General features: G+C 38.5%; 3 protein-coding genes across 3 annotated transcripts; 1 reads left to right on the top strand and 2 right to left on the bottom strand.

Moving 5' to 3' along the window:
- Window positions 1-70,089: 70,089 nt before the first annotated feature.
- Window positions 70,090-82,641, bottom strand: LOC139725176 (NEDD4 family-interacting protein 1-like). Its single transcript, XM_071636269.1, has 8 exons — window positions 82,518-82,641; window positions 78,594-78,696; window positions 77,803-77,921; window positions 76,039-76,102; window positions 74,168-74,292; window positions 73,374-73,440; window positions 72,416-72,573; window positions 70,090-70,632 (listed from the first exon to the last, which is right to left on the bottom strand). Exons 1-7 carry the CDS (start codon window positions 82,542-82,544, stop codon window positions 72,464-72,466), a joined length of 615 nt encoding a protein of 204 aa, XP_071492370.1. The 5' UTR covers window positions 82,545-82,641; the 3' UTR covers window positions 70,090-70,632; window positions 72,416-72,463.
- Window positions 82,642-86,373: 3,732 nt separating this feature from the next.
- LOC139725178 (nucleoside diphosphate-linked moiety X motif 6-like) lies at window positions 86,374-93,458 on the top strand. The gene is made up of 5 exons (XM_071636270.1): window positions 86,374-86,575; window positions 90,116-90,319; window positions 90,862-90,917; window positions 92,002-92,101; window positions 93,133-93,458. The coding sequence occupies exons 1-5, from the start codon at window positions 86,374-86,376 to the stop codon at window positions 93,456-93,458; spliced, it is 888 nt and encodes a 295-aa protein (XP_071492371.1).
- Window positions 93,459-109,020: 15,562 nt separating this feature from the next.
- On the bottom strand, window positions 109,021-134,974 carry LOC139725179 (uncharacterized). The gene is made up of 10 exons (XM_071636271.1): window positions 134,584-134,974; window positions 132,801-134,015; window positions 130,607-130,716; window positions 129,278-129,748; window positions 113,761-113,824; window positions 113,158-113,297; window positions 112,483-112,557; window positions 111,874-112,032; window positions 110,093-110,397; window positions 109,021-109,343 (listed from the first exon to the last, which is right to left on the bottom strand). Exons 1-10 carry the CDS (start codon window positions 134,785-134,787, stop codon window positions 109,234-109,236), a joined length of 2,853 nt encoding a protein of 950 aa, XP_071492372.1. The 5' UTR covers window positions 134,788-134,974; the 3' UTR covers window positions 109,021-109,233.
- Window positions 134,975-144,179: the final 9,205 nt, after the last annotated feature.

The following is a 144,179-nucleotide window of genomic DNA, read 5'->3' as shown; positions in this document are numbered from 1 at the left end:
CAAATGCTGCCATCGATCTTGCACTGTTAATTCCTCTTTACAGATGAGAGAGGAGCCGAACATCAATTAGTGATTGTCACTATCTGCCAAGGTTAATTGAATGTTTTCCCACTGGAGTCATTGGTATCACATTAGAGATAAGATATGTTGGTAACGTGATAGCCAGTACAAACTGGACAAGGATAAATGTCTCTTTCCTTGTTTCCTTGTAACATGAATAAAAAGCACAAAAACATGCTTGTCAAAGAAGAAAGAAACACTGCATAATGACACTTTTTTTAAAGAAAAGCTGCATTACTAAACATCCTTTCTGCATCAACTTCATGAAAAGTAAACTGGTAGTATGTGCTTAAATGGATGAGAGTAAGATCCTGTGTTTGCATTTTTGAGTGGAAATGTTGATAATCCATGGAAATCAAAACAAAGGCAGACAGCTATTAAAGCAGAAAAGTCCTTCAAAATCCATTCTCTAGCAGCACATATGAAGTGTGCCTTTTCAATTTCTTGCTTTTTAAGTAGGGCTGAGTACAAATGAACCTTGCTACCTTGTCCAATTTGCTGAACCATGGACCAAAGCAAAAGTCAGTCAAGTCTACCGTCACACCCTGCTATGAGAACTAGCAGCCAACAAGACAGGTATTAGTTAATGGATAACCTTGTGAGGAAGTCATTAAAATCTTGAGGACAGATTATGCTGTTAGTACAAGACATTGCTAACCTTTAATGTGCTTGTTGTGGCAAAAATTGGAGACCTGGCAGGGTGAGGGACTTTGCCATTTTGATGACGGTGATAGGGCATCAGCACTAAGTTTTATCAGAAGTATTTGCCTCTTGTAGTAAACAACAAATTCACAATGGTGGATAATCAAACAGATTGTGCAAATTTACCTTTCAGTGATCACAGAGTTCTCTTGTCATCCTATATCATATTTACAAACAAATACTGTAATGCTTTCCTCATAGACTAGAAGGAAACTGATAACTGTTTTACCACTTTATGTTGATCTTCATGATCGGCGTGTTTTGTGGACAACTCAAGTCAGATTTTCCTGTAATTTTGTCAGATGCTTTTTAATCTTATAGTTTCATCTCACTGTTTGGAGTCATCTGGTATTGAGTTTGCCTAAGATTCATGAGTTTGCTTGTATCTTCAAAGAGGAAACTTGCTGGAAACATTGCAAGAAGAACAACCATTGCACTTCTGAACAAAAGAAGCCTCTCTTGCTACTTTTTGTCAAATTTTGACAAATGTTTTGAACTCTGAACAGCCTTTTGATATATCTTCGTGTCTGTGAGAACTTGGTACATCCTGTGCAAATTCTATGGGGATTTCTATGGGTTCAAAGGGATGGTATAGTATTGGTACAGGTGAGAATTCAGCATTTAACTCTTTGTGAGATACTTAGGAACCACTTCATGAAATGTTGAAAAGCATAGGGGGCCTACAATTCTTAGAGGGTTCTCAAATAGATCATCAGCAAAAAACGTTGGAAATCTCAAGCCCAATCTCAACTGAAACTGTACTTAAAGGGGAAGGCTAGTAACTGATCAGTGGGAATCAGTGGAAATGCTGGGAGATGATTGTTCCAATCCTTGTGGGATTCATTCAAGAGTTCATTGTATATCTATTGTTGTGTGAAAATGATTTGCTTCAGAACGGTCTCATATTCAAGTAATGTGCAGATTAATGCTCCGTCACTGACCAGGGACGCTAACCTGGAAGCATTAAACTGCACATTACTTGAATATGAGACCATTCTGAAGCAAATCATTTTCACACAGCAATAGATATACAATGAACTCTTGAATGAATCCCATAAGGATTGGAACAATCATCTCCCAGCATTTCCACTGATTCCCACTGATCAGTTACTAGCCTTCCCCTTTAACTGGTCGTGTGGAGACAATTGCTTGTTGTCACAAATTTGGGGCCCTGTGTTCGAAAGAGCTGTGACCAATTAATGCTGCATTTCTTCCATAACATGGTTAGCCGCTGAGGTGCTAATACCATGGTATATTGATTTCAGTGTCATTTGCAGTGAAATAAGGGCACACAAATTTTGGTATGCACTATGCATATGAGGTGTAAGGTCATGGAAATTATGTGTAGTTGTGCATAGCTAGTTAGCTTGTTGGTAATGCTGTTAGATGAAGTTGAAGTTGATTGTTACTCTCATGGTACTTTGATTGATCCATGCAATATACCAGGCGATAACTTCTTTTGTAGGGAATAAACAGCATATTTGAAATACTATTCCTTGGAGGTCCAGTCAACCTCGGATACCTCGAAGTAGTCGGGACTGAAGAAATTTGTTCGAGGTACGCGTACGTCGAATTTTCTTCGACTTATCCGATTTTTGTCGATGTTCAACATGGTATCTGTTACAGTGCCTACCGATTGTTTGTATGCTTGTCAATTGGATTTGAATCGACTTTAATATGAATGAATTGAATGAAAATCGATGTTCTTCTTTAATCAGTGTTTTCTGGTGGACAATTAAATCACTTATCACCATAAAAACAAAAAGAAAATACCGGTACGTAATCGAGTGCAAGACAGGGTTGAGGAGCATGCGTGCTGAATGTACATTGTCGTGTCGGCGTAGGTACCCCCCCCCCCCCCCCCCCCCCTCGATCACTATTCGTTTTTCCTCCTTTTCTCTCTCTAAGTCATCATCTCTTACACAATATCCAACACAAGAATCACAGTCTTAGCTTTGCAAACTATTAAAATTTCGCACAACTATGGGTGTACATGTAGCTCACCAAGAACATCTAGAGCTGCAGGGAGCGACGGCAAGGTCGCACCGCTACGCACCGGTCTTCCATGTGTCTACCAGCAGCACTCACAGATTGATACTGTTAATCATTTCCAAATGTAAAAACAACAATCTGTTATTTATTTTAGTATCATACGGAGCAGAATATTAGTGTTATTCATTTCCAAATTTACAAGCAAACATCTGACATTCGTTTTACTGTCATACGGAGCCCAATAGTACTGCTGTCCACTTCCAAAAGTGAAATGAATTATCTGACAATCATTTTTTCTATCATCGAAAGGAGCTGAATGTTACTGTTTTTCATTGTTGAACGTCAAGGCAGACATCAGACATTTATTTTACCATCAAACGCAGCTGAATGTTAGTGTTATTAATTTCGAAATGTATAATAGCAAATATCCAACATTTATTTTAGCATCGTATGGAGCAGAATGTTACTGCTATTCACTTCCAAATGTAAAAGCAATCATGACTGTGATATTTATTTTGGAATCTTACGGAGCCGAATGTTCTTGCTATTTACTTTCGAAAGTAAAAGCAAACATCCGACATTTATTTAGTCATCGTACGGAGTTGAATGTTATTGTTATTCATTTCCGAACGTAAAAGGGATCATTCGACATTTATTTTAGCCTATTCCAGGGATCATTCGACATTTATTTTAGCCTATTCCAGAGCTCAATGTTATCGCTATGTACTTTCGAACGTAAAATCAAACATCCGGCATTCATATCGTACGGAGTTGAATATATTATTTATTTCCGAACGTCAAAGCAAACATTCGAAATTTATTTTAGCATCTTCCGGAGCCGAATGTTATTGCTATTAACTTTCGAATATAAACGCAAACATCATACGGAGTTAAATACTATTGTTATTCATTTCCGAACGTCTAAGGGATCGTTCGACATTTATTTTTGTATCTTTCGGAGCCGAATGTTATCCTTGTTTATTTCCAAACGCAAAATCAAATATCTGACATTAATTTAAGCCCCGTACAGAGCTGAATCTTACCATTATTCATTTCCAAAAGTATAAGCAAACATCCGACATTTATTTTAGTATCGTATGGAGTCGAATATTACTGTTATTCATTTCCAAAATTAAAAGCAACCATCTGACATTCATTGTAGCAACTTTCGGGGCCGATTGTTACCGCTGTTCATCTCCAAAAGTAAAGGCAAACATCCGACTCTTTTTGGTGGCCCGACGTGCGTTTTGGTGGCCCCGGGCCACTGTAAGTGTCGAGCCCTGAATAAGTGCAGCAGAGTACATGAAGGATGGGCTACTTGAGTAGTGAGTAATATTGCAAGATCAGATTCCGGCTATGGCTTCTGAGAACAGTGCTATTACTGTAATCATAAACATTTACCGAAGAGGATTGTTCGCATTAAAAAAAAAAAAAAAAAGCGAAACAATCTTAGGGGGCCTTTACGATTGTGCTAGAAAAGAAAAGAAAAAAAATACCGAAAACTCAAAAAAGATTCAAGTCAAAACAGGGGTAAAATACATGATGATTTCTTTTTTTTATCGTACAGCGTATTATTCCGTTACTTCGAAATTTATCAGAATAAACTGTTGTTAAATCATATCTATACTATTCTTTATTATGCTAGGCCTATACTTCCAGATCATATACCACACTATTTTCATAATCGCATTGCTGGAAAAAAATATTCAGAGCTTGCGTTCTCGGGGGAGAATTAATGAAACAAACTTCGTGAAAGGAAAAAAGTATTTAAAAAAAACACTAGCGGGAGACTGATGTTTGGACAGTGGACCGTGATTAATGCCAAAGATATAACTGTCAACACCTAAGCAGGTGCGCCACGACGGTTAAGAAATGTACGCGCACGGCATGACTATCACGATCGCAAATCAAAACAGAGTGGTCAAAGAAAGATGATGGGCAGAGCGTAGTGCTATTGTAAGCACTCCATTTGCACGGCTGCTATGCATACCGTGTACGTGTGTAGGTACAGTAGGTGTTGGGGATTTTCCTTGTCAGCTGTGTACCGGGTATTTCTTTGAGCGCACGATCGTTCTGGCCTCAGAATATTTACAATCGAGTGTGAAAAGATCTGTGACATGTCTTCGTTGTCCACGTGCGCTTCATCGGAAATGCTGAGTGATGTTTGCAATTTCAATTCGAGCAACATGCTGGGAAAAACAATAAGTTAATTAAGATCGGGACATGAGATTTCCCTTCGAGGTAACCGAACTTCGAGTTAGTTTGTTCGAGCTACGCGAATTTTAACACACGAAAACTCCATAGGAACAATCGGGACTTTCATTTTGCCTTCGAAGTAAGCGATATTCGACTTATCCGAGTTCGAGGTATCCGAGGTTGACTGTATTTAAGTTCCTCAATAGTATTACAAATCCTATAGATGGCTCATTCTGTATGTGCCCTCTCACACCAGCCATGATGTATATAATGTCTGATACATGACAAATCCATGTAATATGCACCTGTTATTCGGTGAAATTTAACATCACATTTCAAAGTAACACTTCGAGACATCAGTTTCCACCCTTTTCCTCATACCCTTATACAGCCATTGCTCTTCCATTTCTTAATCAGTATTACAGGGAAGAATTTTTCTTAGCAAAGTGTAGCTACATTTCCCAATTCTGCTCTACCTTTCTTTCTACCTCTCTCTCTCTCTCTTGAAGTAGCACATGGACCCATCATTATTCATCTACCCAAGGTTTGAAATAATTATGGATGTACTTACATTTACACATTTGATTTTGTTTTGTTGTTTAACCAGTGTAGGACAGAGTGATTTTGCTACAACACACATTTCCGATAGATACGTGCTGGAGTATACTTGGGGCTAGTCCTCAGCCAGTTAACACAAAGTTTCGTGTTCACAGTTTCTATAGGGATCAGAAGAAGAGATAGGTATATTGGGTTGACAAAATAATGAGAACGGGAAAATTTTTATTCCATTATCATGTACCACTTTGTACACGAGATAGGTTAGTTTGAGACTGAATGAACGAAAGAAGTGGCAGTCAACAGACCCTGGCTTACACTTAGCTTTTATGATTATACCAATGCCCCTCTCAAATTTTTTTGTAGTCACAAGTGCCTGCCTGAGTATACTTAAGTGCAAATTTGAATTCATCAGCATATTCCCTCTCTATCTGTAATGCCCCATAATGTATTAATGTCATGCAGTAGAGCTCCTACCCCCATTCCCCTCTACCCTGTACTGGCACACAAACAAAAATGTCTGGAGTTGGTGTTTTTTTCTTTATCTTTTTTTTTTCTTCCTCTCTGTCTTATTTAGACCTTTTTTAAAAACAGGAAGTGGAAATCACTCCAGAAGGGTTTTGCTTATTGTTCTTGCCAAGGAGGGGATGAGATCGCTTGGGGCTGAGAGACCAGACCTCTCGAAGTCTCGCTCCTTTTCTGGGGTCTGCCCGGATGGGCACTTCAAGCCTTTTGTTGGCCTCCCTGCAGAGGGGATCAATAGCGCTCAAAGACAACTGCACCCCAGGAGAAACAGGTGAGGGGAGAACATCCAACATCTGGCTGTACATCCCTTCTCACATCCTGCCTTCATTGTTACTCCTGGAGGTGTTACAGACAGAAAAACTGAATCTTTAAGGCGACAGTACTTTAATACATCAGATGACAAGAACATTCAGTGTGTGTATGTGTGTGGAGGGGGGGGGGGGGGGAGGGGCTGTTTGCTCATGAATGTTAGAATGGATAAAACTTCCTTTGATTTTGTGTACTGAAGAATATATAATACTCATGTGTATCTGCATACCTCCACACTCACAGTCTGACTCACTTGCATTCTTCCTCATTTGCCTTGCAAAGTTGCAAATCATGAATGTGAATACATAAATGATTAGGTGTAATCTCAGCTGGCTGTTTGAAACAAAGTCAAAGTACAATATTCTAACATAAGAATACATCTTTGCATATCAAATATAATTCATGATATGTAAATGCCTGTATAAAAATCCCTTGGAATTCCTACGCAATTTTTCTTTCCTTAGTGTATCGTTTTTTTCTTTAGTGTATCATTTTTGTTTCTTTTTGTTGCTGACACTTATTTTGTTTAGCAGTGATAAATGAAAATTTCTTTAGTGCTCCAGATTTTGATAATTTTCTCAAGCAGATCTGATCATTTTGATTGCACGTAAATTGAATGAAAACAAAATTAGTGATGTAATGATATATGCTGAAAAAAGTAAAAGTCCCTCATATCCTTATCCATGTTGGTACTTGTTGATTTTGACAATACTAGAGGATGCTGTTTTAACCCCTTTCAGATTTTTCTTTTAGTTTCTTTTGGCTCAAATTTTCATTAGGAATGATAAATATTACACTAACAACAATGAAATGGTGAATCCAGACTTTCAAATGTTTTACCTACAGCGAATGTTTTAAATTTGAATTAAAACTCGAAATGTTGGATCTCACAGTTCATTTTTAGATTGTACTGAGTGCATGTGAATTATGATTTTACAAGGGGTTGAAAGTAAGAATGATTGTTTCATGATTGACATCTAGACAAGACAGTCGTCATTTGATGGAAGTTTATTGCACTGTTTCAGAGAGAAGAATTTTTTACCTTTTTTCACCTGTAAAGTGAGGAATGCTGGTGAAAAAGACATGACACCAAAGAACAATATTGACAAGCTGCGGAGCTAGTCTCATCAAATATGCAGGCAATGATTTTAGACGTGCTGTGACGATATTTTGCTCTTGTTGAAAAGTGCAGTGAAACTCAAATAGAGTGGGCTTCAGAATGTACATCTGCACACATTATTTTAAGACAGTGAGGTTGTAGAGAGAGAGAGAGAGAGAGAGAGAGGAAATTACCCCATTCACACATATAACATAAGCCTGATCTTCTCTAGCATAACCCAGTCCATCGATAAAGACACAACTCATACAGAATCATCGCATAGCCGACATACAGTACAGACGCTAAACTCGATCGTTTTTGAAAACGTCGTATAGATGCGCAGTTTCCAACTGCACATGCTGTTATGGTCATGACATTGCCGCTAGTGAGAGGTATAGGGTCACCTTTCACATGTGCTCACATTAGCCCTGCCCGGGTATACCGTTCTATGGTCGCACATGGACATGATGGAATGCTGATTCGTTATCGAGTACTAGTTCAAAATGATGCTCTGACCATCGTTTCATTGTACATTGCTTTGTTATACGTTGTTTCGTTAATCAGCGTTCAGACGTTTAAATTCATTCTATAGCTATACCGTTTTGGTATAGCTTGATATACTGTTTTAGTATAATTTCTTTTTCTTTTGCATCTGAACACCCTGTAAGACCAATTCTATTTTGAAAATGGGAATGGGGACCCGCACAAGGTCACATGCATGGAGAGAAAAAAAAAAATAAGACGAGGTAGAGAGAGGGAGAGAAAGGAAGGCAAAGAATAGTTATATTTTGTCACCATGGACAATGGCAAACATTAGCAGGGAAAATATGCATACAGCAATGAACTAACAGTCAAACAGGATGGTTGCAATCACAAATAAGTTCCTCTACCCTTTTTTCTTTAGGTACACACCTTTGCTCTCTATGTCACCTCTTCTCTGGCATGGAGCAAAATATTTCACTCTGCTGCCCACAGAATGCAAGTCTTGTACTGTATGTTCCCCCCTCCCCCGCGAACACCTCCCACTCATGTACGTATCCAGCAAATGGTAATATCAATTTCAAAATTGGATTGTAATATCGAATATGAAGACACAAAGCACATCAAACAAGGGAGTCAATATTTGCCGTTGGGAATTGGTTCTCCCACTTGTTTTTTTGTGTTCAGTGATGGAATTTCTTAATATGGTTCATCTTGTATGCCCAGGTGATCAATACACATACACACACACACACACACACACACACACACACACGCATATTTCCCACTTGGTTAACAACTATACCTATGCTCTTTCATGTCCCTAGATATTAAAAAAAAAACAACCTCAAAACATGACATATTTATCATCTAATAACCAATCACTGTTCTGATGTCTTATAGGGCATGATGCTGCCAGGAGTTGTCTTTAGTTGTTGTTTTTATACAGTGTTGGAGCTTTATGAATTCTGGTCTCTCCAAACATGTAATATGCACAAACACACATAAAAGAAAGAACAAAAAATGTGTCATCATATGCCTGCTCCATTTGAGATGATGTGTAGATAACATAATGTAAGATTAGTTCAAAGTTTCAATTATGACTAAAGGTGTTATACATTATGCAATTATGACTAAAGGTGTTATACATTATGCAATGTTATGAATTATAATGAAAAAGTATAACACAGCATCATAATGTTAAGATGTGATATTGCACAGATATTGCCCTTTTAGAGATGTAATATAACACCTGACATCCCCGTGGGAGTTATATTTCCCCAAATTATTGTCTTGAGGGGAAAATATTACTTCGAAGGGACTGAAAAATATTATATTACAACGATAGGCAAGGCAATGCATGTTATATTACATGGTCTACATAAAAAAATGCACATCATTTCATTCCAGCCCCATTGGCAGTCACTGAAATTCTGGAACTAATAGTACCTGACGTGATGTCACTGCTCGCAAAATATAACAATTTTGATCCTTGTTGCATTACTGGTAGTCACATGATTGCATTATGACCAATCATTCACCAGTATTCGTGTAGACCACTTACATATTTCAAAGTGTTCTATTTTCTGACTGTGCTCCAGTGCATTCATGCCTGATAAGTGGACATTAAGGAATTTGCAGATGTGGCCAAGCCAGAGATGCTAGAGGGAAATTATCATATCACAATTTTATCAGCATCATATTTCATAAACTCTGCTAGTTAGCCCTGTTTTAACAGACCTTTCAAACTAGAGTTACTGCGGCAACGTCCGGGTAATCTTTTTTAACCCTGCCTGTTAAAAAGGTCCCCATAAAAAATGTTGCACAGACGTTGCAGTAACTTCTACCCTAGCCAGCTAGGGCAAGGACCCTGATATTACCCCAACATTACCACAACAACACTTCTATTAGAACGCAAGCGTGGTAACATTCCCTTGATACACTCAACACGCATGCGCAACATTGCAGACAGAAAATGATTGACACGCTGCATGCCGATCACGTGCATGGATTGAAACCACTGATCTCTATGTAGTTGCGATCAGTGATTGTAACCGTGTATTGTTTGCCGACATGGTTGCCTAGCTAGATGTGCGCAATCTAGAACAATATGCAATGCTGGATGATGGGCGGGATGGTAGCATCATTGGACACACCCCCTTCATGGAAACCTACCCCTTGCTCTATCCTGCAGTTTGTTGCCCAAGGCAAGGAATTTTGTTCTCCAGACATTGTCCTGACGTTTTGGTTTGCAGATGTGACAGATCTTTTCTCATGACATCTCTTCTGAAATATGATTTGTGATATCCAATTTGATTGTTAGAATCCAATCAAATCAGAGGCATATGCTGGGAGACTTATCAAAATCTAAAAATCAAGGAAAGCACTTCGCTAGGTACATGTAAAGTTGCCACTATATTAATAAAATATAGCCATAGGTAAATAGTGGTACCTATACCAATGCTGCTCACTGGCACTGGTCCGATGGTCCCTGACCAGTAAAAATCACTGTTGGACCAGTAACTTTTTCCAGGAATATACCTGTAAGATATGGAAAAACTGGGTACGTACTGGTCTGACTTTGGGGTTTTTTGTACAAAGCCTATTGAAATTTCATATTTGTGTGAAAAACAGGGGATAGTTTACCAAGAGGCAAACTGTGTCAATGACAAGTGTAGCATGCTTAGAATTGTGTTGGATTCATTATTGCATGAAACGTTGCTTTGTATTGATATGCTTCAGGAGAATGATTACCCGACTGTCAAAATGTAAGGAATATATTTGGTGCTATACAGGGCCGGCAGAATGGGGCCCCTCCCATTTTTTTTTTGTGCACCATACATAGAAATACATAGGGTGTCACCACTTTGGGCCCTGCCCCCCCCCCCCCCCCCCCCCCCCCACTTTTTTTTTTTATTCAGGAAGTGGCACTAGAAATAGAATGAAACCTTGAAGTGTGAGTGGCAGTAAGGCCTTTGTTTTTGTGCTGAAGGCCTTCTTTTTTGCTTGCTTGTCAGCTGAAGAAACCCGGAAGTGGCATCACAAGCTGCGCTGAAGACCTTTGTTTTTTCTCCCCTTTGTTTTGTTTTGTTTTTTTCAATGGGGGGGGGGGGGGGGGGGGGCTTGTTAGCTGATGAAACCCAAAAGTGGGCCCCCCACTTTTGAAAATGTGGCACCGGCATGCTATATGGTCAGTTTTACAGTAAAGGGTGTAACTTTGATGTGGCAAGGGTCAAAAATTAAAGTTGTGTTTCCATTTTTATCTTTGCTTTTATTTTATATAGGAATGTCTATATTTTCAATATTTTGTCATTCCAGAGCTTAATTCTTAGACTAAATATGAAAAATGAAGTGACAATTATGGAATTTTAGATAAATTTAGGTAAAAACAACAAGAATGTTTTGATCACCCACAGCAACCAAATGAAGATAAATGGTGGAGGTAATACAACTTTTCATTTGCTGTGAACATATATTTGAAATATCAAAACACTTTTCCCCCAACAGATATTCGCTCTTGCAATTATTTGGATGTGAACTTCAAATTCGAAGGTAAAAATGGTACCTGACAAATTATCTTTAAGTTAAAAGAATGTTCTAGAAGCAAGAGCCACTCTAAACATAGCCCTAAATTATCTCTTGGTAACAAACATTTATCAACCCAAATCCCAAAGAAATTTGATTATTTTTGACAAAGTTGAAATTTTCAGACTTGTGAGTTTCGGAGGCTTCAGTTAACAAACTAGTGTGTTTCGGAGGCTTCAAAACTGCTAACACAAAGTTCTAGTCCTGTATTCACTTAGAATAAGAAAACTACAGTAAGCAACTATCACTACATGCTAGAATAACAACAAGGCATCAATAAAATGTGAATAACAGTATACAGATGTACATTTTATGGCAGTGCATAATGTTTACCATTCATACAAAATGTACTTATTATTAGAAGGAAATTGGTTTCCACAAAAGTGAATAACAAACCGTGTACACTTTGAGCAATGCTCAGTTCGAATTTATGACATTACATGAGGCAATATGATTCTAAAGGAAACTGCAACAGTAGCAATAAAAGTACACTGATTAGGAACATCTTTTTTTCTTTTTTTTATTTGCGGCTTAAAGTTAGCAGCAACGCATGTTTCGGAGGCTTCATCATGACTGTTAACATGCAAAAATGGTTCATTTTAAGGTGATATGAAGTACATTAATGCAGTTGATTGTTTCCAAATAACTAACAATGCTGTAACATGTAAAATAGTATTTATTTGTATGCAGAAAAAAGACTGTCCAACATATATGTTAAGAGACAAAGAAAAATATTTTAAATCTTTATGCTCAGTTGTATACATACACTGTATTTGCATATCCATGACTTTGGCAATGCAGAACATGATCAGGCTACACACATGTACAGCTGTATGCATTTGTCAAACTTTTCATCATAATGCAGTAAGAATTACTTCCAATGAGTTAGAACTGTAGCTATAGACTTAATGCAAAGATTATGTTTGCTTGCCTAATAAGTGCAGTTTGTGTGATGTATATTGACATAAACCACCCATCATAATTGTTTTATATACATGTGAAATCAATTTCAACTGTTGATGAGAAAGGGATAGAAAATCGACTATGTGATGGCACGACGGTTAGATTACAACATACAAAATGTGTAGCATTGTAAAATATAGAAAGGGAAAAAATGTGTATAAACATTCGTTTGCATATGACCATGCCTGATATCCCCTACTATAGCTATCAAATGCAGTGATCATGGTCATAGAACAGCAATCTTAAACACCGATCAGCCATTCCATGTAAGGGTCATCATCAAACTGTCATCATCAAAATGGAGTTGGAATAATCAATATATTGGTGATATTATCATGGAGCTCAATAGAAATTGAAATGGTCAAGATCCCAGTCGTCTTTTTGAATCGCCTGTTGAAAAGATAAATGTACATACCCTACCCATGACTGTGTACAAATTTGAATTAAAAAAAAAAAAATGTTGACCAAATGTATAGTTCCGTATAATATATGATAGTTAGAATTTTACTTTCTTTTTCGGTGGTATACAAGTCACCCCTGTTTCATATCATTTTTTTTTTTAATTCTTCAAAGGCTTCTTTTTTTATAGTTATTTTATAAAATTCCAGTTTGTGTGACTCCCGTGACAGCTAGGAGGCCTGTTTTTGAAGGTACGCATTGAGAAATTGCTAACAGAACTTTTACTGTTTCTAAAAATGACAACCTTTTTAGCAAAAAATTAAGAAGCAGCAAATGTGTTTGAATATCTAAGTTTTTTAGAAACCCACAAGTTTGTTTTAAATAGTATATAAACCCACAGACTACAGTTTTAACCTTTTGAATTTCAAAATAGTTAGGGGCTTGTAACTTTTTCCAGAAAAGCCAGGACTAAACAGATTATAAAGATTTCAATCATTTCAATATTGTTCTTCGTGAACATAACTTCTCCAGTCACCCACCCATGGAAACTACATGTACCCCATGGCAACAGGCTATTTATAAGTAGAGGTCTATATGTCATTTATAAACAATCCTATCCCAACCATTACTGTCCATTTACTGCACTGAGAACTACATCCGCAAACATGTCACAGAGTCTCACACATGTATGCGAAGAGATGTTTCGTAACACAAGTGACATTTTGTTTAATCAAAAATAGTCAAGTGGTCACTGCCAGCATGATAAAGTATGGAAAATAGGGTATAGTATCAAGATTGTGTTGCACCTTGCATGCCTCAGATCTGACATACAGATTGATATGAAAACCTGTCTGAATGAAGTAATCAAATGTCATAATTCCAAAACAGTACCCTGTGATCCAAGTCACACCACAGAAATGATAATCTGCAAGATGTTAGCTATTTTCAAATCCAATCACAAATTTATTGATTAATTATTTTCCTCCAAATAAGTATTGGAAATGAAAGCCAAAGAACTTGTTAAGAAATGGAAAGCTGAAAAAGTAAAGATTTTAGTATGGCAAAAACAAATGCCATGTGAGTAACAATGGAATGGATTTGTCAATGGGTTATAAATGGACATGTAAAAGATTGTGTTTCGAAACTATTACACTCAGATGATAGTGAGTCGAAAGCGTAAAAATCCAAAAAGTATTTTCCACCATTTGCTCTGGATCATGCATAAAAGATACAACCTTAAATTCAAAAGTAATATATTTCTTAGTTAAGTGTATGCTTCCCTCTTGAATAACCATATATTAAAGTCCTTGAATCTTCAGGACAGGAATAGTGTTCAGTTCTTTTAAAAAAAAAAGTGTATTTAACACTAAATAATCAAGTAATTGTTTGGTCTTCATTATCAAAGTCTAACCAGTCAAAAGAGTGATACAAATATGGTCACAACACTGCAACTATTCTCAAGAGTAAAAATGAGTTATCCAACTTAAGAACATTGATGTATCCACAACTACTTGCTTTGTTGCACTACTGTTGCATGATGTGGGCATGCACGCAAGCTGGAAGTCACTTTCATTACTCACAATATCTAGCCTGTTCCATTGTTTCAAAAGGAAACCTACAAAATAAATGCTTTTCATACATTTAAACAACTATCTACACCTTGCTTGAGGAATCATTAAGTCTCATTCAGTCCAAACAGTTATTTGATAGACTTAGAATTACAAAATTGTAATCAAAACATTCCATTTACATGCTGTTAACATAAAATGAAGCCTCCGAAACATCTGGAAAATTAATCTGGTATGCCTTATGTTTTTATGAAAATCATGTATGTTATGTAGAAAGTGATGGGTAAATTGTGTCTTTTTTGGTTGATATACACTGTTTAAACATATTTGTGGGGCAACATCCTCATCTGCTAATATTTTATTGCTGAATGAAAAGGTGAGTTATGTGTGACACGTCTGCACTGTTTAAGAAAAATAGGTAAATCGTATAGTAAATCTATATTGGTGAGTAAACAAAGCAGCCAGAAAACTGAATGGGATTAAATATCGTTAGATATGTCATAAGCGATCATTGGGTGGGTGAACAATAAATCTAATTTGATTTTGTCCAGAGAAAATCACAAAAATGCAGTGTTAACATCCTTTTGAAGCCTCCGAAACCACTTTTTCTCTATAAAATGTATTAGCTCAAAAAAATATTGCAGTATCATAATGTTTTTATTATTTTTGTTGTCTGTCCATGTCTGTTGATGATTTCATGGCATAATTTGGGGCAGACACTCAAAGAATTTATCAGAAATGTCAAATTAGATGTTTTTGCTGTTTCGGAGGCTTCATGCGTCTCGGAGGCTTCATGTGTTAACGGAAAATTTGTATTGTCTCCTATTTTCAGAGAGTTTGGCGGATCTTAACTATTTTTGGTCTATTAGGTTAGGGCCCCATATCCTACATTTTGACATATAGATTAGGTCGCTTCTCTTATCTATATTCATATTATTTGACTAAACACTTTGTTTCGGAGGCTTCAAAACTGCTAACGGAAATTTCACTTGATGGAATAAAATTATCACAAAATTTCAAATAGCCCTAGAATCAAGTAAACTTTGATGTAAGTCTAAAGTTTAGCTGTACCTTACTATTTTCAGCATAAAAGAAAGTAACCAAAACACATCCACTGATCATTACTGTCCATCAAAGTTTGTAAACAATTGTTAACGGAAAATGAAGCCTCCGAAACCTCAAATTTGAAGTCATAGTATTCTAAAATAAAGGGCCAGATACAAACCAAACTAATTTGGTCATTTCAATTGACCATACAACTATGCTTTTAACATAAAAAATTAGATCTCTGCAGTTGCTGTAGAAAATTATTAACATTTCAAAAATGTTATATAAATTTCAATGCAACAAAATAGTCATTTTTAGGGTACATATGTGACTGTCAAAACAAAATGCATCAATACCTGGACCTGATTATGCTACCCAAGGTGGCTACTCATAAGGTGACTCACATGGGAAAAAATCTTTGAGATCTGTAAATCTATGTGTTCAGGGTGGGCCAAAAGGCTAAAAATTGAAAGTTACACCCTTTACCGTAAAACTGACCATATATCTTTTGAAGTTAATGTGTATGTCGGGCAATATCCCATCCTTTAGCCTTGTGTATTTCCTAAACTTTGAGTATGTTCTATAGGCTTATGTGTAAAAGGAAAATGTATGGGTATTTTGAAGGTACAAAATGAACAGTCCTTTTTTCTGCCTTCATAAAGTATGTCATTTACAGTATCATGAAACTATTATTCACCAAGCAAGAATTTGTTGACTGTGTTTCTGTATCTTTAGTCAAAGATAAACTTTATCAAATCATATATATAATATGGTACCAGTAAATGATATTGTTGGATGTTCAAAAGGATAAACGACAATTTAATAACAGTAGCTGACAATGCTCACATTAAACTTTGTACACTGTGTACTTTGGTTCTGCTTGGCTGCATTGCTGTTTGCTTTTCTCTTTCCTGGAGAGTAGTTTAATAATCTCTGCCCATCTCTGATGCATATTCATACAAATGTTTTTCATTTCAATGTATACTGGTAGTATTGAGTTAACTGGTTAGGAGGTTAAAGATGAGCTATCATTGGATGCTCTTATGGAGGGATGTTTTGGAACTAACTGTCTGAGCTGAGATTTTGTTGAGGGACTTCATATCTTCTGAAACAGCTTCTCATACTAGACTTGATTAAATATTTTGTAATGTTCCTTATAGCAAGATGCATGTTGGATAATTTTTGTCTGGCATGAAGAAGGTGAGTTGGTGTGGTAACAAGCCTTTTTTTCTTAAGTGATTGGCCCTTTGTGTCCCTTTATACAAATAGAAGGCATGCACCAACACACCTTTGGCCTTTGTCTGTGCCCTGAACAAAGTGAGAAATGACCTGTGTACAATATCGCTCATTTTTTTAAAAATACATAGTGGCATTGCAAATCAATATCAAATTTGTCCTTTTTTAAATTTTGGCCCTTGATTTATAACCACCAAAAGTAAAAAAAAAAAAAAAGAACGGTCGAGATTAGCATCTGAACAGTCTGTCTGTTCTACGATGATTCTTTTTTATGTTGTTTTCTTTATCAAGTTTTGGTATAAACTGGCTTGCATCTGAACAGGGGGTCAGACACACGCACACTTGAAATCATTGATTTTGAACTCTGGACCAAGAGGAAGTGACTCAAGGGCAAGCAAACAAGAATAAATGAAGATGTGTTTGATCAGGGCCTGCTGGGGCATGTGGCTGTACCACACTGAACCCCCCATAAAAAAGAATGAAACCCAAAACAAGAAACCACACATACACACACACACACACACACAGACAGACAGACACACACATACACTCGCACACACACACACATACACACACACATCCCAAAAAAAGCTCACTTGACATCACTATCTACTAAAAAGTTTTTTCTTTTACTACTTTGAAATTCAAATTTGAAATTAGGCTTTAGTGTTCTCACTTGTCAGTGAGAAAAAAATATATTTTTTTTTGCACAAAAACTACAAACTTTTTCAACTTACTTGATTTGTCCTTTCCTAATAATGCAATTTTTCACATTTTATTTACATTATATGTGTGTTTCTCATTCTGTCTTCACACTGCTATAGAAGTACTAATTCCTTGCTACCCAAGTTTTTTCTGATCCAATTCAGAAAATCTGCATACTTATGTGCCATTGTGTAGAATAGTTAGTGTCAGTACACATTGTCTAGCTCGTTCTTGATTTTCAGGGACCTTCTTCACAAGTGGCAGATATGAATTGAGCAAATTATCAAATGTGCATGCATTATGCATACAGATTTCTTTTTCAAGAGTTATATGATTAATTCCACATGATTCCAATGCTGCAAGGTACGATATACCTCAGTTTGTATTACCTTTGAATATTAATGCACTGATGGCTTTGTTCTTTTTTGTTTTGATATGATTGCATCATAATTTTACATGAGGTAATCATTTGAAGAAGTATTGGCAAGGTGAAGTACCATGGTGCTTCAAATCTGAGAGGAAGGCATTCCTTTAAGTTGCTGCTAGATTTGAAGTCACAGTGGTCAGGTAAATGCGATGCATATGAGGCTTTCTTGAGTTAAGGAAGCAAGCTTTCTTTCAAGCTGTTCTACAATGTCTTCAGTCAACTTGAGTGGCTACGTTCAAATCTAAGTCAAGCCCTCAGTAGCTGTGACTTCTTGCCCTTTTGCCCCATTTACGGCCTTTGTATTTAAAGATTTTCTTGACAAAATCAGGGCTCTCCTGACCCAATTCTGTCTGTTTTACCATCAGCCTGGGCTAGTTTTCTCACTCAGAAAGCTAGCCTGAGTTTCAGACTCTGTGACTGAAGATTAAACTTGGCAACTTCTCTCTGCGTTCTGATTGATGTTGGTTCCTGAATTTGTGACCTCTTCCCCATATCTTTAACTGATCCAGTGTGATGGGAGATAAGAGACCTATCCAATATGTTTGTAGCATTTGTTGATTTGGACATAATAGGTTATAATGAGGTTATTTATGCACTATCTAGTGCAATGTTTTACTCTGTGAACCCAATGACATTCCCTTTGTGGTTAGCAGGCAAACAAGAACAGTTCTTGAAAAATTTAGTGCTGTTTTTAATCTGATATTTCCAGCTAGCTATTAAGACTAAAATTGCTATTTCGATGTATTGATCACGAAGTGAACAGAACATCATGTCGGAGCAGAATTTTCAGACTTTGATACTTTACATAATGTATTCAACAATTGTTATAGTTTCATGAATTGCAGCAAGTCAACGAATATTCACAAACTTAACATGCCAAAATACTACCTCCCATATTACACACAAATGCAATGTTTATCATCTCCATGGTGGAAAATTGATGCTCCTTTATAAGGCATAATAATAGTTTCTCCTCCTTTGTCTGTGGTTTCAGATAGGAAATCATCTCAAAGCTCTGGTTCATGAAATATTATGCTCTGGAAATATATATGCTGCATACAGTATCATGCATTGCAAGGCAGTCTTAGAGCATTGCATAAATAACTCATCAATAACCTGAATGGGGTTAATTGCATGTTTCACACTATTGGCTCTACCCATCTCATGACTGATCAAGGACTATGTTATTCAGCAATCCTATTCAACTAATGAAATTGAAGACTACTTTGATACAAGTAGCAAAAGGAGTCAAACTAATCTTTAGTTTTGTGTAGGATGTATTTATGTATGTGGGCTCCCTATTCATATATTTAGTTATATATTACACTTACTGTGTATGTACAGAAAGTATATAGAACAGAAAACTCTGGAAAATTCTGATTAGAATTTGTGATCAGGCTTCCAGAACCAACGCGGTTGACTTCAAAGGGCCCCGGCTGAGGCACATGGACACGACCTGACCTGCTCCAAAGAGGAAATGGTCATGCATGAACAGATCAATCTCCTCCACACTTTTCTCTCTTGTTTGTGCATATCTTTCTCCTTTTTTTTAATCCCCTTCATCTAGCCATGATTTATGTCGGCTTCTTGCATGAGTACCCAAGCCCACTATTGAGTCAAGTTTCTGGGTTATTTCATTTTTTAAACCCCCTTTGTTTAGGATAAAACAAAAGGCTTGGGAGAATTCAGCGGAAGTTCACGCCTGCTTGCTCGCTTTCCACCCTTCGTGGCAGTGGTGGCGCTCCGCCAACCGCCAGGCGAGTCATGTCTGGTTCACTCCCATCCCATCACTGGGAATCTGCTGGTGCAGAAACGAAATAAAGGGAGGAATTCCATGCAGTGTGGAGTTCAAGGACCGACGTCAGTACTGGAATCTGGTGGGCATGAACTCTGCTTTCTGAGAGACATACTATAAGGTTTTGTCAAAGGTATCTGCCCTCCTTGGCAAGCCTACCAGGGCAAGCCATCCAAATTTCCACATAGTTTTGTTTGAGCATAACATTTGGCAACAGCATCATCTAAGATAAATTTTGACTATATCTAGATGTAAGTGATAAAAGCACGCATTGAATTCCTTTCTCATTGCTTATGTTAATGAAGATACAAAAAAAAGTTTCCTTGGAAGAAGAGAGTCGTATTCCTCACATATTTGCTACTTGTGCACAGAAATACAAACTTTGCAAGTAATACAGTAGAAGCATATTTTGGTGGTTGTGTAATAAGAGCCACAAAATAGCTTCAATTAAAAATGCCAAAATAGTATAAATGAGCCATTAATGCATGCACAGGTCGTACCCTGTGTATGTCTGTGCATGTAAAGCAAATGAACAAATGATAACTTGACTCTTGGAACCATTGAATCAATTCTTTCAAGCTTGTTCATGATTGATGAATTTCAGAGAAATAATCCTGATTATTGTGCAAAATGGTCGAATTGTGCCTCAATTCCTACTGAAGATGTGGAGGTACTCTAAAGAAAACTTTTGCATTTAAATACTGACAGTCAGGAGTGGTAGATAGGCCAGCATTCACATACTCACCGTGGCATGAATTATTGTGTTTTTTTCATACTTGGGATTTGGATCACGATGTTAATTGCACTATTCAGTGGGATTTGGTGTCCACACAGGCAAAAACCTATAGATTTGGAATGTGATTACAAATCTTGTGATTTGTATCCCGCCAATTCACGTCAGTGTGAATCCAACTATGCAGTTAAAGAATCTTGCTTCACTGGAGTTGACCGTTACCAATGAGCATATGCTTCGATGCACATATTTGCTGATGGGCATTTCTATTCTAGCAGGTCTGCGCTAGTCGTGGCTTTTGAATGTACAGCGATGGGCACCTCGATTCAATTGAAGAACCGACCATAATTATCTGATGACTGCCTCCCTTTAAAATTCAATTCCACTCCTGTTTAAGGGGGCTCTATAGATACGAGTCAAATCAAACACAAAGATTGGTAAATATTTCATCAGAAACAGATGTAACATGAGGAGGTTGTAAAATTCTTATGTTTCAAACATGTTCAAGAAACAGTAATATGTTAGTTGCAACTGTATATGCAAATTTGATGAAGTGATGATGTCATCGCATGAGAATTCTTTTATTCCCTGGAGGCAAATCTTCCCTGAGTGTCCTTGTTTTTTTAATGAAACGAAGAAGAATATTCTGTATCAATTAGATCCAGATATCATAATGAAGAAATTATGACCTTTTTTTTGGGGGGGGGGGGATGGTAGGGGGTGGGGAGTTGGACTGTAGTTGCTGAAGTATCAGCCAAAACCATGATTTTCATGATATCTGTATGCACAAATCAGTGGGAGAGATGCCATTTTCATTATCACTATTCATTAATACACTTTGAAATTCCATAACTTTATCATCTAATGTGTGATTTTGATGAAGCCTGAACCATTATTGTTGTTTAATTCTGTAAATCTAGAGTGTGGAGAGAGTCGTGTGCACTTGAACATTACAATATGTAGAGTCGCTTCACATACTTTACGTACCATACAGATCAAAAGTAAATTGGGGCTCTTGTAAATAACAGTAGACTGCCATGTTGTTTTTCAAAAATGTACTTTCTTGCCACTCCTATCCCTTTGTCTAGCTGCCCATCTGTCTGATTTGTTATTTGTGTATCTCTCTACCTACAGGGTCTATATATATATATATATATATATATATAATCTGGTTTAAAAATGAAAGACACCATCTCTGCATTCTTAGAATAATTTGTGGAATATTTGAGGTCACAAATTCCTCAAGTTCAATGGCTGTTCAAAAAAAAAAAAGAATTGTGTGGCTCTGTTTATTTGCTTCATACAACACACCTGCAGTGGAAATCATTAGCGACAATGGGTGATGGTCGAGGTCACAAGCCTAACGGGCAAGGACAGGTGGGCATAAAAACTTTGCTGTCGTGAAGAACTCACTTCACCCAATGGCGTCTGAAGCCATGGTGAGACTGGGTGCTTTCTATGCCTGCCTTAGAAATGTGTGGGTGTGTTTGTCTGTCTGTCTGTCTGTCTGTCTGTGTGTTTGTCTGTCTCGAGGGTTGCATATGTTTGCATTCATGTGCATTTATTCATGACTTCAAATCTGGACAATTCCAAAAATACTCACTGACTACAGATGGACTCTCGTGGTAAACATCCTCAATAGCTAGAAAAATGCACTTTGCAGTCAGCCAAGTACTGTGTATTACCATTTAAAAATAGATCAAATTCTGAAGGCATGATGGAGGTGAATGACCAAGTAATGTAACACGAAAGATTTGACTAATTAAAAATCATGATGCGGGGCATTCAGTTAGTATATTTTCAAATGATTGCGATATGTCATACCTGGTACATACTCTCTTGCTATTTATGTGAAATTTCATTTCTATCTTATTTTTCAGTAAAGATGCATTTGCCTAAAATGTCTGTTTAAAGGAACTGTACAGTACTGGTTGAGGTGGGGATTCATGTTTTGAACATTCCTAAGTGAGATAATGAGAAACCGCTTATGAAATATGAAAAGGCATGTAATTTTAAAGAGGATTCAACGTTTATTTGATAAAAATTGGTTTTCAAATGGCTGAGATATCCAAAAAAGTGATAATAATAAAAAGGCAACAGGCCACGCCTTTTATTAGGATCTCTTTGTTTCACCTTGTTTTTGGATATCTCAGCCAATTCCAAACTGATTTTCATCAAATAAACTTTTGATACCCCTTAGAATTGCATGCTCTTTGACATCTCATAGAGTGGTTTCTGAATATCTCGCAAAACATTGAAAGCTAAATCCTTGCCTCTACCAGAACTGTACACACCCTTTTAAGATTATCAAGAAAATCATTGTATTCACATTCTTAGATGGAGGAAGTATGTTCATTTGCCAGAGAAAAAAATACACCAGCCCTGCCAAAAAAATTGGACTAGCAGTACATGTAGTACACCTTATAGAAAATCATGGATGCTGATAATATGAGTGGTGAGTATTCAAAGTCAAAACAAGCAAACAAACAAACAAACACTCTAACTTTTAACATGAACATGAATGGACTGAAATTGTCTATGTTCTTGTGAGAGAATACATGAACAAGTTTCGTGACTTGTGTGGATAAGTTCGGTCAAAAGGTCGCTTGACTTCCCACATGCTTGATGTGCACCATGTGTTTCCTCCATATCTCAAGCTGCTTCATATCACCAGCACATGCTAGAAGAGCTCCCGCCGGAAACATTATATCTTCATAGACTGGGCGCTCCTAAAAGTAGCGCAGACTCCACAAAGATATGTGAACATGATCTTTATCGTCTTATCTGCATCATTTGAATGTGGATTATATACTGGTAACCACTAATACCTGATAAATTATCTTCAAGTTAATGTGATACCATGACATGATGATGGGTAAAGATCATAGCTTGTATGCCCTTATTCAAACTTTTGTTGATCCAGAGCTTTGATTCTGCTACATTCAACAAAAACATGTTCTCTCTTTGAAGACAATTTCCCTCGAAGTTTTGTGCCAAACTGTGTCACCATAGACTAGACACCATGCATGCATTGTTCATCAGAAAACCTTTCAAAGTATTTGTGCAAAGTTAGTGTTGTGCATGCACAGTAACTGTTTGATAAGATGGACATAGTATTTTTTTATTGACTCTGTAAATATTAATAGGAAAAACTTTGGAAATTGCTAGGTTTGCTAGCATACTGCTGGGGAGAAACTTGGGACTGCTGTGGACTCTTTCTTTCAAATGTCTGCGTGGAAGGGGGAGGAGATGTATTTTGCAGCAGACTTGTGTTGTTGTTGTTGGATCTCTTCATACTCCAATATAACCCCTCGTCCCCTCTCTTTTACTCTATCTTTCTATATCTGTACCAGCTCTTTTGCATGCTCCCAGCGATCATTGGTTCTGCAATTTCCTGTAATTTTCGGTGTCAATACGGACTTCTCATGAGGGTAGAATGCCTCCCATTCATGTGTAGGGACAGGCGGCTGGATTGAATTTGAATTTGGTATGCTGTGATTCTGACATGCCATGGCTAATGCTTCCAGCAGATCAGCAGTTAGTCTCACCTCCAGCTCTCACCTAATTTTTATTTCCCCTTCTCACCAGCCCTTGTCACCTTGTTTGTCCGAAGATGTACTAGGCTCACCTAGTACCTCCATGGTTTTGTTCCACTATGTAGCAATAAATGTCATCTGGTCAGTTGACATTTTGTGTGCAAAGCAACAAATTAGAAATTAATTCTGCACTTGAATTCGAATGTGTTGCTGTGGTCAAATGATTGAGATGGTAATTGTGATGTGCCATGAGCTGATATGAAATATGCCTTACCACTGCCAAAATGGTACTCTCTTTCTTGATATCTACCCGCATCCACCAATTTATATTATACTGCTGTTGTTTCACTGCTGTCATCAAAAACACTTATTTTGCTGAAAATCCTCTTTTTGGCTTAGGTAATGGGTTCTTACCATTTAAAATGGACATTGAGTGCAATGTAAATGTCTATTCTTTCAGTTGGGGATTCAGTCACATTGATTGTTGGAGGAGATTACTCATTGCAACCTCTTGGAATGAGGCTAGTATCTGCCCAAATCAGTAAATACCTCTGCATGATAATATCTCCATCTGTCTAAAAAAGAATGCATGTTGAATTTTCCAGCTCTTGTTTGTCACGATATTTTGAAAAGTCCCTCACCCTCTTTTTTTTTATTATTCTTTTTAATACTCTACTCATCTCTCTCTTTCCTTCTCTTTTTGTTTTTTGTTTTTGATTTTCTGTGCTACTTTTTCTTTTTCTTTTCCTTATCTTCAAATGTTTGATCATCTGGTTCTACTGGCCTGTTTCCACACGGGCAATATACCATTGATTGCTCCCCCTCTACGCTGTGTTTTACAAACTTTTTGTAAAAAAGTGTGCCTATAATAGGAACATATCCCTAGCCCTCACATCCCCAATCTTGTCATTATATCTCCCCCTGTTCCCCTACTCTGCTTTTTCATTCTCTTTCTCTCTTATGTCAGTCTGACATGGTCATAGGGCTTACAAAGCAATTATTATAAGAAGGCGCTTTTGAAAGAAATCAGGCTAAAGTCTGTCCATGTATCATTAAACAAGTGTAGTTTGTTTTGTATTGCTCTGTTTTGAAAATGATCCAGCCAAATTTATCAGCTCAATCCATTCTTTCTTATCCATGCAAAAAAAAAAAGAAGAAGAAGAAATGCATTCACTAGTTCCTTCCCTTCCACTCTCCTATCTAGTTGTAGAAGGAGCGAAAGTGTGTGAAATCTCACCTCCACTCCTTCTACAACAGAGATTTTTCTGTTTCATTCCCATTTTCAAGTATGCCTTACCAGAGACTCCCCCAGTGTCTTCTTTGATATGTTAAGAGAAGTATTCATATTAAAATTCTGTGTTCTTAAAATGCAAAGAAAAAATCTTTCTAATACCCTCATACCATGTCAGGCAATAAACAGCATCAAATAAGAATTTGCAATGCTAAGTCAATGTTTCCCCGAAACATTATGTATTAATCATCAGGGATTTTGACTTCTTGTTTTAAAGGGAACGCAAACCCAAAGAGCAATGTGGATTGAGTGAAAGCAGTAACATTAGTAGAACACATCAGTGAAAGTTTTAGGAAAATCGGACAATCGATGCAAAAGTTATGAATTTTTAAAGGTTCGGTGTTGGAACTGCTGGGTATTGGGACCACTAGAGGTTATGACGTATGAGTGGACTACAATATAGAGAAAATATAAAGGGAATTCAATAAAAATTCATTTTTCATGAAAAGTACACATTTCATCATCTTGATACTGACATATGTTAGGGGTAGCAATTATTCCCCCTACTTTCTGAAAGCGGTTAGTCAAGTACTCTTTCATTTTACTAGAAAAGTAAATTTGTGTGGAATTCCTTTTATATTTTCTTTATATTGTTGTCCACTCATACGTCATAACCTCTAGTAGTCTCTTCATTCAGCGGTTCCAACACCAAAACTTTAAAAATTCATAACTTTTGCATCAATTGTCCGATTTTCCTCAAACTTTCACTGATGTGTTCTACTAATGTTAATGCTTTTACTCAATCCACATTGCTCTTTGGGTTTGCGTTCCCTTAAGTATCAAAGAGACAGTTCTGTAGCCTTCCTTTACTAGTCATAGGAAATTTTTAAAAGAAAGGGATGCCTATGGAAAAGGTGTATAGCATTCTAGTTTTGATCTGTGCCTGTTTCTTCTGCACTGCCAAATTTAAAGGACAAGTCACCTTCATATACATGTGGATTGAGTGAATGTAGCAATATTACTAAAACACATCAGTGAAAATTTGAGAAAAATCAGACTGTCCATTCAAAAGTTATGAATTTTTAAAGTTTCAATGCCACCATTGTGGATGAGAAGACTACTGCAGCTTGTGATGTCACATGTGTGGAACGATATTAAGAAAATATAAAGAAAATACAACATATTTTCACTTTTCTCACATAATAAAAGAGCACTTGACTTGCCTCTTTCAGAAGGCAGGGGGAATAATATTACTCTTAACATATGTCAGTAGTGAGTGGAGGGAATGTGCACTCTTAAAAAGAAGATGCAGTTTTGTGAAATTCTCTTTATATTTTCCTTATGTCGTTCTACACATGTGACATCACACACTGTAGTAGCCTTCTCATCCAGCAGTGACTGCAGAAACTTTAAAGGACAAGTTCACCTTCATAAACATAAGGATTGAGAGAATGTAGCAATATTAGTAGAACACATCATTGAAAGTTTGAGGAAAATCAGACAATCCGTTCAAAAGTTATGAATTTTTGAAGTTTTTGTGCAGCACCCGCTGGATGAGAAGACTACGGCAGTGTATGAATAACTTAGATATCACATGCGTACAACAATACAAGGAAAATATAAAGAGAATTTCACAAAATTCCATCTTTTGACAAAAGTACACATTCCCCTGACTCGTTACCGATAAATGTTATGGGTAATATTATTCCCCCTGCCTTTAGAAAGAGGCAAGTCAATTGCTCTTTTATTATGCGAAAAAAGTGAAAATATGTTGAATTTTCTTTTATATTTTCTTTATACTGTTGTACGCATATGACTCACAAGCTGTAGTAGTCTCCTCATCCAGCGGTTCCAACACAAAAATTTAAAAAATTCATAACTTTTGCATCGATTGTCCAATTTTCCTCAAACTTTCACTGATGTGTTCTACTAATATTGTTGCATTTTCTCAATCCTTATGTTTATGAAGGTGAACTTGTCCTTTAAAAATTCATAACTTTTGAATGGTGTTTCTGATTTTCCTCAAACTTTCACCGATGTGTTCTGCAAATATTGCTGGAGTTTTTCAATCCACATGTGTATGAAGGTGGACTTGTCCTTTAAGAATAGCTTGCTGTCATACGTAAATCATTGCAGAAAAATTAATTGAATGGAAAGACACCAGCAGTATCTTGTTCTGAAATCATGGAATGTGTAATGAAAGGGAAATTCCCTGTAAAATTGCTGATGTGCAATCTAGTGCCCCGCAGTATTGCACAATGACAGCAACACCTACTTGTGTTTTTATTTTGCCTGAACGGTATTTCGAAACACTTATCAAGTCACAGTATTGTGTCTGCATTGATTAAATATTTGATTTGATTCATACTGGAGCTGAGGCCAGTAGTAGGCCTTTTGCAGTCACACACAAAAATCTGACCTTGTCGCAGAACAATGCCACATTGGCATGAGTTTCTTTCAAGAATAATACCACCGTAATCAGTTGTCATTCTTGTTTTTCTCCTTCCCTGTGGGCATGTGTATGTCAATATCATTCCTATTGGATCAACTGGAAACTAACGTTAGAATTCTCAGCAGCATAAATATTTGATTTGATTTGATTTGATTTATTGGTTCCTGCATTATATCATTGCTCATGCAGATACATACACATGTATAATATACATTGTTGGTGCCATACATATATATACATAAAAATTAATTGTTAACAAAGTAAGTTTCTTCATTGCCTTTAGGATATACAGCAATACAGTTTCTTCATTGCCTTTACAATGTACAACAAAATATATCAGCGACGCAATGAATAATACAGAAGGGCTTCAGCTTAAGCATTGCTTGATTTGCGTGCATAAATATGAAAGCAAACTATTGCAAAAAAGAAGAAAAAGAGTGATTCCATAATCACAAGTGCATGAAATAAAGAAAAAAAAAATCTATTCCAATGCAATAGCAAAATATTCTAAAGTTTGACTTTAATCTTAGTATATGATTATGAATCAGGTAAGATTACGTAATTCATCATAATTGCTTTTCATGACCTAGAAGTGTGGAGAGAGAAGGTTGGCCTGAATGAATTGATTTTCATTTGCCGTCCACCTGGGTACTGTACAAAACCACCACTCGCACAGACACAAAACAATAACAACAAGTTTTTTATGTAAGCCATTGCCTGTGATGTAACATCAAGGAAAGTATAATACAGCATTACTTTTGGCACATGTGATCTTCAACTTTGTCATTAGCATTGCCAGTGATGACTATCCTGCTCTAGATGTCAGCGGTATTTTACGATCTCAAAAGGGTTATTTCAGAATTGGTTCTATGGTATGCTTGTGGGTTCAAAAGATTTGCCTCCAAATGGTCTAAATGTTCTCTTCTCCCTGCAGAACATGACTTAGCTTTCAGGAAAAACTGAGCACAATTTTAAAGTTCCTGTTTACCTTTGGGAGCAGTGATTTAAAAAATGTTCAAGATATCACATTTGATGCATATGCATAGGTCTGTTGTACCACAAAACATTCTACCATTTAAAATCTTCACAATAAAGCCTGAAATATAAGGAGATATCAGTATTTTACTCAAACTGTAACTGTAGACAGTTTAGTCTGAAAACATTTTTTATCATAACTATTGTTCACATTTTGTATATTTAACAATACTTAACATTGATTTTACTGATTCAAATTTTTACATTGGTTATTTGTATCCCTAACTCACATTTTAGAACTATTGCTGGTTTTTTGTTTCATCTGCAAATGGTAAATTATGCCTTTAACCACTCAGTTGTTAGCTGTCCCATGGACTCCCCTTTGTTCGTTCTTGCCACTGGTCTGTTCAGGGAGACATTCAATCTGCCCAGCTGTCAGAAATCTAACGCATTACCTTTCGTAATCCTGTGCTGTCCCTGATTGACATATAACCAGACGCTTGATACTTTAGACCTTCCCTGATGTACTGCCGGCGATTCATTCATTTTCATTTTAATTCCTTGTACAAAAAGGATCAATTAGACATGCCCCTCCCCTTCTTTCTGTTGCAGAGGGCGATAATACGTCTGTAATGATGGCTTCACTGAAGGTGGGCAAAAATGGCTGACAGCTTTATATACGGCAAGTAAATTGACTCCATTGTTGCCAGTAGATTCACATATGACAGTCAAATGTGTACCTCTATTGAGCCCGATGCCACCATCATCAAGGGGTGAAAAATGACGAATGGTTGTAATGAATGTCTTTATAGCATCGCTTAGGGTGAAACGTACATCCTATCTTGACAAAGGGTGAAAAAACTGAACAAAGGATCTGTAAAAAGATAAAGAATGATAGATACAATGGAATATTTCCTTTGAAAGGTAGGATAGAGAGAGGTATGCCATCCTACAGTTAAACGTCAATCCTTGTGGGATACATTATATTTAATGGATTGCTTTTTCTCTTTTAGTGGTTTTTCTCTTCTTGCCATCTCTTGTTGGGATGATGACAAGGTGTGTGTGTGTGGGGGGGGGGAGGGGTGAGGAAGTCGGTGAGGATTGAGTACGATGAATAGAATCAGAAAGGACAAGAAAATATGAATAGGACGCACATATTGTTGTCTAAGACAACTCCCCTCCCCCCACCACCCCAGTCCATTTTGCTATGCCTGCTTGGCAGCTTAGAAAGGTAGATTTATGAGTCGATTGCCAAAGCACTTGAAAATGTTTGGGAAGGTCTGACTTAACCAAGGAGCTAGCACCACATTTCCGGACAGCTGGAAAGAGACTGGCAGCATGATGAAAGGATTGGATAAAAACATCTCCAGAGCTATGAATGGAGGGCTAATGACTGGCTTACCACAATGTTACCCAGCATCACTGCAATCAATACAAAATGTTGGAGCATGCTACGACCCTCTGTGCCATGAATAAAAGTGATGAGAAAGAGACAGATAGATAGAGCGAGAGAGAGTGAGGAAACATTTTTGAATGTTTCTCTTCTTCTGTGAAGGCCATTGCATCAAATCAAACATTTCTCGTATTAAAGGGAAATCTTTGTATGCCTAATCCTCAAGATTATCGAGTCATTGCACCTCATTAGTGGCCAGGAGTGAGCCAGACACGACTCAATGTTTCCCCCCTCGAAATAAACAGTCAACCTTCTCCAGGGCCAGTTAAATTAATTGAATCCTGATTCCAGAAATTTGATACTGGCATGCACTAACAAAATCGTTTTCCTCCAACAGATAAATTACCACTTGTTATTAATTCATGTCACCTTGTAAAACAAAGGCTGTTTACCTATCGGATTAAACTGAAGGACATGCTTGCTGGAGGCTTATGTAGTAAACATCCCCTTTTAGGGCCAAAATCTATTTCTCCTTTCCTTTTTTTTTGTTCTTAAAATCCTATTCTTGGCTGATTGCCCTGCATGATCACTGTGGTGTTCTTTTTGCACTGATGAAACTGCTGGTAACAATAATTTCATTTCGTATGAAATGTGTTAAAAATGAAAAACTAACAAACGTTGAGATCATTTGACTGTAGAATGAGAATTGATAAGCACTGATGTACTGTGTATTGCAATTACTGCCTGACCTCTTTATCCCTTATTAGAGAAGAAAACTGTGGCTAGGTCATTTATATCACTCTGTGTTGCTTCCTCATTCTTTCCCCTCTTTACTTTACAGCCTACAAGGTAAGGCTTTGATAGTACTTTGTAGTTTTGTAAAACTGGTATTGCAGTACTTTGTAGCTATTTAAAACATTTATCAGGTGGTATAATTGCTTGAAAACATGCCAAACAAACCTAAAAAAAAGACATTGTGGGTGTCGCATGACCTCTCCTAATGCTACATAGGATAATGGACCCTAGAATTATATGATTACTGAATAGTCGACTTCTGCCTGCAATCACAGATGATAGGCTAGAAAAGAGATAAGGCCTTGTGGAAAATATGCAGAATGCTTTTTTTTTTTTGTACCAATGGTAGCGAGACTTTCTACCAGTGTACAAGTGTATTTCTTTTTAATGAGTTTTAGTAATCATTTGGAAATTACACCCCTTCAATAAAATGACAATCTATTCAAAAGAAATGGAAGAAATAGAGTGCAGAGGCAAATGAATATCCTAGGCAGTTCTACCTCGAACTCAAGTAGATGTGTCAAATGAGGGTCAAGTAGGGTGGGTCAGCTAGTCTGCCTACTCAGTCCCTTACATGGCATTATGTGTCACAATGTAAGAGACAACATCTGAATGGGTTACTGTCCATGGAGAGCATGTTTTAGAGAAAGGATCACTTCTGCTGATAAAGCTTTGATCTGCTAGTGTGTTATATTGCATGTGATACTTCTATAAAGAATAATTCACCGTGCATCACCCAGCACCCTCATTTGGTCTTGTATGCCCCAACATTAATGTTTCTGACACAGGTTTTACCTGAAATATTTTCTCAAGGCAACTGGCAGATCACTTGTCCATTCAATGAAGATAAAATGAGTGAACTAGCTTTTATACTGAAGACTCACATTAGTCCTTAGACAGGGCTGCATACTGACCTATTTTCCTTACTGGTCCAAACCTTAAATTTGCTGGCCTGCACTTTTTTTCAACTGGCCCTGACAATGTAATTTTTGTTATTTTACCTGTCATGTCGGACCAGTAAATCTAGCAATTCCTGGACAGTTGCTGGTCCGACAGTGAGTTTTGCTGGTCTGGGACCGTCTGACCAGTGCCAGCACGCAGTGTTGCCTTAAAGCATACTTTGAAGATCAATATTTCTTTCATTTCAGATTGTCATAGCGGAAAAGCAGAATGATTTCATTGAAAACAGGGAGAGGCTGCAAAGCTGGCTACCCGGTACATTCTGGGTGGTTTCTGTAAGAGGTGTGACACCTCTATGAATTCTTCAGACTGCAGTGACATGTTCCATCGGTGATAAGCAGCTGTTGCTGAAATTTCTTAGTTGGAATAATCTTATCTTGGGATGTGCTACGTGTAACATTTGGAGACAGATTACAACATGTATGAATTACATTGGTTTCGATGAACATGAAAAAAACAAACAAACAGACAAACTAAAAAGCAGAAAGTGAACCACATATCTGCTAAACTTCCAAAATTGGGGCATAGAATGTTGTCTTTCCCTGACAAAGATTTTATACAGCTGTCATATATTCTTCTCTACTATTATAGCATAGTACACAAGATGGTGTATGTACGGCTATTCCAAGAGTCATACATTTCTATTATGTACTTAGGCAATCTTACTCAATTTGTCAGTGTTCTCTTGCTTTTACTTCACAGATATTAAAACATTGGCATATTTAGAATTTGTTTTCTGTTTTAAACAGCTACCATGAGCACATGCTCTTGATGATGCCTTTCATGTGATTATGACATCAGAGCAGGGTTACATTTCATGAAATATCAGCTGGGATAATTCTGTGAACTCTACAACTACTTGGACTGTATAAAGTAGAGTTGGTGTGATATGACCTCTCTCTCTCTCTCTCTCTGCCAAAAAGAATCAAATAGAGCCAGGGGCAAACCTTCCTTCCAGAATTCGGAAACCACTTATTGTTAGGGTTACCTCTGTTTACATTGGAGTTCATGAATGAACGTTCATAATTTCACGTAGTCACAGCAATATATTTCTCAAATTTGTCATGCAAGACTCCCTCTGTGACAAAGAAAAGACAAAAAATATTTGCTCAAGTTGCTTAAAGCTAAAGTATACAAAAATGTGTTCTTTATTCAGGATAGAATTTTAAACTTATTTGCCATTATTGCCATTTGATGGCCATGGAACGATTTGGACCAATACTTCTTTTTTTTTTGTACTAGATATAGTGAAACCATCTCAAAACATATCACACTTTAGCTTCTTGCCGAATACATATATGGTGGTGGTCTGTTAAAGAAGACCTGAGAAATGTGTAATTGGCGAAATATTTTCTGGGGAAAAAAAAGACAAGAAATCAGAGGAAATTACAGACTTTCAATCTTGTAGTAGTGTCAGAAGAATGTGTTTTGAAGAAAACTGCACATGGCTGTCATAGAAATGACAAATAAGTAACATTTCATAGGAGTGATATTGTATCATACAGAATAGGTAAAATTTTATGTGAATGGTCCTAGACTTGATCATTTCAAATGTCATAACCATTGGCATATTTTACAGTACAGAACTGGACAGTCCTGCACTTCATTTAGATTGTACATTATTTTTTAATCTTCATAAGTTTGTTATGAAGTATGTTGTATCATAGACATATATGGAACAAGGCATATTCCGAAACTTTGCAGGGGGCAACTGTCCTTGCTACCCCCCCCCCCCCCATAGCTCTGCTCTACAAGTCTGTTACAGGAAATGGAATGTATAGTAATATTTTCCACTTCTTGATGTTTTTGTTCCATGAAATCAAATTTTCTGCCTGCCATTCTTATAATCTAGTGTCGCCTTTGGAAAACTTATTTCATATCAAATTTTGATAACTGTCAAAGGAAGGCTATATTCTCTAAAATGAGAAACACAACAGAGACTAGATTGTCATAATGTCACAAACTTTTTTTCTATGATTCTCACCCCTTTCCCTCAGCCAAAGTGGAAACAATCACCATCTAGAAAGGCCCATCAAGATACGAGCTTTACACTAGCCACAGTCGTCCTTGCTATGTCAGTCATTTCAGAGGGGCAGATGTTGCGCTTCCGAGTTCCAAAGCGAGGCCGGATAGCTTCTGGGATTCGCTGGGGGAAAGGGTCGGAGGTCACCTTTTCTCTTCCTCGGCATTGCACTGTCAGTGGTGTGTCTCTTTGGCTGACAGTCTGCGGCAGTGATTTTCATCAGGTGATCTGCCTTTTGTCACTGAAGCTAACCCATCAGCAGCCTGCATTACCGCCGAGATTTTGTTGACTGTCCCCCGCATCTGTTCATCCTGTGTGTCCAGCTGTCACCGGTTTCTGGCCGTATCCCCACAGCTTGATCCCTGCGCGGTCTTGGGATCAGGGTCTGCCTCTGCATGTCTGCATCTGCAGATACGAATGCAACCTCTTCTTTATCATAATTATGACCAGGTTAGACATGAACACAACCTTTGCTGAAATTATAGATAAGTTTATGCATTTTTATGGTATAGTATTGGTTGAGATGAGGATTGGGCTTTTAACTTTTTGCGAGATACCAAGAAACCACTTATGAAATAGTACAGAGCATGCCATTCTAAGAAGAATTCAAAGTTTATTTGATGAAAATTGGTTTTGGAATGGCTGAGACATCCAAAAACAAAGAAAGTGATCATGATAAAAGGTGGGTCCCACACTTTATTAGAATCGCTCTGTTTTGGATATGTCAGGTATTTCAAAACCAGTTTTCATTAAATAAACTTTGAATTCGTCTTGGAATTACATGCTCTTTTATATTTCATAAGAAATTTATCATTATCTCAATAAAAAAATGTTTGAAACCTGAAGTTCATCTCAACCAAAACTATACAATCCCTCTCAAGGATCTACATTAGTGAGATAGTTGTTCCATCCATGGAGGTACAAAGCGAGCACCTCTTTGGTTGTTCTACTTTTAAAGATACTCCATCTAGCTGAGACCATGGTGTAAGTGCATTATGGAACACTTGCGGACTTGATATTGTAAACTTTCCTTTCTCTTCTGTTCCATTCTCTGGAAAGACTCCACAGAATATTTCTGTAAATGTGAAGTTGAAGCAAAGTTCCTATCAGACCAACCTGTGTGTCATCAAAGAACGGACATGCCAATACCTTCTTGGACAGAAAATTATACAACTAGTAACATGCAGCATCATGTACCCAAGTCAAAGCATCAAAAAACTGACATGGCAATATCTTCATGAAAAGACAATTATACAAGTAGTAACGTGGCCCCACATACCCAAGCTAAAGCATCAACCATTAAATTGCTTTGTGGAGAACATTGTCTTCAGCAAAAACAAATCCAACCAAGTAACCAACCACACAAGTAATCAATGAAGTCCCTCCCCCATAAAGTAACAAATTAATTTTGTTTTACTGTTAGTAATTATCATTACATTCTATTTCATTTTATCTTTTCTTTGCAAGTGGAATGAGGATGATACCAGAGGGTTAGCTTATCTTTAAGATCTGTGCCTCCAGCAACTTGTTGTTTTTACCAAAAAAAAAAACCAAGTTTGTAATAATATGTATAATTTACCTCATAGATACTTTGCTTGCAGTAGTTAAACTTCAAGGATTTCTGGTTTACACTTACAGACATTTTGTTGTATAGTGATCTTTATCCATCTTTCCAACATTTCATGATGTTTGGGTAAACTATCTAGTTTATCACTGATGAAATGAAAACGTAATCCATTCATATCTGAATTACATAGGTCAACATATTTAAGCAAGCTGTTTATACAAATTGTCAAACAACATTTTGTAGATTGGATCATCTTCCATAGTTGGTGATTGTTTCAATCAATCAATAAGTCAACTTGTTAAAAGAAAAAGAAAATCTGTAACCTTTCATATCTGTTCTCATTGTTGAAGAACATTTGTACATAAAAAAGGAGCAAAGAAACCCCCACTAAACTTTCTTGTATTATGTGGAGGGATGATATCCCTCCCCACCCCCCCCCCCCCCCCCCCAAAAAAAAAAAAGCTACTCCACGCAGACCTGAAACACTGAATCCCTTGCAGAGCACCTCGTCAAACTCTGTGATTTTTTTTCAAACTTGAGAAAAGTGACGATGAGAATCCTGTGGCTGGATGCAAGGCCAGAGCTGTAAGCGTGCGTAGGACTTGCATGGGAGTAATATCATGATAGTAACCGTAACCTCTCAAGTTGGCTGTCCCTAGGGGGATATCAACTTCGACAGGAATCGGAAACAAATCCTTCAGGGGAGGCCGGGTAATATTGAGATAATATTTTCAGTCGTGACATTACTAAGGGATTATATTTTCACACCCGGGTTGGGATTGATAACCTTTTTCTCTATTTCTCTCTCTTCTTTTCTTACATGCTCTGATATACTTCGAAAGCTCTCTTGCCTGAAGCTGTAGTGCTCTTCATTGGTTTTCGGTGATAATCTATCCGCAGTCATGTACAAAGAGGTTGCTTACACCGTATGTGCCTCCTCATTCGTTTCAACCTTGTTATGCCGTTTCCACCCCTTTGTTTCCTTGGTCTCCAAGCCTCTAAATTTACAGGCTTTTATTCTAGTGTCAGTGTTTATTTCCACAACACTAGTGCTAAGAAGATTCCATAGTGTTATGTTATTCCCCCTCCATGGTCTATTTCACCAAATGTCTGTGCGCTTCCCCTTTTGATCTTATATGATTTCGCTGTCTCTATACCTCAGTGTTGTGCACTCATATGCATTTTTCTTCTTTTTTCTTAGTTGACCCTTTCTCTTCCATATCATCTCTTCTTCCTGCCTCCCTCTCCTTCTCCCTTGTGATGTCTCCCTCCCCCTCCCAATCTATACTTGTCTCTTCTTTCTCTGCTTTTGTCTTCCAGCTTGTTAAGAGGGAGGGCCAACGGCCGTAGCGATCTCCTCCCACGGGACATCGTGCCTTTAAGGCATGGGGGTGTGACGAGGAGGAAATCCGCTGCCGAACGGATTATAATCGCCGGGCAAAAGAATAGCTCCGCGAACAATGGCCGGGGGTTCACGCATGAGCGCAGGCTCTTGTCGAGGAATTGGATTTGGAGGTAATCATTTGGAGCCGACCCAGCGCATGGAGGCATAATAGGCATCCAGTGCCACCTATTCAGATATACTTCCGATTCATTCGCAGGACCTGCCACCCTTTGACAAAGTAATGCCACATTTTTTTTCCTTCTTGTTTTTTTAAAATATTTTTTCTATGCTTGCTTGTTTTGTTACTTTTGAATTATGGAAGAGAAATACGCAGTAACACAAAGAAACACGGGGAAAAAAAAGTGGTTAAAGTCCAAAAAGGGGCTCCATTATTATTTGCGGCACATTGCAGTCTTGTTTTCCTTCTCTCTCTCTTCCTCTCTTCCTCATATTTTGCATCACTTCTTGCATTTATTCATATTCTTTGGATGCATTCATACATGCACGATTCTTGCACCGCAGGCTGATCAAAGCCTTTGGCGACCCGTTCACGCAATTTTTTTTTTCTTCCATTGCCATGCTATGACAAAAGGTTTTTAAAAATACAAGTACATGTAAGAGATGAATGCATGCCTGAAGAGTTGCTTTATGCAGCAATAAAAAAGGAGAGAAGGAAGAAAAAAGAAATAAGGGATAAGGGGGAAAGAAAAAGAAGGGTTGGTGCAAGCAGCATTTTGCAAAGCATGTGAACCCATAGTATTTAATTTTTCTCCAAACCCAAGCAATACCTGCCTGCTAGTATTATTTTCATGTTTGGGTAACCATGCATGAGGAGGGATATTCATTGCATAGAATTTGCACCCATAAACAACCCCTAACATCTTGCCCCATTCCCTCTCCCCAATCTCTACCTTTACATTTTCATTTTCTCTCCAACACTTCATTTTTCCAATTCACTATTTTGCAAGCACCACAAAATGCATCTAAAGAAACAAGTGATAAATGCACATGTCAGCTAATGGGTGTCTTTGAATCACATCTTCAATGGCATAGCATATCATAACGTGTCAGTGTCCTCGAGTGTGTCATCTTAGCTCGTAACACCTTGCACAATTTAGTGACCTAAACCTGTGTCGATATGTTGCGAACATGTACTGCACATACCACTTTTCTTCTAATACTTTGCAACAATTACATACAGCTGTACATATATCTGTAACTCTTTGCTTCATAGTCATTGGTTTCATGCTCTGGTAGATGAACTGAAATAGAAGCCTATTTACAACTAGTGTAGTATAGTTCTTATGGGGGCATCATTATGCTGTTTAACCCATTGAGGATGGTTTGATTTTGCTAGAACACGCATTTCCCATAGACGCTTGATCGAGTATACTCAGGACTCGTCCTCAATGGGTTCGGACTAGTCCTAAGTACCCCTATACTTGGGCAGGTGTCTATGGAAAACATGTTTTAAAGCAAAATCAGCTCATTCTCAATGGGTTATTAGCAGTGGTTGTCCATAAGAACCAGAAAATGATTTTCAAAAGTGCCTCGTTTACTCCAGTGCACAGTAATTTTTCTGTCACTATAATAAAAAAAGTACACCCCCCCCCCCAACTGGCAATATTGTTCTATTTTGTATCTACATGGGCTTTGATATCACAGTTTCACCAGCAGTAAGGCAGTCAAAAGTTAACATGAAATTTTAGTTTTGTACAGATGATCTATGAAGACACTGACTTTCATGCTTACAATGCATGCATATCATGTTTTGAAATGCATTTCAAAATTTTTTTGGAGGCTATCAAATTTTTGTACACAGAAATTAGTATACTAATCAATGAACTGCAATGAATGAAGTATTGTGAATCACATTATGCATCTCTTATACTATTTACATGTGTGAACATGATGATAAAGAGTAGGCCTACTGATATAAGTATGATAGCACGATTTATAATAGTGATACACGTAATAATGACAGTCAAAGTAATAACAACAATGATAGAGAATGATTTTTGTTATCTTTGTTATCATTGTTATCATCATCATTATGAATATTATCATTATTATAATTATCATTTTGCATAAAATCCTTGAATGTTTGTGCAAAAAGAGATTTAGATATGTTATTATTGGTTCTGGAGATTCGTATGAAAGTAATAACTCCTTTGTCTCACAGACTGTCAAAAATCACAGTATTTATGTCTCCAGAAGAAAAAAAATATGTCTTTTAAGGAGACATGTAGACTTGTGGACATGTGTTCATGAGGAAAATATTCAGTTTTCTTTGTGTTACATCGCTGTAATGTGGCAACGAGGGCTCCTATGAGAGGTTTCTGCAGGTCGCCCTATTTGATAGTTTGCTGACGTTGCAATGGTTGTGACTTTAAAAAGTTTGTTTATCTCCTAAACCTCTCACTCTTCATTTAAAACTGAGTTGCTTTACAGACAGCTTTCATTTCTCCCCCCCCCCCCCCACTTTCACATGAAGTGAGTGCAGGGTGAATTGACCTTTCCACCAACTATTCAACTTCACTTAAAAAACTGTCTCCCAGTAATTTCCTCATCTTTTCACCACTCAGATGTAATCCTATTTGAACAGTCAAGCTCACTGCGTTGCACACCCTTTCTTTAGGTAAGAGGGAATAAACAGGGTTCACTTTTGCTGAGTTTTTCTCCATTTAACCGACTTATTTTTTTTCTTCTCCTTCTTCATCATCTGCGTGCACGATTCTTTTGCCTCTCCTTGATTGTCCACAAATGCCACCATTAGGTTTTGGGCCCGAAAGCTGCGAATTCTTCTCAAATCGGTGTTGAATGATAATTACAGGCAAGGCTTGAAAGGAAACCTGATTAGGGCGATTACAGGGCGTTTTGTATCTCTGGCAAGTGTTCGGTGGCCATCTCCAGATGCCGGGCATTGTGAAATCTCTCCCTCCTGCACCCTACCCCTTTCTTTCTCTATACACTGGTCTATCAGAGAGGCGGAGAACTTTCAAAAAGTGCATTTTGTGGTGTGACATGAAAGAGAGATAGAGAGAGAGAGTTTGGGGGGGGGGGTAGAGAGAGAGAGAGAGAAGAGGGAGGTGTAGTATGTGTGCATATGTGCATGTGTGTGTGTGTGTGTTTGTATGAGTATGTATTGGTATACATTCATGTATTTGTGTGTAGCAGAGGAGGATACAGAGAGAGAGAGAGAGAGAGAGAGAGAAAGAGAGAGAGGGAGAGAGACTTCATGAAAAGATTAAAAAAAAAACATCTGGAGAAGACTAGAATATCCCTGATTATTGTTCAGTACGAGCTGAAGTGATGATGTGATTGGGAAATAGAGCATAAAGGGTGTAATCATGTGATAGTGATGTAGTCCCGAAGAAGGAAAAAAAGCAGGTGAAAAAGATGACTGTGTTAGGAAAACAAAGATGAAAACAAAAAAGAGAAGGGGGACTTATCAATTTGAAAAACTAATTTGTGATCATACGTTAGCAATTGGCTAGAGGTATTCATTTAAAGGAAGGGAATCAATGTGTGGGGAGGCATAGATATCGAAGAAAGATAAGCAAAACTGTGAAGTGTATAAGAACCAACACAAGCCATGAATATGAAATCAGAAGGAAGGAAGTAAAAACATGCTTTGAAGAACAACCCCCACAAAAACAACAACAAAATAGCAAAAAAAAAAAAAGAGAGTAAGATTTGTGTAGGTATCACATGTGAATGCATCGATGTAGGTAGTTAGGGAGGGGTACTCAAATACGAGCTGACCTAGCCACTTAATTTTCTGAGCTTGAAGAGGGTGAATGCTAATTTCCGAGGAAGCCATAGCAATCTTGCTTTGTGTTGATATTTTGATGCAAAATAATAATATGATAGTTTTTTTTTCCATTGTATATATAATCTTGCTTGGAAATTATCAGCAAGCTTTTCAGTCATGAGTGGTAAATGGTGCATGCAATATATTTTCTTTCTTTTCTCTTCCTTTCTTTTTATTGCCTCATTTCTTGTATCTGTAGGAGTAGCAGGAGCCATTAAATTGGTTTAATTGCATGATGCCTACTTCGGATGGTCTTTGACAAAAGCATCTTTGTATGAATACGTAGTATCAATCTTTTTGTCATTGTTGTATCAAGTCATTCCCCGTGATAACGTTTCAGATAAAGTATGACCATGGAGAAAGAGCTTGTCATACTTGGTCTGTTTTCATTTGCTTTTTAGGAGGAGTGCTTAGAGCATTGTTTGGATCTTTAATTTTGCCTTCCTTTTTTATCCAAGTTTTTTATGAGGATTATTAAGTCTGTGATTCATACAAAATTTGACAGGAAGTGATCAATTTGGAAATACTTGAAACCCAAGAAATGTGTTGTTAATTGGCCGTACTAAAAATCATAGACCTCGGTATTCTTTATTTGAATCCAGTTGGCTGGAGAGCCAGGTTTGGATTGGTTTATGATGAAAACTGTCTGGAAATTTTCTAAACAACTGTGTATACTGTAAATATATCTGTAACCATATTATAGTGTTGTGTTTTGATGACCAGCTGCCAATACTGTTGAAGTGTATGTACTCTGAAGCTGCAAAAAAACAACAACAACAAAACAGACAAACAAACAAAAAAGGTTTCTGAGTATCTGTTTGTAAAAATCTGGAAATCAATGGGTTTTTTTTTACACTTTTTTGTTTACATGTCTTCACCACATAGCTCTGCATACTGTCTCCACACAATCATGTTAGATCTTTGTAATGATGTTGTTCCTGCAAAAATGCCCATAAATTTGATTTTATTTTTCAGTTTCATTTTGTTTCACTATTGCATGAATTTACTAATTTTTGTCTCCATGAAATGCAAAATGATTCATTTCCTTTCCGCAATTACTTCAGCCATATTTTCAGAAGGAATGGCTACTGTAATCATGGAGGAGGGTGACAATGGGCAAGTGAAAGGGGTCTGGGCAGATCAAAGAAATCAAATACAACTAGCAACCAATAAGAATCCTTAGTTAGATTTTCTCTTATTTCATGTTCTTTCTTGGATTTAAAATCTTGCACAAAATGCAACAAGCTATACAACAAAACATCTTGAATGTTTATGTAATTGGCCCATACTTGTAAGGGCTATGCTTTCCTCAAGTCACATGGATCTCTTCAACTGAATGTTAAATCGCTTCAAGAAGTGTCTTAACCCATTGAGGACGGGCTGCTTTTGCTACAACATGCATTTCCTATAGATACTTTAATACCCGAGTATACTCAGGACTCGTCCTCAACAGGTTAATGTAGCTTGATATAGACTACTCACAATTGGTGGTAGTGTGAAGGCATTGATTCAAAGGCAGCAAGAATTAAACATATAAATCTCAGTTGAATACTGGAATCCTTGGATTGTTGTACAAATCTTTCTCTCTCTCTCTCTTTCCCTTCATTAAAAGCACAGATTTGGGAGTATTCTTGCTAATGGGGCTTTGGGCTAAATAAACTAAGGATCTATTGTCATGGCCCTCTAAAGTTTTGCAGAATTCCTACATACATGCATGAGGGGCCCACATTCTACAAGCTTTGTCTTTTTTGTGTCCCTCCATTTTTCGATGTTTGCGTATTGTTATTTCGTCTTTATCACTTCAGTTCTCATGACAACATATTATTACTCCAAGGTTCCACAGTTATATTTTTCTCAATTTACTTTGTTTTGATTATGCAACCTTATTCTCTGTTACCAAAGAAAGTGAAATGTCTATGTTCTTTTCGAAAAATGAAATAAAATTTGAATTGAATTGAATCTCACATTTGACAGAATGGCCAACTTTGTGGAAGCTTTCTTTATCATCTCCCAAGCCTATTTGTGTATTTGAGTGTGAGTTCGCAGTGAAAACATACTTGACTATACCAAAAAGAGAGCCTTAAATGAAGACTATCATGGTCTATTCATTTCTCTCATTATCAAGAGTAAACTTTAATACCAAAGAAAGTAACTTGGAAAATGTATAAAGTGCTGCTCCATCTCCATCATGATATTTCTGTATGTAGAAGCATCCTGGGGTTTAGTTTGCCACATGAGAGTAGAAGATTTGAATTTGAACTTGATTCATGGCTGGTATGTTCTTTTTTTCATGATTGCATGGTGAAATGAATATGACAAATAAAATCAAGTGATTTAACAATTAATCATTATATTTTAACGAATGGATGCATAACTGGTTTGCTGTGCTCGGCGCAGTTTTGATCAGTCATGGAGGTCACATCTCCGTGAAACCGGAAGAAAGTTGCTGAGATGATCATAAGTGTGTCTGCGCACTAATCGGCCAGTTGTATTTGTCAATGGCATGCCGCCCATCCACAGGGTACTGAATTCACCGTGAGCCAGAGACATGAATTGATTTAATTACACAGGTGATTGGCCATTGCAGTTTCGTGGCATTGTGGACCATTTTCTCCCGTGAAAGACACACCACGATTATCACGAATCTCTGATGTTGATGGAAGATAAGATAATGCTGTATCCATATTTCTGGATTCTTTTCAGCCTCCTGTCCTCCAGAGAGCAATTTCCACCCAGCCATATGACGGCTATTCATTCCTTTGTCTTCAAATCATGGTTTGCTAGTTTTGCTAGGCAGCCAGTCCTCTTTTGATTTCAATGCTTTAAAAATACACAGTTAAAAAAGACAAAGTGGTGCCATCTGATTCTAAAATTCAAAGATTGGCTGTGATTGAGGGAATACAAGAATCACAACCAAAACTGAATCCTTTGTCTCCAAGGTCAAAAAGGTCAAGTGTTTAAGATCAAGTATAACACTGGTGAGGGCCAGATGATATTATGGCCAAGTTCATTTCAATTTCAATTTCAATTTCACTTCAGTTCATTATTTCATTCTCATTTATTTTTTCTTCCAACAGAATATAACACAAGGTAAATCAGAAAATCCATCATAAGCATAATTATATACAGTACAAAGTGTGAAGAATAAACGATAGACAACAAACTAATAGAAGTAAATTATGTATACATGCAGGGAAAATACAAAGTTATATTTTCAGGAGAAAAAAAAAAGAGAACTGAGAGGTCCACTAAAAAGCAGTGCTTGTAGATTGTGGACCACTCAAGAATTTCTTCCAAAAATACTTACCACAATTACAAATACATTACACAAAAATGATTTAGACAAAATGGAACAAACAACAGAGACATGACAACATGACATGACTAAACTGAGGGAGATACGATTGAACAGAATGGGACAAAACAAAATTAAAGGAAGAAAAGGAAAGTAAGGAAAGAAAGAGAGAGGGGGGAGAGGGACAGGGAGAGAGAGAGAGAGAAAAGAGAGAGAGAGAGAGAAAAGAGGGAGAATGCATACACGCTGAACAACAGAAACAGTAGAGAGAATTGAGGAGGTGCTTCGAACATGGTGACTGCGAAGGTGAAAATGTTGATAACTGACATGTTGATGAAACTGAAACAGATATCATGCCCTTGTAGTTCCAAAAATCATTTCCAGTTATTACCTCAGCCAGGAATGTCCATTGATTATGTAAGTTGGTGGAAAGAGCAGAAACTTATGATATTGACAATTATGTGCCTGAACATGACACTGGTGATAGGTCAAAGGTCAATGTTAAAAGTTATTGCACTTTGATGAAAATGTCATGCTGGAGCCATGACTTAAACTAGAAATATTATACAAATGATGCACAGGATAGAGTGCGTTAGTGTAGGCGTAGTGCACTCTCGAGGGTATTTACAATTGTGAAACATGCACGAGGCGAAGCCGAGTGCATGTTGCACTACATTGTAAATACCCGTGAGCTACGCCTACACTAACGCCATGAAATAATCCTGTGCATCATTTGTTTTATAAAATGGGTCGAAAATTCGAAAACTAACATCATTTTTCAGCATTTTTCACGTACCTTTGTGGGTCAAGACGTCCGAAGATGTTCGTCCCAAACTTTTACGCACGTCGCACTCGCGGAAGTCCCGCACATACAGTATAAGTATAATGGGGGGTTGGGTTTCCGGACACCCGCATGAAAACTTACTTATTTTACATAGAATATGCACCCTTTACCTTAAAGACTTGATATAGACTCCTCATATAGGCCTACTAGACAACATACTCTGAAAACGGCGTGAGAATTAACCTGCTAAATCGTTGGATTTGCTCTTCAAAGTGACTCCATGTACGCGTCCGGCCCCATAACGCTTGGTGTACTGTACTGTACAAAGTGTACGTATAGTACAGTATACGTACGTACGCCACATATGTTATGCACAAGGGAAGACAGGCCGGCCGGCCGGCAGCCCGAACTAGAAGTTGTTTACAGGATTGACAGCGCGTACGCGTATGCATGCAATTCATCAAAGGAGCCGCCGCGCGCACAGACGATCGGCAATCTACCATAGGATTACAGGCAGTGCAGTTGTACTGAAGTAAAGGAAGGAGGTGTGTCTCATTTCAGCGCTTCCTATTGGCTACATTCTTGAACCCATTTTATAAACATTGATAATGTTATCTGGTAACAGGGAAGACTCAGAATAGAAATAGAATAGAAATATAGTAAAAGTGGAAATTTTCGTGGTGTTGAAATTTTGCGCATTTTGTGCAACCAGAAACTGGTGCAAAAATAAAAACATGCAAATATTTTTTGCTTGCCATATGTTACAGTAAATGATGTCTTGATTCCGCGGGATTAAAAACACATGAAACTCTTCTCACCCAGCCGAGAGTGAAAAATTAGTCACGTGAAAATGTCCACTTTTCCAGTACATCAAGTATTGCTTGACATGACAGTAGTGAAATGCCAAGGTCAAAAGTCACCGATTCATCTAAAATGTCATTTCTGGCCATAAATTCCACAATTCCACTAAGTATAGGTCCAATGATAATGTTTGTTGGTGAAATTGACAGAAATAAATTAGAAAGTACTTCCTTTGTGTAGAGAGGGTTAAAGGTCAATGGTCAATCCTGGTTGGTGGTCAAGAACTATTAACTTCATAAGCATGCAAATTAATAGACATATTTGTATTTGCAGATATAGTGATTTCCTGAGAGACACAAGCATCCTAGTCGACTGTGTTCAACATTCTGAGTACACTAGTTCCTCGTGATTTGAAAAAAAGAAAGAAATGTTTTTAATGCTTTAAGAGTCTTCCTTCTAAAGTTTTAGCAACCTTTCTTTATTTTTGTTCAGGTAAACAGCTGTCCATTGACGGTCATCCATCCATGCACCACAGCCTCGACTAGCCATTTGCATACTTAACATACCTTTTACCAGTTTCCTGCACAGATACACCAGACCAGAAAACATCTTTCAGGACATTTATGCAAGCCGCTGGCTGTGCATTCATGGGCAGGCGGATGTAGTTAAGCCAGAGATTCCATCAAAACACAGCAGGTCGAACTGTTGGTTAGACTGTCACCACTTCTCATCGGTGTCTGCTGTCAAACAGTCAAGGAATGCTTTTTGCATAATGCTTCCAGATATGCAGCTCAGCCACGAATAGTAGACCAGTAAGAATTAGTTCCCTGCATGTCTTGTCTTCTGTCTTCTTCACTTACCCTTTTTATCTCGCGAAAGTGACCTTTGAATTAACTCCGATTTTGAGAAAAGATTTATTCTATTCAGTGTAATCCTTGAGTAACCTACCACATCTTAAAGGGAGAGGCCTATGATTGTTGGGTTGGAAAGATTATGTTGAAGAAAAGACAAACGGCAACCTCGCAGCAGAAAAATATTTTGTCTTGATCCTGATTACGATGACTCATGCATTAAACTCTTCATGTTTACTTCATTGTCATGTGAGTTAGGTGCACTTTTGTCGCTTTTCAAAATGACTGGAAAAAAGCAAATCATGTGGTGTCACTTCACAAAGATAAAGAGAGTTAATAACATTTTACAGACTCTTGTGATCTATATCTTTCAAAGTGACAGGTAAAGAAGTGAAAATGAAGTGAATTCAGTCAACAGACTTATTTAATGCTTTTATTCAGACATGGAACATCATCAGAAGTGGCAATGCCAATTTTATAGATCATTGTACATACTTGAATAGAAAAGAATCACATGTTTTTCACAAATTCCCAGTATCTGCCCCTCAAGAAAACTAAGTGGTGAGCATTGCAACCAACAATGTTGAAGGGTATCATCTAGGAGGATCCATCAATGGTAGTATTAAAAGATGTCATGTTTTTCCTTGGCTTCTGTCTTTATTGGTTTCTTTGAAGCTTGCAGTATAGCAGATTTACTCGTGGCTTCAGTGATTAAGATGTGGTTGCCCTCTTTTACAGGAGATCACTAGAGACTTTGAGTGAAGTACGCATGCTAGATTTTAATGTGAATCTTGTCACGAAATCCCACCCCCTGTATACTGTAAAAGTGGATATTTTTGTGCGACTATCATTTTTCAAGAGCTTCGCGTGTTTTTAATTCCGCGGAATGAAGACATGAACTACTGGAACTCATGGTAGGCAAAAATATGCTTTAATTTTCATGCTAGTTTCTGGTTGCGCGAAATGCTCAAAAATTTCAACACCGCGAAAATTTCCACTTTCATTACAGTAGCTGTGTGATTCTCAAGTCACCTGATACACTTCCTGTCTTGTCTCTGCAAAAGATATGCCCATGCGCAGTGCTGACCTCAGAGAGACATACTTTTGAGCCCGAAGTACTATGATATTTTATCGTATCAGGGCAATTACCCCCCCCCCCCCTCCCCAGCTAAATATTGGTTATTGGTGATAAGTTTACAGTAAAGATTAGGGTTAGGGTTAGGATTAGGGTTAGAGTTTGGGTTAGGGTTAGGATTAGGTTCAGGATTAGGATTAGGGTTAGGGTCCAGGGAAGGGATCCAGGGTAATTGTCCAGGGGGTAATTGCCCTGGAACTGTAATTTCTAAATGAGAATGGTACCAATTGAAATTCTGTGGTATCCATTGCCAATGCCATGGTATTTTGCCAATGAGAGTGGTGACAACTATTTACCTGGGTATTTAATACCACATTAATTCTAATATGAATGCACTGAATGTGAACAGGGCCAGCTTAGTATAGATTATTTTGTCTCCTTTATTCTCCTAGTCAGGTGATTCTCTCACAGCAGGACTTCCTTCCTCACTGCTCTGCATGGCTGCCTCTTTGGTTCTCCAAATCCTGACATACCATTCACACCATGTTCACACTGATCCAGGCCTCTATCTCAGAATTCTTAGTCTTCTGACACAGTCCCTGTTCAAAATCACTGGCAGAGAAGACATAATTATGTTCATTCTCTCTGTCGCGTACACTGATACCAGTCAGGTCTGTTCTTTTCTGCGGGATGCCAGACTAGTTGGGTATGTGCAACAGGTCAGTGATATTGAGACAAATGATCAGAACTTATTCTTTATCTGGACCACTGTTCCTTTCAGACTGGACAGTTTTCAGCAATTTACTAGTTGACTTTCTTTGGTCTGATATCTTATTCCCATCAAATCCCATTGAAACACTGCTACAATCGCCAATTAAAGATCTTAGCAAAAGTTATCTTCTGCCCAAAACTCCCTGAAAGTTCTCTGGAAACCTTAATTCTACACCAGAAGTGAGTTGATAAATGCATCCTGAGAAAGCTGGCGAGAGGGAGTCCCTGTGGGGGGTCTAACACCTGCATATAGAATGAACCATCCCAAGCTCAACCACCTCATCAAACCAAAGAAACAGACATAAATCATGGAGAAATTATGCAAAATATTGATGCAGTTTGAATTTCTTTATAAATTTGCTGATATTTTGAGAACTGAAACAAGTCTTTGTGCAGGAAAATTAGTGCAAGAATTTGAGCTGAAATCTCCTTGTAAATTTGGGGAATAAAGTGAGCCATTTGGTTAATTTTATGATGTAATTATACTATCTGTTAATATGTATATATTTCTGTACATCATTTACTCTGGAAACTTCATGATCTCTTTAGGTATTGTTCTGCTGTTGACTATGGATTGTCCTAAATGATGTAAAATGATAAGGAAATTACACAAAATATGTCAAGAAAAAACAAATTTGGTGTGGTTTTGACAGTCTTTCTATTTTAGGAAAGTAATGATATAACCTTATTGGAGAGAGTTCGCTGTTCCTGTACCTGATCAGATATCACTGAATTAGCCCCTGGATGTATCGTTTTCCTCTGAAAAAGCATGGTGCCTTTGCCCTCCTCTCCTGGACAACATGTTGAAGTGATTCCCAGGTTGACTTATTTACTTTTTAGCTAATTACAGACCCATGACATAATAGTTCAGTCATTTACACTGAGCCAAAAGTCAATATCCGCAGCCATATGCTTTCTTCCTCTCTTTTATATGTTTTCCTTCTTTTGAATCAATCCATCCCCCCCCCCTTTATCCACTTCATCCTATGTGTGCTTAAAAGGTAATGATATTGGCATTTGTTTTCTAGAAGTGATTAGACCAACTCTTGCAAACACTTTAATGTGTCAAATTAGATCAAGGTAAACTGGATTGCTCTTTGTTAAAGTTGTGCCCTTGTCAGTCGCTGCGATACAGACAGACTGTCCGGTGTCCAAATCCCGCCTAATCATCACTTCTTGTTTGATCGCAGGCTCATCACCCCAAGCCTAGGCCTCCTTTGGAAATGGTGTCAGCACTGCTGTGACCCAGTACCATCTATGCCATCAAATTAGAACTGTCATCGCAGACAGCCCAAAGTTAGTTTAAAGGAGGGCAGGGAAAATCACAATTTTTTTCAAATTCTGCAGATGAGATGCAGTTTGCATCAAGTCAAATTGCAATTTGATGCACTGATGCTGGAAATTCAGTTTGATTTTAAAGGACAAGTCCACCTTCATATACATATAGGATTGAGAGAATGCAGCAATATTAGTAGAACACATCAGTGAAAGTTTGAGGAAAATTGGACAATCCATTCAAAAGTTACGAATATTTTAAGTATCTGCGCAGTCACTGCTGGAAGAGAAGACTACTACAGTGTGTGATGTCACATGTGTACAACTATATAAGGAAAATAAAAAGAGAATTTCACAAAACTTGACTTTTTGAATAAAGTGCACATTTCTTCGACTTGCTACTGACGTATGTTAAGGGTAATATTATTACCCCTGCCTTCTGAAAGAGAGAAGTCGAGTGTTCTATTGTTATGCGAGAAAAATGGAAATATGTTGAATTTTCTTTATTCTTTCTTTATATCGTTGTATTCATGTGACATCACAAGCTATAGAAGTCTTTTCATCCAGCCGTGACTGAGCAGAAACTTCAAAAATTCATAACTTTTTAACGGATTGTCCGATTTTGCTCAAACTCTCACTGATGTGTTCTACTAATATTGCTGCATTCACTCAACCCACATGTCTATGAAGGTGAACTTGTCCTTTAACTTTCTTCTTTCCAAATGAGTAGACTGGCCATGTTTCATGGCAGTACAGTCACCACAGTAAATGAAATCTAAAAACACCACAACTATTGTTTGGAAGTAGCACAATTTTTAAAATCAAATTATGGCTCAGTTTCTGGATAATGCACATGTTCCATTTACACTGTTAAGTATGTTTGTATGTGTGTCTACCTGTCTGTCTCTCTCTATTGCACTTTCCATGACAGTATGAGAAAAGACATACAAACTTGTAGTGAATGACAAAACCACCACATATTTAGTTTCAGATTGTTTCAAATTTGCTCTTTGAATAACCTTAGTAAGTGTTTGAATAGTCTATGCAGATTAGCAAAGATGTAATTACCTTCTTCCTCCTTGGCAGTAGGAAATCATATAATTGTTTGAATTTCTGTTGTTATTTCTGTTTCTGTTATTTAGTTTCAGATTGTTTCAAATTTGCTCTGAAAAACCTTGGTAAGTGTTTGAATAGTCTATGCAGATTAGCAAAGATGTAATTACCTTCTTCCTCCTTGGCAGTAGGAGATCATATGATTGTTGGAATTCCTGTTGTTGTTTTTTTTTTAATTGATTCGTAACTGTTTACAGCATCCTTAATTTTCCTGAAAGACAACAAACCATTTATTCTGTATCAGTATGTAGGTAGCAAACAGTGGATGTATTGTCATACTTGTAGTGCATATGTCACGAGTTGTTATGTAAAAGTGCTTAATATGAGACTCTTTCTGCTCATGATTATCTAGAATGTCTAGTAATTTGGGACTAATACTCTGATCATGGTGATTTCACATGTTTTCTTCTTCTCCTTTTCCAGAAGGTGTCATGGTCTAGCAGCTTGCAGGCTTGGCTGGTGTTCGGAAGGTCGTGAAATCCAGCTCTTGCTGTGCATGATTCTGGAGTGTTCCCCTGTACAGATGGCCTTTGTTGAAAGTGCTTCTTCTCTGCCAAAGTGTATAAGACATGGGTCTCTGCAAAGATGCATAAGTTTTATGTAGAATAACCTATAGTCTGTGAGAGAAGGAGTAGGAATACTCAGCAAAGAATTAGAGATGAGGTATCATACGTCATCCTAGAGGCTTGCAATGCACCCATCAGATCAACCTCATATCCAAGCATACTGTTTATGCAGTAGTTATTATCTTGCAGTGTTTTTATTTTGGCCAATCATCAGGAGTGGACTAATATTGGTGAAATTCTCAACTTATAATGAAAACATTGCCTTCCATACCACAAATACTATTTCTCATTTCATTACTTTGGTTCTTGATCACCAGTTCTACCTCATATGAAATTATATCACAAGACCCTATTTGCAAAATACACTTGCAAAATACAGGGCACTTCCATAAAATCCAACAGGGTTATAATGAAATTTTGTTGCAACGAAGTACAAATTCAGGTCCCAAAATTATCATCACTAACATCTGTGGTGCAAAATTCCCTTAACTAAATTTCGACATAACGAAAGAAAACTGCTGGTCATGTGGGCTGCATTTTAACTGATGCTGCCTGTATAGGTCTCCCTACAGGATACAAGTTGTGCAAAAGCAATGAAATTTTGGCACAGTAGTCCTTAGGAGGATTATTTATTTGTCGGTGGGATTAGTGTAAAAATGGTGAGAAATAGTGCGAGGCTATATCAACAATTGTGATTATAATACTTAAGTTTTAAATTTGTAGCTCTCATTATTTTAAGCTCATTAGGGGTATCTCCAACAGATACATGTGCATCATTGCTTGTATGAAATGCCATTTCAAAGCCACAGCAGTTGATTCAAAGTGATTTGAGTTAATGCTTGATTAACTTGCTAACCACCATACAGGGCTGTTTCTGTTTTTCACCCAGTCCCTCCAGATGTTCATGGCCAAATAATCCACATGCAAATCATGTGGATGAGACCAAATAGGCTGAGTTCGTCAGACCTTGGGAAGTCCACACTACTTCTTCCACCGCCCATTCCATGATGGTAACGTAGTGTCTACGCTGCTACTCATGTAGTGCATGCTTGCGGTATGAGCATATTTTCTCGTGTGTGAGAAGGTACATACACGAGGACCATTCTCATTGAGATAAAAGAATTGCAAAGTTACCATTGAAGTTGCCAAGTTACTCTACCTAATTCCATCTGAAACATAGCAAGAAAACACATGAGTGGGGTTGTGATTTGCAAGTTGTTTTGTTGGTATACAGTGGGCATGCACACAGCAAAAAAAACAAACATTATGATGTTACTCACATGACTTCCAGATATGCTTTTCCTCTATGTGACAGGTAAACAAGTATTTTAACAAGTATTTTAAACAACATTTTCCATTTCCATTCTTCATATTTAATGCAATGCCTCAATGTACCGGTATTCTAAAAATGGATACCAAATGTATCTTACATGGAACGGTTATAGCAGATACAATCAATTTGAGAACTGGACATGCAGCACGATAACCTGTTCAACGATGACATAGCATGACTACAAACTGCAGTCCGTTTGAAATAGGTGTCCCGTCACTCGCACTATTTGTCAACCCTGGTGTAGTGACAGACCAATCGAACGACAGTTCCTCCTTGCACTGTGCTGCTAAAAGTTTGCCCGTGATAAGTTTCAGAGAATAGAGCCAAACTCACTGGCCCTCCATCCCCCCCCCACCCACCCCTCCCCCTTCTCCTCCACAGCGCAAACAAACCACACTCGAGCTGAACCAAACAAACTGACATATCACGGAACAAAGTACAAACAGCGAAGTGGGAAGGATATCATTGACCAGGTGCGTGCAGCGGGGCCCTCTTGTTCTTTTCTACGCAACATCCCCTCTCTTTTCATTTCATTTTCCTTTTTTTTTTTCTGTGATAAGTATACCATTGTGGTATGTTTGCTCTTACACATTCGAAGGTTTCCGTGTCATGTTTCTTGTGGCCAGGAGTGGCAGAAATACCTCTGGAGTTTTTCACAATGGCGAAAGGTGCTGTGACCGTGCCAAAATTTACTTCCCCTCACACAAACTTTACACCACTGATGATCTGTAAGCTCTGCAAAATGGAGAAAAGGAGCAAGAGAGAGAGAGAGGGTAAAAAAGATAGAGAGACAGAGAGGGAGAGAAAATACAAAAAAAAACATCTACCTACTTTCAAAAGAGTGAATATAAGTATGTACAGGCTGCACTGATATGTAAATATTTTGATGATGTATGAATGAACATACTGGAAGACTGGAAGGATCTTCCTTTCCTATGACGTCTATACCACAGAATTGCGAAGGTACCGATCAGGTATCAAAAACATGTCATATTGTCAACTCAGGATCAAGACAGGTTTAATTTTGGACTCTTGTGACCCACTTGAGATAAATATGTTTTGTAGTTTCCAATTCTATATGTCCAGATGATGACTTGTGCACAGTGAGTATTTTTGTCGGCAGCCAAACCCCCTGTCTTTGTATGGCAAACTATGATTGGTGAGAACTGTGCCCCTTGTTTCATGACAGGTGATTCACATTTAGCCTTTAAAAACACTACATTGTAATGTAAAGATCTGCATGCAATTAGTCATTCAATATTTTAAAGGACAAGTTCACCTTCATATACATGTGGATTGAGTGAATACAGCAATATGTAAGTAGAACACATCAGTGAGAGTTTGGGGAAAATCGGACTATTCGTTCAAAAGCTACGAATTTTTAAAGTGTCTACACAGTCACTGCTGAATGAGAAGACTACTACAGTGTATGATGTCACATGTGTACAACGATATAAGGAAAATACAAAGAGAATTTCACAAAATTTTACTTTTTGAAGAAAGTGCACATTTCCTCGACTCGTCACTGACGTAATTTAAGGGTAATATTATTCCCCCTTGCCTTCTGAAAGAGGGAAGTCAGGTGTTCTTTTATTATGGGAGAAAACTGAAAATATCTTGAATTTTCTTTGTATTGTCTTTATATCGCTGTACACATATGACATCACAAGCTGTAGTAGTCTTCTCATCCAGCAGTGACTAAGCAGAAACTTCAAAAATTGATAACTTTTAAACGGATTGTCTGATTTTCCTCAAACTCTTGCTGATGTGTTCTATTAATATTGCTGCATTCACTCAATCCGCATGTCTATGAAGGTGAACTTGTCCTGTAAAGGTATTGTTTACCATGGGGAGCAGTGATTTAAAATTTTTTATGAGTTATTATATTTGATGCATATGTGTATAGGCCAGTTGCATCACAACGCCTTGGAAATGATTCAATGTATAAGCCCCATAATGATTCAAGATTTTAATGTCATGTGAAAATACTGAAATTTCACTAGTTTCTCCATCTTTTTGAAATGGTTCGAAGTATCATGATGAAACATGTATTACAAAAGCTTGTTATGTTTGGGGACATAGGATCAAAGGTCAAGGATTATTTAGGTCAAGGTCGAGGTGTCAAAGGTAAAGACTGAATGCTACAATTTTACTAGTTCCCCCATATCTTTGAAATTGCTCAAGTTTTTGGAAATGTAGCACATGCTTGATCAGCTATGGCTTTTCTGCAGAAAATGTGTCATAAAAGTACATTTTATCAATAAGATTGTACCTTAACAGTGCATAGCAATTTAAAGAACAAAATGTGTTCAAATTCCCAAATGATTGTTTTCTGAAACAATTTTGCTGTCCGAATGAAACTTGTTTCAAGGAATGTATATAACCGCTCAGCTTGCCTCAACACATTTTGGGGTGGTGCCATCAAACTTTCAAGCATGTCATTTTGATTTCTTGCCAATCGTGTGAAATTGTCATCTCACACTGTTAAGATGTATACTCTAGACCTATTAGGGAGAATAATGTGAAGTAGTGGAGGCACACCAGTCGCCATAGCTAGTTTTTGATCTGACAGACACTCATCAAGCCATATGAGCCCAACAGGTTGCAGAGGAAGCCTGGCAATCTGACTGAGAAACTAATGTTCCACTGCTGCACAATGATGTTGGACTGGATCCATATGTTGCACAGAGACAATTTTTTTTTTTTTTTTTTTGGGGGGGGGGGGGGAGGGAGGCTGCTTTTAGACATGTGGGCTAAATAAAATACTCCACTTTTGTTCTGTTTCCAAGCCATTAGTTGCCAAGAACGTTGAACCCAGTGTGGGAACAAAAAGACAGCCCACAGTCAATGACCACTTGAATTTGTAATTCTATGGCGAAATTTGTCCCTTTCTTTTCCCCCACATCTACCCAACCGCCAGCTTTTTTTTTTTCCTGTTTTCTTTTTTTATTCTCTGATTGTTGTCTTGGTAATTATAATTGCCTGCTGTTATCATTCATTCATTTCTTTTCTCCATTCTTGGGGGCGAAACCCTCATTCAGTGACGCCACAGTCCGTCTCTCACCCTCTCCGGTCCTCGATTGTCTGATGTGGGAATCTGAGGTTCAAGTTTGTTTCATGACCCAGGTCTTGATATTGCTGGTGTGATATACCACTTGGTGGTTTGCAAGCAACTGCCATCTTTGTTTGGAATTAAACAATGGCAGATTATTAAAGGATGCCCAGTTTTATACCAGGTTATAACATGCACATGCATGTCTGTTGTATGTATATAAATACATGGTATGTTATGCTGTATGTCTCCACGCTTTTGCCGTTTTACTATTTGGATGAATACCACAACCAACAATGGTTACTGTCATTCTAAGTGCCATTTTATAATGCATAATGCATCATTTTGGTTAACCCATTCTATACGGGAACCTGGTGGCAAGACTATGGGCATTTCAGAATTCAGTATGGAGTGGATTATAATCCTGCTTTTAAAGATACGTACAAGGGGTTGTCCATCTTATGCCACTTCATGGTACATTCCTGTCATAGTCATGATTAACAATTGAAATACCCCTCCCATAAGTGTATGGTGTCCTTAGAATCATTGTGTGGATTATGAATTTTAGAAATATGAATTTTAAGGGTACTACCTATATTTCTATCAAACTTGTGATATTGAATTACATGACAAAAGCATCAGTGTTTGACACTGCTTTTCTTTAATCAGCAGTGTTGCATATAATTACAGTGCACTCCCGTTATAACGAGTACAGTTATAACGAAATTCCAGTTACAACGAAGTAAAAATTCAGGCCTCAACATTATCCGGTCTCTGTTCTTTTATTGTTTATTTGTTCGGTTATAACGAGATTTCGATATAACGAAAGGAAACTGCCGGTCCCGAGGACTTTGTTATAATGGGAGTCCACTGTATGTTTAGCTTCCTGTACCAAAGAATATACAAAAAACATGGGTATGCGTGTGCTTCACTGTTAGTCCAGTCATTGGCACACATAATTGTGGATTAAAGTAAACATTTGCCATCAAATTTAGTAGTCAGGGTTCATTTTTCATGTTTTATTATGAGTTCATTGCTTTGATTATTGAAAGTGGGTATTACTGATTCAGTCCCCTGTTTTTCCACATGGTAAGTTTGCATATAAGGATGAACCACACTCTGGGAGCAGTCTGAAATAGTGAAGGTCTTTAAAAATCTCCCTGGTGTCTTTCAACCGATGCCTGCCAAACATTCACACCTCTGAAAGACCAAGCTGGACAAGGGTACCGGAAGACATGCTGCTGACGCCTTTTGTCCAAAACATGATGCCACAATACCAGGCTTTGCATGGTGGTGATGGTGGTGGTTGGTGGGGGGGGGGGGGGGGGGGGGGTGGGGGGTGGGGTGGAACTGGCCATATGAACAGAAAATCCCATCAGTCCTTGCACAATAAATATGGACTGGTGAACGAAACTCTGACTGGTAGAGAAATTGTGAACATTATGTATAGGTTCTATAGGGTTTTAATGCATTGTTTGCTGTGCATACTGGAAACATTTTTGTCATAACTATTGTTCACATTTTGTGTATTTAATAATAGGGCATACTTAACATCGATTATATGGATTCATATTTTTACAGTGGTTGTTTCTATCCCTAACTCACATTTTATAACTATCTTAAAGCACTAATGCTGGGTTTTTGCTTCTTCTGCAAACGGTAAATTATGCCTTTAACCCGTTGAAGACGAGTCCCAAGTATACTCAGGCAGGTGTCTATATGGGAAATACGTGCTGTAGGAAAATTAGCCCGTCCTCAACGGGTTAATGATTATGACCATGACCATGATGATGGTGAAGATGATTGTCATGATGATGGCAATAATTATGATGGTGATAATAAGTTTCAGCATCAGTATTATCATTTCAAACAAGCTAAGATCTGTAACTACGTGTGTTCGTGTACAGTCTTGGGTCTTCGTTTCGTCAGTTTCAGTGTTCCATCCACGGGTCCTTTGATAGTGTTGTATGTAGAATGGGAAACAACAGAGAATATGTAGCATAGAGGCAGAAATGATGGGGGTGGTGTGGGGGCAGCCTTATACTACACAGTCATGCAAGCTTTTAGAATAGAGCCGACAAAGTACCGAAATCAGAATAGAGCCCAGCTGAGTTAAGTACCTCACAATAACTTGTTAACACTGTGAAATCCGGCCTAAAAAGCAATTTGCACAAAGGACGCTGTTTGTATTGCCGGTGGGACATTGTTTGGATGTTCCTAACTGGCTCTTGCTCATCCGTCCCCCCTTTTTTCTTTTTTTTCTCTTTCTCTCTCTCTCTCTCCCTCTTTATATCTTTCTGTGGCATACCAAATCGATATATTCTTTGCTGGGCTTTGCCACAGGGGCTTAAAACTGAAAAACAGAGAAGTGTCAAAAGCGGAGAATAACCTTGTTTGGATTTGACAGGTGGGAGACAAAAGGGTTACTTCCTGTGAGGAACGCGGGAGATCGTCCAAAAGAAATAGCCCAGCGTTTTAGACCAGAGCTTATAAAAAGGAATAGAAGGGAAGAGAGAAGGAAGGAGGGTAGCAAATAGAAATGAACAAGAAATAAAGGAAATACAAATCAGCACACAAAGTGTTTACCTGCGACTGCTTTGGTATCACGTTTATGAGTGGACAGAAGGGTGAGACACGCTTGATCTGTGCGATCGGTGAAAATTTTAGAAAGACTATCGAAAACTAATGGCCGAGGAACTGGTGCTTGTCGCTGATTGGCTCCATGAGTTTAAGAGCTAGAACAGTACCTTGCCTGTCCAGCTCATAAGTCTGGATGAGAAAGTCAGATTTTGCTCTTACCATGTTTTACCGTCCACCCGATGTGTTTTGATGCTTTTGCCTTATTTCGAATGTGATGAATTTGGATGATGCAACTCTTACATCATCATACATCCTTGAGGGATTTGAGATATTCAAGATATTCAATATGGCTGCCAAAATCTGAAATTCCTGTAATGTCTCCCTAAAAATGGTAAAATTGAAAACAAACAAACAAACAAACAAACAAACAAACAAACAAACAAACAAACAAACAAACAAGCACGCAAACAAACAAACGTGGTTTTAATCTATTTCGGGAATGCTGCCAAATCCAAATCTGAATTATGATACTCTTACACCCGTGAAGATTTTGAGATCCAAATTGCCGCCAAAGAAATGAAATTCCCATATATTTCCTTATAAATGGTGAAAACTGAAAATGAATTGATGGGTTTACCCCATTTCGAGGGTGCTGAATCCGAATGTGGTTGAGGCATGCAACCATAATTTGCATCCTTGAGGGGTTTGAGATATTCAAAATAGTTATTGGCCATTTTGGCGGTGACCTTGAATAATCTCAAAACCCTTAATGATGCAAGAGTTGCAACATCCAGATTTTAATTTAGCATCCTCAAATTAGGGTAAAACCATCAAAAAACTTTGAGCGGACGGTAAAACAAGGTTCAGCCTCTGGCACCCACACGATGCGGTGGCTCTCTTGAGCCCACCTTTGCGGTCGAACAAAATAGCGCCCTCAAAGTTTCTGTTGTCAAGGCCGTCGCGGGAGTATTCAATTCCATGCTCGAGTTGACCTTGTTAGAAAGAATGTAAAAGCACACGATCAGAAGTAATGGTAGACAGTTCATATAAATCGGACCCAAATTAAAAAGTTATGGTATAAGTTTTAAAGTTATACATGTATTCACAGACTATGAAATTAGGAGCAATCGCGAAACTTGGAGTCGATGGTGTCATCTCACAAAAAATCTTCCATTGAGTTATTGTACATAGGGCCTACAATCTTCACTGAATTCCCCTTTGTTGAAATGCAATAAAATGGTGTTTTATCATTCGTGTCAAATCACCGTAGCTCGTATTATGACTCGGTTCAAGGAGGAAAGGGATGAAATTGCTAAGCTATCGCCGAAAATACTGCTTGATTTTCATGATTGCCTGATATTCATGATTTCACGATCGACCTGTGCTTTTTATTTCTAATAGAATAAAACTAAGACTGTTAGCATCAGGGAATTGGGCCTTCCTGGTTAATATAACGATCAACGTCATTTTGCATAAAAGTTGTAACCACAATTTTATGAATACAACAGTCCACGCATTTTACGGTCCTAAACGGTCTTTATGAAAAATGACCGGCGCGCCATTAGTGTGTCATGAAGATTTATAACGGTATATGAACGGCATCACAAATTTCGTGGCTGTCCATCACTACAACCAGGATGCATTTCCTTACGTACCTACCCCCCCCCCCCCCCCCGTCTCTCTCTCTCTCTCCCCCTCTCTCTCGGGTCAATCCCTATTTTGGAAGAAGTTGCGATCTCTCTCGCTGACCCGTGTTTCCGTTCTGACGGAGATGACCCAGAACTTGTCTGTCATAACGAGGAATTACGACTGTCATGGACGGTTCCCGGTCTCGTCTCTCCACTATACGACCCCTCCCCCTTCTCTCTCTCTCCTTCTCGCCAAAAGCACACACATACATACACACACATACACACACAGACAAAAGTAATGTTTGCGCACTCCTATCCTCGGTCGCATCTCCGCTCATAATAACCATGGAGGTAGCTTTTTCTACCTCCATGTAATAACCATCTCAGAGCTCTCCGACTTACAGGGTGGGTATTACTGGCGAATGAAGATAAACTATGTGTTATGACAGGCCATCGTTTGTCAGTGATAAATCAAAACGCTCTCCCTGCTCGGGAATCTCTCACACTTTCCAATGTCATCCCAAATGATATATGACTTCCCCATCACTAAGGAACCGGATGGCAATGTTTTATTGCGACTCTCCAGGAATAATTAACGATGCAAGTGAAAGTAATATCGATTAGATTGTTTACCTTTATCGTTTGTATTATGATATCCTCCGTTGATTTGATGGATGAAATTAGTCGTTGAATGCAAGGAAATTATGCTGGAAAAAAAAAAAACAGGAGCAGAAGAAAAGAGATCGATCCGGGCTAGTAATTCTCTCCTTGACAAGATATTATTATTTTTTTCCTACTGTGGTATGTTGGTGCACCATCGGGGTTTTTGTCTGCGTGCTTGTTTGTTTGCTTATTTCTATAATCATTCCTAAATAAAGGGTGATCAGATTCTTTCCGTAGTTTTAAAGGTCACTCGATTAAATCCTTCATTGTTAATAGTGTACACTTCCTGAATAAGTATTCAGTTCTTCATCTGAAAAGTGGGAATATCGCTTGATTTCATTTCTCTTCCCTCCCCCTTCTCTCTCTCTCTCTCTCTCTCTCCTTTCAGTATGGTTTATTGCTCGATGCACACCTGCCATTGATTGTTGTCGGTTTCTTTCTTCAAGAAAGAATAAGCTGTATTCAGCGTTTTTATGACATCTACTTATAATGACTCAAGCGAGACTGATAAAAATTAATTATCTTGTGTCCATTCAGGGAGGTGGCCCACCTCCCTGGTCTATTTGTTCCTATTTGATGAGCTCCAAGAGAGGGCTGGGGGATATAGGTATATAGTATATGAATAGCAATGAATCATTGTAGCCTGGGTAGCGTTTTGACTGTATCATCATGGATCATATTTTTATGCTATCAATCCCCTCTGAAATGACCTGTCGTGAAAGCAGCGACCGCTTAATATATGCATTGTACTATAATCTTGGCTCAATTTTTAATTGCCCATACTCTATAAGAAGTGTATTCCGAGTGCGCGGTATACCGCTGACGGGTCTTCAGTGAATTATTGTGTAGAGTATCCGGGTGCGCTAGATAAGTTCGCTGGAACTTCCTAGTTGCAGTCTCCCAGATGTAATTCTGTTCTTGCAAAGTTCAAGTGTATACTTTGCTTTGGTTCTCATAAAATAAATGACATCAATTCAGCTATCATATCAATTCATTATGCCATCCTCACTGCTATCAATGATTTCCCGCCAAATATGTAGGTGCATGATGGACTTTGGTAGTGTTTGAAGAGCTACGATTTCTGTTTGCGTAATCATTGTGGTGATGCAATATTTACTCTTCGTAATAGCTGAAGTTCAAAACCGCGCTGAATGTATAGTATTGTCCATTATTCTCAATTACTCTGCAATTAGTATGACAGGTAATAGGTACCTAGGTCCCTTATACATGGAAGAAGTAAATGATTGGTACTATCTTTGATACTAATAAATGAAAAGACATACATCCACATGTGAATTGAGTGGCGTCGCTGTCCGTGTTTAGTGCATGCTTTTGAGTACGAGCAGGTTTAGGGACGAGTGTCTAGGGGATAACAGAGGTACTTAGTATCATTATTGCATGTCATTGGTTTTATTCAACTCCACATCCAGATGATCTCTTGGCATTGCAGTTTCACCCAATTCTACAAAAGATGTTGCACAATCGTGCAAGATCGCACATTATCCACTTCTCGGTGGAACACGGAGCCGATTGATGTGAAGTATAACGTTGTACAGGGGGTAAAAACAAAAGGACAAACGGGTTGTTTCTTGAAAGCGCTATAGTCGTGTTCATAGATGAATATACGTGCTCCTTAATACCGCAGAGGACAGTCGCATGCAGCAACAAGGAAAGCGCTTTACTTTTGTGAGCCCTAACCCACATGTTGCCCCACTCCTCTTAATCTGTATATTTATCTGTGTTTATTCTGCCGTTATAATATCTTGAATTTTCTGTCATTGTGTTGCAATTTGTTCGTCGTGTTCTCAATTCTTCCGTGAAAAATGATGATAACATTATTGACAACGATTATGATGTAAGAAGAATAATGATTATCATTACTATTATGATATTACTAATAATAGCTTGTACTTTAAATCAAGAGATAAAAATGACGTTCATAACAATGGGGTACGAAGGAAATAGGAGGACGGGGAAGAAGACGAGGATGAGATGCAGAAAAGATGAATTAGGGAAGAAAGAGGAGGAAGGAAAGAGGATGAGGAGGAGGAGGAGGAGGGATAGAAGAGGCTCATCTCCTGTGCTGAAATCCGGAAACTGCCCATAGTCTTTTAACAAAACACCGTGGTGTGAAAGCCGCCTGCCCAGTCATTCTCACGTGTGTATTTGTTTTGGTATCGCTGAGCCCCGGTGATTCCTTGTTTTGCTCTCGCTTCTATGACGGCCATTGTAATGCATGAGATGAGATTTGTATGTATTCATTCCGTTTAGGTAAGAAATCCCTTTCCTGCGCTCGATGGCCATGGGAAATCAGAAATTGACGAAGATGGTGGTTTTCTTATCCGATGATTAGGGAAAATCCTTTCCGGTACTTACGGATAGGGAAAAAAAGTCAATAACGATCTGGCCTGGGTATTTCCGAGGCTTAGGAGATGAATACGATATCTCCTGTCCTACATAGAAAAAAATATGATTATATATTTTATAGTAATAGAAAAAAAAAAACCAGAATAGGCATCTTGACATAATTGCCGCAATCACATGATGATTTGGACGTCTGTTGCGCGGTTCATCCTTCATTATCCATATTGTGTTTGCATATACAATGCCGCTATATATTTCAACATTTTCAAAACAAAAACATGGTCATTATGACCATGAAAGAAGGCTGCATTGATCAGCTATGTATTATTCCTCGAGCACTCTGTAGGATGTGCACTATACTGACATGCAAATGGTCATCACAATTATCTTTGTCCGTCGAGTTTTGTCCTTCTTGTTTTGGCACAAATCCTCTGTAATTATCGAAGGATTTATATGGAAGTATCGCTTTTCACGAGAAAACAATTTCTATAATAATCAAATAAGTAGAATGATGTGCCGCGCACCATCTTGAAAAAAGTCTTCCTTCTTTCAGCCTACCAAAAGTAGATGTAATCTCCTTGTGATTAATGTGCAAAGCATCCTTGTCCCGTTAAAAAGGCAAAGGGAAATTTCATCTTTCATCTGCATGTATTCAAATCAGTCTGAAAACCGCACGACTTCAAAGAACGGCTTTCTTTGGGCCATCGTAACAGTAAACTTAACACTTCGTCTTGTGGATGTTTCACGAAAGGGAATACATTTTATAGCTGATTGGAAGCGTGCCGAGTGGCTGTCAATCTCGTCCTTTCATCCTTCCTCTCCCATCCCCCTGTCCAATTTTCTAAAATAACGATCACAATAATAATCACGATATTAAGTGTGTCTTCGTACTGGGCAAAGGTCAGTACTCTTTTTCGTTTTCCTTTTCTTTTCCCAAGTTGACCTTTGACCGAATCGTAAAAGACTCTCGTGATTTTGATCAAGACGGAAAGCAAATACGGCCCCGAGAGATAAATCATATTTAATTTGCTGTAATGATTTCCGGGCGGTGTGCGCTTGTATTTGTTCGCTCTTCAGTGTGTAAAACGACCCTCTGCCTTGGACTTCTCGCTTGTCATGAAAAAGTAGGTCGTAAGTTATCATAACAACAGTTAAAAGCAAAACGAAAAGGGAAAGGGACTTTGGTCTGTCTCATGGTAAGTACGTGCACATCATTTGACAAATTCAGGAGCCTTAATTTTGGCGCAATCACGCAGTCGAACTTGGGAGTATGATTATACTTATAGCTGTCGCCCAATGCTGTCATTGAATATTACACCATATCCATCAAAACACGTATCGATCGCAATGTAATGACAAGTAACTTGAGAATAATGACAGCGATAGACAAACAAACATAGGCCTATAGACACACACACGCACGCACGCACGCAATTACAATACTGCAGCATGCACAAAATATGAAATGTCGCGTCTGGATATGGCTGACCAGTTATCTTCACATGAAATTTGATGAATTATTCAGGGTAAAGGAACTTCGGGATTTTTTTTTAAAGCAATCCGTGACGAGTTAACGAAATTAAAAGCCAAAGTACAATCATTACAGGCATACTCAAGGCTCCATGCACGTAGAAGACGATGATTCGCTCATAATTTTGATGGTGTAATTACCAGGCACGTTAAGATCGCTGCTTGACTTCTGGACTTCGTCTAGCAAAGCTTGAGCACTGTTGTAAAGCGCAATTTCACACCAGGTTCAAACTGAATAAGTCGATATCAGACGAAGAGAGTGACAGAATATTCATCAACTTTGGACATGAAGTTAGAGTTATGGAAATGCTCACATGATCGTCTTCAGCGAATAGTGATATTGATTGTAACGCCCCAGTGTAAATTTGCTTTGGTGATAAAGTCACGTGATTTCCTATTGATTTGCGGAAAAAAAAAATAGAAATCGACAAACAAGGTCTGAATTGCCGATTTAACCTTTATGTTTAGTCAATTTATGTGACTGCAGCCATTGGTTTTACCCCATAGGGCCTATAACCTCCCTGTCTGACTTTGCATGCTGTACTTGCTAAGGCCAACATGGCCACGAATGTAGATTTGAAATCAAAATGACTCTCACTGAGCCCCAATGCTAAATAAAGAAATTGCAGTATGCATTTTTAGTACCTGGGCGCCGTTTCTGCGACAATAACGCGAGCTTTAAATCTGCGACTCGAACGCTAAGACGCGCTAATCAGACTAAAAATGGTGCATGTTCTACACGTGCGCGAGACAGCTGTTTCTATACTGTCCAACCACGCAGGGAGGCTGCGTCGTCTTAGCGTTCGCGTTACAAATCTAAAGCTCACTAATGAACTAAAACGGCAACAACCAAACGGCGACATCAACAAGTCAGTTACTCATAATGTACTTCCTCCTTAGCACCTCAAGATGGCCGCCATGGCTACATGAGTGTTATTTCACTCGTGGGTCTACTTTCCATATCTGTTGCGAAAAAATAACTATCCTCAAAGCATTTTTTAAACCTTTTGTGTGAAGTAATTAATATATTGTAGAGAATGTGTGCATAAAAATACATGTGGCGTCTTTATCGTGACGTTGTCTTGAGCAGACATAAAAAAAAAGAGCGCAATTAAAAAAAAAAGAATTAAGGGATTGATTTTGAAGTAATATACAACTAAAACATAATCATCATATATTATGGGACAAGGTCAGAAAACCCCCACTTGTTATTCACACGAATTGCTCGAAAGAAAGCAAATGGGAACTCTTGCTGGGATGGCAATTGTCATAGCAGCGACACGAATCCAGCTTCCTTATTGGCTGTTGCTGTTGGAAGTTGTCATTCCAGCAATAGTTGCTATCCTAACATCTTTTATGCAAGGGGGCCAGAGAAAAAAGATCAATCGGAGCGCGGACACTAACACCGCGGCATGAGATGGCGCTATTCCATACGATATCGCGGGCTCTGCTAATTGAAAAATCGGCACAACCGTTGCTGGTTATGTGACATAAGAGGGCATCCTACTTAAAATTTAAGGGCGCCCTCACTCAGATTATTATGTAATATGAAAGTTTTGACCATAAGCTTTTAAATGATGTATAACATGACACATTCATGTCAATAATAATAATCAGAAATAGCCATCAACAATCTTGTGTCTGCCCACTGCAAAATGTCTGAGCAGTCTGGCTACGGCGCGCCGTAATACCGCAATACAGTAATACGCCGCGGCGTATTACTGTACCTTTAAAAAAATCAGATGTGATCGGATAAATTCACAAATGGCAGGTTCGACACCCATCTCACAACCTGCATGATCTATGTTCACAGGTACAAGAAACTCCAACCCCAAGCACCTTCTGATCTGGAGATTCTCCCGCCCGAAACCCCTAGCAAACGGGAGACTCCAAGTTGATGTGTGAGAAGCGCGAAGTTCCTAGGGTTCTAGATGTTCTCTGGTGCTATCTAAGGCTTATTTTTTCAACATACAATAGCAATAAGTAATCCTATCCACCGGGAGACACAGAGCCAGGGCGGGAGAAATCAAATCTCAAACGGGAGAACGGGAGATTTTGCAAAAATGGGCTTTCGGCGGGAGATCTCCCGTCGAAAACGGGAGAGTTGGAGTCTCTGCAGGTACAGTTATTAAAGTGCCAAGGGCAAGAGAAATGGACATCGAGGATGAGAATGAACCAACGCAACTGCGCATTTTTGGGGTCTATTTCTTTCTTTGTTTTTGCCCAGAGGTGCATAATTATGCAATACCTTCCTATATACATTGTACAACTCGGAAACTTCCAGGAGTAACATTCTTCATCACTGGAGTGCAAACATTTACATTTGCTCCGAGTATGTACAATTTCTATTTCCTCAAAGGAAATAATCTCCCTACTTTATACCTATTCCTAAGAATCAGTAGCTGTCTGTATAAATGAAAATATTCAAAATTTTCCCCTCATTGGTTTGTTTAGTTTGTTGCTGTTGTTTTCTTTTGTGGGTGTATGTATTGTGTGTCCGTGTAGCGAGTCTCCAGTGTTTCCTGGTATTTCTGCAGTACCTATTGTGAATTTTGATTGTGTTTGTGTGTAAACCAAAAGTACTAGCACAGTCAACTGTTATACATATCCTCGTGCAATTTTTTCTTGCATTTCACAATGACTTCAACTACTACATTATAAAAAAAAAAACACAAAGGGAATTTAATAATTTCATATTTGCATATCATGTCACTCTTCACAGCTGACCAGGTAGCTCTCAATCCATACTTTGTTCATTCACTCATGACGAAAGCAGACCAAGCACACAACTAGCACCCAAAAAAAAAAAAAAAAAAAAAATCCAAAATAACAACAAACCATAGGGTTAACATATCTGGTGCCCTTTATTGAGTACATAACTTATGGTGGTTAACTCTTCTGGGGTACATGAATTGTCTCTTGGATAACTACCTGTTCTAATGCATAAAAATAGGGTCTATTCAATTCAATAAACATGCTGCATGCACTGGTTACTCAAAGTTTCTAGTTTCTAGCATTGTGAGTGTTAGTATTTCCATCTTATCTTTTGCAACACAGTCTACTGTACATGAGACACTGACCACATATGTACAAGTATAGACTGGTTATGTCTTATGAAACAATTAATGAACACTGCTCTTATTGGCTTCTAGCATATCAATTGTAGACAAAAACAATACTGGTTAATGTATAATAGAACTAAAAATCTCACTTAGATAAAAAAATATTTATCATCCTAACAGCATAAAATGGCCGATGGACAATCACTCTAACTACTTCAGTGTTTGAATGCATGCTAGAAAACTAGAACAGATGGTACTGTGAAATTCATTTCACATTTTGAGACTTGGGTTGAGGATACAATTATGGCAACAAATCTCTGCTGTATCACAAGCAGCTTGGTTTTCACAAAAAAAAAAAAAAACATCAAAATGCTGACTGAAGCTACATGGTAAAAACTGCAACAGAAGCTACCAAGTTCATGATAAAAATGCTACTGCCACCTGGTAGAAAAAACGTGGAGTCACGCTCTCGCGTCCACCAAACTCCGACAGGCTTCCTCTGGCTTCAGCAGAACAGTGCTTGATACACACACTTCTCCCAATGTCCTTTCCTGTGTTGAAGTTCTTGACCCAATAATGCATCGATTTGGTTGTGAGCATCTTTAAAGGGATGGTATAGTTTTGGTTGAGATGGGGCTTCAGGTTTCCAACTTTTTTTTTTGTGTGTGAGTTATAATGAGAAACCTCTTATGAAATATCAAAGAGCATACACTTCTAAGTGGAATTCAAAGCTCATTTGATGAAAATTGGTTTTGAAACCACAGAGATATCTAGAACGAGGTGCATCCACCTTTTATAAGGACCACTTTGTTTTACTTTGTTTTTAAATATCAGCCATTTCAAAACCGATTTTCATCAAATAAACTTTGAATTCCTCTAGAATTGTATACTCTTTAATATTTCATAAGTGGTTTCTAATTATCTCGCAAAAAAGTTAAAATCTGAATCTCCTGTCTCAAACAAAAATATACCATCCCTTTAACCAAATAATATATATCAATTTGGTCATGAGAATCTTCAACATCTGTTTCCAATCTGCAGTATTATGACGACTTTTCTTTCGTATTTCCCATAATCAAAATGTGGGTATATGGAAATATGAAATATATGTATCTGCAGCTCTTTATTTACAGATCAGACTTCTCCAAATCCAATTCAGATATTTTAGACTGCTGACAGTGTGGACATATTAGTGAGCAACCATCTAATACATGGAGTGTACCATTACTATTTACAAAGTGTGCTGATTGATGGCTTGGAATAGCTTACTATGAACATTGACAGTCAAAAAAGAATAAAGGGGGAGGGGTATTTGGTGTGCACTGTAGGACACTGCATGGATGAAATCACTGCATCCATTTTCATTTCACAATTAAAATGCATGCAAAAGTTCTTGTCTACACTATCGTGCTTGAATGCCAGTGGTGATTTTCAAAATTTTTTTTTGCTGTGAAAAAGACTATCGCCTCCAATTCATGAAAATTTCGTACCGCAAATATTTCTGGTTTTGCAATACACTCTGGCATTGAGGGCATTATCAACCACTTGATCCATTATGCTAATGTGTCCTGATACATGTATTGTGTTTGTGGGGAGGAGGGGGATATGATCCAATAGCAATGAGTTAGAACCTGGACCATGCATCCTGCAGAGCAACCTAGAGAAATCCAATGGGAAGAGGATAAGGAACCAGTGCTAAACTATGCCTGCGATATTGTCAACTACTTGAATGGTATTCTATGTTATAAGGAAACATTGAAATATAGCACCAGTTCCTTCTATTGGAAGAGTACTAACCCAGCACCAAGAATATGAAGAACAACATGGAAATTATTAAAGGACCACATAATGGGTCTGTTAAAATGAACTACTTTCCCCTTAATTTTTCCATGGTACAGACATACACTTCATATGCTCTCTGTTAGGGATTACATGCGGTAGATGCACATCAGAAACAATTCTAGACAGCTTGTCCAATGTGGAATGCCATGACAAAGCTCTGGATTGGATATGAAGGTGTGTAAATGTCGACCAATGATAATGTTTAGAAGAGTGTGATGGAAAAAAAATCAACATCTGCACATTCTCAAGGAGAAATTATGGCAAGGATCCACTCACTCACTCCTGCATTTACACATGTAAGAAAGCAAAAATCACTAAAAATAAGCATTCTGCTGTGATCCAATGCATTTAGGGCAATACTGCTTCGAGACAAAACCGTAAATAATGTAACACGTCTACATTCCATCATATTGAAAATAGAGGCTTACCATTTCTCCAAGAAAAAAAAAATAGCCAGATAGTATTTCATGGGGCACAAAAAAATCCTACCCTAAAAGTGGTGTATCAATGAAGGAAATTATGAATACCTTTATCATGAGCTAAGGAATACCACAAACAAGTCTTGAATGAGCCCATCATGGCTGACAGATTTACTGCTGATATATGCAAAACTTAAAATTTATGCATCAAAGGCAGCAGTGAAGCAAACATATACACTTTTTATTAGAAGAATGGTCACTCTAATCTTTGTGATCTTGACTTCATCTGTCTTCCTGACAAAATACATTTATCATGATTGACATGGAGGGGGGGGGGGGGGGACCTCCAAATATAATGTCTGTACATGCTATGCTATTGAGGTGAACAAGTGCATACAGAAGATACATGTTAATGTTAATAACATTAAAACCAATCGATATGAACTGTTATTTTACAAGAAAACACAGTACTAGTAAACTAGTAACCTACATGTATCCATACTGTTTGCTTTATATTGGGTAAATCTTGAAAAGCTTTACAAAGCTTGAATTTGACAGGCATGATGGATGGAATGCTTGGGACACAACTGATATTCATCTTGCCCTATAAATCATGCTTTCTACTTGATTTGTATCTCATGTCTTTGCTAGTATTGGACATTGCCCTTTGAACATTTCCCTCTTCGCTCACTGCAAAAATTGCTGCATTCACTCTGGTGCATCAGAAATACACTACAAGCTGTATAGGATATAATAAACAAATACAACTGCACTTTTTGAGCTGATAATAATGAGTTGTTTTCTGTGCAAACAGACAAAAAAAAAAAAAGAAAAAAAGAAAAAAAGAAAAGAAATGTTGAGCTATTAGCAAAATATTGCATTACATGATTTATTGGACAATGTGTGAAGCCACAAACAAATCAAAGATGAGTTGTGCAGTTTGCATTGATGTTACATATGAGAAAAATCTATCAAAAGCCTTACATCCATGAGTCATTATATTTGAAAATCAAATTGGTTAGGGAGAGAAAGAGAAAATGAAATCTGAAGGCAATATCTCTATGTATTCCAAGACATCTGACGTCTGAGATCTTGGTGGTGTAAGACTTCACGTTTTATCTATAGAAAGGAGTAGACACAAACAAGAGACGACAAAGATAAATCAATATCGAGGTGGAAAATGCATACACACAAGACATTCTGCTCTTTCAAGATTTACATCATGAACTCGAACCAAAATAAAAATTATGTTTTTCTTCTCTCAATACTCGACGCCAAATGTTTACTGGACCAAGGGCAGAACTGTTGCAAGACGAGCTTACATAGGTGTTGCTGTTGATGCCACATACTTGAACAGTCTGATACACTCATATTGGCAAATAGCACTACAGTGCACTCCCATTATGACGACCATGGTTATAATGAAATTTTGGATACAACAAAGCAAAATTCAGGGCCCCAAATCATCTAGATATCTTTATACACTTTGTCCCCCCCGATGTAACAAAATTTTGATATAACGAAAGAAAACTGCTTGTCCTGAGGACTTTGTTATAACAGGAGTCACCTGTACCTTGAAAGAGTTGTGCGTTTTGAAAGAAAAACAAAACTCGGCGATTCGATTTCTGATCTTTAAATGCAATTTGTCCCAACCCATAAAGAATAGATTGATGTAACCAAAAGAACTTTGCAACATGACAAGTATTTTTACCTTCAACATGACCTGATTTCATTGCATGTTCTTGAATCATTTAAATTTACTTGCTCATTTAAAGCCAAAGCATAGTTCTCAGAAGGACTCAAAATTCATCTTCCACCATCTGGAATTTCCTAGCAATACATCAAAAGGGTCTACCAAGAAATTTGTCTTGCTGACGTGACGTGCCAGGATAATGAGTTGCTTCGGAGTATTTTGAGATCAAATGTGTAAAACAATTTTGATTGTATGCATTATGCATACAGCTTTTATTCCTGAAGAGCCCTCCCTGTTCAGCAGTAGAATGGTGAACATTATTAGTGTGTGATGATGGAATCATACTCCAGCAGTATACTGTTGAATTGCATGTAGCTAACAAGCTGCTGCATGCAATTCACTCTCGCGTGATTGATACTGCATGGCCCGATATATTGTAATTGATGTAACCAAACATAAAACGTAGCAACCAGGACCTGACATGCTCTTAGACTGCAATACTTCCGGCATACCTTTTTAGGTAATATTTTGCATTTTCATCATTACCCAACTGAAACTGGGTTATCACAATATCACTCAACACATTTTTATGTTTAAATCGCCACTTCACAATGAAATTCACAAGTTTCTGCAGGTGTATGAGAAGTATGTTTCGCCTCAAAGGCAGAGACGAATCGTACAACAGCAACAACAAAAATTCATGTTTGATGTAAATACATGTAATTACAAAAAACTTCCATGACCATAGAATTCCAAAATAGACATGTGGAACTGAGAGAAACATGAAATTGCAGAACACATCAGTGATACAGGTGCAACTTGAAAAGATCAAGTACAATGCAGTTGGGTGTAACATATATCTTGACACTAGTTGACGTTCATATAAAGCCTTTTCCACTGGACACAAAGTGCTTTAAATTGTCATTCCTAGGTCAGCATTAGAGTAAAATATATACAAACGTCAAGGCGGTTCCCATCAAATTGAATGATTCCTGTTTTGCATAGACTTTTATGTGTCAAGTCCCACATAAGTAATCCCAGACAAACCGTATGAAGAAATAAGCCCAATGAGAAATTTAATGATTGTCATTTGGCAGATGAGAGTGTGCCAGACAATATGGAAGACAAGACTCTGCGATTGTCTTTTTTCATAACCATTATAAAACTTGTATCGAGTTAACCATGATGCAGCAGAGAATTCGCACTTACGCAAATTGTACTTGTGATAGCCACAGGTCCCCTGTGCCCATGAGTCCCTCACATCTGGTGATAGAACACGACGACGGGTGTATCCCCATTCTGCCCCCTCTGCTGCTGGTTCTTCAGCTTAATGTGCAAGTAGATTCCTCTCACGAAAATCAGGAAGCCTGTTGGGGGAAGAGAAGGCCAATGATGAGAGAGCAGTGATTACTCAAATTCATGGCCTGCTCAGCATTCATCATTCATTTCAACATTCAACATGTTAAATACTGTAAAACCATAAATGTTTGTGTGCATTTAAATTTTGCAAATTTCACAAGAGCCAAGATTCGCGAACTTAAAATTCATGCGAAGGTTGTCTACACTTTATGCATTAAATGTCAGAGGCGACTCGCAAAATTTCATGCTGCAAAAAAGGCCACTGGCTTCAATTCACAAACTTTATGTTTGATGCCAAAATATCTTGCATCACAGCAAGAGCGCTTTACGCTAGCCCGCTGTCGCATACATACTGCAAACGTAGGCATAGTATGACGGGCTCTCGGTGTGCGTGGAGTGGAGCAAATCGTATGGATCCTAAGATTGCATGGTAAATGGAGCCACAATTGCACGAATGATGACGTAATAGTAAAATGGGACGAATGATCAATATCAAACAACCAATCAAATGACAAGGATCTATCTAGGTGTTAGATAAATGATAATATAATATGGTCTTCTTCGTCCAGAATAGCTTTTTCAGTGTTGCCACTGCTCTACCAGAGGGTGTTGCCAAGTACTCATACATCTGGGTCACGAGGGACATGGTGGGCAAAAACATCTTGTCAAGGCATGTAGGAGCTTGAAGAGATTTGAACTCGGGACCTCCAGTTGAAAGTCGTATTCACTATGTCATAGTGCCCCCAGTTTGATAGCATGTTTATATAATAGGAGAGCAAAGTCTAGCCTCAATTTTTGAGCGGCTCACCACATAATATCAGAGCGACAAGAAGGCATGAAGCACTTTTCATATACTCCGCACAGCACTGGGAATTCTGGAAGAAAACAAAAAAAGCAACTTAAGTCAAGATCATTCACAAATAGTACAGGGCAGATGTAACCTACAATAAATGCACATTCAGCAATAGAAATAAAAATGAGTGTGAAGTTCGAGGAAAATAGGACAATCCCTTCGAAAGTTAAGACTTTTACAAACAATATAATAATATAATTTCTGCATTCACTTAATAATCCACATACATATTTGAAGTAAAGTCCCCTTAAAATTCTGACCATGTTGTAATTTACCATTATACTTCTGCAATTTGAATAGTGTGTAAGTCAAGGCCTAGTGCTTGCCCTATGGATACCACTTGGCAAGGTTTTTGAAGAACTTCAAAGCAATTCCCTCATCAATTACAATTTGTGATTTTTTTCTGCAACTAATTGCTATCTAGCAAACCACAATGTTTAATGCAATAATCTCATTATGTATGGCTTCAATAGAATGTGATTTCATAATAATCTGGAATGCCAACAAGAAATTACATGCAGCTTGACAAATTTACTGTTGGGTAATAGTACTGTATTTCTTCATGCGGCATATGCACATAAACATTGATATTCCTTGTTATATGTCCAAACTTGCCCGTTAGACCTAAAATACATGGCATATTCAGTTGAATAGCACTCCGAGAGAGAACAGAACTGATGTCATACCACAGCACCTACCTAATAATACTTTGGATTCAATGATGCAAGTGTTAGCAAATGTTATCATACCATAGCTATAATGGACCATTTGACCATGGAAGCTCCAAAGCCTGAGAGGGCGCCATAACGTCCCGCCATGCTCATGCTCAGGCAGTAGGCGAAGACGAAACCAATCCAGTTGAAGATGAATGCCACTGCAATGAAGATTTGAAATCAAGGAACCTGTCAATAACTGGTCTGTGTTGATACTATAAAATGAACTTGGGACGTATCAAAATGGAGGCCATCACTTCCTCTACAAAACAGCAAGACAATTTGACTGTATTTGGAAAGTTTTGTTTTGTTTAAAAAAAAAAAAAAGAAGGAATCCCACTGCATATAAACATGAAAATTACAGGACAGAGGAATATTTTAGACTAGTCCTGTGTATACTTGGGCAGGTGTCTATGGGAAATGCGCGTTGTAGCAAAATCAGCTCATCCCAAATGGACTAGTGAAGGCCAATACTTTCCATAATTTTTTTTTATAAAGTTGTCAGTTGGAATAATTTTGGGTTGCTATGGTAATGACCTAATTGCTGGCAACTATTGATCATTTCGTGATTGCTGCCAGAGTGACTGCAACTGATCAAATATTTGCATGTTACTCCATATGAAAACATGAAGATAATATTCATCATCATTATCAATGGTAACATTACTCATTTGGTAGAAATCATTCTTTGTAGCTTGGGGCTGAATTTCAAATTATTTCACACAGGATGATGTACATGTAACACTGGTAAAACACCACAAAACATATACAGCTTGTATATATATATATATATATATATATATATATATATATATATATACACGAATATATATATATATATATAACGAATATATAACGAAATATATATATATATATATATATATATATATATATATATATATATATATATCGTCGCTGGGGCGACAAGACCTCGTATCTACAAAATGTCAAATATTCAGGAGAGCCAAAAAACATGGCAGCCAAAGCACTGTGGCGAATGGGATGGCCTTTCCTTTGGGATGCCGTGGTGGCTTCATTTTTGGAGTAAGACAGTTGGGATTTGGACAGGACATCACTTAACCCATTATTTGACCAATAATCCAAAAAAAGTCATTTTCACCAAAATTGCAGATACAAGGTCTTATCACCCGAGCGACGATATATATATATATATATATATATATATATATACAGTGCACTCCTGTTATGACGAAATGCTCGGGACCGGCGGTTTTCTTTCGTTATAACGAAATTTCGTTATAACCGAACAAATACAATATATAACGAAAACAAGGAAACCACACATATATATCATATTATGCTTGCTGAATACTCATCATACACTGGAAAGCTATGTGAAATGTGATGGGATAACTGTATTACAATAATAAACGCAAGTTCCACTCAGAAAGTGTGTGTGGCACAAGGAGCGAACACACAGTGGTGTGAAGCGTTCACCCATGCAGAGACGCTATAAATGCTTGTTCCGCTACGTATTTTCGAAAGCAATTCGCATTTCGTTATAACGGAGCACATTTCTTTTGTTTTTCTTTGTCTGTGGCGCTCGGAAAAGACTTCGTTATAACAGAAATTTCGCTATAACCGTGTTCGTTATAAGCGAATTTTGTGCCATAGACTTTAATGGTGATAATTTTGGGACCAGAAGATTTACTTTGTTGTAACGAAATTTTGTTACAACCGTGTTCGTTGTAACGGGAGTGCACTGTATATATATATATATATAGATATATATCTGAACTAAAACAAGACATAATTTGCATTATTTCTTAATCCCTAATGTTACAGTGACAAAACCCCACCCCTCTGCCCCCTCCCCCCCCCCCCCCCAAAAAAAAAGACCAAAAAAAACCAACAGGGGGTGGGGTTTATGACGAAAGATGACTTACTGATGAAGGAAAGGGTGAAGATCATGTCAGACCCAAGTCTGGAGTTACTCCTGGCCATCTGATCCTGGGAAGTAAAATTCACGGCAAAGGGGGAAACAAAGAAAGACAGAGACAGAGACAGAGAAATAATGTGTGAACTGATGGTAGAAAAGTAATACAGGCAACTTGTCTTATAATGAAGTCCTTGAGACCAACAATTTTCTTTTGTTATATCATTATACACTGTATACAATATTTCATTATTTCATTTTATCCAAATAAGTACAAAAACATATAGACAATAGGGATAGTTTTGGGACCTGAATTTCTTTGTTGTAACAAGAGTTTCGTTATAACTGTTATAGTTACGACAGGAGTGCACCGTAATACCCATGATATTCATGAAATGACCCTTCTTATCTATTGACACTCATTCAAATCAAACTTCACATTTCACAAATCAAGAGGTGGGTTTATTTGCTGCAAGCTCTTGGCCTCATGAAATTGATGACTCAAAATTTTACTGGCTATCTTAGATTAGAGAAAAATGAGATGGAATCAGGTAGGTTCAAAGATACAATGTATTTGGTTTGTATATGTTAAGAAAGAATGTCAAACAAATGTTATTTCAGCGGAAAAAAAGAACTTTGATCTTTTCAAATGTGTTGCTAAAGCTAACGATCATTTATACAATAGTATGAATTGAGGAGTTACATTGACTTTTAAAATTCCACTACCAAAACAAACATTACAGATGTCTTCTGTGATAACGAAGTCCCTGGGACCAGCAGTTTTCTTTCATTACATCAAAATTTTGTTATAGCCAAACAATGAAGTAAATACACGTACATTGTGATAAATAATTTTGAGACCTTAATTTTCCATACTTACAGATTTTTTTTTTTCTAACCCTGTAATTCTTAGAAGTTCTTGCCATGTTTCCACATATGCTTTCTACTTGTATCTGCCTTACAATCAATTAATGATTCTTCTAGTGGAAAAAAAAAGTTGCTGGTTTTTCCTATATCTCATACTCGGTGGTGCCAATAGCAACATTAATGCCATTGATTATAAACCAAGTCAAAATTATTGTATGATGCAATCACACTTCATTTGTCCCACTTCAAGAACAGGCTCTTCTTTTGTTTTATTTTGCTTTTTATTGACGAATTATAAAAATAAGCCAAAGCAAACTGTGACATTTGAGAAAAATATGTAGTAAAAGAAGGACCGTTTATCATAAGGTAAACACACATCAATCATGCAACTAGGCTGATTGATGGCCCAAAGAAAAAAACACAACAAGACACAACAAATATCAACCTTCCACGCTTTGACTGCATGTGCACAAACACAGTTTAGCATCCATCATTTTGGTTAAACGCTGGACGGATCTGCTTCCCTGATCACGACTGCCAAGCCGGAGAACCTCATACACAGAAACAACTACTATCACAGAAACAACTACTATAAACGTTGATATTTTTTTGCGCTAAGCAGCTCAAAAACATATTGGAGCTGCACAATTTCCAACCCATTCAAAATGTGCAGAGAAAATTGTGAGGATGACATTTTTGCAGGTTTCAAAATCAGCGATAGCCAAAAGTAGTGTGAAAATCAATTTACCATGGAAATTTCCACATTTACAGTATTCTACTGGTATGGTGTCCACCTGCATTAACACTCAACTCGTGTGTTGACTTGTAAAAAATAATACCAGAAGATACATTATATTGTATACATTCACTTTGAAAATAAAATAAAAGGAAATAAATCGCCACTTACAGACATGAGTCCATCATCGCTGAGCTTGCTATCCTCTGTCTCTTCTGTGTACTTTGGGGGAGGCTCTGATGGAGTTTCGTAGGGAGGTGGTATCAAACTTTGACTCTCATCTTCCTTGCCTGCGAGGGCAACATTGTCAAGTTTCAACGTCTCAAGTACAGATCGTGTAAGAAACATGCTAGTGATTGAAAACACTGCTGGTAGTTCTGTGTTATCTTTTAGAATCTAAGAACAGTACGTCAACATGTATGATCACATTTTTAGTGCTACATCATTGTCTTTCTCACCTACAAAAGGGGCTACCTTTTCTTTCATATACTGCACTGAAAAATGGAAAACCCTACACCAAAAACAAACACCTTCCTTGCTTTAGGTGGTAATTGCAAAGCAATACACTAAACTGTATGATTCACAATTTAAACTGATTTGCAGTTGTATCCAGAAATAGTGTAAAGCATTGACATCAACATAGGAAACACAGTATCATCCAACCATTCATTTAACAATCCCAGTGTTCTTGAACAATATATCACTGTAATCCTTTTGTTTTGCTTTGTTCTTGTTGTTTTTTCACAGGCAAAAGTTCTTAAACATTGCAGGCAGTCTATTAAAGTACATGGTAAATCACAAACAATACCATTTTCACACTATTTGAGAATGTATTTTAGTTTTTGAATACTAGAGCACATGCAAACTCTCTAAAAATGTGTTCATCATCACATGATTGTACTTTCGTCCGGATCACCACTTATAGATAATGATGCAGAGTGAGGTCTCTCCCCTGTACATACCCTCTTCACTCTGGTTATCTGATGGGTCCTCTTCTGGGGTTGCCGGAAGCACTAGGGTCAAAGTTACATGCTGTGGCCGGTTCTCACGTTCTGTCCTGCAAATCTGAAAATTTAGGAGGAGAAGAGAATGAATGTCAAGTAAAAAGGCATGTGTACTATAAATGAAATTACTGTAAATTTTTTGCTGTTTTCTCATATGATATCTTAAATATACCACTCGTCCAGTTTTGAGTAAAATGAAAACCCTTACTAATGATGTTCACAAAATCACAAAGTACAATTATATTGCAAAATTATTATTATATAAGATAAGATTTAGTGACATAAATGTATGATGCCATGTTGCGATTGTCATGACTGTACTGCTACTACTTCTCTTTGGTGGATGTGTCCCAGATACTGGACATGATGTCTGTCAAACATCAATATATGCATGTCTTTCATTATGTCCAATAACCCCTCTATTAAATGCAGAAATTTTTCTGTAGCCCAGTAGTCATCATCCTGTGGTTGACCAAGGCAGTCTCAAAGAAGTCAGTTAAATGGCCCATTCACACACAAGAGCTTTCAATTTTTTGCATCACAATGAAAAAAAATCAATTTCATTTTCCATCATTCATATACAGCATGCCCCCCCCAAAAAATTATTCAGATGATAGCATAGCATTTTAAAGCTCTGTACTGCGCATGCCGAAGCAATGACCACAGCATGACCCGAGCATGACTCGGGCACTGTAGTGTGTGGACCTAGTGTGGTACCTAATACAACATTTGTAAATTCCATCATGGAAGTAAAACACCTTGGGTTTTTTTTTTTTTTTTTTCTCCCCAATACTGTTCACATATAAGTAGGGTAAATTGTTGGGAGGGTTTTCAACAAATCAGGATGGACTTATTTCTGCATTGTGATATGGATCACGATAGTCTTTTTAGCAATTTGCTTTTGTTTGTTTTTTTCAATCATTTTGCAATAATCATTCTTTTAAACCATTAATTTTGGGTGCATGCAAAGTATATGAACAGCATGAGTATAATCTGTACTTTGCCAAAACAAACAAACAAACAAGCAATCGCACAAACAACTTTTTTTTTTTTTTTTTTTTTTTTTTTTTTACTGAATGTCAAAGAGGATTATCTACTTCTTTGCAACATTAACTTTTCTTCTTTTTTTTTTTTGCGTATCATGATCATTCTGTTTTGATTTAGCAGCTGGATGCAATCACTTACTGACACTTGACATACATTGTAATGCCATACATGTTTAAATGAATACATGTTCAAATAAATTTGTATGTTTTCAAGAGCAGAGGTTTATATATGCAATTGGTTGAAAAGTAAAATACAGTTTGGTTGTTGTTGTTTTTTTAGGGGGAGTAGATTGTGATACAAATTGTAATGAGATATAATGTTGAATTTGACATAATTTTGTTTTGTTTGATTGTGTATCTCTAGCACAATTTAAAGGCATAATTTACCATTTGCACATAAAACAAAAACCCAGCATTAGTGTTTTAAAATACAATGTAGTTATAAAATGCAAGTTAGGGATAGAAACAACCACTGTAAAAAACTGAATCCATATAATCAATATTAAGTATTGTTAAATACACAAAATGTAAACAATAGTTATAATAAGAATGCTTCCAGATTAAACCGTCTACAGTTTTATATAGTTTATTGAGAAAAATACTGATATCTCCCTATATTTTAGGCTTTATTGCAAAAATTGTATATGGTAGGATGTTTTGTGATACAACAGACCTACACATATGCATCAAATGTGAAATCTTGAACATTTTTAAAATCACTGCTCCCAAAGGTAAACTGGACCTTTAACTGTTTTGTAATTATCCCCCTTTTTTCTTTTGTTTTTATTACATAGAGAGACGACATAAGTTGACTTACATTTTGAAGTGAAGATTGGATAATTTTGGGGTATTTTTTCATTTATCTCCTGTATTTTAATGTGATATTTTTATCAGACCTACTGATCTGTTTTGATAATGTGTATTCTTACATAGGTCTATTACATATGCGTACAGGAATGCATTATATGAGGGCTCACATGCCTAATAAGGGCAATAGTAAAATAATTACTTTTGTGAGCCCTAGCCCATGTATTGCTTCCCTATTCATACTTTGTGTTGTACAATGTATGTCCATACTGGTCTGTGCATGTGTTATACATCATCCGTGTCATTTTCAGGTGATTGTACATGTTGTGTTACTGTTATTGTCATTTTCATTTGGCTGAATAAATAATAATTATAATAATAATAACAACTAGCCCCTACACACCATCAGCATAATACCACTGTCATCATGGTTTGAATGTCTTGGTACCATAGTTGTGAAATGTTCATAGACTTGTTGCTTATCAATCAAGCACTTGTCAATGCCATTAGCTTCTTATGTACAACATGCAGGTCCACATATGAACAGTTTGCAAATTAATATCCTACAGACAGTGAGTATTGAACGATACACACTTTGCATTTCAAAGCATGGATGAGCAAACATTAGTGTATTACTATCTATCAATGTAAACCATGCTGTCCGTAATTCGACCAAAATGTTGTCCAAAATTTGACCGTTGACGTTGGCTACATGTAGAACCAGTCCTACGCTTTTGCTTGCGGTCAAATCTTGGCATGGGAGGTCGAACCTTGTTGGTGCAGGTTTTTTAATACATCTCTTGTAGGGAGCCTACTAGACACTAAATTCATAGGCCTAAAAAAGGATTAAAATAGAAACTCTTCTCTAACGTTAGACCTAATTTCTAAAGTTACAATTAACATTTTCTAAAATTTTAAAAACATACAAACCCACATCAGTTCGGGAAACCCACTCACAAGGGGGGCCCCTCCTTATAAGTAACCCGTCCCCCTTATAAGTAACCCCGTCCCCCTTGTAAGTAACCCCCGGGGCACCCCTTATAAGGAGTCTCCACGCTTTTTTGCAATGCAACGCGAAAATGAAAGGACTGCGGCAATTCGCTTGATTATGTCCATAAAGCTTCACAAGTTTCCTAGTTACTCACGAAATTTGAGCAAAATCGGTTTGAGGCATCATATCTAAAATCATGGATTTAAATGCGATGTCAAACGACCCATGCGAATGCTGAAATGCGAGCGATTACTGGCGTGAGTGTCGCCAGGCGCGGCGGCGCGGCAATGCTTGAGTGCAGACGTGGCGACTGAGTGTCCGTACTCAGTCGCCACGTCTGCACTCAAGCATTGCCGCGCCGCCGCGCCTGGCGACACTCACGCCAGTAATCGCTCGCATTTCAGCATTCGCATGGGTCGTTTGACATCGCATTTAAATCCATGATTTTAGATATGATGCCTCAAACCGATTTTGCTCAAATTTCGTGAGTAACTAGGAAACTTGTGAAGCTTTATGGACATAATCAAGCGAATTGCCGCAGTCCTTTCATTTTCGCGTTGCATTGCAAAAAAGCGTGGAGACTCCTTATAAGGGGTGCCCCGGGGGTTACTTATAAGGGGGACGGGGTTACTTATAAGGGGGACGGGTTACTTATAAGGAGGGGCCCCCCTTGTGAGTGGGTTTCCCGAACTGACATGGCACAAAGATTGAAAGAAAGCTCGGACTACAAATTGTAAATTCATAAAGTAAGATCTATGATACTGGATAGTTAAAAGGAAATACATAACATAGAACCCTAGAGCATGTCATGGCCTGGTACATGCGTACCGAAGAGTCTGTATATATGTATGATGATAATGCCGATGATAGATACTCCGGATACTGAGAGTGAGAGAGTGTTCGCTGCTCGTGTTCATTCATTGTCTTGTCTTACTCTGTTAGTCTCTTAGTTCTACTGTCAAACAAAATGTCATTCAACTCTATAATAACGTGTTACTAATTTACTGTCAGATGTTAACCCCTGTAGACCTTCCTTACCTCGTCATATGATGGCGGGTTTTCCATGTTCAGTCTTTATGTGTGATAAAGGGTCGATTTCGTTCTCACGAACAGAGATTCTTTTCCATAGTCGTCCAGCAGCAACCAATGATCATAATTTGCCTACGTACAGTACTACCGCTGCTTGCATACACTGCGCTGCGCTGCATGCACGGATCCGGGGAATACACAGGCAGGATACTGAGAATACTGTACACAGTTTGCACTTCCGTGTGATGCGCTAGTAATCAGAAGAAAAAGATGCATGCGAAAAACACCACCGAACTAAAACATAGTGGAATGCGTGTTCACCCTGGAAATACGCAGCCACCAAAACTTGCTACCGCCGCCATTTTGATAGGTCAATTTTTCCTTATATGGAGTGCACGCTATGTGGATCCAACCACTCTCTCATTTTCGATTGTTCATGCACGCGTCATATCGCGCACCCCACCCCCACTTCCTCATCAATCGCGCACACACTGGTAACACGGGAGGTATATGGTATGATCAAGGAGGTATGTTCAATTCGGTGTAATAATGGCATAGATAAAAATGGCAGTGGTAAAAATGGCAGAGGTGAAAATGTCAGAGGTAATAATGGCAGAGGTAAATAATTAAGACAGTGGTACAAATGTCAGAGGTAAAGTTGTCAGTGGTCGAAATGTCAGTGGTCAAAATGTCAGAGATGAAAATGTAATTGATAAAAATTTAGTTGTAGAAATGCAAGATGACGAGGTAAAAGTGACAGAGATTTTATTTTCCTTCATGTTTCTGACACCTTTCTAGCAATACGCGCTTTTCGTGCCTTGAAACTCATGTATATAAGTTGAAAAATGGTCGGCAAGTCAACAATCCAATTATATCAGTATGAGCCTCAGTACACCTGAAAAAGGACATATTGACTACCATACAGCTCTACAGGTATCTTGTCAGTAAAATATCAAACTTAGATCTCGTAGGTCCTATACTATGTTAATAGGTATTTTAATAAGAGTGCAAACTTCTGAAAATAAAATTGCTTGATAACAGACATGCAGGTATGAAAAATTGGCAGGGATCTTTTACTGTTTTTGTTATCACTGGGAGAAATTTAATAGGGCAGTGTTACATTTCTCCCCGCGGCACATGTAAATCCTACTTTGGTGATGATGGTTATCTACAATGTAATTTCTCTCCAGGTTGTCTCATTTCTCAGCGCTTGATGTCCCATTTCCCCCCAAATTAGGGGTTAAACAAATCATTAATTACACGAAAATGTTATATATATATGTATATATATAGGGGTATCACAAAATGCTCTACTAATGTTCCTACACTCCTGTGCTACATACTCTCTCTAAAAAGAATCGAGTGAAAATATTCACTCTTAAAGGAGTGAATACAAAAAAGAGTGAATTTAGAGTGAAATTGGAGTGAATTTTGAGTGAAAATGTTCATTTTCACTCATTTTGGGGTGACCTCAGGGATCACTCCTAAATCTTTGAACAATGTAATGAAATATTTTGCAAGAGCCTACTGAAGTCTGCCGATACATCTAGCTGTAGTTTGTTTTTTGCGTTTTGTATTTTTACTTCTACATTATGTCGTGATCAGGCCTTGTGAGAAAGATATAGGCTCCTACGAAACTTGAATGTGAGAAAATAACATAGAACAGGTGAAAAATTAGCGGTTCGCTTCTACAATGTCTCCTTCACTTCTTTACACTAAACAGTTCAAAAAATGAAAAATAATGACAATATACTAGCCTGGAAGTGAGCGGAATTCGTTTGTGTAAGAGTGTGTATGTGAGAGTAAATGTTGTATATCTGCGTATAGAAGTATGTTTACATCAAAAGTGGGTTCGTGCGTGTGTGTGTGTTTGTGTGTGTGATAACTTCATTGGGCGAAACAACGTATAGGATTATACTGTTTAAGGGCTATGCAGCATTGTTGAAACCCCCTTTAGTAATAATGATAATAATGATAATAATAATGATAATTTCCCATAGGCCTATACTAGGCTCTTTTTTAGCTGGTTTTTTATTCCTCTGAACAGACAGATTACGCCACTGCACTTGAATCAAAATCAGAATAATGAGAGTGCTGTCATCTTTTTAAAACATAATTCAATAAATATTCTTCAAATCTGCAATTTGGATTTGATAATTTGATAAATACAGTTTGCTCTGGCTCTAGGTCATTATTCAAAACCTCTTCATACGTTTACCTCTGACGAAATCGCTCTCATTACTTCCGACATTTTACCTCTGCCATTTTTACTTCTGCCATTTTTACCTCTGCCATTTTTGCCTCTGCCATTTTTACCTCTGCCATTTCTACCTCTGCCATTTTACTATGACATTTTTACCTCTGTCATTTTTACCTCTGCAATTTTTACCTCTGCCATTTTTACCTGGCACCAATCAGGTTCCATAGCTAGATAGAGCTAGGGCCTACGACAGTGACACTGACAGTGTGTAAATTTATGATGATGATCGATGGTGATGATGTTGATGATGCCATGATTAAGATCAAATCCCCAAATGAATGTTTGTTTTGCCAAATTTTGGTGCGTTTCAAATTCCATGAAACCGTGGTCCCGAAACCGTAATGTTTGTATTTATTTGAATTTTAAATGACAAATTTATATCAATAATTATCCTTAACTTAAGGTTGAGTTTATTTTGATGGCAAATTTTCACACACACACACACACACACACACACAAATCAGCTCGCTCTCTCACATATCATTGAGTATCATGCATTGACCCTCTCCCCCAGCTCACAATTAATCATGTATTTGTAGCCTGTTTGTAAAATTCCAGGATATTCTTGTAAATTCCAGGAGTTTTTAGTGTTGATTTCAGGAGGACTGACCTTGAAAAGTGGAAGCACTGATGATATGAAGCAATAAGACAGACGCAGGATCTTGCCTGCTTTTGATGAGCAACTGAAACTCTGGGCCTAACTTCTTTTAGTGGCGAGCATTATGCCTAAATTAAAGTGCTTATTAATGAAGAAACTTGATTTATTTACGGTGCATATGTAATTCTAGGTGTAATAAAGTAATCTAGAAATTCAACAAGAAAAAAACGCCGCAAACATGTTAAGAGAACTAATGTGAGTCCTCCGCATAGCCGCCATACAGCCTACACACAGCGCCCGTGCACACATGATTTCGTCGAGCTCTGGACCCTTTTTATCGACTTTGTCAGACTGGCAAAAGATCGAGAAGTTTAACTCGAAGTTTTGCCAGTGTGACCGCAAACTTTCCACGTAACTTTCCGCCAAACTTCTCGATCTGTTTGCGGGCTATGTATCCGAAGCGCAAGGCCATTGTCATGTACAAACGTGCATTGTTACGTCATAATCACTAGCCACTGGACGGCGTACTCTTGCTTGCGCGCGTACCAGTGGCCCAGTCTGACCGCGCCTAAGCGTGCACTCCATATAAGGAAAAAATGACCTAACAAAATGGCGACGCAACACGGTAAATTTGGCTGCACGGTCTCGTGTATGTTGGGAATAGGGACACGCATTCCACTATGTTTTAGTTCGGTGAAAAACACCCACAGTGTACGATGATAATCTAATACAAACTTTTAATATGATTATTCAGTTGATTGCAATGTAAGTCAGTTTCACACTAAAATATGCTATAAGAATATTTTTTATTTTTTTCATAAATCATTTATAACTAGGTAGACTTTTAATTGGCTAAAATACTCAAATTAATTGCAAACACAGAGCGAGGTTTGTTATTAACTTTGGCCTCGGCCTCACTCGCAAAGAATAATAATCCGGAAGTGAAAATGCTTGTGAAATCGGCCTTTTACCTCGCGGGAGGTTTAAAAAGACTCAGTCACGTCCAAATGACCAGTCTCTTTCCCGTCATATGGAACGAGAAAGAGTGCTTCGTGTGGTACAAGTGCAGCAGAAGGAATTACTGCACCAATGGAAGTGGTGATCCAGGGAGACAAGTGTTTGAAGCAAAGAAGGACCGGTTCAACTGTGTTACCATCGATCTTACGTCACAATCCATTGGTGACGTCTCGTTTGATAGCGTACTAGACAGTAAGTTACCAGTACGCGGGTATGCATGATTAACGATTACAGCTTACAGGTGGATAATCATAATGAAAGGCAGTAGCATCTACGTGGTGGTACAGTGGTAGCAGTAAAGATCCTAAGTAGGTAGCAGTGGTAGGCCACAGTGCAGTGCAGTGCCAATGGGACAATGGTTAAAGCGTGAGGGGATGGCTTAGCTATTAGCCTTAAACATACCTTGGATAAACATACCTTGGATGTGGGCGTAAAGTTATACTTAACTTATTTGCCCCTCGGTGTCGTCATGACATGACATTAATATCTTTTGGTTAGGTGCTGTGCAGTGTAACATGGACAAAAAAATCTCCCATCGGGGTTGTATTTGTTCTTGTCTTGACTCCAAAACCTCTCTAGGTTAGACTTGAAACTATTCACGGATGGGCTGTCGATTACAAATGATGGCAACTTATTCCACTCACTAATAACTCTTTGAGAAAAAGAGCACTGTCTCACTTTGGACTTTATATGTTTCTTCATCATCTTAAACTTATGACCACGCGTCCTTCCTCCAACTGAGAACTCGAAAAAATCTGAGGACTTCATATCATCAATCCCATTCACAATCTTAAAAATCTGTATCATATCGGCTCTATACCGTCTGTATGCCAATGAAGGCAATTTCAAATGTTCAAGTCTTGCTTCATAACTCAAACGTCTAAGTGGACGTATCATTCTGGTAGCTCGACGCTGTACATTCTCTACTTTTACAACATTCTTCTTCCAATGAGGATGCCACACTGATGAACAATATTCTAATGTCGGTCTAACAATAGACTTGTACAGTTGAATAAATCCTTTCTCATTAAAAGTAGAAAATGTACGATTGATAATTCCAATCCTACGATTCGCTGCAGTACAAATTGTGTCCACATGATGAGTAAAATCTAACTTCTTGTCATAATTTACTCCAAGATCGTTTACATATGTAGCTACTGGAATGGGCGCGTTTGTTTCATCCATTATATAATTGACACATGGGTTATTCCTTCCATAATGGATAACTTTACACTTTTCCTGGTTAAAAGGAAGCTGCCACTTTTTTGACCATTCCATCACTCTAATTAGTTCAGCTTGCAGATTCAGTACATCATCATTATCATATATCTGTGAATACAACTTGGTGTCATCAGCAAAAAGCTTAACTTCACATCTGCCACTTATCAACACATCAGGAAGGTCATTTACATACAACAGAAACAAAATCGGCCCCAAAACACTACCTTGTGGGACTCCACTAGATACTGCAGTTTGTGAAGATGAAACACCATTGACCACCACTCGTTGTGATCTTTCACTTAAAAAAGACTTAATCCACTTCAAAAGATTCCCAGTGATCCCATACGTTTCTACTTTCCTAATCAGTCGTTCGTGAGGTACCATCACTGGTACACTGTCAAACACCTTACTATAATCTAAATATATGCAATCGACGTTTCCACCATTGTCTATTAAATACTTTAGTCCATGTTTCTGATACAGATAATAACTGTGCACCAGACATGTTCCAACACGTTAGAATCCCTACTCGCTCTGTCACTGGTCACATGACTTGCTAATGTTAAGGGATCATATAGTTTTGGTTGACACCTAATTTCAGGTTTCTAATATTCATCATTATCTGTAAGGGAGTGTAGGTAGATTTCTAGGTCCTGTATTTTTTGACGAGATAATTAGAAACCTCTTATGAAATATGAAATCGCATGTAATTCCATGAGGAATTCAATGTTTATTTGATGAAAATTGGTTTTGAAATGGCCGAGATATCCAAAATAATAATAAAGTGTGGGACCCACACTTTTTTACGATCGCTTTGTTTTACTTGTTTTTGGATGTTTCAGTCATTCCAAACCCGATTTTCATCAAATAAACTTTGAATTCCTCTTAGAATGGTATGCTCTGATAGTCTGCTAATTAAATTGTTGTCTCAGTCTCGGTCATACCCATATCAGTCTGCTGATTTAGTAATTTTAGGGCTATACAAATTTAAGTTACTTTGCCTTGACACTTTCTGGTTAAAACTATTGGCAGAGGTGACTAGAAAAATATATAATGGTAATTTACCGGCACCTACAAATGTATTGGAACTTTATTCACTGTCGCTGATGAGGTACGAGAGGTGCAGCCCTGAAGTGAATGGTAAAAAAGAATACACCAAGGTTTGATTACTGGTACCTAGAGAAGACACCGCGAGGCCCATATAGTTTTAATTACAATGTAGAAACCTGAGATTAAGCAGAGTAGAAGTCTAGTCTAATTTGCTTTATATTTCAAGACTTTGGAATAAAACATTTAAACAAAAGATGGGGAATATGTGAGGTGAGAAATCGTGTGGCGGATGCTATGTTGCAGATAGCCCGACCAGACGCGGTGCCATACAGCAACTAGGTTGTGTATAGTTATGTTGTAGAGGGATCGTACAGTGATGGTATGAATTAAGCAGGGTGCAAAATCATTGTTTTTATTTGTGCCATTTTACAAAGTGACAGACGAAGCATGCAGCCTGTAATGTCAGTACCATATATACTGAAGATACTGGAAGATTGGTGCATAGCAGCTGTTGGACTTCCAGGTCTATCCTCTCCTGATTAGTCTCTATCATCAGCCCACTTATTGCTTTACAATGTCACAATTGCTTTGTTGGAAATTGTTACCAGGTGTATTTCAAAGAGTGACATTGAGCAGCGCACGATGCCATAATTGTTTATGTGACATCATTTCACAAATACTGTCAAAGTGGAAATTTTTGTGCATTTCGCGCAATCCGAAACTAGCACGAATATAAAAGCATGCGAATATTTTTGCTTGCCATATGTTCCAGTAGTTGATGTCTGGATTCTGCAGAATTAAAAACACGTGAAACTCTTCTTACCCGGCCGAGCACGAAAAATTAGTTGCGCGAAAATATCCACTTTTACAGTAGTGCACTACATGTATTTGGAAAATGTTGTCATGATAGGCAGAGACATCATTTTCCAAATAGCAGTCTATACAATGGAGTGTCAAACAGGCCAATATTCTGAAATAGTTGAAATACAGGTATACAATGTATAATCATGTCAAGATCTTTCAGCTAATCTCTAGAATTTCTACAGGATTAATTTTTGGTCCAAAATATGCTGTTTATGATTAGTTAGTGAAGAGAAAATTAAAAACATTAGAATGTTTTAAAAATACATGTACCAAATGAATGAACGTAAGTTAGAAGCCAGTCAACCACAAGAACGTCTACCCTTCCACAATCACAATTGCAAATTTAGCAGTTTTCATCTCATTGAACAAATATACCACCCTAATAATGGCGGTGTTGATGTTACTACTTCTGATGATAAGATGATGACAATGCTGATGCCTCTACAATGAAAATGATATTGAAAACAAATAAATTCAACATCATTAACAACAAATGATTCGAACTTAGATAACCAACTGTGAGTGCAGTATAGTTGGTGGTAAACTGGTAAACTTGACAAGGGATTTTTCTTTTCTTTTCTTTTTTCTGTTACCTAGATTCTCTGGCAGGCTGGAGGCGGGATGGGTGCAATGCAGTCTGGCTCCACGTACCAATCCGTCAGAGCCACCTGATCGGCGTTGCAGCCCGGCGCGGCTTCACATACCACCATGCAGAAGACGACCTGGCTGTCCTGTCGCTATGGTTACAGGAGGGTCCATCTCGTCTGCCGGCCTTTGCAAGCCACACAGTGGGCGTGGCAGGTGAGAGCCTCTGCTCATCTTTAATTGCTGTAGTTAGTCTGGTTTATCATGACATTTAATTACCCACATGTCTTCATGCCTCATGCCTCCAAAACTCACCGTTAGACAAGTAAGATTATGAAGAGAGTGCTTGCCAGTCTAATGTCTGTGGACACTTGCTCAATTAACTGAGCATTTTACAATTGTAGGCATGTAGAAAAATATTTTCCTTTTTGTGTTGTATATACATAGTAATAAAAAGTATCTCACATGTATGTTTTCAAGCAAGAACAATTTCTTTTGGATTTTCTTACATCTGCATAGTGTCCAACAAATTTTCTATGTGTGCATGCAATTTTGGTGTTTTGTTTTTTTTTTTGACAAGAAATGAGTTGTAAGTGTTCTTTTGTATGATGGTGAGTTTGGCTGACAAAGGACTCTCATGCAACATACCAAAGATCAAGTTCGTAGATTTTTCCAAGAGTTCTTCATTTGCAAGAGCTCTACCAGATGTCTGTTAGTTTCCTGACCACTTGATTTCATGATTTCTTTTGCATGTGTAGGACTGGTTCTGAATGAAGAGACAAGAGAGTTGCTCATGATTCAGGATAAAAATACGGTGAGATCACGTCCATAATGCCCATTTCGACATTTATTTTTTTTTTGCAACATTACTGTAGATTGTGCTGTGTTGCATATCAGTGCCAAAATTGAGAAATCTTTCTGATTACAGAATTCATTAAGATTAACAAGAAATCATCAGCTCTCATAGTGATGCTGTGTTCAGATGCTATATTAGATTCAACTTTCTCTAAAGATCGTCAGAATTTAAAATTGTTATTACTGTTCATCTTACTGACTATACAGATGCCAGTGTGTTGATCAAAAATATAGAGGATACCATTCCAATAATCCTATTAAAAATAAAGCTTATTTCATTTTTAAGTACCAGTATACTTAGAAGTAATTCATATAATGTCGTGAGAACTGTCTTGTCCTGTTTATTTGTCCCAATGCATCCATCAATTTCCAAAGCCATGTTGACTTTCTGTAGGCAAATGCAATTACTTCATCATTTTTAATCACAAAAGGTTTCAATCATCTTTAGATGGGTACATCAATGATGTGTCATTATTTGACCTTTAAAGGGTAGGCTGTTGTATGCTTTCACTTGCTGTGACTTATCCATATATACGTGAGTGACATTTACAGAATGTACAAAAGGCCAGCACAAACCGAGATGCAGTCATTGAAACTTGACTGAAAAAACACATTAAATGCAGGAATTGCAGAGCCTCTGGGATGTTTAGCTTGTATACAGCACATTAGGAATGTCCATTCTTCTTGTAACATTAACAGTCAGTTGTGTCAACTCTAAGTTAATTCTGATGCAGTTTGGACAACTGTGTTTTTTTTGCTCACTTTTCCTCTTGTAATAAATTTCTTGCCTGCATGATTAACGATAATATGTACTCCAAACCTTTGCCTTTATTCAAAGCTAGACATCCGCTATTTTGTGTCTCACTAATGTTTTATCTAGCATTGTATGTATGTTGATATTCATTTATTTCATCACTGCTGAGGTTTTTCTGACCTAGAGTGAAAGCATTTTATTATGGGTGCATTTTTATTTCATTCCAAAAATTGAAATCTTTACAAAAAAAATTGTCATGATATTATTGGTGTTATGATTTTTTTATCAGCTTTCAAGATGGAAGTTTCCGGGTGGATTTGCGTGTCTGGCAGAAGACATTCCTGAGACGGCAGTGAGAGAGGTGTATGAGGAGACGGGCATCAAGACAGGTGGGTTACCAATGGAGAATGATGGGAGCCTGGTATCCAGGGAACCTAGGGGTACCAGTACTGGATGAAATGAGTCATGACTGTCAAGACTATGACAATCAGGACATATTTATTTCAATGAATTTTTGTTCTTTAGTTATGTGCTTTCACTGCACAGGCTTTGGGACTCATTGTGATGTTACTGAAAATAGATAGAGATATATGATGTTCCTTCTCCCCCTTTCTCTCCAAGTTTTTCCTTCAACAGCCACCCCCGTACATACATTTCTACAGGCCAAACACATACACCCACACACACACACAGTTGCAGACAAACACGCCAATTAATATACTTGTACCATATTTACTATAGTTACCTTAGTTTATAGGAATAGTTTCTTCATTCCTTTTTCAATGCCAGGCTTGCTTCAAAGCCTGAAGAAACATATGTGTGTTTCTTTGGATATTGTTTTGATATGAATTTGGAGCCACATATGAATTTACAGGTTTGCAGCTTTGTGATCCTTGACTTGTCAATTTGTTTACTAAAAACTGCATTTCACTTGTAATATTAAATTTGCAGGAAGTACATATAGTATGTGCAGGGAATCATACAGAAAGATCAAAGAATACGGTATTATGTACAACTGTATGAAAGTTATAGGATATTTTCCAACACACTTTAAATAACTTCAAATAATTTACCGAATTAACACACTTTTGCACAGTAAACCATGTCCTATCAAATGTGTATGAACCTTAAGCCCGCCACACACCATACGACTCACGACTATGCGACTGACAGATTTTGGATCTGAAATAAACAAGTGTGTTTATTCTAAGGCTATTGTGATTTATTTCGGATCCAAAGTCTATCAGTCGTATAGTCGTGAGTCGTATAGTATGCGGCGGCCTTTAGAAGCCCTCTTTGCAACAACAACAACAACAACAACAAAAAATCATTTAATTCTGTATTGTTTGATTTCATCCCAAGAAATCTAATGGTATTCTGTTCTCGTGAATTTCTGCTTTGCTTTTCTGCCCTGACCCAGAATTCCAGGGAGTGCTTGCTTTTCGTCAGCAGCACAAGGTCCCCAGCGCGTTTGGCCGCTCCGATATCTACGTTGTGACCCGGCTGCGACCCTTGACCTTTGACATCAACATCTGCACCACTGAGTTGAGCAACGCCAGCTGGATACCTGTGGAAGAACTCACTCTGTCCAATGAGCACACACCCCTGACGTGCCGCATGGCCAAGCTTATCCGACACGGGCTTGCCGAAGGCTTCGACAAGGTGGACGTGGGCATGCACGAACTGCCGTCTGTCTACAAGGGCATGACGTATAAGCTGTTTCACAGATATGTGCCCGATATATGACCATTTTGCCTTCGCATTCTGTTGTATACGTAGTTGATTCACAGTAGGTTTCATTATATGAGTTAGTCTAATACCAATCGATGATTGAATAAATGTGATCAGATGATCGGAAGACCATCTGTAATTCAGTCTCCCATGTGCAGAACATTCTTGGTGATGTTCTCCCACATCAGAACATTTTGTGGAAACAAAATGACGTACTAAGGAACCAATTCATAATCAAATTAGGGATGCAATTTGGGTGCCCACTACGTGCACTGGAACTGCATACAGTGGTATAGTGATAGATAGTTGTGGGCTTGGTGATGGTGCAAAAATGCTTGACACAGAAAATTTAAGTGGAACGTATGTGTTACTCTCAGATTATGTGGACTGACAAATATAACGGGTGATGGCTTCTGTTGTTGATGATATACAGAATGTTCTAACTTTGGGCTTTAAATCACAATTTCGGGGGGAAGTTGTAACTCCCTCGACTTTGTCTCTGGGCTTTAGCCATTTACCTCAAAAGCATTTCAAATCCTTCAGGTAGGGCATTCTGTGTGTTCACTCCTCGGCCAATCATTTTCTGTAAGTATAATATTACTTGGTGTGTGTGAATGTCAGGTGTGCTCAGGTATTCAAAGTTGTGATGATAGTCTTCCTCATGTGTCTGGAAATCTGTCTTCATGCTCAAATTTACACAGTTATGAAAAGGTAAGGTGGGTGCACTGTGCTCTGAATTATAAAAGGTTCAGCAGTAAAAGTTTTGCTGCATTTCTTGTCTACTCCAGCTAGACATTTAATGTCTGATGCTCCACTTTTTATCAAAGATGTGTAAATGGATACATGGTCAAAATCTGAAAATGAATGTGGTTGGATTTTTATAGCATACATACGTAAGCTGGAGGTGGCATGGCTGGAATGATCCATCCAAGTAGGGTGAATGCACTTTGGGCGTGGGATTGATTCTAATGACAAGGTTTAATAATGTAAAGTGCTTTGAACCCCACAGGGGGGTAAAAAAGGATGAAGTATGACCATTATCATAATTACCTACCAGCCTGTACCATATTGGGCAGGAGCATGGTAAATGATGTATATGTGTAGGCGTGTAGGAAAAACAACTGTTCCTTTAATTGCCTACCAACCTTGTACCGTATGGGGCATTATGTGGACTTGGTAATAATTCATGTAGAACAAAGTCATGAGAGTACCTCTGATAGAGTATTATTCTCCAACAAAACTGATTCTGAATTCTAGTGCAACTGATTTGGATTAAATTTTTTACAATTGTTCGATTGACTATTCCCATGGACAGCTAACATCACTTCCGGCATAGCTGGAGTGAAAACGAACAACTTGCTTGCAATGCATGCTACATGTGAGGAGCTAGAGTGTGAATTGGTGTGAATGCAATGCATGCACGCAGTGTACAAATCTATGATAGACTTGTTGGTCAGCATTAAATATCCTCAATCTACCATTCTTTTCCATATTTTGTCAATAAAATTTTTTGTGACTATCAGAAATGTTAAGATAAATCATATCTGACAGTTTCATGGAATTTTAAAGCAAATTATGGATGATAAGTAGATAATTTCGTCTAAAAAATGCACCGATTGAGGGTTTGTTTTCACTCCAATCACTGCTAGATACCTGGATGTCCGACCATGAGGATTCTACTCTTTACAAGTGTGTAAATCATCATTCTGACTTGATTATACTGCCATTCATTTCAAGTTCTCATCTCTCCTTCTTTTTCTTTTTAGGACAACCTCTCACAAAGAAGCACGATTTTGAAAGTGGGCCCAATTAATTTCCTTCATTATGATGTTTAACCCGTTGAGGACGAGTCCCGAGTATACTCGGGCAAGTGTCTATGGGAAATGCGTGTTGTAGCAAAATCAAACCGTCCTCAACGGGTTAATACAGTTCACTCCCGTTATAACGAACACGGATATATCAAAATCCCATTTACAATGAAGTAAAAATTTAGGCCGCATCATAATTAACTCTATTTTTAAAATTGTTTATTTGTTGGGTTATAACGAAATTTCGATATAACGAAAGAAAATTGCTGATCCTGAGGACTTCATTATAATGGGAGTACACTGCATTCAGGAAATGGAACTGCTCTCTTCATTCCAGATAATGTACTGCAGTCTACCTCAGCATTAAGAAATTTGTTGATGTATTGCATGATCTATCCTCTCAATTTGAAACACGCACATGTGCACATAATGTGTGTGTGTGTTGATATGTATATGTCCATCCATCCATCTTTCTTTCTAGAGCATTTTATCTCTCTTTCTATCTGTCCATCTATAAATGTATTGAATGTGAATACACACATACATTTATAAGCAATTGTTATGACACTGGAAATGGAAACTGAAGTGATACTGTGAAAGCGGATATTTTTGCAGTGGTAATTTTTCGCGCCTTACCAAGTTGAGATGAATTTTGGGGATTGATTACATGGAAACAAGACATTAAATAGTCATAAATATAACAAGCAAAAATGTTTGCATGCTTTTATTTTTTGTGCTAGCTTCTGGCTGTACGAAATGCACAAAAAATTCTACACCGTGGAAAATTTCACTTATGCAGTATATCAGCATTAGCTTTTTGACAAGGCCCTGTCTGATATTCCATACTTTATCAAACATCTATCTATGTAGATAACACAAACTGCCATTTATTGTATCAATCTACGGGGTAAAGGCAACCTCAGGGTGTTATGCAATGTATTTTACTCTCAGGTTGTGGTCTATTCCAAAGCCCATACTTTTTCTTTATGAAATTTTATTCCGCGAGAGCGGCGATTTTAGCTCAGTCAGTAGCACATCTGCCTCCAGATCCAGAGGACCCAGGTTCAATTCCTGAGTCTCATTGAGCAATGTTGTGAGCAATCATGCTGTCCCCTCTTGTAAGAGGCAAAAACACTCTGTCCCTTGGATAGGACATACAACTTTGTAAAATGGAGGTCCCTTATTTGAGAGAGTCATGCAAGTAAAAGATCCTGCTTCATTCATTCATCGCAAAGAGCAGGGTGAACCCAGTGAAGTGGCAACCACTTGCCCTCGAACAATAATAAAAAAAAAACAATAGTGTGTTTATATTCAAGCATGAAGCCTTCACTTTTAATGGAAAATGAAGAAGAAGAAAGGTAATCAGATATAGTTCAGTGGTTACTTGTCATTTGAGGGTTTTTTTTTTTTTTTTTTTTATTACTGGTAATTGTCACTCCCATCCTAACATCAAAACAGTATTTTAAAAAATGGTTTTATAACCACCACCACCAAACAAGCAACACATTGTACAACTATTAGGCTAATACCACATATTTGTATCAGTGTTGATAGTTGTCTGGAATGTATTGATATCAATTTTACACACACACACACACACACACACACACAGAGACAGACAGACGGACACACACACATACACAGACACAGACACACATTATATAAATAATATACACAGTAGGTACATGATCATCTTTGTTTTACATTTTGATGGCACACGCTAATGATATGGGATCCTCTGTATGCTTCTGTGCTGATCATTGTGAATTTTGACATAAGTTTTATCAATACTCAATGACTTTTGTCAATAGCAACCATGGCCTTTCATATACTGTACATTTTGTATTCATGAAACTGATATAACACATTATATGGAGTACTAAAGTGAATTTTGAACATGTTATTAAAGTGCATGGACATTGTAATGCTTAATGTAAAACACCTGATATCCAAATGTAACACTGTAGTGTGGTTGAATGTATGAGCAGAGATTTTGTTTTGATCAAAGTAAATAAACTATTGAATCAAATTGAAGGAATAACTCTGACTTCCATAAAGGTGTATTATTTATCATGAATGATGATGCAAATTTGCTTATTTTACAAGACTTGCCAAGTTCATCTGCACGCAAGAGAAGGACAAAGTGCACAACGTATCCTGCTTGTCATAAGGTGAAAGTATATTTTCAAACAATGGTGTTCACATGTCACAAATAAACGTGCAAGAAAGAGGATAGATACAGGAAAAAATGAACTTAAATATTTCTGACTACTCAATATAAGTATCATTTCAACAGCTTTTCTTTTTTATAAATACAGGTTTTCAGACTCTCCTGGACATTGCAATACCACAAGCACAAGAAAAAAAAAAGTAAAAAGAGATTCTCTTTCCTTCAAGATTTTTCGACGGAATGTAAGCTGTACAAAGGGGCGAACAAATGAGGGTGAAAAAAAAAGCGAACATTTGATTTTACATTAGAACATATAAATGAAACATTTAAAGCATTTTTGTACATATACAGCAGTTTTGTTTTTGTCTTAACTGTACAAAGCTCATTTACATAATAACTGCCAATCCCGGGAGAATCAGGCTTATTCATAAACTCATTTAAATTGCGTACTTTGATTATCAAAGATTATCATACAAAGCACAGAGCAACGTCATCAATTTTGGAGATGAAACAGGATTACAAGAGTGGTACAAAGTTGTAAACCACAATAACTTAACACACACAGGAGTCAACACATAATTTGTTTTTTTCCTGTAAATCGACGAGTGGCAGTTACGAGATGCTAGAATGCAGTTGATCAGTTGCCATGGTCACGATTCCATTGCCACGCTACTGAGCTTTTGTTCCTAATTTCATTCCCACAATTTCAATCCTAATCATGATTTGCTTGCATAATTGACTTTGCTTAATAGCGGCACCCTCTTTCTAACACTTCTTGGCAGAGTAATGGACGTGTACAGCTCCATTGTTGCAGGCATCAACCAGAATGAATAGACGAGGAAACTTACGAACAAATATTTAAAAATAAAATACAAATCTTCCGCGAAGACCGCCATCTTTCATTTCAAAACACTGTTAAAATATACACTGGTTTCACACAAACTACTACGTACCATTCAAAACCCAACCCAGTAGTGGCTACCCCATGTTTGCTTTACTATATTTTTCAAATTTCTTCATCCAAACAGTCTTTAAAAAAAAAAAAAAAACTCAGCCATTGGCCTGAGCATAAGATTGCAAATTCATGATTTAATCGACACGCTCTCTTAGTAAAGTCAAAAGTTAATTCAAAATTCATATTCCTGACGAATGCCACACTCAATAGTTCATTCTACACAATAGGGTACAATGTATTTGGCATCAATTGGAGAAAACAATGTACACCTCTATGGTGATCAAGTCCATGCTACAGCATGGTGGAAAGTTTGTTGAATGTAAGACTTACTTAAAATACTTCTCTCCTGTTACAGTACTTGGCTTTCTTTATGGGAAAAAAATATATGTGATCCAAGTTTACTTGTGCCTGGAGGGCAAACATTAAAAAAAAAAAATCAAGAAGGCAAAGTAATATGCAGTTGATGGGACTTTCGGCATCCCAAGTAGTAAATAATCTGTATTTCATTTGTAATTTTTGCTTTTTCCGACCAAACCACATTCGTCCATACATGGGAGGTTACATACTTACTACTCCACGTAAAGCTCCTCCCCATACAGGCAAGAAAATGTCTATAAATCTAGGCAAAAACCACAAGGCAGAAAATACAGTCTAGAACCACAGTTTTTTTTCTCACACATTTTTGCTGTACAAAGACTTCTGAGAACTTTTAAACAACGGTGTAAACATGAAGCTACCTCGGTATAACACTACTGCCGCCCTTTCCACACTGACATGACCCCATGGTAAATATACAAGTGTTTGCACAAGCGTCTCTTGATGTAAAGCACATGAAACAGGATATATTCAGAACTACGCTCTCCTTTGAATCACTGGCACCACACAGAGAGGAAATAAAAAATCACTTTTGCTGGAGTACAACGCCTTTTTTTCTTTTACAAAGAAAAAGAAAAAATAATGATGGCTTTTCAATGACACTTTATGACATTTGTGTATATCTGATTGGTCAGACACTTTTTTTCCCGCTGTTTAGTGGAATGAATACTGATTTTTCAAATTTCATCTGAATTGTACAACAGCAACGTTACCAACTGTTGTTTCAATAAACACAAGCACTTTGTCGCTGAGAGATCTCAACAATGCTTCTGACAACTTCCTACATGTCATTAATGGATGCCACCAACAAATGTGTAACCATTTATAGTAAAACAGCTGAATTTCCTTTTGGGTTGTTTCCAAAAAAGGGTTAAGCTATTGGCAGTAAGATCACCTCTCCTTAAAAAACAGTTTACAAATCAATGTTGAGACACAGATGGAAGAAAACGCTAAAGAGGTATTGCCATACGTACTTTCTAAGTATCGAGCAAGTAGAAATGAATGAACTTGAAATGTTGCAGACAATGTTGTCAGTTGCAGGAAATGTGTTTCTTTTTTCAATCCTGGTCACTTCTTTCTTCTTGCCACCTTTTAGCTTCACAGTGACACTGAACTAAACAGGATGGCACTTTCTCACTTGAGCGTGGGAATTTCATTCAAATCTCTAAGATGCCTGTACCCAATGAAATAGGGTCCATCTACTCGTACAAACTTCAGTCACACTTGCAAAAACTCGGCACGGATTGGCACACTGGTTAAAACAGGTCTCAGCGTACAGATGCACGGAGTACAATGTTTCGCGCTGATTAGTCGCTGATTGTTTTTTTTCAGGACTCTTGTTCAAAAGCACACATGAAGAGATGCAAGCTGTGTAAAACGACTGGTATCTATACGCCTTCTTACAAATGCAATGCAATCCATGCGACGGAATCGCATGCAAAAATTTTAGACGGTGGTGAGAGCAAGGACTTTGGATAATGCTTACACGACGTCGGGCAATCCCTTGTAGGTTGCTTGCCAATACAGCACATGTGCTTGCTAACAGCACCTCTTCAATTCGTTGCCCTCGTAGTAACACACTGTTGGCACAATGTGCCGCTAGATAAAAGGCAAGGTAGCATGTGTGTATGTGTACAATGATCACCACTACCCACAATGCATCATTCACCATGAAATTTCACCACATTGCCGTCCCCTTCGTTACTGTCCCACTTTCAGAAAGGGCTAAACAAAGGAGGGTGGAATTGCGTTTGCATTTCCACATTAGTACACACTGTGGAGGCATCACTATTCCCCACTGCATTGGTTTGCATGAGTTTTGTGGGTATTAAAACTGACATACAAGTTACATCATTGAATGTACCAGCAACCTCTTCACATGAAAAAAAAAAAAAAATACAATCGGGATATTCTTGAAGAGCTGAGGGCCAACAGCTGTGAAAGCTACAATGTATGTCCCTTGCCTTCATACCAACATTCAACGTCATCGCATGTGACTGTGCAATCCTACACATACCATTCCAAATCCTCTGAGAGGAAATATTGCATCAGAGGATTACATTTCTTCAAAGCACTCCATCTATAATAGCACCACCATCTCAAAAGTGCACCCTTTTCCTCTATTTGGAATTATAATGGACAGAGAAGAAACGAAAAAAAAAAAATGAAGGGATATACCAAAACAGACAAACATTTCTGAATTCTTTCTCCCAAATAGCACACAAAAGACAACAGTAATGAGCATTAGAGACTGAAAAAAAGAAAAAAAAGATGGTCAGACAAAATGTCCATCTAAGGGATCAGCTTTCCCCAACTGAAATCATTTCACAGAACAAAAGATAGATCCTTAAAAGACAAAAGCATAAAAACTACAAACAAATACTACACAACCTAATTGCATTTCTCAGTATGAGGTGAGACGGACAAGTAAAAGCAACAGCTCAACACAGACATGCAAATGACATCACGACTGAAACTTGGCACTTATAACAAAGCAGATTATGGTACATGTCAGATTGTGTATGTGTGGGCATGTATATTTTCTAAACTGCTTTTCTCCCTATTCGTATGCATTTCTTAATTTTTTTTCACATTTTTTCTGTTGTTCTGTTTCTTTTGTTTTCCTCTCGGAAGATAATGAGTGTTCTGGGTTGTCGCTGGTATTCGCAGATCTCTGACGCAAAGGAATTCTGATGCATGAAATCCATTCATAGATCTAGAGAGCAGTACAAAGTGGTCATTAAAAACAATCACATTTCAGCACTTCCAAGCTACTTTGGATCCTCTCTTTACAGACTACACAATTCCTTGTGCGTTTCTCTTCAATTTGATGATGACAACTTGCACTCAGCGACAAAGGTTTTGCGGGGGAAATCGCACGAGCTCATGTGAGATCTGCGCGTACCAGCGACAACCTGGAAAGAGGTAGATGACGGACTACAACTGCTGTAGACAAAGAAAGAAATTTTACTAAGAGAAGAGAGAAACAAGAGAGAGAGAGAGAGAGACTTTATACAGAGAAAGAGACAATCTTACATACCCAAGGTTCTAACGATTTGATTCTGGATATGCACTGGTGCCGACGGTGTGAATCTCAGAGAATAGCAATGCCGACGAACGAGTTCCCCCCACCGAAAGGAATCTAGAAACACTCTGGACAAAGGCCAGCTGCCGCAGAGATATTTTAGCAGCATCACATCCCGACCGGCATAAAGATATACTCTCTACTCTTGCCTTGCATGAATTTTCTTTGGAGCAATCAAACAACCGACTTGGTGCATATCCACACAACTCTGTACGACCTAGACAAGACGTATTTCCGCACACACTTGTAAAAGAAAAACACAGTATCTATTCAATTCTCTCTATTAAGTAAATATACAGCAATCTTTCTCATAATCTATTGTATATATACTCTATTTCTATGCTGGCTGGTTGATAATTCCTCCCAGTTATTTTCATTTTTTTTTTCTCATTTTGTAATTTTCTAGTCCTCCTCCATAGCAAGCTATCATCAAAAAGGCACCATTTAAACTAAAACTCCTACTGATCAGCTTGAATGGTAAACACGGTCATTAATATATTTACCACAGTGTATAAATTTCAGTATTGGCACTTTTGTTGTTGTTTTTAGGCAGGCATTGATCACATGCACTTGGTGCTTAGTTCAGTGGATTTTTTTTTTCTTTCTGCTCCAAATGAAATAACGGTGAAAGAAAACCAGATGATATGAAAAATACAAACAGAAGCACCCAAAACATATGTAATGGCTTGATATTTGAGATAAATGTAAATCTGTTTCACCCTGGGACATACAAAGACATATACACTGAGAACTCATCCCTAGCTCTAGTTATCAGTGATCTAATAGCCCTTCTGATATATACCTCCCCATATAACCCTTTCTGCATTGACAAATTAACATCAAGGCATGCTTCTTGGAGATAAAAGGTAGGATTCCGACATAAATGTTCTCGTCTCCCCGGCCCTTCCCGTTTCAGAGAATAATTAGGCCTTTGAACTCAGGAACGACTTGAAGACGGTGAAAAAAGTGTTTCCAGTAAGGCACCTAAAAGTGAAATATCTTTACACGACTGGGGGTTAGAAGGTTGACAAGAACTACACTTAAACAATGAAACAAATTCAAAGAAATTTCGTGAAATTTCCCCCTCCCCCCCTTGCCATATCCTTTTGTCTTGAATGATAAACTTGATGAGCAACATAACTCTCCTCCCAGTATCTTGTGACTACAATGGCAGCAAATACTATATGTTTCTTTCCGCTGATTTCTATCCTGTGGACTATTAAAGATGCCCTGTGCATACTGGCTGATGCGTGGCTGAAATCAAAGCCACTGGGAAAGGGAGAGGAATGTGACCAACCGAAAAGGTACAGTTGTTGTAATGTTGCCATGGCAACAAGCATGAACACATTATGCCTGTAAGGGCATATGTACTTTAGCTACCTCGGGAATAAGGTGTCCAAATTCTACTGACATTGTTCATTCATGTGTTGCCAATCATACTGCATTAATCCCATCAGTCTGTTATCACTTACTTTCAGAGAAATGTTGTAGGTACTCTCGCACATGTGGCTAAAAATATTCTCTCATCGTCTGTAAATTTTTGTTTAGTTGAGCCACAAGAGGTCAAGGGGTTGTGGGTTTTCTTGTCATAAAAGGGTGGTGGTCGAAAGGCCATGCTGAGGCTATATCATCCGTGTCACTGCAGCGTTACTTCATCTTAAGAAAGGTTAGAACAATATAGTGGCTTCATGAGTTCCCTCTCTTTACAGAAATTCCTGACATGTTGGCAAATGCAAACGGGAAGTGTAGGGGCAATCTACCCTCACAAAAACCACTGGTTTAAAGAAGCATTAATATCGTAGGCAGTATACCTTTCACTGGCACTGATAGGGTTTACTCTGACAATGAATGAATGAATGAATGAATGACAATCCGAATAAAACGCAAATAGGTTTCATCTTGAGAACACAGACCCCACTGATGAATCGCTTGTTGGGCAACAGATAATGGTGTGTAAAACTTGCGTACAAAAAAACATATTCAGATTTCAGATAGATTTTACCCCGCTACAAATAAGAGTAAAGACTGTGACGCTATAGCAACAAATATATATAGATGTCTTTGTCATGTATATTTTGATATATATATATTCATATATATCTATAATATATATATAAACCCTGTACTGTTCACGATCAACCAGCCAGCTTCTACCATTACTTTAAAAATGTCAAACCGGGAGAGAAGAATGAAGCAAAAACTGAAAGAAGGCAAAAAACTATTTCCTATAAAAATCTGTATGGCTTAAAAAGAAAAGGAGAGATAGAAGAAACAGTACTCACAAAATACAAACATGTTTGTAGACACAAATTACGGCAACAGCTGAAATGTGTTTGACAAACCCCCCCCCCTAAAAACACAACACAAACCCTAGAAGCCATAAATATGATTTGCATCAAGCACATGGCAGAGACTAAACAGTAGTCTAATCTATCAATCCCGTGTCTTTGATCTTTCATCTATAAAAAGAGATGTCATATATACAGTTTGGAGAAAGACTACACGAGAGAGAGAGAGACAAGAGAGAGATAGAGATGAACAGGAGAGAGAGAGAGAAAAAAGTTGCATTTGAATGTCTTCTCCATGATAATTCATTGCAAATCTTTGAGCCAGTCATTATACAAGCAAGTTATTTTCTCATCTTTGTACAAATTACAGGCATGTGTGTAGCATCATTCTGCCTTTACATCGACTTTATAAAAAAGAAAAAAAAGCATCATCGACAAAAGTGTTTTTTTTTTTTCTTCCTTAGATTCTCTCATTTACAATGACAAGTACACACGCCCCTTCTACGGTACTTCACAGATGACAGATACAATCACAAGATATAAAGTCACGTAGCTACATCATGATTTACAACATGGAGAGACAAACTTACTTCTATGCAGCCATTTCTGTTTTTAGTCGCCCCACTCCATTAGAGTGCAACGCTCTCCAGCACTTGTGCACACAAACAAACAAAAAATCAATGATATGGCACGGTGGTCTCGCAATAATTTAGGGGATTAGATTATATGATCTTTAGAAAGGAAAAGTATCATTTGCTCCCATCACACAATGCATTCAAGAAGCACAAGAGCTTTTAAACAGAAAGAAATACTGCCTTTTTTTTCCATTCATAACAATGAATTGGAAGGATTCGCTTCTTGTTGCTAATCTAATTCATCAATGAGATACAGAAAATTCTTCAGATACTCTGTGCTTTCTTGCTTACGGTGATGTATGCTGTCTGGATGAGGTACCGCTGGCGCCCAATCATACCTCTCGTTTTACTATTGCTGGGCCACAGCGCTTCATATTCGGCAAGGTTTACTCTTCAGAGCAGCATTCGGAATAAAAATGCATGTTTCATAGAGATAGGCCAATCTCTGAACGTCTTTTCACCTCCTATGGAAAAAAAAAAAAAAACATGTTTCATCCTACAATCACTTTGATATAATCCATTGGGAGGTGTAAATGCGATTAAAAAATGCACTTTTCTGGCAAGCCTTGCAGCTTCAAGTCACGATTGTGGCAAATGAAGAGATTGCGCCAATTTTTCCAACAAATCACAGCCACTATTTTTGACCATCCACAACATAACACAGATAAACCCAAAAAGTCCTTTGGAAGCCCTATCAAGAACAACATTTCGATCTTCTATCTCATTTTTTGTCTCTTCTTTAATTTCTGTTGAAAGTTTGCTGACAAGCCAAGCAAGTACACAGAATCTTTAACAAAAATCTGAAATTTGTTTCATTCTCTCCTTAAAAAAAAAAAAAAAAAAATCACTGCCCTTTCTTCATTCCATCTTTTCTGGGTAAACTAATAAGATTGATAACCTCAGGTTCTCTTTGTTTTTGGTTTGTTGCTGACAAAGTGGAAATATTTTTTGCATCTACCACTCTTGCGATGGATACTGGCACAATTTCTGTATACACAGGCAATACATTTGTACAAATTTTGAATTTGCTGAGGAGCAAATGATGGGGGGGGGGGGGGGAAGAGAGATGTGAAAATTAATGATGAACATGAAGGAGTTGAATGGTTGAATGAATCTTTAAGAATTTTAACAAAAATAAATTTGATTTAAAAAAAACCCACAACAACCCCAAACCTGTCTCTAAAGTGGATTATTGAGCTGTTCATATTCTAATATAATACAAGTCGACACACTGTTGCATTTCGAGTCCATACATAGCCAGGACTAATGTGCAGTTTTCTTTTACTGCTGAAAATCAAGGAATTACATTCCCGGCAAAATGACACAAAGATAAAGAAATGTTACACTCAAAGAGCAACTTGTCACTATTGATCATTACAAAAGAAAAAAAAAAATACACACACAAGAGTCCCTCTGATATTTCAGTTCCATCAAAAAAAAGAAAAAAAATTGTTTCCCATCTATTCGATATTATCGAGGTCAGAGGAATTGTGACTGCTGGTGATAAAATCTCACATTCATGGAAAGTAACTCAGATATAAGGTACAATGATACAAGGGAAGATGAAAAATCTGTATTTTAAGTACATTTGTTTACTTTTTGGGGGGGCTAGTTGTAGTGACACACAGTCAAGATTACTGTTGGAAGTGTCATCTCATATGAAGCCCTACACAAACAAATTCTTCCTGTTTTTTTTTCTACCCCTTCCACATCAACTCCTCTGCATGTATACAGAAATGGAATGCTGACTCTCCAATAGCAAACATCCATACTGACTCTGCAATTTTGCAAACACCAAATATGCATGGATTTCTTCTTTCAAATAGTGTAGAAGGGGGAAGAGGGGAAAACCCCCACCATCAGTCTTATTGGCAATAACTCTGGAATTTTGGAATAATCTATCGTGAATTTACTCTGATATTGGGCTGCAAGACATCAAGATTTCTTCCCACATATCTCAAGGGGTTGTAGTGGTGGTGGTGGTGGTGGGGGGGGGGGGGGGGAGGGGGTATTGTATATTCTATCTTGCAATTATTTGATAAATCAGGAGACTTTTTCACATGCTTCAGCAAGACGAATTTCTGAGTGGAGGCTACAGTTCCTGATGAGAGAGAGAGAGACATATAGAGAGATAGATATAGAGATAGATATAGAGAGACAGAAATAAAGATAAAGATACATAGAGAAAGATAGAGAGAGATAGATATAAAGAGAAAGATATATAGAGGATGATATAGAGATATATATATAAAGATAAAGATACATAGAGAAAGATAGAGAGAGACAGATATAAAGAGAAAGATAAATAGAGAATGATATAGATAGATAGATATAAAGAGAAAGATATATAGAGAAAGATATAGAGAGATAGATATAAAGAGAAAGATATATAGAGAATAATATAGAGAGATATATATATAGAGAAAGATATATAGAGACAGACATAGAGGGATAGACAGGGGGAGAGATAGATAGAGGGAGAGAGAAAGAGAAGAGAAGCTCATCATTGTCGAATGACGCCATTACCAGACCAATATTCTATCATCTCTCCTCACACAGCCTCCTTTCATCATCCATACTTTAATGCAAGTTCCCGTCTACCACAATTTCCTCACGATATCACCAGTAGTTAAAAATTTGAGTAGCATGTCGTGCGTCTGCAATGAGCAGATGATGAGGCTGAAGGGCAGTGGAGGGGGTCTGAAAAGATACATAGCAACCTTTTTTTTTTTCCTCTCTCTCAATTCTATTGATGGACAATATAGTTTGAAACTTACATCAAATCTGACAGTTGGGTTATCCTACGCTTGTTGCATATTCTGAATGATTCGAATCATGATTAAGATTCTTCCATACCAACTCTTAATTTCTGGAAGAGGGATCGAGCACACCTAGGGAATTTCACTTCCATTTCTGTAATAAAACGGAAGACCGTAACATATAATGCCTGAAGGAGACTTATCCACAAAGCAAAGTTAATTTGCCTTTCTTTTAATAATAATAAATATCTAAAATTTAAAAAAAAAATCTTAAAGTAGCAAACCTTTGATAATGTGAGCAGAACTAGACATGATCATTTTGAGAAATTTCTAAATGTCAGTACAGTATCACAACATATATTTCAAAATGGTCTTTTTAGTCAGATGACTAGAGTGTACACAACATATTATTTCATTCACTGTGTACTGCACTAAAAGATTCATCAAAAACACTTGACACTTCGTCGACTTGTGAAAGATACAATTTTCTTTATCTGAGGCCTTGGACAACATGCAAGATGGTAAATGTCCTTGACATATATATTTGTGCACACCTACTTTGTAAACGCTACCTTCAGCGAAAGAAAGAACAAAACTTATGACATAGTTGGGTCTTGTACAACTGACTATCACGCTTTTTGTGACCAAACCGGTTCTTTGCCAACCCTATAGCATTTGCAACGTCCTGCGTAATCTCTTGAACTTTTTTTTTTTTTGCCTTTGATCTGATGCTTTCTCTACAGAGCGCAAGCCTCTGATAATTTGGTAATCACCATGGTAACCACATCAAATGGTTGCAGGACAAAATCTCAAGACTGAGGAGCCAACTTTCATGCATTTCTGCTCATTTTTCTGAGAGAAAATAATTTGGGTCGGTCTGAGGAGCATGAGAGAGAAATTCTTTTGTGACGATTGCCTAAGACAAGATGTCAAATCTCAAGAGTAGAATGAAGAAAGAAAGGAAAAAATTTGAGTACTTTTCATCGCAGAGGTCATAAAGGTGATAGCCAATAGTCACTAGGTCACCATGATAGATGGATTTTTGATTTTTTTCACTCTGATTAAAACAAGTGATGATGAGATGAATTATAAATGTATGATCCCAGACTGCAACATGAACATATTCTGGTCATAATCTGCTGGAAGCTTTGGAAAAAAAAAAGTTATTCAATGCCTAAACTGCACTGTTTTGCTGTAGTGTGGGTTGCCAGGCAACAAGGTTTGGAGGGATGGGGTTGAGCACGGGGTCAACTGTCTCGTTAAGTCTCTGTTGCTGCTGCCCTTGGTCTAATAGTCGGCAATGCCGCGTCCATCACTTGTCCATTCTTGACCGCTTGATGCGAAATCTCTTTTGGCATACCTCCCGTTGCACGGTCGCTAAAACTCTCTCTGCTCATCACGTCATGCAAGTGGAATGAAGACTTGTTTGCAGTCGAGTTGACCAAGTAAACCAAAATAAAATAAACAAAGGCGAGGGGAGGGGGTACAAAAAATTGCTACGCTGTAAAAATAATCATTCGCTAGAAAAAGACAGGAGACGGTTTGAGCTGCTTGGATGACTCAATAATCTCATAAAAACTATCCAGTCACTTCTTGGGTAAAGCCATCTCTCACACACACACACTCTCTCACCCCCATCTCTCTCTCTCTCTTTCTCTCTCGCACGCAATAAAATGTTCGTCTCTTCCATGCCCCCGTTTGTTGGTCCGTCCGCGTCACATCTGCCTGAGTTTGGAGAGGCCCCGCCTGACGTAGTGCACCAGTTCCTGAGTACTGCTGTGAAGAGTCAGCTCACCACATTCCTGGTCCAGGTCCAGAAAGAATTCTGTGGGAGGAGGAGAGAGCGAGAGGCAAATGTTCCCATGACGTCAATACTTGGGCTTTCAGCCATCATGTCCTACAAGATTTATCATCTGATTCTTCTTAAAATGGTCCTGCACAAGTGGAGTTTTTTGCACCCGGCCAGTTAAGATGAATTTTGTGTGTTTTTAATTCCGCGGAGTCAAGACATTAAACAGTGTTACATATAAGAAGCAAAAATATTTGCCTGCTTTCATTTTCACACTATTTTTTGATAGTTCATGCGATATACACAAATATTTCGAAACAGTGAAAACTTCCACTTTTACAGTACCTCTGAATTTCACTACATATCTTATTCTGGGGAAATGCTTGACATAACTGTTAAAAATTAACTTAATCTGCACAAAATATGGAAAAAAAAATTGCCAATTTGAAAAAGAGACATTATCTTAAATCTTCTAAAATATGTTGCAAATTCAAGGATCAGTTTTAAATTGGGCGATTTAAAGTATTTTGAAAATCAAGCAATTGAAATTAACAAGGTTATAGGACAAATCATTATGGTCAAATGAAAGATATATATTTTCATAACTATAAAAAAATTAAAAATTAAAGAGCAGGAAAATATATCTTGAACTCAAAATTTCCACAAGAAAGATATTACTGTTAGAATTTCATGTCCATATTCAATACAAACAAATCATAAAACAACAAAACAACAAAGACAAAAATTGCTAGCTCTTCTTAGTCTCCTTCTTCAGTCCCATTTACCTAGGTTCTCTTGAATCAGTGTCTCTGCCTGCTCCCAGTAGTCTATGCTGTACAGACTGTAATTGGAATAGACCATGAAGGTGGACATGCAGTTGAGGATGTGCTGGGGTACTGCCACCGTCTGCTCCCGGGGGTTCATGCCATTGCACAGTTTGGACCCGGACACGCCCGACGACGGGGCGGGACCCCCTCCCCCGCCCGATGGTTCGCTGCTGGCGCTGCCCTGTGAACCCAGGCTACACGCTGAGCTGACACTGCCCGCCGGTGAGGGAGTTGGCGACATCGATGGCTGGTTGCCACTATACCTGAGGGTCATTACGCGAAAAAGAGTAGAGGCAGGTTATTCAGAATTCTTGCCACATATCACGACACACCCTCAATTCTATTCTCTCAATTATCAAGTCTTCGCATCTCTTGCCATAGCAAATCCAAAGTCTAATCCTTTGATGTTCACATGTGCTGCTCTGACAGCAGTAGCACGCTGCAGTCTATTAAGTGCCAAAAGGTTTGCGAGAAATTTGGTACAAGAAAACATGTCATTTCAGATCATACCCTGAAAGATTTGCGATATCTATCACCAAAGGCTGCAGGAATTCACACATCAAAATCAGCAAGATTCCAAAGAGCTACAACACATGCTACATGCATTTCAATTGCCAAATATAATCTCTAAATAATTCCTATAAATCAGTGAGACTTTTACATTCTTTTGTCAGGACATGAAGAGAAGAGATATTCCAAGTTTTCAGGAAATCTCCAGCTTGGCAGTATTTGGGAGCTTTTCTTGTTTTGTTTTGTTTTCATCTCAATAACAAATACCTTACTAATACAAATGACCAAATAGCTTGATAACAAAACTGCGAACTCAAACATTTGCCTGGAAGCACCTCCATTTCATACCTCCCTTTAGAGGACTAACCACACACTTGATGATAAAAATGGAAGAAAAAAGAATATTTCAGCGATACGTGAAGTTCTGAGATTTGCCAGAAGCAATTCTAGCACTATGTGCATCCAACTTTTTGCAATATGATGATGAAAAACTAGCAAACTACTATCTTTTCCCCCCCTTCTTTTTAATGGGGGAAAGGGAAGTGTGATGGAGGAATATCTCTCAAACTTGTTTTTTTTTTTCCCCTCTACCGTTTGACAGGAAACACACAAATCAAATTTCCTCCGGGAGTTTGTCACACACACACACACACACACAGACACAGACATAAACACATATACAGTACAAGGACAAAATTGACATTAACGAGGAGGTAATATACAAGTCAACAAGTGCCGAGCTACTCGGTACATATGCTTCCAAATCTTATGTACCCATGTCAATCTCCCCTCCTCCAGGGCCCTGTTGCATAAAACCCTTACCGCTGGACTTACCGCTCCTTTCTAGCGGTAAGTCTTCAAATTAGCGGTAAATTTTATATTCCTTGATGCTGATTGGCTGCGATGCCTAATTTTGACAGTAGTTACCATTGAAATTCAATGGTAAGTTTTATGCAATGGGCCCATCAAAATCAAGATGATACATAGAGAATGAAGAGGTATGTAGTTACTGTCCACTTGTGACTCTTTTAAATTGTTTTTTCTCTTGGATTTTTGTTGTCATTTGTTTGCTTGTTTGTTTGTTTTTGTTTATCTGTTTGTTTGTTTGTGTTTTCTTCTTTTTTTTAAAGGGAGGGGATGGGAGTGGGAGGAGGGAGCTGAGCTTATTGTAATTTTGGAGTGAGAGGGTCAGAAGATATTGGGGGGGGGGGGGGGGAGGTGGGACCCACCTTCCGGAGGAACTCCAAGAGGACGTGTTCTGTTGTACTGGTAGTTGAGGCTTGGAAGAAGTCCCCTTCAGGTGGTTCTGGATGACTCGCGACAGCTTCATGGCGGGGCGCCGCGTCAGCTTGAACATGTGCATGTTGAGCACGGCTTGACTTCGATAGCTGTTCACCAAATTTAAAGATTGATTAATAAATGTATAAATAAATGAATCCAAAAACAAACATACACTGTAAGCTCAAAATATTAAACCTAAAATATCTGCTTGTGAATCATGGTGTAAAGCAGTGGAACATACAACTATGATCAATATAAGTATATTAATATTCTCACTTTTTGCTTTTCACAGAATATGATTTTCAAAAAAAAAAAAAGGGAACTTTGTTTACATTTTCTTCTCAAAGAAAACATCCCCAACAATCACCCATGCTGAATATTCTCATGCCCCCTGTATTCCAACCTGCAGCAAATAACACATTATAATATCGAACTGAAAGGGAAGGCAGAATCCGACAAATACACATACATGTATTGATGCATAATTCTAAAGCTGAGGAGATAAAAGAAACGTCGAGACTGGCACAACGGGGAATCACGACCTCCATCATACTCACCACAGCACAGCGAGTTTGTTGTCATGTCTGCTGCCCTCTGGGTCGTTGCGAATACCTTTCAGTTTGAGAATGAATCTGTAAAAAAATTGGGGAGGGGGGAATAAGTAGATATGGGAAGAAACAGAGAATATATATGCCAAACTTTTAAGTGCCTTTTCTTTTTCTTCTTCTTTTTTTATCTGTATAATTATAGCATTAAGATACTGAACACCAGATCATCTTCTGCATATAGCTCGGATGCCAACCTCTAGAGAAAAAAACAACAACAACATACAAACATGCTGATGCCCAGTAAAAAACATACTTGGAGGGCAAACCTAATATTTTGGTTCAAAGATGGAAATCTGCACATACTGAGCAGGCCTAATCAAACCTGATCAGGGGTAAAAACATATTTTTCATTTCAAAAACATATTTGCTAATATTTGATGAAAATATGAAAACATGCTAGTTAAGCACTCTCCTACAGGAATGCAACATAAAAAGTATGTCACTAATGGCATGTGCAGCACGTTTTGATGCCATCTAGTTTCAAGCAATTTAAACAAGGGGTAAAGATTTGCTTCACCAAAAACTTGTACTCAAATTCAAACTAAACCTCAGCTTAATACCAGCCTGAGCGCTGTAAAGAAGTGAACGAAATCCCACCCTCCTGGGAACGCTACTGGGACTCACCTGATGATCTCACAGGTGTCTGAATACATAGTGATGGCCTTCTCGTCGGAGACGTGAGGGTCAAGCTCAAAGGCATTGCCACAGGAGGTCAAGCTGACCACAGCCTCAAAGTAGGTTAGGGCCTTCGCATTCTTGTCCACCTGAAGAGCAATTTAAAAGTGGCAATGATAACGACAATGACGATGATTATGATGGTGACGCAATTCAACAAGAATGACAACAACCGTACTTTAGATATGTAATGATAATGACACTGCCGCTACACTCCTACTGCTAAAAATAAAAATTGAATAATAAATGAAACTGCATACTAAGAAATGCTTTACGAACCGGGAGTGAATTATCCACTGCGGTAATATAATATGGAAAATAACACTCAAAAGTGGAAGAGAGATTCATGCAAATGAATACAGCCCGATCCCCATTTCAATCGTGAGAGGCTGGTAATTTTGGAAACACTTTGATGAACGTAGAAAACGAATCCACAAAGAATGAGCCAGTGGCAACCACAGGCACTTTGAATAGCTTCAGAAAGACAAAGACACAGACAAAGACACTGATATAGACATAGACATGGACGAAGTCTAGAGTTAGTTGTCTTACCATGTTGTCCGCTAAGTCTTTCAGTTTCTTTCCCTCCGCAAGATAGTCGTCTGCCGTGTATTGCCTGAGAAAAATACAAACAAAACAAAAAACACGTCCATTGGAAGAGAGAGGACAGAGAAAAAAAAAAGAAGAAGAGAGAAACGCCACCAGTGATGTTATAGCCAACCAGTCATTTCACAAGAAGTCTTGTCTGCCACCATTAAGGGCATTAATAAAAGTATGAAAAAGTATTATAAGTTTTACAAAAAGCACTCTCCCCCATATATGATTAGAAACAATGTTACCCAGTTTCTTTATTCTTCAATGACTAAATGACCCAGAGGGAACACTGTTTGGCTGTTGTGGTTAACTGTCATCCACATAGCATCAAAACTAAACAGTAAAATAATACCATATCCACCATCTCTTCTTTTTCTCAAGTTTAAATTTGGTAAATTTAAAGCATACATGGAATCTCTAATCTATACCCCTTTTTTTTTAGCAGTCTCAACATGCATGCAATGCACATCAGGAAAATTCTTTGTATCATATTAAACTTCATATAATTTTCTACAAAATTGTTGGAAGACTGAATTTGTTTTATCTTTAAGATATATCAGATATATATAATCGAATATCATTTTCCCACATGCACTTGTAAATTTAGGATAGTTCATAATACTGTCCTCTCTTTGCACGTACATGGCTTCCAATTGACATTGCAATGCAAATAAATACTAGAATATATTTCATAATGATGCTGATCAAACAACATTTAGAATACTTATTTTCATGCACTCTCTGCTTTTTCTTTTTTTTCTGACAAGCAGCAATAACTCAACTTGTGGAATTTGGCAAACACAGTGACGCATTTAATGACAAGCGAACAAACTATTTGTCCCACGAGTTAACCATTTGGGGACATAATCTACGTGATTTATCACTGTGACGTTAGTTGTGCTTCATGGAGAGGTGCGATTAATGTGCTGTTGCCTAGCAACGCTGTAGCAATTTAAAAAAAATGACTAAAAAGTGTCAATAGAAAGGATTCGCCTGAATCACATCATAATTAATGATTTTTTTTTTTTTAAAGGGGATGCTGCATTTACCTCCTAAGTCATTACAATATAGAAAGAGCTAAGGTTTACATGTCATACCATGTTGACTGAGGAATTTTTGTGTTGTGTTGTATGTGTGTGTGTGTGTGTATGTGTGTATGTGTGTGTGTGTGTGTGTGTGTGTGTGTGTGTGGGTATCTCATTATTATATAATGAATCACCATAGCTACCAGCTCAGAACGATGCTGCAAATTTTGCCTCTTCACTGGGGTGGGGCAATAATGATAGAGGAGTACATGTTTGCTCATTTTTTTTTTTTGGGGGGGGGGGTGGAGGGGGAGGGGGTAATATCGAGAGTGAGGCGCAGGCATGGCTTTTGGAGACTAGGGAATTGGGGCGATGGGGGGGGGGGGGGGGAGCTGGGTGCATATTGACCAATAATCTTCTCACATCCAAGATATAACACTTAGAAGATGGCCTTCTATGCATTTTTTTTTTTTTTTCACCAGACACTCAATGTTCCATGGCTGACACAGGATACCACTCAGAAAAGGAAAGTTCAAGCTTTTCCTCGATTAAGCAGTTCTGGGAGGAATAAAGTGCTGAGGGGAAATATAACATTGATGTGATATTCCAGTGGAATAATCTCTGTAGCATTACCAAGTAAAGTCTCACGGCCATAAAACAAACCAGCGCTCTGGACGGTGTCCCCTGAAGATGGCATCTCAGCATATCTCCCTCTCCCTCTCTCTCTCTTCCCACACAATGGTACTGGATCCATCAGAAATTCTCTGGATGTTTCTAGTTAGCATATCTGGATCTCATGGCCCTCAAAACAACAAAACAACAGCAGCAATAAAAAACAAAACAGCCCAGTGCTTACAAACTGCCTTAGTGCACTGATTCAGACATTACAGTTTCATCAATCTTTTTTCTTCCTTTTTCCGGGGGGGGGGGGGGGGGGGGGGGGGGGGGGGGGCATCAAACACATGAAAAGATGGTCAAGGCCTCTAGTACAACATACCACATTTTGCAACCAGCTGTAACTGTGTATGTCCACAAGTGCTATGCTTGCGCAAGCATAACATCTTAGCTTTAATAGGTGATGGAAAGCAGAGTGAGCGAGAAGGACAAAAATTCATACCCAGCCATTCTGGAGGGAAAAACAAAGATGACAAAACAAGTACGACCGGAGTCCACCGAGGAGCATCAACAACCTCTTCTTCTTCTTCTTCGCACCCTCAACTCTGGGGGTAGCACTGCCCAGAGGGGATTGCTACAACGTATCTTGCGAACTTAATAATCTCGTGTCATCATACCACAATCAAGGATCAGTACATCGTGTCCATTGTATGGCAGATGTGAGTCATCAATCAGATGCTCACACTTTTTATCACACTTATTTGTATAATGAGACCAAAACTATGCTCCATGTACTGAAACATGCCCATTGACAAGAAATAAAACTCTACTTTATACTAGGCCTTTTTCTTCCATGTGTTAAAAAAACAGGACAAATACTAGCAAACCTCTGTGTTTCAAAGATGCTCCAATAATGTAAATATTGATCTGAGAGGATATCTGAGGTGCTACAGATCACCCCATCCCCAAATGTTTTGAAAATGATTACTTATACAAGTACATTGTATGAATCTCTAAAGATTTGAAGAATCCCCCAAAGGGGAAAAAATACACCAAAAGGAAATAAAACAAATACATAAACTAAATGAATATTATAACAAGTAAAATACAATGAATAGAATTAGCTCAATCACCAAAAAAAACCAACAATCCCAAAATAAATAAGAAGACAGACATTTCAAGATTTCCTTCTACTTCATCTACATTTCAAGATTTCCTGCTAATTCATCTACATGTCAAGAGACAATAAAAGAGATTTCATTTCTTGAAACTGAGAGGAAACTGTCTAGACATCACCATTGCTGTGTCAATGTCATTTACAAAAATAATATTCTTCAACCAGTATATTATTTGTGTTGTTCTGATTAACCAAATCTTTATGCATGGCTATTTGATATTCTTTGCATGATCAAATACACCCATATCATTAAAAAAAAAAAAAAAAAAAACTTTCTGTGCCAAAATGTTACCACGCTTTATGTGGGCTGTGATCACTATGATATTATTTTTTCTATACATAGCACCATTATTAAGCTAGATGTAGATGGATGGTATAAATATCACACAGCTGGTTTAAAACTGTCTTTGGTCCTGAAGAAGAACGACAACACACTTGTTGTTATTCATCCCATGGGGGGGGGGGGGGGGGGGGGGGGGGGAAACAAATCTTTCTTAGAATCAAAAGCTGATTATCTGCTGAAATTAGAATTCCCTACGGTGACAAAAGGCATCAATATTTTCAAATATTTCAAAAATATGAAGCTATTAAGTTCAGAAAATGGGCCAAAAAGAAAAAAAGAATGAAAGGAAATGACAAGGAATTCTTCATTTTTAAAGTTCATTCCATCCCTAAGGGACAATTCCACCCCCACTCCCTCTTTTTCTTGCCCTGTCTCTGGGGATAGAAAAGAATGTCTTTGATATTGCTGACAAAACATACATTTCCCACTATACTACTGCAGCATGGTCCATGAGGTCTTTACTTGATTGAAACCAAAATTATCGGCTTGGTAAGACACCACAGCTGCCTCTCAATCAGTGAGTGTGGGGAAACACCATAATATATCACAAATTTTCCAACAATTATATCTCCAGTATGGGTCTACCCTGTACTCTTGATAAGTGGACATCCTTACAAACATCTGACCACGGACTCACATATACACACAGACTCCCTCCCCCCCCCCCCCCACCCCCCAACAGAGTCAGTCTGACAGATATGCACACATATACACACAGAAGCATACCTTGTACATACCCCGGTACATACTTATGTACAGACCTCCACATGAGACCCCATCTCTCAACATACACACACACACACACACATACACACAAGCCAAAACCTTGCTCCACTTTGAGAACATGTAACCGACGCCTTTATTCAGAACACCTTGTTCAAACTATCAGTTTCACTCTGAACAACTACAACTTCAGGGAAGACACAGAAATAATTGCTTGTGACTGTAAGGAAATTTGAAGCGGTCCTTTGTCTTCCCGGATTAGATAAGATCTAGATTTCGATCGGGCCTGATTCCAGCGTTTTCGATCGTGATGAGACTCTCAGATGGAAAGCTGCCAGAGAACCCGCAGATACGACATGCCTCCGTCGCGAGCTTGCTCATGTCGACACGACATATTTTTTTCATGATGCAGGCTCGGTCTAGAGAAATTGCACTGCAAAGTGGAAATGCCTGGCAAGTCCTGTTTCGATTCATTTAAAAATAAAGTGAATTGTCAGCCCTTTCTTCTGCATCTAGTTGAATGTATTCCCGAAGATGGGAACTTTTATAATGTATCTCATATTTCTCCACTTCATGTATACAACATGTAATTATTAAATGACAGAGTGTCACAATGTGTAACCTATCTAGTATTACTTTTTTTTTAAAGAAAAAAAAGAAGCTAATCCAAATAGGTGTAGTAGTTGAAAAAAATGATAAAAGAACTTTTACTGCATGAGACATCTTCGTGCAATGGCACGTTATCACTGTAATCATTATTATTCAAAATGGTAACACACTGAAGAAAATTACCGTTTCGTCTATGATAGCAGCAAATTTCTGTAAATCCGTTTCTGACTTTAGGCAAATCAATGTACCTAACCCTTTCAAATCTAATTTTCATCCAATGCCAGATTTGCCGTCGAAATTAAGAGTTCCAATTGAACAAAGTCACCATGATGATTTGAGCAGCAGCGAAAATCACCCTAGGCCTGATCATGGGTTACTAATGAATAATTAGTAAATTATTAAGAGTGATGCAAAATTTCCGCAGTTCATCACCTCATAATTTGTCTTTTCTTATGAGGTAAATGTTACAACTACATATGCAGCCCAGCCACTAACCCAGGATCCATTTTCCTTCAATGCCATGTGACTTACAGAACAAAATTTGGGCTACAGACTCTGAAGAGTGACTGGGTCATTGAGTTTTGAGCTCATCAAGTGAGCAAAGAACAATCAGGGACGCTCGATGAGTAAGTGTTACTCAGCAATGAGAATAGCATAGCCTGCCCGGGACTCGTTTTTTTAACGACCTAATCTCGAACATGGCCAAAGCAGGCCCACACAGTCGTAATTAGACACAGGCGACCAGCAAAGAAAAGAAAATGGAAAAAAAAAAGAGACATGTCCTCCCGCATGTCAAGGTTCTTCTCTCTATCTTTCTACACAAGTCTCGTTCTCATGCGGCTCCCCTTCCCTCGCCGAAGACCACCGTCGTCGGCGCGAAAAGAACGCAACGAAAACGTTTAACTTTTCGCCGGGGTCTGTTGAGTCAACACGGGTGACAGGAGTGTCTAATCTAATCAGACTAGTCATGGAGCGTGGGGCGATAACAGGGGACAGATATTAGTATCTCAGCCTCGAGACACTGCCGTGGATGGCAAACTCGTGGTAGTAGAACTAGTAATGCATACATGCCATGCTCTTCTAGTCCACTTTGCATACTGTAAAATGCCCAAGTTCTACAACGATTTACTTGACTTTCTGTAGCCAAACACAAAGTAGAGAAACACAGCATTTTTCTGCGGGAAAAACAACAACAACAATTATTATTCATTATTTATTCTGGCTGATTTATACTTCTTGTTTGTTTTCTGACATAGAGGGCATGACAGAAATCTTTTCCCTCCTAAATATGTTAATGTAGCAGATTATTTGACTGCTGAGATATACCTCCATTAATCTCTCTATTGGGCTCAATGCTTCTGACGGTTCCCTTGAAAAATAAACAAACATATTAAAAAGTTCACCAAAATTGCTGATAAGAAATCCGGCAAAGAAGCTTTTGAGTCATGAGAAAACATATTCTGACCTTTGCATTTAACATACTGGTTCCAGGGGTAGAGAGCGCATATCAACAAAAGCTGCCTCTCCAGAGCACAAATGAGATGTAGATGTAATCGGTTCAAAAAACACCCCACATGGCAGAAGGGTCTCTAAATGTATGTGTGTCTTGTCTTGAGAGAAGAATCAATGCCCAAATCCAATACCTTGTCATTCGATGATTAACACCGCCTCCCCTCCCCCATGAAGTGCGTGGTAGCTGGTAGAGTTTTTATTGTCTCCTCGCCGAAATGCCTCGCGAGGAGGTGTGAGGAGGTGTGTCTCCTGTGAAAGGTCAGGCCATACAAGGCAGCAAATCACCTCATTCAGCGACGCATGGAGCAAAACAGCAGTCAAATTTTTTCACTTTGTCCCTGCTTTCACTGGGGACATTTGATATTTAAAGGACTCTTCGCATTCTGGTACCATTTTAAGGGGATATATGCTTTGCCTTCACACAATTTGTTCAAAAAGCATTAGTCACTGCAACTTAACATCAGATCATCATAAAGTAAAATGCAAAAAAAAAAAAATCACATTCAAGTCCACGAAAAAAGAAGCAAGCTCTTTGCATTGCTAAGCCCGAAACAAAACCATAACCAAAACAAAGGGAGACACTTCACACCCATATCCGTTATAAAGGGGACAAGGTTTATTTCTGACCAAACCATCAGATGCATTTACGTTGTTGTTGTTTTTGTGCTAAGTAAAGAAAAGATTAAGAGAAAGAGAAAAGAGACAGGAAGGTAGACAGACAGACAGACAGACAGACAGACATTAGACTGGCTCCTCAACAACAGACTTTAATGACAAGAAGTAAAACGGGGAGGCTTGAACGAAGACTAGCGTGAACGCTGGTGTTTTGCATCAAGTGGAAAGATGCCCAATTGATGCAGACAGTGTAAGATCAGATCCGAGCTCACGACCCGGTGAGCCACGAGGGAGGAAAGGAGGGAATAATATACAGAGGAAACGACAAAACAAAACAAAATGGCGCATCTGCCCACAAATTGCTCTGAAATATGGAAGTCATTTCACTGAAAGGGCCAGGGCATGTTCTTTTTTTTTTTTTTTTGCATTATTTACAGAACAAACACGAACACACAGAGTGTATTGATTCTCCTGCGAAAGAAGGGAGTTATCTTTTCTGTCTGCATTGATAGGATGCCAAAGTCATTTTTTTCAAGAGAGAAAAAAAGAGAGGGGGAGGAGGAGAGTATGAGAAGCCATGTCAAATGAAATGGATGACTCTTTCCCACAAGGTAAAGAAGGTTGAGGAGGAGGTGGGTATAACATCTCTCCCCCAACCCCACTCCCACTTTTCCTGTCTTGTCTGCCATCCCACACACTCTCTCTTTTTAATACCTTTTCACACCTCTACCATTCCTTCTTACGTTATGCCTTATTTTTCTGTCTACACTAATCATCTTCTTTGTTTTTCCTCTCACTCCTTGCCCTGGTTAAGTTTTACGCTTTTCATTTCTCCGCTCATTCCATCTTGTTCATGAGCATTCCTGTCCTTTCTTTTTCTCTGATTTTTCGCTTCATTTTGCCGTCTCGGTATCCACTCCATGTAACAGTCGCCACGCTCCTTGTCTCTGTCACTGCCTATCTCAACTGATCTCTCTTATCCACGCCATCTCCTGTGCTATCTATCCTCTTCAGCTGTCCTTATCTTCTTCTCCTTTTTATTTTCTTTACTGCCTAAATCTCCATCTCTTAATCTCTCCTGCTCATACAACAACAGACAGACAGACACACACACACACGCACTCACATACAAACATTCGCTATCTCTCTGCTGCTTTTGCTTCAGTGATTGATCGAGCACAAATTGTTGCAGGCACTCCTCTATCTGATTAATTTCTAAACAATCTCCTCTCCAGCTTGAATGCCGATCCCAGACGGAATCCATCTCGCTTCCACAGCTCGTCACTCTCCATCCGCAGTTCTCACTTTTTCCCCCGTGAATCACGCCACACAGAAACCCCCCCCCCCCCAAAAAAAAAAGGAAGACAACATAATCAGTAAATACTACTAAGTACTGCAATTTGATGCACTGATATGCCAGGTCAGAACTCTCTAATCAGGTAGTTGGACTTAATTGAACAGTCGAGCCGAAGAAACGCTGCCCCCATTATTTTCATACAGCGGTGATCTAATCACTGGACATAAGTGTCTCGATAACGGCGGCTTTTAAGATGTAACCTTTATTATCTATCTCCCTGAGCGGTGAAAGGGGTCAAATCTGTTACGCCGATTGCCTCGTAATCATGGGATGATGCAACAAAGTGGAAGCGAGAGAATGACATCTATCGAGGATTCAGAAGAAAAAAAAAGAAGTGCAGCAAGAAAGATAGAACAATAACCATTTTCCTGAATATGACTGTCTGAAAACAACCCCATGATATTGCAGATGGATTTGTTTTGCCTTTTTTTTTCTCTAATGGATGAACACTTACTTTAATTTCCCTCTTCCAAAAACATTTATGGCATTACGAAAGGGCAAATTGTTCTCGTTAGGCCCCGTTGATGGGATTCACTCAAATGCGCTACCGGCTGACATTTGTAGACAACGTCAAGAGAAATCCATGGAGTTTGGGAACAGCCCTGGAAATGAACAACCAGATGTTCATTGGGAAGTTATTTCCCAAAATATCAATTAATGTCACACACACACACACACACACACACAACACACACACATGCACATGCTCATGTCTGCACTGTGGACGTCACAATTAGGGGAAGTGAACTTTGGAATGTCGGACTGCACCGGAATTCTTCCGTCCTCTCTTTTGTAAGTGACATGTTTTGACCCCATAGAGGGGCCTCACCGTCTGGAAGGCAGCCCAGCTCAGCCAACTTGTTCCTCTGATGACGGACTGATGCAGTCTTCCCAACAAGAAAAAAGAATTTCAAACGAAAAGGAAGAAGGGAACAAAAAAATCAAGGGAGTGGGGAAAGTGGATGCTGAGAGCAAGGTGTAAAATTCCTAAGCATCCTGGCATTCCTTAAAATGTAAAAAAAAGAGAAACAAAGAGACAGACAGCCAGACTGACAGAAGAACAGATTGATAGATTCACACATACACAGATAGACAAGATGAAAGAAAGCTTGTTAGCCAGTTATTCGGAAAGATAGATAGATATATGTAGATAGATAGATAGATAGATAGATAGATAGATAGATAGATAGATAGATAAATAGACAGAGAGATAGATAGATAGATAAAGAGAAAGATGCAGATAGACAGGTAGAAGGGCCCTACAGATTGATAAGATAGATAAAGAGAGAGATAGATAGACAGATAGATAGATATATAGATAGATAGATAGATAGATAGATAGACAGACAGATAGATAGATAGATAGATAGATAGATAGACAGATAGATAGACAGATAGATAGATATATAGATAGATAGATAGATAGATAGATAGATAGATAGACACATGTAGATAGATAGATAGATAGACAGATAGATAGATAGATAGATAGATAGATAGACAGATAGATAGATAGATAGATAGATAGATATATAAATAAATAGATAGATAGATAGATAGATAGATAGATAGATAGATAGATAGATAGATAAGGATACTGTAAAACCAGATATTTTCACTTACATGAAATTGTAGCGAATTTCGCAAAGGAGCCAAATTTCGCTAAATCAAAATGCCCACAAAAGTTCTAATCTACACTATATGCCTTGAATGCCAGTGGCAATTCGTGAAAATTTCATGCTGCAAATATATTTCTGGTTTTCCAGTAGATAGTGATATGAAACCATGCCTGCCACTTCCTTGCTTGGATAACAAGGCTTTACCAACCTATTCAAACCTATACAATACATCAATCAAGAGGAATACACGGAAGGGATAAACAAAAAGAAACCTTAAATGTGACTTAAAAACAACATGGACCAAAATAAGGCAGACATTGAGGGTAAGATGATACCACACAACATAGAACTGTCCTGCAATTATAAAGCACTCAACCTGCAACTCATCACGTACAATGCATGCATGCTCATGTTAACTGGAGCACCACTTTCACACTTCGCTGCAATCACCATGTACTTGCTTTCATGTCTATTGTATTTAGCAGGTCACGATACCCACAAAAGAAAGAGCACAGCTTCTGTCGAGTGATGCCCTCAAAATACTTTTGGCATATCAAAGATGGGAAGAAACTTTGAGGATCAGACTTATGTGATCTTTTGCTTCAAATTGATGTCACTCCCAGGGGATACATTCATGCATTTTGGCACTAAGGTCGCCTTACGACTCCCCGAGCAGATTGAGGGAATGGAGTATGCCTATGAAAGATAAGGTAAAACACATGATTAGACTGATAGTAGATGTTTGGGCAGACATCCATGCACTAAGGTCGCCTTAACGACTCCCCAAGCAGATTGAGGGAATGGAGTATGCCTATGAAAGATAAGGTAAAACACATGATTAGACTGATAGATAGCTAGGTAGTTGTTTGGACAGACATCCATGCTTAGGTTTTTCATAGACAGGAAGCCACATTGATAAACATGTACTGCCACAGAAATGTGACTTAAAAAAGTACACAGCAGTTTGTTTCAACATATTTTCGATGAAACCAAAACCACAGACTCCGAATCCTTTGTGGTTTGTGGGTCGACACGCAGGAAATTTAATTTCTTCTCCTACTTGTTGTTTTCTCCCTTCCATCGTCAGCAGCTAAAGAGCAAAAATGAGGAGGTTAACTTGGCTGCTTCCTTGCTAAGGCCATCTCCAATTCGAATCAAACTTTAAAAATAAAACCAGAAGCTTCTTCGAATCTTTCCCATTTCTTAAATGACACCCAAAACGAGGTACAGGAAGGAAAGGTTGTAAAAATGATTTACCGGCAGTGCCTTGTCATATTAGCTTCTGGAGATGGCAACGGTATTTATTTTGACTATTGCTATGGGCATTTCTGTGCCCCGCTGCCGAGGGACAGTGAGTGACACATGGCGAACATATCTAACCCCCACAGCAGGGGCTCGGAGGGTGCCCTTGATGACAGCCTGCACTGGAGGAGAGGTTATGGGAGAAAGGAAGAGGGGGAGGGGGGGGGGGGAGGGAGGGATGGAGGGATTGGAGGGGAGGGAGGGATGGTAGGGGAGGGAGTGATGGAGATGGAAAAAGGGGTGAAGAAGAGAGGGTGAAGGAGAGGACAGGGAAGGTAGGAGAGTGCAGAGAAGGGAGAAAGGCATGGGGGGGGGGAAGGAGAGGGAGAAAATGGATAAGGGATGGGAGGGAGGAGGAAGAGATGGAGGGGGAGGGACAGAGTGAGGGACAGAGGGAAGGAGAAGAAGAGGAAGAAGGGGAAAATATTGCCTATTTCTCCCTCACAGAATCAATAACAGACTGCTTCACTAAATGATTCTCCCTTTTTATAGCTATCATCATCATCCTCATCATCATCATCATCATCATCATCATCACCACCATCACCATCACCACCATCTCCACCATCACCATCATCATCATTAAAGTATTTCATTAAAGAAACTGCCTACATACAGATTAACAGGACAGAAGAAATTGGAGTGTGTAACAGATAGACAGAAATGGAATTCAGAAGGGCGGATAAAATTGTCAAAGTCTTGGTCAGGGTACATCAAAGTATTAACACAACCAACCATCAGCTAGTCCTGTGCAACCTTGCACTTTGCCTGCAGAAAGCACACAAGTGCATATCACAATATCATACTACAGAGGCAAGCATGTTCATCATACATCAGCTGAAAGTGGAGTGCAGACACTGGAGTCAGTCATGCATGAGGCACATCGCCATTATGGAGCGGCCGTGTCCTTGGCAACCAGTGTAAACTACAAGCCATGATCAGTTGAATTATGGCATGCTCATTATGAGGCTTGTTTTCCAGAATCTCCATAATTTACTTCCAATCATTTACCCTTTCCCTGACAACACCAGGGCGAGCTTAGCAACAATCTTGTTTTGTTTCTTTCCTTCTTTTCAGATATTTTTAATCCAATTTCTAGTGCGTGATTAAAAAAAGCCTAGCCTGGAAACTTGTGAAGAGGAGAGATGAGAATATGTTTTATGTTTCATACCTTAAACAGAAGGAAGAAAAACAACAACTACTTAAAGGGACTGTACAGTAGTGGTTGAGGTGGGAATTCATGTTTTGAACATTCCTAAGTGAGATAATGAGAAACCTCTTATGAAATATGAAAGAGCATGTGATTTTAAGAAGGATTCAACGTTTATTTGATGAAAATTGGTTTTCAAATGGCTGAGATATCCCCAAAAGTGATATTAATAAAAGGCGACATGCCCCACCTTTATTAGGATCTCTTTGTTTCACCTTCTTTTTGGATATCTCAGACATTTCAAAACCGATTTTCATCAAATAAACTTTTGATACCCCTTAGAATTGCATGCTCTTTGACATCTCATAGAGTGGCTTCTGAATATCAGGCTAAACGTTAAAAGCTAAATCCTCACCCCGACCAGAACTGTACACGCCCTTTAAACTCATTAAAGAAATTCTCTGGAGTGTAAATACAGAAGTCATCGTCTCCCCTGTCTTTGGTCCCCCCTCTAGTCTCTTCGCTGGGGTGCCCGGATTGATTTTATGATGTGCTGCTGCCAAGCACTGTGACACTTACATCTTGTTAATTGTGATGCAAAAGCACTCACCGCACTAGTCTTTGAAAAAAAAAAAGACCATGAATATTCTGAGGCAGTGCAGTCTACGATGCCATACAACTCGCCCTGATGAGGAAACGCTGCTGCATTTACAGCAGAGTGTCAGGAGAGAACTTTTTAGCGGTCCTAAATGCCACGCAGAAATAAGTCATCCGTCCGGAATGTTTGCCCCATCCACACGGATTCCTTGTCAATCAAGTACCCAGGTGTGCCTTCCATCAGGGTAGGACATCACCTCTGAATCCATTGGAGCAACAAGTGCATTTTCCCCTCCCCCAGTGGTTGCCCATAAACTCTCCAAGACATCACCTCACTTTGCAAAAAGGTACTTGGGATGCGGAATATATCAAATTACTAATGCTGATTTATTGACACTGTAGGAAATTCTGCAAGGGGTTTAAAAAGGTTTTCCATTACAAGTATCAAATTTGAGGAAGAAGCTCTTTGGGAATCTTCCAAAGACCAGAGTGAAGAACATTTGGCGATTCACCAGGTGCTATTGGATTACATACTTATAAGTTTTGTTGGATTAATGGGCTTCCTTTCTGAACTGTATACACAAACACCCTCACCACTTTATGTCTGGACACGGATGTAAGGGACCAAACTTTTTTTGCGGCACGCTGCCAGAAACTAATCATTTAAAATCTTGCCCCCTGCCTGTTCAAATGGACACTTATGCAAAAATCTACATTTTGAAAGATGCATGCAAACTTAGGCTTGATACTCTGTGAAGTTTTGGAAGGGCATCAAAATACCCATTGCCGTCTGGCTCCTTCCCCTTTAAAAATCTTGACTTGAGACTGGACGTCCATGAATAACACCTCCCTCCTTTACATTGGTCACAATTCTTGTGAAAAGAAAACAGACAGAAATCATTCTGCAAATAGAAAAATGCATCTCTTCAATCAATACTTGTCCTTTTGCAAGGCCCATAATGCATGTGCAGTGCAGACATTGCTGTTTGCTGAAATGCCGTTTTCAAAATTTGCTTGTTGTCATCAATATGTCGCAAGCAAAAGAAGAAAAAAGCCCTTAAAAAATCCCACACACACAATAGAAAACAAAACGATACAAAAACAAAAAAGCCTTCGGCTTCCACCAAGCATGAACTGCCTAGGCTTTTAACAATGTCTTTTTCAAACCTTCATCAAGTGACTTCACATCACATTGCATCATACCTCTCAATTTTCATCAAGGATACAACCTCACATGACACTTAATTATTATGGAGATATGTGTTATTGTGTTGCTGCATAATTTCAAAGATTAGTGCAGGTATTTGTAAAAAGTTTGCAACAGTTCAAGCTAAAAAAGTAACTGTGTGTCACTGGCTATTTTTTTTCTTTTTTTTTATGGGATGTGATTTTCCACAAAGGACCATAAAAAAACTCTTCCTCTTCTTCTATTCACTGATACAGACAAAATGCAGAATCAAACCGAGCAAAAGCAACCAACCGACAAATTCTCAAAACAAAACTAACCTGCAAGCAACCTCACAAGCAAACAAACGAACAAACAGCCAGACAAACAAACAAACTAGTCACATTGTTCATGTTAAAGATGTGTTTAACCTTCCATTTCACCATGACAACTAAAGGCTGAAATCCTTAGCTGAGGCCATGGTAATCTGATCCGAGGCCATGGTGAACCAATTTGTGATCCTACAGTGGCATTCCTGGATATGACTACACTCACAACTGTCACTCGTTCCGAGAAAGAAGGAGTTTGGATTTAGGATAGGCATGTAGGTGCCACAGATGTTCCAACTGTATGACATCAAAGGCGTGAAGCAATCGTGCCTCTTTCGCATTCGCCTAAAAATTTGGATGATTGCACAGGCCTTGAAGGCGTGTGACATAGAAACATCGAAGCCTGACGTCACGTGTCGCATTATGACAATGCATAGCAACATCTGATACATTAAACAAAGCACAATAGTGGGTGGGCAACGGTGAATGGGGACTGTACAATAAACTCGGTGAAGAGAACAGCATGCAATAACAGACTTTTCCAACAATGAACACAGAACGCTGCCAGCATTCAGAACGCCAAAGGTTCACTCATATCATGCGCGGGTAATTCAGCCCCAGTCATATCATTTAAGACTGCTTTATCAGACTGAAAATTTCTACCCAATGCAGAAAATCTCTTCTTGACATGCGGAAACTGTAAATGGCAAGCAAAGACAAACTTCTGGGGGCTTAAGGGGACATTGGAAACTTGAAGGAAGAAAACTATAAAGCAACATGGGACAGCACACTACTATAGGGTGATGGTGTTTCCACAGAATTTAAGATCCATCTGCAGAATCATATCTGATGTCTCCAACACAGAGGGTAGCTCAGAGGAACATTTTCTCTTTTTTTTTAAAGGAATACTTTAAATTCATTCATCTACAAGTCACTGGAAGTTTGAATTAATTGACCAAAGGACATCATGGAAAGAGACCAATGCCAAAGGTGAGTGAGTTATAATATCAAAATCTTGTGGGGACAACACTGTCAGGATTCATGCAAAACTGTGGTCAGCTTACAGGCTTCTTCCAACCAACATGACAGGCAAAACAAATCTGACAAGACGAGGTGAAGCTGGGTTGAATGTGCTGGCAACGAGTTTGTGGTGACGGCAGATTTTTCCTTTGATATGCACGAGGACAACATTGGACATAAAGAGCAATTTGGGGTTCAACTTTCCACGGGGGAAACCATCGAACAAACAGCCACACATAAAGAGGGAGAGAACAATCTAGCAAAAAGCGAACGGGGCAAGCGGTGTTTGTCTGAAAGCAGCGGTGGATTCCACTCACCTCTCGTCTAACTCTAGTCTGTGCCTTGCCTGCGCCTCCTCATCGAAAGTTGGGTAGCTCTCCGTTGGGGGGAACACGCGCCAGTCCTCACCCTCCACTCGGTGCGAGTGGGGGTGGGAGGCGGCCGCGTGATGGGAGTGAGGGGGCAGAGAGTGGGAGTGGGGGAGTGGCAGGCCGCTGCGGTGCGAGCCGGGCCCGGCCGCATCGGCCTCCGAGCCCCGCGCCACGCCCGGCATTTCCACTGACCTATCTGGCCGGCGCTCGGGGCTCGTCCAGTTGTGGATGTGCTGGCCGCCGGGGTCCCGCCCGTCGCTTCGGTCCCGCTTGGATCGGCCGGACTGGTGGTGGTCCCGCTCACTCTTGCGCCCTCTACTGCTATGCGAGGACGGCTGACTGGACATGCTGGACACACTACCCCTCCTCTCTGTCGATGACCGTCTATCTAATGCACTGTCATTAGACACAAATGGCCTGAGCATGAAAAGGCAATGCATATACAATACAATGAAAAAAATGTTAGGTAAGAGATAACAGCATCACTTGAAACATCTAAAGCTACAATCTGGGAGTGCGTTCTGGGTTATGTGTGCTCTACGCAAATGGCCACTTCTTTCTGGGAGCTATTCTGAAATGAACATCATAGAGATTAACAATTTTCTTCCTGGACATCTGTGCTTCATTCATTTCCCTCAACGTGTTTGCAGCTGGTTATATTTCATAATGCTTGGTCATATGAACACTGCAGTGGTGTACCTGCCTTTAATTACCCACGATATGAAACTCTCATCGACAAAGGATCATGGGCATGGGAACCATAATGAGGGGAAAAAGGTCAAAGAGGAAACCCTAACAGAGAAAAATAATGATATTCCATTCATAGTCACAGGGAAATTTACATACACAAATGTACACATTGTGCATCTAAAAAGGCAACAGTGACACCCATAACCCCTCTGCTGATTAAAAAACAAACAAACAAACAAACAAACAAACAAACAAACAAAAAACAAAATACAGCCCAATGCAAGGCTGACCTCAATACATTCATCTTGCATTGTTAGTAAATTGCTCAGGCTAGAATTTTGAGCTTCCTTTCCTGATGCTGACTCTGTCTTTCGATGGATTTTTCTTCTTTTTTTTCTCTCTTCTAATATGACATTCTGAATAGAAGGGTTCCCCCACATTTGAATTACAAGAGCTGTAAAAACAAAACAACAAAGTCTTTGCAACCACCAACCCCCTCCCCCCCCCCCCCCCCTTCCATCCATCCTCTGCATTACAGAATAGCAAAGGACACATTTCTTCCAACCTTTGACCCCCTGTACTCACTCGAGTGCCTCGGAGGGTTCATTGCTCACACCCCTCAGTGCCTCTTCCCGCATTCTCCGGGGCGATTTGTTCTCCAGTCTTGACCGCTTGGCTTCCGGCCTCCCAGATTTCTGCCGGTCAGTTAGAGAGAAAGTTGCTTCACATTTTTTGTTCTAGCTACTCCGTCTTCAATAACAAAACAAATCAATGTTTTTCATACTGCCTTAGAACTACATCCTGTTCAAACTCAAAGTCATGATGTGTTTGTGGAAATTAAAACCTCTTGGATTCTCAAGAAAGGAAACCAAAACACAAATATAAAGGTGGATTGAGTGAAAGCAGCAATGATAGTAGAACACATCAGTGAAAGTTTGAGGAAAACTGGACAATTGATTAATAAGTTATAAATTTTAAAAGCTCCGATGCCGTCATCACTGGATAAGAGGACTGCTACAGTTCATGACGTCATTTCTGGACAACAATATAAAGAAAATATGAGGAAGATTCCACACAATTTCATTTTTCATGAAAAGTACACATTCTATTGACTTGTTACTGACATATGTTGAGGGTAATATTATATCCCTGCTTTCTGAAAAAGATAAGTCAAGTGCTCTTTCATTATGCTGGAAAGGTGAACATTTATGTTGAATTTTCTATATACGTTCTTCATATTGTTGTCCAGAATGACATCATGAGCTGCAGTAGACCCCTTAATGAGTAATGACAGCACAAAGACTTTAAAGACTCATAACTTTTAAATCAATTGTCTAATTTTCCTCAAGCTTTCACTGCTGTGTTCTACTAATATTGCTGCATCAATCTACATTCACATTTCGGGTTACGTTTCCTTTAAGAATGCTGCCATGGTGTTTTTGAATTTGCTCATTGCACTTGGTTACCTGTCATCTTCAACACACTTTATTGCCTCGACGACATCAAAGCCTATACTTCTTAGAACTTTGTTATCTATTGGCGGATCTCCTTACCTTTCTGTGAGAGGGTTTTTCTTTCTTTCTTTCTTTCTTTTTTTAGCCTCAGTCAGACACACTATACATATCTTCACCGATGTGGTTAGAGTCTACAAAGCTTACAGATTCCAAATCAGGACATCAATGTCTGGAAACCTTCATCACATGCTTGTGATGATGGGGTCACAAGCCTTTTCAGATTCAATGACCATGCACTGATCAGTATCACAACCTGTAGACTATCTCAGGGTACAGCTTTCCTAACTGAGATATTAAACATCTGAATCTTTTCTTTCTCTTCTGAAAGCCATCCAAAACAGAACAAAAAGAAAACAAACAAACAAAACAAGATGACAAACCTAAATCAAATGTAGTTAGGTCACTATCTTCTAATTCTAACCTTTAAAGCACTCATGCAGTAAATCCAATCACAACTGTCAGCCGTTAATGAGAAAGCAAGCTGTATTGGTAGCAAATTCGAACAAATGTAATCGGACTGGAAACAAATTTCATACTTAATGACAATCTTTCTTACGACATGGCTCACTTGCGAGACTACTATCTAAATATGTGATTGACAACACTGGCAGTCCCAATTACTGTGGTCTTGGTCATCCAAACAGCCTCAAAGCCTTCCTACAGTCCCAAAACTTTCCTACAGCCTCAAAGCCTTCCTACAGCCCCAAAACTTTCCCACAGCCTCAAAGCCCTCCTACAGCCACACATATTTTACTAGCTACATTACCTCATCCCTTTTTTAATGTTTTGACTCTCCCCAAGTTCCCCCTCCCCCGCATGCCAACTTGACCTCGCAGTATTTCAAAGATGTGTCTTGTAGAATCAAAATATATTCCCCAAGAGTACAACTTTTTCCAGCATCTACTCCGATTCAAGCTGTAAAGTCTGATTTACACTCTGCGCCACAGGACAGGTTTCGATGTAAGCAAAAAATAAATTCCCATCAGGGCGGGTTATTTTGAGCTGTCCTCACTGTGTTTATCTAACCAGTACATTTACGACTGTTCTAAGTCTTAAACGAATGATAACCACTGAACATTGCAGATTTCATCTCTTACTTTCAAGGATAACAGCAAAAGAATTCTTTTCTAATAGCTTGCATTTTGTTGATAGATGTTAGTTGACACACACAAAAAAATGTACACCATACAAGGGAAAAAAAACGGACTTTCACATCCTCCAGTAAAAATCTTTTGGAGGAGACCATGTCATTGACCACCACACACCTCCTTCTCAAGATCAGTCTGTTTCCTTTTCACAGGCTTCACTATAGCCGAGGGTTTTTCGGGCGGGTCGGTGGAGTCCTTTCTCCGCTGAGTTGATGTGCCTGGAACGTTCGACTCGTACTTAAAGACGCCACCCTTGGGCAGGTGATCGATCAGTTCCCTCTTTAATCTAACCATGAGGGTCTTTTTCCCCTCCTCATTGTACTTGATCTCCGGCGGGCAGTCCAGCATGGGTGGTGGTTTATCGTCGGTGCAGACCGGCCTGATTGGCGACAGGATCGGCACCATATGCCCGAAGTCCATGATGGGCGGTTTGTGATGCTCGTACAGATCAGACGGCGGTTCCGTCTTGGGGAAACACTTATCGCCTTTTTTAACACCAGGCATTCGCTTGCCACTCTCCGGCTTAACCTTGGGCTGTGCGGGAGTTTCGCAGGTGTCCGTATTGATGGAGCTACTGCTCAAGTTACTGCTAGCACTACTGCTACTACTGCTCGTGCTCGTGTTGACGGCCGCTTTTTGCGGCCGCGATTGAGTCCTCTCATCCTCGGAATCGCTATCGTCCGACGTTTCCACATAAAGGCTAGACTTTGGCTGTTTCCTCTTCTCGCTCGGTCTCGCTCGCGGGGTCTGCTTTTTCTCCTGCGACTTCACGGACCCCTTACCCGACGACGCATGGCTCGGCGTCTTCTTACCCTGATTGCTGCTGACGCTTTTCGTTGACTGTTTGCTGGGCTTGGACTTAGCACTCTCTTTTGAGCTGGATTCTTGTTTCACACGCGGCGCCGCGGAGGCCCCCTTGCCGCCTCCGCTCGACTTTGTCGAGGCCGAACTTTCTGTCCTTGGCTGTGGACGCTTCACAGGTTTACAGGCAGCTGGCTTTGATACTGACTTGTTGTTACTCTTAGGTTTACCAACACTAGGTGAGGCCTTGCCCGTGTGAGAGCTCTTGTTGAGGTCATGGAAATCCTGAAAGGCCACACGGTTGCTGTCGCTGGTGTATTTGCTGAAGCTGTCGTTGTCCTCGTTCTCGTTGTCGCCGCTCTCTGCGCTGTGGTCGACGTGCTTGGACCCGTCGCCGGACTCAGGCCGCGAGTTTGACAGCGGGTTCTCCACGCTGGGCGGTCCGCGTTGAAAGGACGGCGTACTCGGAGCCATGGCGGGCCTCTCTTGCCTCAGCTTACTGATCTGGTTCAGCAAGCTGTAGGACTTTTTCTGCAGAGAATGAAAAAAAGGGATAATCAAGGAGGGGAAACAATTCAACAGTCTGCATACATCATACCTTGAGGTAATCATCAAGAAAGACAAATAGAAGGATTTCTCTCTTTCTCTCACTGTCATATACAAGATACCCTTATACTTTATGTACACAGTTGAGATAGCATATTTGACATTTTGAAAGAAATTCTTACAGTAGAACCATCTTTTGGGGGACAAATATGACTTTTTCTGGTCCTACAGAAGTAAAATTTCAGTAAACATGGTTATCATCAAATTTATATAAACTTGTTCTTAGTTTGTGTGCAGTAACAAGCAAACAAGGAAATTTATCTTATTCCTTCTTCAAGCTTTAATACACCAAAATGAAATAGAATTCTGTTACTAAACAAAAGCCTTGAAAGAGAAGAGGAAGCATAGAGGCGATTGAAAAAAAAAATGAAAACAGGAAAGGAAAGAAAATGAGAAGATGAAGAAGAGTGGGAGGAAATGATGGAGATCAAGAGGAATGAGATGAGCTGAAAAAGAAAAGAAAAGAAAAAACAAACAAACAAACAAAACCCACCTGTACCTTTGGGGGAGATGGGGGCGGCGTCTCCGCTTCGCTCTCGCTGCCGCTCTCGCTCCCACTCTCACTCCCCGTATTCTCCACATCGGACTCTTCGCTGGAGCTCTCGGAGTCCGTCGTCCGCTTCATTGGGGGCGAGTGTCTGCGGAGGAAAATCAGAGAGACGGGTACACCGACACGGTTAGACTTTGATACGTACATGGTCAGTCTGGCCAGATTTTGCTGGATTTCTGAATCCTAAAACCCCCAAAACTAGCAATTTGTGTGATCTTACAACATCTTCCAATTATGCTCGCGTGCATAATGTAGCTGGGGATGACAAACTTTGTGGGGATACTGTTGAACAAGGAATGTTCGTGTGCATTTTAATTTCGCAAATTTGGCGAGAGCCAAGATTCGTGAAATTAAAATGCAAACGAAAGTTCTTGTCTACACTTTATGCATTGAATGTTGGAGGCAACTCACGAAAATTTCTTGCCATGAAAGAGGCTGTCGGCTCCGATTCGCGATAATTTCATGCCGCAAAAATATCTTGTTTTACAGTACTCTTTTGAGCGAGGAGGGAGAGTTTATGATCACCACTCACGACATGTATACCACTGGACGTGATGGAGAAGAGAGCAATGACATTGTATGTTTTTCTGTCATCATGGCCAATCTCCATTAGACAATACTGCATGAATTATCATCAACTAGTTTGAGGGTACACTATTAATCTTTGACATCTGTTACAAGTTTTGAAAAAAGAAACAAATGCAAAGAATGTAAACAAAGTCAAAAGATCCATAACTGTAGGAACAGGAGCCTGGCCCGCGCCTGGTGCTAGCTTCAGCAGCACCAAAATAGCCCGCTCCTTGTGCGGGCCACTTTGGCCCGACCCATAAATTGACTCAAAATTTATCGACTTAGCTCGGGCCTGGCCCAAGCTAGAGGAGTTACTGAAAGGAGTATCAGTGGTTGAGAGCCAAAAGGCAATACATTTGTATAACTATAACTACCACTACATTGTCAGTGACAACGACGTCCACGACTACTACTACTATTACGACTACAAAAAAGCAAAACAAAAACAAAACAGATGGCGACTGCGTCCTTCTGATTGCTGAGTGATTATCAGTTACAGTTGTAATGGTATCCAACAGAATCTGCGGCTGAAGAGGAGCTTTGGTAACAAAGGAGGCAGAATTTCAACATCACTTTCAGTAGATTGCCCTTCATCACAAATTACTATCTACTGTACATCACACCTCAGCGTGATGCACCATATCATCCCTGACATATATTCTGCATGCACACACCCACACCCACACACACACACACACACACACACACACACACACACACACACACACACACACACACACACACACACACACACACACACACACACACACACACACACACACACACACACACACACACACACACACACACACACACACAGAGCTGGTTCCAACTGATAACATCTGCAAGCAATGACATCAACCCCAACCTTATTGCATAAGTCATGAATGTTAGCGGAGAATGCCAACTATCCTGGAGGTAGCTTACGCACTTCCCACAATTTCTTTTTTCCCATCGGAAAAGCTTACCCTCAAAAAAAAAGAAAAGCTGCCAAAGTGAGGAACATAAAAATGCAGAAAGGGTTAATATTGAATGAGTATTTGAAGGAGTGAGGACGGGGATCTGGAGTGCAAGATTGCCAGGCGACATTTGACAGAGAGATCTCTTCCAGGCTTGTTTAGATCGATACGCTGCTAAATCTCTCCCTGAACGAAATTTTATTGGCACAGCATTGTTGAACTTTGAGAAGAGAGTTTTACACGAATACAGGTTGAAAACACAGAATATTTGTTATCAAATGAAGATTTTAATGGGGATGAGGGGCTGACAGGGGAATATGTGAATGTTGTCCAATTTATGCAACAAGACATTGCACTGTTCGAGCAAAAGTGGATAAATAAAAGTACATCTATGATCCGCCATTGGGAAGGCATCCAACAGGCACATATAACTTTCCTTATTTGTTTTTTATGCATGAAATATTACCGCTCTCAAAATTTATCCCAATTTTCCTAATGACTTGGCCCCACCCCACAAAAAAAAAAAATCATATCACTGATATCATGAATCTCCCTTTTGATAAAGAATTATGGATTTCCCACACGATAGTCAGTGAAAATATGTGTGTATTGGAAAACAGGAATTCTACATGTGTATGCGAGTCACCTAACAAAGACAATCGCTTCATGTTATGGCAGCATGAACAACTGACATATAAACTGTTGTGACTTCCTCTTGATAGTCCATTATCTGATTCTCTCACTGATCTACTTCTTGGGTTTCACCTAATTCTTAGTCGAAACACTTCAAACCCTTTTCTCTTCCTACATTTCTCCCTTTGAGATTAGTACCCCTGTGAGGAAAATGATGTAGAGTTCACATTCCATTATCTTAGGGAAACTTGAAAAAAAATATATAAATATGTTTATCATTGTACCAAGAGAGATAGTGGATATATGTTTCTCTTCTATCAAGACTATAGACACATATATGAATATACATATATTTATATACTATCCTCCACGATCTTCTGAGAGGTACTTCTTATCTGGAGAGTGGATTCACCAGATGGTACATTGAAGTCAGACTTACAAGTTTAACATTCCACCATGACTGATTGATATGTGAGTGTACCAGTACATCATTTGTACAAACACATGCAAGTGCGCCTATGAAAACACGCCATATGTTCATGTACACACGTCTGTACACATAGGTGCAGAACAATAAAAAATCAGCAATGGCAGATTACTGTCAGACACGTAAACACTTTGTACTTCAAATATAGTGTGTGGGTTGGGGGGGGGGGGAGCCAAATAAATCATTGGTTGTTTAAAACTGAGACACATCCTGATCAACAAACAAGGCAGATATACCTGTGAATAAAGTTTTCTGAACTTGCTCACAGCATGCTAAGGTCACATGGGGTCACAGAGGTGTATAGGGCTTGATGCTAGCTCAATAGACTCTTGTACATTCCACAAGGCAGATTTTTGCCGAGGAATGTAAATTGTACATGACACAAAAGCTTGCTCTGAAATAAACATGACAGAGGAGCTCTATTCTAAAGGTTAGTGACCCTGTGCAGAAGAATGAACTGAATATCCTTTACTAAGGTCAGTGACCTTTAAACATCCTCTTTACTATGAAAAGACAATTGTTTTGCCACCTTCACAAACATCCCCCCCCCCCATACACACACACACTTATTAAATTATACACAAAGGTTTCAGAATCACTGTTTTTTTTCCTGTTTTTCCACATTGCATGAAATATACTGTAAGTTGTGTTATCTTGTGCTTCCCACTATGGGCTAAGCAACAAGTACTAAAATTCATCTCATACAACTGAATATGATATCAATACTTCAAATCGTGATTGCCTCCATTTAATACACAAGCTTCAGGCAAGGTTTCTGTTAGAGATAACCAGTATTACAAAAGTAAGCACAAAATATGAATATATTCCTAAAGCGATTTACTGACTTAACAATGATGGCTTCGGGGGGAAAACTACTTCTTTCACTAATCCTATTCCTCTATCTGGATTTTATCTTGTCTTCATAAGTTGGTGTTGGTCAGTCAGGCATACAAAAATTTATAAATAGCTGTCAATGCACAATTCTTAAAAGGGAAAAGAAGGGAAGGACAAAAGAAGAGGAAACAAGAAAAATAAATAAAAAAACATACAAACGAGTATTGGAAAAAGCAACAATGCATACACACACACACACACACACACACACACACACACAGACCCTGAAGAAGTCAACAGTCTCACAAAAAACCGAGGACAAGTAAACATATCTCTTTTGTTCTGAAAATTCAAAGAATCCTGGCTCCCTGAACGACCTTTTAAAACACAAGTCTTTTGGGAATACCACCATAAAATTTGTTGGCATTCCTTCTAATACCATTTGAGCTAAAATTGTCAAAACTGAAAAGGGGGGGGGGGGGTGACGCATATCATTTGAAGGCGCAGAATGGAATCCTAACAATGAGTAGGGTGGGGCAAAGAGTGATCCTTACCTTTCACGATGTGTAAAAGATGGGATCACGCGGGAGTCTTGGGACCAATAACAGCATTAAACGTTACCTCACCCCACACGCGCTTTATCCTGTAGTAGAAGTGATGCGATTGGCTTTAAAAATCAAGAAGCCGTAACCACCTCCCAGGTTTAGATCGGGAGGGCCGTCTAATCACCCGATAATGACTGTCTGCCCCAACGCCAGTGGCCTTCTGCGTGGCAGGGCTTGGCAAGATGTCAGTGATTGGTCGCCATGGCAACACAGGAGGTATGAGAGGGGGAAACACTCCTCAGAGCTTTCGTTATTGGAAAATGACAAAAGTGTTATTTCATCAGAGCGGAGAGAAGTCCTGCGACACGGCTAGCAATTAGATTGCACCATTCGTCGTCCACTTGATGTCATTTCCTGCATTTTCCCTTTACAGTACTTGAAATTCAGACTTGTATGTTTTATGTTTATGTGTGTGTGTGTTTTTTTCCTCTCTCTCTTTTCTCTCTTTAATGAAAGCTGTAAATGCCAGTCTGCATCTCTAATATCCAGGTACCTACTACTGCATGATATTACCTTCACATGGATATAATGGAATATTTATGAATCTTCATCAGCTCATAACATCTCTCTCAAACACACACACACACACACACACACACACACACACACACACATATATATATATATATATATATATATAAAGGCCTACTTGTATATCATACTCTTACTTTAAGCAAAGACCATTGAGCACAAAGTGTGAACAGGGCCCAAAGGGTGATGAATTAACATGCAAAGCAGCAAATATAACATAATCATAACACCTTAAGACTTTTGCACAAAGCACCATTGTCTTGTGAGATTATTAACACACTGATGCCATTGACAATCACAGAGTGGGATATAGTATGGGATAAGGATCACGTTCCAGCTCTTTTGCCAGCTGAAGCTGTTGGATTCAGTTTCTACTGGTATCAACTACACGAGCTGCCAGGTTCAAGGTTAGTGAATTGAGCGTGGGCGTTCAACAAGCAATCCTGCCCAAGGATTGACCTTCAAATCGAGGGTCCCTGGCCTAAAGTCTGCCAATTCCACTGGTGACTACGTTGTACAGAATGACAGTGGCATGTCGTAGAAGCAGTCTCCAAGGGGTTAATATAAAAAAAAACTATTTTCTAAATACCAGTAATTGTAAGAATGTGCACCCCTGATAACCACTTTTGAATACTCCAGTATTTACATACGTGACTACTGGGAGTTGAAGAACATGAAAGTTTCATATATCACCGAAAAGTAAATTTGTTATGAAAGAGAATCCCAAAACTTTCTTTAGTCATTTGCATAGAACAATCGTAAGTCTATCAGTTTCTACCAGTTTTAAAAAGTGAAAAGCAGTTAAGTGCTGCTGAGGTTTTGTCTACTGAAAACTCATTAACCACATATTAAAAAAAGAGAGAAGATATTAATGTTTACATTACGGTATTTGTTTACATATTGACTGCTTTAAAATTTCTTCAGGGCAAACAGACAGATGCTTCAAATTGATTTTCCAGGAAGAACCAGAACCACAAATCAAATTTATACCATGTACTCAGAGCTCAACATTGGCAGTAGCCTGGAGGACACTAAAATTAACATAAATAAGGCCACCAAATTTTCAGAAAGCCTATCTTTCCGTGTCCCAATCCGGTCACTATGATTAAAAATGGATGGCTATGTTTCTTTTTATTTAGTGACACTACACTTCTTTTTCAGGCCACCAACATTTCAAATGTACTAATTTTATTGTGATTGATTGACACATTGCCCTATATCAATGCAAATAAGCACTGTATTGATCGGTGTTTTAGTAGTAGCCATGACAAAAGAAATCATAGGCATACGTACTAGTGATTTTAATACTAATGATTTTAGTGGCCCACACACACCAACAGAGAAAATGGTTAGTGTTGAGCCCCGTGTACCATATTCCTTATTAATACAAGATCTACGACAGCAAGATGTTCATTACCTGTATCAAGTCAAGACTCGACAGGAGTGAGTCTAAAAGTGATGGTGAAAACCAAAATACTTTTAATGGATGGAAAGAATGAAAGGCACCCTGCAGAGAATGTCTAAAAAAAGAACTAACTCTGCGGTGACTGTCTAAAAAGCGCAGGCGACATCAATACCAAATATAATAAGACACCATTTTCATCCATCCCATCAGACATGATTGCACCACAATTAGCCCACTCCTACTCACAAAGTAAGCAAGTATCGTTTTACATGCGTGATAAAACACATACTCAACAACAGCCCTCCATTTTATCTAATCAATATTGTCATCCTATGTCAATTCCTCCTTTTTTGAAATCATTTTTTTTTGCTCGTGTCATCGGTAAACCAGATAAAAGTGGAGAGGGTCCCGTCCCTAAAGGATGAATCTGATGGACTCCCACGACTTGAAAGAGGGGCGGCGGAGGCGAGGTGTCAACGGCAGAATGACGGCAAATTGACTGGAGCCGATGGCGTGGGCGATTTCCACCTCAGGGTTATCTCTCCTCTCTAAGAAGACATATGACGTTGGAAAATCTCTCGAAAGAAAAATGAATGAGGCACGTCCAACCTGAAAACATGAACCCTGTGATAACCACAAACTACTCCCACCATTCAAAAAAAAAAAGAAAGAAAAAAGGTCTTGTGTGTATCCTTATATGACAACCTGACATTATAAAGGTCAATACACTCTGAGGTATTCACAGATGGAGCAGTTTTTTTTTCCTCTTCTCGTCAAGAGCATCAATCCCATCGGTATTTATAAATACTGTGCATATATTAATGCCACTGTTTACCATCGGAAGCAGTGATTAAAAAATTGTTTGAGTTATCGCTTTTGATGCATTATGTATAGCTCACTTGTATCACCAAACATCCAAAGATATAAAGATTTTGCAACACAGTCACAAATATAAAGAGATATCACTTATTTTCTCCATAAACCATAACTGTAGACAATTTATTCTAGAAACAATTATAATAAAACTATTATTTACATTTTGTATATTCAACAATACTAAACATTGATTATACTATTTTTTACATTGGTTGTTTCTATCCCTCACTCACATTTTAGAACTATTTTAAAGCACTAAAGCTATTCTGATATTTTTCGTCTGCAAATAGTGGCTTTATTTAGTTAAAATTCTCCAGAGTTTGCACTCAGAGCGAGTATCATCTCCCTTCAATCCCACCCACACATTCAAAAACATCTTCTCAAATCTTATTCATGAATATATTGGCCAACACCTGACCACAAAAAAAAGGGGGAAAAATCAAGGAAATCTACTTGAAGGAGACAGAAAGATATCTTAATAGCAGCCACAAATCCTTACAATCAAGCCACATCACTCCAGTACTGTCAATTCTGTAAGCAGAAGACTAAGTCTTACATTGTAACACTATCGAAACAATGATCATGTGACTAAGTCCACTCAAGACAGAAAACTAAACAGCTCAGTGAGCACTTAGTGGGCCCATCCATCATAAAAAAAGGAATAATAATAAAAATCAAAGATGTTGGATGGAGCACACACTTTAGTATTCTCATTCATCACTCTCCAAGAAAACACAGGATGCCTATTCCGCAAGTGCTTGCAGCATCACAAAAACGTCTTCTCCCGAGGCACTTATGGTAGCATTTTATCATGCCCTGGGAATAATTTCATCTAAAAATGACGTCTGTTTCGGAGACACACTATGGCAGCTCTTCTTTGACATTTTGCCAATTCTTTCCGCGGATGGACAAGTAGGCCTCTGAACACCTTTAAATGTCTGAATTGTTCCACACTATCAGATCGCTGTGACTTTACAGCCATGACGTGAATACATTGCATCACATTTACTATTATTATGTGAGCTGCCATTTGGAATCACCGCTTGCCATGAACCCACATATTAATAATCGTTTTGATGACCGTGCCCGCAGATGCCTCGGAATCTGAGTCGAGGACTCCCAGCATTTTCAAATTTACTGTGGCTGCCACGCATATCACCTTGAGATGCCCGTCTCAACGGTGTGAACTTCCCCGGAGGATGGACGGGTCTCTGCGTCCACTCGGCTTTCACGACTCATTAGGAATGCAAACGACCCTCTCAATCCATGCATACTCCCATTCTAGCATGCTTGTCCACTTATCTCATTCCTCGGTGCGCATTTTGTTCCTGGCTGGCTGCCTGTGATGTACAGGTGAATCGTTCCCTGTCATTTATTTCCACATTCACGTTGGAAATTCTGAACTTCAAACATATGGAAAAACGCACCCACACATTCCCTGAATCACCCGAGATTGGGTAATTTGAGAAATGGTGGGCTGGATGTTGTCTCGATATCCCCTTCCTTTTTCGTTGAATAAATATCTCTCTGTTATTCCTTTCACTTATCTGGTTTACACAATGACTGGATTAACTATTCTTGCCTCTGCTCTAAACTTCCCCTGGCTGGGATGTGGGGAGGGGGGGGGGGGGGGAGGGACAGGGATGGGGAGGCACACTACCAAAATGTTGAATCTTGAAGCTTTCTCCTCCATACCACACTTTCCTGACAGTTACAAAACCAGACAGTCACTAGTGTCCTACAGTCTAATGATAATGGCCTTCTGCATCTCATCCTGAAAATCCTGAATTCTAGATATGAAATCTTGGAGAAACCGCATCCTTTTCCCCACCCCAACCCCCCCCCCCACCCCCCCCCCCCCCCCAAAAAAAAAAACGCTTTTTATTTCACAGTGCTTTCAATTTGATGGTATTGATAATGTCAAACTTTCACTCCAAATAAAATGAACATTTAGACAGGTGATTATCCTGAAAGAAAGTGGTTCTTAAAAAAACATATACCGGTACACAGATCTGGCTCAATATGTAGCTATTACATTTGATTACAATGTCCTTTTGATCTGATTGGACAATGACTGATGATAAAACCAAGGGAAATCATCAGTGATAAGATCTTCAAACACAAGGCAATAAATTTGTCATGCTGTTCTCTGATCATGAAATACACAAGTGTACATCGATACTTGAGGTTATCATATGGCTGAGCATTAAAATCTCAAGTTGTTATGTACCAGCTCATATTGAGAGATTGATCTTATGCTGTTGTTGTCAAACAATCCCTTTAATAGGTAGTGCAATCATCACAGCTGTCCTACAACAATGAAAACATGTTAACTGTATCAGATTTTAATCTTAACCAAACTATTCTATCACATACAATGTACTCCTCCTCCCCTCCCTTCACCCCCCCCCCCCCCACCCCCTTCTCGGACTCCCAGATCGCAATGCACTTAACAATGGAGAATAATACGAAACTGGTGTGAAACCTGTACATTCTACTGTTTGTACATCGGATTAGGTATCCCTTTACAACATCAACTCTCGATTCTGTCTTTTCCCTCATTTTGGGGGTCGTTTCCACAAAAAGAAAAAGAAAAAATCCAGCACATGTATTTCATTGCTCAGGTGTACTGCATTCTT

This window comes from Diadema antillarum, unplaced genomic scaffold, assembly GCF_040938485.1.
Source record: "Diadema antillarum isolate AM-2024a unplaced genomic scaffold, OU_Dant_1.0 seq00000021_RagTag, whole genome shotgun sequence".
NCBI lineage: Eukaryota > Metazoa > Echinodermata > Echinoidea > Diadematoida > Diadematidae > Diadema > Diadema antillarum.
The sequence above is the reverse complement of the archived record's forward strand: the minus strand, read 5'-3'. Positions and strand labels throughout refer to the sequence as shown.

Coding starts and splice junctions, on each gene's coding strand:
- LOC139725176 (XM_071636269.1), bottom strand. CDS start 82,544: ATGGAAAACCCGCCATCATATGACGAG. Junction 78,697..82,517: donor ACCCGCCATCATATGACGAG/GTAAGGAAGGTC, acceptor CTAAATTTTCAG/ATTTGCAGGACAGAACGTGA. Junction 72,574..73,373: donor TGTCGCTCTGATATTATGTG/GTGAGCCGCTCA, acceptor TTCCCCCAACAG/GCTTCCTGATTTTCGTGAGA.
- LOC139725178 (XM_071636270.1), top strand. CDS start 86,374: ATGACCAGTCTCTTTCCCGTCATATGGAACGAGAAAGAGTGCTTCGTG. Junction 86,576..90,115: donor GTTTGATAGCGTACTAGACA/GTAAGTTACCAG, acceptor TCTGTTACCTAG/ATTCTCTGGCAGGCTGGAGG. Junction 90,918..92,001: donor TGATTCAGGATAAAAATACG/GTGAGATCACGT, acceptor TTTTTTTATCAG/CTTTCAAGATGGAAGTTTCC.
- LOC139725179 (XM_071636271.1), bottom strand. CDS start 134,787: ATGTACGTATCAAAGTCTAACCGTGTCGGTGTACCCGTCTCTCTGATT. Junction 112,558..113,157: donor GACACCTGTGAGATCATCAG/GTGAGTCCCAGT, acceptor ATTTTTTTACAG/ATTCATTCTCAAACTGAAAG. Junction 110,398..111,873: donor TCTTGGAGTTCCTCCGGAAG/GTGGGTCCCACC, acceptor AATGACCCTCAG/GTATAGTGGCAACCAGCCAT.